Source organism: Quercus robur, chromosome 7 (genome assembly GCF_932294415.1).
Source record: "Quercus robur chromosome 7, dhQueRobu3.1, whole genome shotgun sequence".
In the NCBI taxonomy this organism is placed as follows: Eukaryota; Viridiplantae; Streptophyta; class Magnoliopsida; order Fagales; family Fagaceae; genus Quercus; species Quercus robur.
This window is the reverse complement of record NC_065540.1, coordinates 13438575-13557049: the sequence shown is the minus strand read 5'-3', so window position 1 is coordinate 13557049 and position 118475 is coordinate 13438575. Positions and strand designations below refer to the sequence as shown.

The 118475-nt window shown below is 34.4% G+C and overlaps 11 protein-coding genes across 47 annotated transcripts; 8 read left to right on the top strand and 3 right to left on the bottom strand.

Annotated features, from left to right (window-relative positions):
* The first annotated feature begins 7170 nt into the window (after window positions 1-7170).
* Window positions 7171-10213, top strand: LOC126692353 (chlorophyll a-b binding protein CP29.2, chloroplastic-like). Its single transcript, XM_050387938.1, has 2 exons — window positions 7171-7746; window positions 9716-10213. Exons 1-2 carry the CDS (start codon window positions 7258-7260, stop codon window positions 10076-10078), a joined length of 852 nt encoding a protein of 283 aa, XP_050243895.1. The 5' UTR covers window positions 7171-7257; the 3' UTR covers window positions 10079-10213.
* A 4269-nt stretch (window positions 10214-14482) lies between these two features.
* On the top strand, window positions 14483-18205 carry LOC126692350 (uncharacterized). Of its 3 annotated transcripts, none has more exons than XM_050387933.1 (5): window positions 14483-14643; window positions 15008-15209; window positions 15301-15373; window positions 17306-17477; window positions 17982-18205. In XM_050387933.1, the coding sequence occupies exons 2-5, from the start codon at window positions 15056-15058 to the stop codon at window positions 18090-18092; spliced, it is 510 nt and encodes a 169-aa protein (XP_050243890.1). In that variant the 5' UTR covers window positions 14483-14643; window positions 15008-15055; the 3' UTR covers window positions 18093-18205. The 3 variants fall into 3 exon arrangements, with proteins under 3 accessions (XP_050243890.1, XP_050243891.1, XP_050243892.1); XM_050387934.1 differs by having other exon boundaries at window positions 14483-14651; XM_050387935.1 differs by lacking the exon at window positions 14483-14643 and adding an exon at window positions 14835-14901.
* A 4461-nt stretch (window positions 18206-22666) lies between these two features.
* LOC126692352 (protein yippee-like) lies at window positions 22667-25713 on the top strand. The gene is made up of 6 exons (XM_050387937.1): window positions 22667-22820; window positions 22969-23125; window positions 24463-24506; window positions 25122-25230; window positions 25340-25395; window positions 25466-25713. Exons 2-6 carry the CDS (start codon window positions 23030-23032, stop codon window positions 25548-25550), a joined length of 390 nt encoding a protein of 129 aa, XP_050243894.1. The 5' UTR covers window positions 22667-22820; window positions 22969-23029; the 3' UTR covers window positions 25551-25713.
* Window positions 25714-36513: 10800 nt separating this feature from the next.
* LOC126692351 (protein yippee-like) lies at window positions 36514-39713 on the top strand. Its single transcript, XM_050387936.1, has 6 exons — window positions 36514-36694; window positions 36906-37265; window positions 38447-38490; window positions 39106-39214; window positions 39324-39379; window positions 39450-39713. The coding sequence occupies exons 2-6, from the start codon at window positions 37170-37172 to the stop codon at window positions 39532-39534; spliced, it is 390 nt and encodes a 129-aa protein (XP_050243893.1). The 5' UTR covers window positions 36514-36694; window positions 36906-37169; the 3' UTR covers window positions 39535-39713.
* A 5391-nt stretch (window positions 39714-45104) lies between these two features.
* LOC126692349 (flocculation protein FLO11-like) lies at window positions 45105-49329 on the top strand. 2 transcript variants are annotated; one of them, XM_050387930.1, is made up of 5 exons: window positions 45105-45528; window positions 45623-45704; window positions 47135-47249; window positions 47517-48458; window positions 48776-49329. In XM_050387930.1, exons 1-5 carry the CDS (start codon window positions 45423-45425, stop codon window positions 49034-49036), a joined length of 1506 nt encoding a protein of 501 aa, XP_050243887.1. In that variant the 5' UTR covers window positions 45105-45422; the 3' UTR covers window positions 49037-49329. The 2 variants fall into 2 exon arrangements, with proteins under 2 accessions (XP_050243887.1, XP_050243889.1); XM_050387932.1 differs by having other exon boundaries at window positions 45106-45528; window positions 47520-48458.
* A 3857-nt stretch (window positions 49330-53186) lies between these two features.
* LOC126692348 (putative serine/threonine-protein kinase) lies at window positions 53187-58222 on the top strand. 2 transcript variants are annotated; one of them, XM_050387929.1, is made up of 7 exons: window positions 53187-53628; window positions 53724-53848; window positions 55199-55311; window positions 55438-55648; window positions 56093-56330; window positions 57145-57295; window positions 57817-58222. In XM_050387929.1, the coding sequence occupies exons 2-7, from the start codon at window positions 53785-53787 to the stop codon at window positions 58186-58188; spliced, it is 1149 nt and encodes a 382-aa protein (XP_050243886.1). In that variant the 5' UTR covers window positions 53187-53628; window positions 53724-53784; the 3' UTR covers window positions 58189-58222. The 2 variants fall into 2 exon arrangements, with proteins under 2 accessions (XP_050243886.1, XP_050243885.1); XM_050387928.1 differs by having other exon boundaries at window positions 53188-53848.
* Window positions 58223-59291: 1069 nt separating this feature from the next.
* LOC126692347 (clathrin light chain 2-like) lies at window positions 59292-63098 on the bottom strand. Its single transcript, XM_050387927.1, has 3 exons — window positions 62583-63098; window positions 61982-62135; window positions 59292-59920 (listed from the first exon to the last, which is right to left on the bottom strand). Exons 1-3 carry the CDS (start codon window positions 62963-62965, stop codon window positions 59555-59557), a joined length of 903 nt encoding a protein of 300 aa, XP_050243884.1. The 5' UTR covers window positions 62966-63098; the 3' UTR covers window positions 59292-59554.
* A 6042-nt stretch (window positions 63099-69140) lies between these two features.
* Window positions 69141-78013, top strand: LOC126692345 (RNA polymerase II C-terminal domain phosphatase-like 2). 2 transcript variants are annotated; one of them, XR_007644998.1, is made up of 16 exons: window positions 69141-69611; window positions 69942-70415; window positions 71094-71304; window positions 71729-71886; window positions 71982-72052; window positions 72154-72259; window positions 72396-72485; window positions 72765-72906; window positions 73016-73359; window positions 73471-73528; window positions 74169-74299; window positions 74391-74444; window positions 74816-74912; window positions 75413-75823; window positions 76468-76538; window positions 77629-77714. XR_007644998.1 is itself a non-coding variant. In XM_050387926.1 (16 exons), the coding sequence occupies exons 1-16, from the start codon at window positions 69309-69311 to the stop codon at window positions 77732-77734; spliced, it is 2574 nt and encodes an 857-aa protein (XP_050243883.1). In that variant the 5' UTR covers window positions 69141-69308; the 3' UTR covers window positions 77735-78013. The 2 variants fall into 2 exon arrangements, 1 of the variants encoding a protein (XP_050243883.1); XM_050387926.1 differs by having other exon boundaries at window positions 75413-75570; window positions 77629-78013.
* A 1978-nt stretch (window positions 78014-79991) lies between these two features.
* On the bottom strand, window positions 79992-83305 carry LOC126692344 (uncharacterized). Of its 3 annotated transcripts, none has more exons than XM_050387925.1 (5): window positions 82998-83305; window positions 82729-82783; window positions 82345-82505; window positions 81357-82256; window positions 79992-80224 (listed from the first exon to the last, which is right to left on the bottom strand). In XM_050387925.1, the coding sequence occupies exons 1-5, from the start codon at window positions 83205-83207 to the stop codon at window positions 80219-80221; spliced, it is 1332 nt and encodes a 443-aa protein (XP_050243882.1). In that variant the 5' UTR covers window positions 83208-83305; the 3' UTR covers window positions 79992-80218. The 3 variants fall into 3 exon arrangements, with proteins under 3 accessions (XP_050243882.1, XP_050243880.1, XP_050243881.1); XM_050387923.1 differs by having other exon boundaries at window positions 80124-80667; XM_050387924.1 differs by lacking the exon at window positions 79992-80224 and adding an exon at window positions 80445-80663.
* Window positions 83306-85341: 2036 nt separating this feature from the next.
* Window positions 85342-92843, bottom strand: LOC126692343 (probable LRR receptor-like serine/threonine-protein kinase At3g47570). Of its 2 annotated transcripts, XM_050387921.1 has the most exons (4): window positions 92691-92843; window positions 89156-91916; window positions 85887-86330; window positions 85342-85577 (listed from the first exon to the last, which is right to left on the bottom strand). In XM_050387921.1, the coding sequence occupies exons 2-3, from the start codon at window positions 91899-91901 to the stop codon at window positions 85903-85905; spliced, it is 3174 nt and encodes a 1057-aa protein (XP_050243878.1). In that variant the 5' UTR covers window positions 91902-91916; window positions 92691-92843; the 3' UTR covers window positions 85342-85577; window positions 85887-85902. The 2 variants fall into 2 exon arrangements, with proteins under 2 accessions (XP_050243878.1, XP_050243879.1); XM_050387922.1 differs by lacking the exon at window positions 85887-86330.
* A 7371-nt stretch (window positions 92844-100214) lies between these two features.
* Window positions 100215-117632, top strand: LOC126692341 (uncharacterized). 29 transcript variants are annotated; one of them, XR_007644972.1, is made up of 16 exons: window positions 100215-100630; window positions 101326-101487; window positions 101606-101647; window positions 102550-102627; window positions 102917-102963; window positions 103236-103335; window positions 103449-103510; window positions 106377-106567; window positions 107932-109125; window positions 109313-110318; window positions 110411-111110; window positions 111942-113754; window positions 113848-114057; window positions 115668-115883; window positions 116223-116373; window positions 116917-117632. XR_007644972.1 is itself a non-coding variant. In XM_050387919.1 (4 exons), the coding sequence occupies exons 1-4, from the start codon at window positions 113990-113992 to the stop codon at window positions 117133-117135; spliced, it is 546 nt and encodes a 181-aa protein (XP_050243876.1). In that variant the 5' UTR covers window positions 113848-113989; the 3' UTR covers window positions 117136-117632. The 29 variants fall into 29 exon arrangements, 1 of the variants encoding a protein (XP_050243876.1); XR_007644976.1 differs by having other exon boundaries at window positions 102914-102963; XR_007644975.1 differs by lacking the exon at window positions 102917-102963 and having other exon boundaries at window positions 100216-100630; window positions 110411-110915; window positions 111042-111110.
* The last annotated feature ends 843 nt before the right edge of the window (window positions 117633-118475 follow it).

The window sequence follows — 118475 nt, the reverse complement described above, 5'->3', positions numbered from 1 at the left end:
TTATCTTTGAACTCACATGCAAAGATGAACATAGAAAATAGACATAACATTTCAGTTTATGTATAGTTTTTTTTTTTTTTTTTTAAATGATGGGATGATAATTATATTTGGAGTTTTGGACTCCTACTTTTACATTGAGACAGAATATTATAATAGTTTAGACTTTTGTCAAGAGTGTTATAATTCAACTTGTACTTTTTTGACGTTTTCAACAAAGATTAGAGTTTAAATCTTCCATTCACCAACTATCGAAACATTAAAAAAAAAAAAATTAACTTTAGAAACTATTAAAATATCTTTCTTTGTCTTTCCTTAATAACTTAAGATTCACCCACCATTTACTTCTAATTACTTCATTATATAAGGTAGAGGTACAACTTATTTACTGAAGTTTTTAAGTTTACAATAAACCAATTTTTTTTTCTTTTTAATAGAAACATATTTTGTTACTGAGGCATATGAATTGATATAAAAGTATCTATTGCCTTGTCTAATCTGTCACCTTGTTGGCCAACATTATCATTCAACCGACAAAAACGATGGTTGTTAGCCTTACAAGCATATGCAATTATTACAGGAAGACTACACTTATTGAAACAAAATGCTCTACAAAATCTGATTGCATACTTTGCAGTCTCATGGGCAGCAGTATTGCAACATCTTCTAACCCAACTAAAATTACAATTCAAAAAGAATTTACGAAGATCAAGTATATTACTAATAATCGTAGCAATGGACCAATCGGGCTACGAATCAGATATGGATAGGGGGTCAAAACAGGACTTAGCATCTCCTTCGATGATGATATGTTGCCAATTTTCACTTAAAGCTAGCTGGATTGACTAGAGCATAGCTGCAACTTCAACTTGCAGTGGCGAGCACCATTCATGCATTTTAGCCCAAACTTTAAGCATCTCTACACTTATTGAAACAAAATGCTCTACAAAATCTAATTGCATACTTTGCAGTCTCATGGGCAGCAGTATTGCAACATCTTCTAACCCAACTAAAATTACAATTCAAAAAGAATTTACGAAGATCAAGTATATTACTAATAATCGTAGCAATGGACCAATCGGGCTACGAATCAGATATGGATAGGGGGTCAAAACAGGACTTAGCATCTCCTTCGATGATGATATGTTGCCAATTTTCACTTAGAGCTAGCTGGATTAACTAGAGCATAGCTGCAACTTCAACTTGCAGTGGCGAGCACCATTCATGCATTTTAGCCCAAACTTTAAGCATCTCTACACTTATTGAAACAAAATGCTCTACAAAATCTAATTGCATACTTTGCAGTCTCATGGGCAGCAGTATTGCAACATCTTCTAACCCAACTAAAATTACAATTCAAAAAGAATTTACGAAGATCAAGTATATTACTAATAATCATAGCAATGGATCAATCGGGCTACGAATCAGATATGGATAGGGGGTCAAAATAGGACTTAGCATCTCCTTCGATGATGATATGTTGCCAATTTTCACTTAGAGCTAGCTGGATTGCCTAGAGCATAGCTGCAACTTCAACTTGCAGTGGCGAGCACCATTCATGCATTTTAGCCCAAACTTTAAGCATCTCTCCATTTTTATTTCTAGCCACCGCCACCAAAGCAGTGGTATTTTCAGACACAACGTCCACATTGAGTTTAATCCATCCCTCTTTTGGAGCTTCCCAACCATTTAAGCTCTTGTCCTTGGATAAGGACTTTTCCCTGGATAAGGTCTTAGCATATTCCATAGTTCTCTTCTTTATATGTTGGAAGGTTTCCATAATGTCAATGTGGAATCCATTGTGCAATAACTGATTCCTCATGAGCCAAATTTCTTCTAAAGTAATCAACATTCTTAACGAATCTATCTCATTATCCTCTCTATTCCTTGTTGATACCACCCCTAAAAAGCTGTTAGGATTAACTATGAATTTGACAATATCCTCATTAGTGGAGATCAGTATGCAATCAGATCTTAGACCACCACAGCTAGCAAACCAAAATGCCCTAGCAACATTGCACTTAAAAAATAGATGGCAACAATTTTCTATATTTTCGCCACATAACACATAGTTAGGATCCCCTTCACCAATTCTCAGCAAAATATATTCTTTGGTGGGGGGAGCATTTTGTCCTATCCTCCACAATAGCATTTTTGTTCTTTTTGGAGCTTTCAACCTCCACCGTTTCTGCCAAGGAACATTATCTGGAACATTGCTTGAAGTTTGGTCATGGGAAACTCGATAAGCTGACTTAATAAAGAAAGCACCCTTTTGGTCTAGAAGCCATATAAGCTTGTCTGGTCTCAGGCTCAATGGGATTTGGATTTGGATAATTGCTTGAACTGAGGTTGGGTCAAACAACTCTTGGAGGAGGTTGATTTTCCAACTTCGACAACCAGCATCAATTAATTGTGATACCATCAAGGGGTTTTGGATGATGCTTTCATCTTTTGGTTTAGGTTTGAACCCTTGAACCCAAGGGATCCATGGATCCATCCAAGCATTAACAGATGTACCATCTCCTATCAAATAACAAGCACCTTTTGCAATAAGCTTTTTAGCCCCTTCTATTGCTTTCCACACTGGTGAAGCTCTCTTGGGTGGATTTTTTTGAAGCCAATCATTTCTTACTTTGTACTTTGCCCTAAGTATTCTCATACATAAGCTATCTCTCTTCGAAGCTATCATCCAAGCAAGTTTAGCCAATAGGGCTTGATTCACATCTTTGGCTTTTTTGAAACCCAACCCTCCTTGGCACTTAGGTTGGCACAACTTATCCCAAGCCCTCCAAGTTACGAATCTCCCTTCAGAATTTTTTGGCCTCCACCAAAATCTTCTGGTTGCTGCATCCAGCTTATCACAAATCTTAGCAAGTATATTGAAAGTAGACATGGAGTAAGTGGGGATGGCCTGAGCCACAGACTTGATGAGATTGCTTCTTCTTGCCCAAGATAAACATTTACTACACCATCCCATAAGCCTTGCTTCAAGTCTGTCTTGCAAGAATTTGAAGTCCTTGGAAGGTGCTTTAGATAGTAACAATGGAGCACCTAAATATATAAAGTCTTTCTTGAGCCCTTTCATCTGAAGAATTTGTTTAATTTCTCTGCATTTTTGTTTTTGACAATGCTTGGAGAAAAACACACCAGATTTACTTCTATTTAAACTTTGGCCTGACCAACTACAGTATGTTTCAAGGCATTGATTGATGGCAGCAACTTCTCTCCTATAAGCCTTGGAAAACAATACAATATCATCAGCATACATCGCATGATTAATGGTAGGCCCTCCAACACTTGCTTTCACGCCACTAATGTTATGGTGCTTAAATGCTTTCTCCAAAAGCCTTAAGAGAATCTCTTGCCCCAAAATAAAGATATATGGGGATAAAGGATCCCCTTGTCTCAACCCTCTTTTTGGCTTAAAATTTTCTGACTTGCCACCATTTATCAACACCTCAAAAGACACTAATGTGATGCATTCCATGATCCAATTGATAAACACATCATTAAAACCAAACTTGATCAACACTACTTTAATGAAACTCTAATTAACTCTGTCATAGGCTTTTTAAGATCAAGCTTAATAGCCATTAGACCCTCTTTTTTATTTTTCTTGCTATGAAACTATGTAACATCTCCTGGACAATAACCTGGTTCTCAGCGATCCATCTGTTATGAATAAAGGCTGACTGACAGGGAGATATAAGCTTATACATAATAGTCCTCAACTTAGACACTAACAATTTAGAAATAATTTTGTAAACAACATTACATAAATTGATAGGTCTATAATTATTGAACGAGCAAGGGTTATCAGTTTTGGGTATAAGGGCAATTAAAGAGCTATTTACCTCACTTGGTAGCCTGCCATCTTCAAGAAATGAGGTCACTGTGTTTATCACCATTTCTCCCACTATTGGCCAATATTCTTTATAAAATAGTACAGGAAAACCATCGGGTCTAGGAGCTTTGAGGTCACACATTTGAAACAAGGTATTCTTAATGTTTTCTGGAGAGGTTGTGCTACATAACAATTGGTTCTCCACATCCTAGATGCAAGGAGTGACAAGATCATCTAGTTGCTGAGGAGTTTCAACCTCTTCTTCACTGAATAATATCTTAAAATTTTCCAGAAAAAAGTTCCTTATTTCCTTAGGTTCTGTGACCTAATCTCCAACATTGTTCTTGACTGCCTTATAGTGTTTCTTCTTCTACGAACAATTGTTGATAAGTGGAAGAACCTAGAGTTCTTATCCCCTTCTTTCAACCACAATTCTCTAGATTTTTGCCTCCATAGAACCTCACTTCTGTAAAGCCATTCATTTAGCTCATTTTACAGCCCTGTCTCCAATCTATTATTCTCTTCAAAGCTTGGTTTTCCTTGAATTTCCTTTAATTTTTGCATTAAAGAGCTTATCCGAGTTTATATGAAGCCATCATCAATATTTGTGTCTAAAAGGATAGGCAGATGATTTGAATTTAAAGCCCCTAAGTGTTGAACAAATGCTTTTGGTAAGACTAGTCTCCAAGATATGCTAGCTAATCCCCTATCTAATCTTTCCTTAATATTAGTACTTCCCTATCTTCCTTTAGCCCACATAAACTTATTTCCTGAGTACCCTAAATCGATTGCTCCAAGATCAAACATCATCTCCTTTAGGTAATTAGGGGCTGATGTTCCACCTTTTACTCCCTCATTCTTCTCCTCAGCATTTACTATGTAAATAAAGTCTCCCAAGCAAACCCATGGGCCTTAGAAGGATTCAAGGATAGCACAAAGATTTTCCCAAGCCTTTCTCTTCTTTGTGGGATACGATGGTCCGTGAAAACCCACCAACAGCCATTCACACATAGCTTCTTTTATTTTAACAACCAAAAGATTTTTATTGAATTCCACAATTTCGACATTTACTCCCCACTTCCACATCAAACATAGACCACCCCTTCTACCCTTTGCATCAACAGCTAGTTTACGAGAAAATCCAATAGCATCTTTAACTTCTTCCTTATGTGTCTCATTAGCTTTCGTCTCGCTCAGGAACACAAATCAAGTTTGGACCCTTTTATTTGAGCCCTTAGGGCTCGAACTATTGAGGCATTGCAAAAGCCTCGACTGTTCCATCCTAAGATCCTCACGGGAAGGTTAAGAGCATGATAGAGACCCAGTTATAATTAAAATCAAAATTGAAAAGCAGAAATTATGAACCCTAACAGCCATAAGAAAATTCAATTTTATACCACTGAAGTTAGAGAAGCAGAGCACTTACAAAGTTGCAAAAGGAATTGGCCCAATCAAAGAGCGGCCCATTTCCGTGATGGAGCCATAAGACTGTAATAATCATTCACTAGTGAGACCCACACCGATGCCAGCTAGTTCAAGGGAGAAAGATATTTTGTATAGTTTATGGGATAGGTAGATAGGTGGGTATGAATACTGAAATTTGGGGATAGATTGATGGGAATTTCAGATCTAGTTAGGAAAGGTCCCATAATGAGAGTGGGGAGAGAAGTCCCACACACTGGTGGTGGAGAAGAGCCACACGGAGGTGGAGAGAAACCACACTGAGGTGGTGGAGAAAGCCGCACGGAGGTGGAAGAAAAATCCACACGACTTCATATGAATGATATATAATGGCTCTTGTTAATGATTGTACAAATGCACCCATTAAGGAGGAATAAATGAGTTCCATTGCTATATAATAAAAGTAAATAAACAAATTCTTCTTTAACTAAAGATGTGTGACTTTAAAAAAAAAAAAAATTGATCAATTACAATAAAAAATTCAACTTTAACCAATGCATTAAGACTCTCTTAAATCAGACTCATAATAAAAATGATATTATTGCAAGTTTCCCAAGCCTTAAAGCTTGGGTTCCCAAGAGTGAGGGAACAAGTTCAAGTAATAACTTAAGAGCAACCGCATTAGTTCGTGCAAATTTTCTGTCTATTTTGCAAGAAAAAACCTATTTTTTCTATTTTACACATCCACTTTTACAAAACACCCATATTAGTTTATCTATTCTACACATTTATTCAATAAAACATTCATTCTTTTTACATTTTTTTATTATTTCCTTCCCTCTCCTCTCTAAAACCCTCTCACAAACCCAAAATCACCAACCACCATCAACGATCAAATAGAACAACCACACAACTGCCATCATCAGCCACCATCATCAAGCAACCACCATTATCAACCCATTCAACCCAGCCATATGAAATCCCAAAACCCACTAATCAAACAAATAATAAAAAACGAATCAAAACCCAAAAGCCATAGATCCAATCAAAACCCAAAAGCCATAGATCCAAACGACAAGAAGGTAACAAAGCTCCGGCTAGAACTCGCAGAATCCAGAACTATCAAGGCCTTGGATCGCCGGATCATGGTCCGCCAAGTAAGCCGGTCGTTTTCATGTGTGCGCTATGCCTCTGATGAGTTCAACAGCAAGTTGAGATGATTAGAGAGGCTGATCGGATTGTTGGATTGGAGAGGTTGATCAGCTTTGTAGTGCAAAATTGAGATGAGAGAAAGAGAGAGCTGTGAGCAGAGTTGAGATGAGAGAAAGAGAGAGTTGTGATGAAATGAGAAAAAGAGAGTTGAGACGAGAGTCAAAGGTAGGAGAGAGAAAAAAAATCAAATACACAAGTTACAGTAACCGTGCATATATGTACGGTTACTGTAGCAATTATGTATAAATACATAATTTTACACTCATTGATGCTGGTGTTTTTTTTGGCTAAAATGTGTAAAATGAAGAGATTTTTGTATTTTAGAAGACTATACATCTACTGATGTGGATGCTCTAAGAGTGACGGAGAAAAGTAGTGGTTCCATGAAAAAAATATTGTCCATATCATTCACAATTGACTTCAATAAATGTGCATGTTTACCGTTGCTCCATGATATTTAAGTTAAAACACAAATGGATTCTCCAACCTCCACTTCTTATCTGTGCAACCTCAGCCACAAAGAACATAAGAAAACGTCCAGCTGAGTGGACCAGCAAAGGACCCACTAAGTCCATTCCCAGATAAGGCAAAGATAAGACCGAGCCCTTCACACCCGTCAGATGGATACTCACCCTCATCCGACGGCCACAAAGCCACACCCTGGATTATCCAATCAACCTTGATAAAAATACTCCACCTTCTTCACCAAATATAATCCAACTCCTTCACCAACACACACACACACACACACACACACAGTCTCAGTCTCAGTCTCAACTCTCAAACCCATCAGCCCGAAATCCATGGCTGCCACTGCTGCTACATCCTCCTTCATTGGAACAAGGCTCCCAGAAGTGTACTCAAACTCGGGTCGAATCCAAGCACGGTTTGGATTCGGGACCAAGAAAAGCCCACCAAAAAGACCCTCAAAGCCCAGTAACGATCGTCCACTGTGGTACCCAGGAGCTAAAGCTCCAGAATGGTTAGATGGGAGCTTGGTTGGTGATTATGGGTTCGACCCATTTGGGCTTGGCAAGCCAGCTGAGTACTTGCAATATGAATTGGACTCGTTGGACCAGAACTTGGCTAAGAATTTGGCTGGTGAGATTATTGGGACAAGGTCTGAGATCGAAGACGTGAAGTCCACACCGTTTCAGCCATACAGTGAGGTGTTTGGGCTGCAAAGGTTTAGGGAGTGTGAGCTCATTCATGGAAGGTGGGCTATGTTGGCTACTCTTGGTGCTCTCACTGTCGAGTGGCTCACTGGAGTTACCTGGCAAGATGCTGGAAAGGTATGGAATAGTTGTAAATTTTTTTTTTATATTGATGATTCCGCTATTTATCATTAAACTGAGACACCAATCGATTTTTGGTATTGAGCTAATTTAAACTCGCTAGTTGTAATTAAGTGATGGTATTTTGGTAATGTGGTGCTCCATTGTAACATTTTTGCGTGTGTTAATCTTCTTTGAGAATTCCAGTAGTTACTAGGATTGGTTCCATTGTAAGCTAGTTTGACTGTTTAACCCAAAATTTTCATAACTTTTCTTCTTCTTTTCTTCAATGCAATAAGTTGTGAATCTTGTGATAGGTAAATAACAAAATTTATTTTAATGGTGAGCCATAGAAACTGTAATCCTTTTTTAATTATAACTTGGTATGTTAAAAAGTTGTGAAAAATATTGTATAGTTAACGTTACTCGCTAGTTTTGACGTATTAGATGTGAAATTCAAGTGGGATATAGAGTTATTGGCCAAAATGGGTTGCTTTAGGCTATGGCAAGCTATATGCATGAGAGTTTGAGTAAGAGACTCGAGTGATCACATAGATGTTAAGAATATTTTGAATTTATTTTATAAGTTTTATAAAATGATGCGTCACTAATTTTTTTTTTTTAATATTTACTAATTAGATTGTCATATTTATCGTCGTGTTAGTTTTTAATTTTAAAAAAAAAATAGTAGTGCAAGGGCATAATCAGGCCTAAGACCCAAGAACGACCAGATAATGGCCCAATAAGCCTACTACAATGAATTTGTTAGAAAAATGGGTAGGATATTAACTACTTGATAAGCTAAAGTTAATTACAAATGAAAAGAGATGCCAAGTAAAGGACTAGGAGCACTCAATTATCAAAAAGAAAGGGATCCTCGGTCCAACCCGAGGAAGATCTTTTTATATATCAATGTTTTGCTTTCTCTCTTTTACAAATTCTTTTCTTTTCTTTTCTCCCCCCTTCTTTAACGATCTTCATCTCCCTTTTATATTTACACACCGATTCACTTCATGCTACACTTGGAGGGTTGAGATTGCATTCTTAGGACTTTTGTCCCATCCAGAACATACAGGTAAGCTTCTGCCATACAATTTAAGTTGGGCCACCACTGTTCATGTTCATTTCCTCATTAATGCGACTAGAGAAGTAGTTTGTCTTTCATTTAATGCGAAGGGGATAACTTCCACTCCCTTCTCTTCTCACCCTCCTCATAACTTGTGCCAAGCCTACTTTAGTCATTCTGTGATATTTTAACCTTATGTGCCTTCTATAGTTACTACTCATCCCCCAGATCAACAGGTGCTCATCCCCGAAGTCCGAGGGGCATCCTTGGAAATCCACTCCCTTCTCTTCTCACTCTCCTCGTAACCTGTGCCAAGTCTACTTTAGTCCTTCTGTGATATTTTAATCTTATGTGCCTTCTATGGTTAATACTCGTCCCCCAGATCAACGAGTGCTCGTCCCTGAAGTCCAAGGGGCATCCTCGGAAATCATCTCAGCAAACCACCTAGATGAGATTAGGGTCCTCGTCCACACAAGCAGTATTTTTTTAAGGAAAATGTTAATCAATAACCTTAGGGCATTAGTTTAGGAACTATTTTTAGAAACATTTTATTGGGAGAATGATAGAATAATAAATATTGTTGACAGCTTTTTAAAGTAAGAGTGTACATTCCAAACTCCAAATGGCATGAAATGGGTGAAACTGTGAAAGAACCAATACAATTATAACATGATCAAGAATAATTAAATAATTTTATATGTGGAGACTAAAAGTATACATGGAAAATTATAATTGGTAGAGCATAAAATGAAACACTAAAAATGGGATAAAGGAAAGGATGTATTTGCAATTTTCCTTTTAACTATAGCAGTAATAATGCAAAACTAGAAAGGCTTAATAAGTTGAAATTATGACAAGGGCATGTAATGAATTCAAACCTACTGAGCTAAAAAAAAAAACTTTAAATTGTTGCTGTTTCAGGTGGAGCTGATTGAAGGTTCATCTTACCTTGGCCAACCACTTCCATTTTCCATAACCACATTGATATGGATTGAGGTTCTAGTCATTGGATACATCGAGTTCCAAAGGAATGGAGAGTTGGACCCTGAAAAGAGACTTTACCCTGGTGGAAAGTACTTTGATCCTCTTGGCTTAGCCTCTGACCCAGAAAAGAAAGCCACTCTTCAATTGGCAGAGATCAAGCATGCCCGTTTGGCCATGGTTGCATTCCTTGGCTTTGCTGTCCAAGCTGCTGTCACTGGAAAAGGTCCTCTCAACAATTGGGCTACCCATTTGAGTGACCCTCTCCACACTACCATTATTGATGCATTTACCTCCTCTTAAGTACCTAGTCTTACAAGTTACACCCTGCTTTCCTTGGACTGTAAACGTTTTACTTAGCTGAACTATGATTTGTACTTTATGTTGTAAAAATTTCAAGTGACATTTAATAGGCTAAGCAGAATGTGTTATTTCCAACATGCGGTGTGATCATGTCAACATGGATATAGAGCTTTGAAATTAGAGCAAAAGACACCCACCCTTCCTCTCCACTTTCTTTGGCGATCACACCAATCATGTGAGTTAGATTGGGAGCTTGTTATGTTGGTGTACCAATGAAAATCGTGTACACATATTGAACGCCTTAAGAATACCCCACTTGGCTTGCTTTGTACTATTTGTTAAGTTTTTCTAAACACGCCTTGCACTATTAAACGGCAAGAATTCTTGAACTTGTAATCCAAACTTCAAATATAGTTTAAAATAAATAAGTAAATAAATGAAGCACCCCCATTATTTATTTTCCCGGTGAAATACCAATTTTTTATGAGCATGAAGTTAATTTTTATGAGCATGAAGTTAACAGACTTGACTCTTATTTAGTAGGAGGTATATCATGGCATCTAAAGCATGTATCCCTCCTCTCACATGGGGGTAGACCCCACACGTGTGGGGTTCACCTCATGCGATAGGGAGGAAATATACACCAGATACATGGTGTTTTTTCACCCGATTTAAACAACTCAATATAGAGATAACAATGGGATGAGATATGGTTGGATCATGTAAACTTTAAAGAGATGCCAATAATGTGATGTTGGCTATCTAAGACCAAACGTTGGCAAAAACAGTAATCCTTGAATGATTTGCAAATGTTAACATTTTGTTTGTTTTAAACATTTTTAAATTATTTTTTTTCAAGACTTTTGTGTTTGGTACAACTTGAAAATAAAGCCCAAAAAAAAAAAAAAACATTGAACGATCAAAAGAAGAAAGGAAAAGTACACAAGACTTGGTGTGGTTTCTACTTAAAAATGAACCCCTAAAATCTTGAATGTAACACATTTCTTACGGTATTGTTTTATGTGTAAACCATTAAACATATGTAAAAATATACGGTGGCAAAAATTTCTTGTCCTACTTGACTTGTGCAGGTTTGTCTCACCCAAAATGTCTATATATATATATATATATGTATGTATCTATGTAATATATACTTTAAAATTATTTTATGTAACTTAATCTTTTCTCATACATATCCTATTTAATTATAATTTATTTTTTTATGCATATTCTATTTTCATCCTGTACTACATTTGTTTTCTCTCTTGTAACATTTTCACGACTACCTTTCCCATTTCACTTTCATCTTTACCTAATTAATTTTTAAGTCATTATGGTTGAAATGATTATTGAAGCCGAATGGGTCTACATCTATCCTTGAATGTTGTCGGGTATTGCACAAATCCCCACCATTCTTGTAAAACCATTAAGGATGACAAAACACCTCCAACTCATTTTGTCTCTCACTCTGTATGGGTTTTGCACATCCCAGAGGAATTGGGCAACTATGATATTTTCACATAACAACATCACAATGAATTAAGTATTTTGTTCATAATTAAGAGGTTTATTTTGTTCTTTTTTTGATAAATATGATATAATTTTAACCTATAACGTTCACTCCATAATGATTGCTCTTTATCGTTAGATCAAAACATTGATTAATTTCTAATATAAGTTGAGTTTCAAAAATCATACATACATATAAAAAAAAAATCATAAAAAAGAACAAAAACAATATAAATCTTATAAAAAATAAACTTATAAAAAGATTTTATTGATACTGATACAGTAAAAAAAAATAATAAATATATACACACGTATAGATACATATATAAAAGAAAATGTTTCTCTCCAAACTAGTAAATCTAACTAGTGGAACCATTATCACCTCAAAGGAATGACGAGAATATTGTAAAAGCATCTATAAGACATCCATACAAGAAGATAATACTTAAAGAGGTGTTAGGCTTCCGGATAATAGTATCCAAGTCTCTCCTCTGCTTAGCAATCCATGACCCAATGACCAATTCTCACATGAATTGCTAAGAATCCAATAAGTCCAACATTGGCTTGGTCATCAAAAGAAAGGGGTACAAACAGCCTTAAAGCCTCATTACATGTCCTAAAAGTCTTCGATCCTTAATTACTAAATTCAAGAGGATTTTGTATATTTTTCTTAATGGATGCACTTAGAACATATTATTGATGTCCACTTTGGCAAGAAGGCCCAATAACAAGAAAAAGCCCAACAATATAGGAGACAATAATGGAGAAGAATTAGCACAGTGAGAAGAAAACCATTAAACCTGAATGGCAGGAATAATGGTTCATGGGCCTGTAAGATATTCAAAAAGCCCTAAAGGAAGCAAGCGAGCCCAAGGGAGCCCAAAGAAAGAAGTAATAAACCCATGAGAATTATGAAAAATGGAAAGCAAGCAAAAATAGGCCAAAGGAGCCCAAATGAAAGAATTAGTAAATGGGGTTAGTAAAAAGGCTAATAAACCCCAAAAGTAAAGGATGTGGTAATTGGGCCGGGGAAGCTTGGAAGATTTAGCAAAAGCCCATGGGAATGAAGGATTAGAATGAGCTGAGGATGCTCAAAGGAATGAAGCGGGCTAAGGATGCCCAAAGGAATAAAATAGGCCAAGGAAGCCCGAAATAGTTTGAGAACAGGCTCAGTAGTAGTACTAGGCTACACGAACTGAGTAGAAGAGAAAATGCGCGACAGGCCCAGCGAGCACAAACCAAAATGCAACATGGCGAAGGCAATGAGGCGACGTGACAGAAGTGTCAGCCAACCCACAAAGAAGACAAGGGCTAGATTGAAGAAGGAAAAGCCCATGCCCAAACAAAACCCAGCTCAGGGAGAAAGTAAGATACAAAGAATGAAGACTTAGTAACTTATCCACGCCACAAGAGGTTAAGAATGAGTGGCAGAACGGGCAGCAAAGACCAAACAAGCCCCCAGCCATGGCAAACACATGAACGGTAGACAAGCCTTGGACTCACATGGAAGTGAAGCACGCATAAGGCTTAGGCACCACTCACTTGTACCCAGCCAATACAGGAGCAGTGGGCCATGGGTCAGAGGTAAGAGAGGGTATGGTCTAGCGGTGGGGAGAAGGGGGAAGCCTATTCTAGGGTTCTCACTCAAGTTTTTTTTTTGGGAAAATGTCTTGCTGGGATGACATACCACCCAAAAAAGGGAAAGATAAGCTGGAATCACTAGGTGCATGCCATAAGGGTTAGTAAGAGAGAATGTCCACCCTTATCCAAATGGGAATGCCACGGAGAGCTAGAAGACAAAATAAAACTATTTTGTCTGGGAATGGAATGTGGCACGACCAACATAGGTAAGTGATGATAACTGGGCAGTCAATAGACCAGTGGGTGATTTGGGAAGGACACCTATACCAGGACAAAAGCAGTTAAGGGGTAAACAGTAAAAACCCATCATGGCAGACAGGATAAAAAGGGTCTTAGCTATGCACAATAGGAACAAAAAGGAGGAGAATAGAAGAAGGGGGAAGGAAAACACTAGAGATAAAACAAGAGGAAAAACAAGTAAGAAAGGGGTAAAAGATAAGAGAGAAAACATGAAACTTAGAAAGGAAAAAGGAATCAGAAAGGAAAAACAGAGAGTGAGCAAGAGTGTGATGGTGGGCATGAACCAATAGGCTATTCCCCTTTCTCCCTCTAACAGCCTGCTTTCTAGTGAGGATTAAGGAATTCGAAGATAAGCCATGTAGGTCCATTCTCTCAAAGTGGGCGATTTTTGTGACAGAACTTCCCTATGAGATTGCCCACATTGAAGAGTGGTTTCCTTCCTGGACTTGACTTCGTTAAGAAATCAAGCACGACAGATTAATCTTTCTTCTTTTATTGATCAAGCATTAATACTATTTCCTTTTTTTTTAATTGTTTTTATTAACTCATTTCTGCCGCATTTATATCATTGTATTATTTCCTCCTTTACTAAGAAAATGATTTAATTTTGTTTTTTTTGTTTTTGGCTGATAGTAAGCATATTCGTTTTATTTTTGTCATATTACCTGCCTGCCATATCTTTTTTTTAACTGCATCCTCTATTGTGGATACGTGTCCAAGGCCCCAGCAAAGAGGCTCTAACTTGTGCATAAGTTGGCTTGGGGTGTGTTGCAGTCAAGCCAGTCCCGACTCTCCTATCTTAGAACCATTGGGACATAGCGTGGAAGGAGACAATCTAGCCTAGAGTTGCAAAAAAAAGGCCCACCACACATATTTTAACAAATCATTTTAGAAAAATTTTAATATCACTCATTAAATTTTTTTTTTTAAATTAATAAAATTTTATTTTTCCATAAAAATTTTGAAAAAATAAGTTTATAAAAACCAATGAACTTACTTCCGCTAACATTTTTTCATAAAAAAAAAAAAAAATAGAGGACAAACTCGGAAACCCCCCTCGACTCCTCACCCAACGTTCTCACTCGCGGCAACATATAATATCAGCTTACTCTCTGTTGGAGCTTTCGCAGCTACAGCACTGTCTGGATCACCCCAAACACCTCGTTCTCCTTCAAGTATGGCGGTATTGCTTTTTTTATTTATCATTTTTAATTTTCCCATCAGAGAATGGTTTATTTTTTGGCTTGGGTTTGCTGAGCACTAAAATTATGAACATTATTTGCATTTGCTTTCAACTTTTATCAAATGGGTATTCGTAGTTTGGCTGTTCATTGAGTGTTGCTCTTGCTTTTGAGGCATGCAAATATCACAGGTGCATGCTGTTGTGGATATTTACTATTGCCTACAAGCTGTTTGTTAAAATGCGTTCATGGGTATTGATCAGTTTCTTGTCAATAGCTATGTTTGTTGTAGACTTGTTGTTGATGAGCTATCTGAATTACTTAGTTCTTGTGCTGAATAACCTGATGGTTGTTACAGATGGTTCCATTTTGCTCCTGATATATTTATTTGTATTGAAACTTTGGAATGGGAACTCAAAGTCTTTTGTGGAATTCTGTGAAGAAGTTTTTAACCTGTGGGCTCATTGGCCTTACTATTTCTGATCGGTATGCAAGTATTGTTCCAGTGCGAGGTGCTTCTATGTCTCCCACGTTTAATCCTCGAGCCAGAAATTTTACGGGTACATTTCTTGAAAGATAAGAATCGAACAATGTGCTGTGCCATAAAAAGTGTGAATTTTGTTGTTTGACTATGTATGTGTTTGGTTGCAGATGACTATGTTTTGGTGGAGAAGTTTTGCCTTAAAAAGTACGAGTTTTCACACGGCGATGTGGTAATTTTCTGGTAATTTGTTGTTCCTCTGGTGTTGTTTAAGTAGCTCTCTTTCTCCACTGGCTCTAAGCACATGCAAAGGCTTAGCACCAACATTGTCTAATACTAAGAGTATGTTTGTGATCTGCTTATTTTGCTGAAACTGAAAACTTTTTGCTGAAAGTACCGTAGATAAAAGTAAAAGTTAGCTGAAATAGTACAATGAGACTCATGAATAGTACCAAAAAATGCAGTAAAACCCATAAATAGTACCAAAAATAAACTGAATGGTAAAATAAGTGAGCTTTTTAATCTGGTGCCAAACGCACACTAAATAAATAAATTAAAAAATATATATTCTAATGTGTTTGAATATGCTAGTGCTAGAAGTTTTTGTATTATACATATCAATGAAGAGAAAGTTGTGATAACCTAGATTTTGTGATAATGTTGAGAAATGCTGCCAAGCCCTCTCTCTGATTGGCTCTCCATTCAGCATTCTGGATTAACACTTGACTATAAAATATGAGGGGGAAATAGGTTTGTAAAAGAGCGTGTGTTGACAAAACTATATGAGTAAATTTGAAGTTGCATTGGGTAGAAATGACCATGTACTTTGCACAGGCTTCTTGAAATATTTTAGTTTGATCTCATTTTTCTTCCCCTGTGAAATTCGATTTTGTTAAATCTAGGAGTTCATAGAGTGACTGAAAATAGAGTGAAATGGATAATTAATTTAGGTAGATGATAGTTAGGGAAGAGTGGAATGTGGGATTTGAGGTAAGTGTTAGTTTTTAAGTTTTGAGTTAACAAAAAGAGGGGGGTGGGGGGCAAGTACAGATGGTTATACCTTCTGCGTAAGTTCCTGAACAACATAACTAGCAGTGCACTGTTGTCCAGGATTAACCAAAGTAGATTTGGTTGTCTGGAATTAACATATTCCTAGTCATTTGAGTTTGATTTCAAAGAAACCTAATTCCTGATTGCATCAAGCAATCCAACCCTTTAAATGGTGGTGATACCAATTGACTGAAAAAAAAAAATTGTGACAAACTTATTCAAGCTCCAACCGTACTTTGCAGATATGCTAATAGATCTCTGACAACTGCTACTTGGGAGACATCTCTCTTTTCCTCCAGAAAAGCTGGCTACATAAATTTGGGGTTTGTACACTTTAACTTCATGTCTTTGGTGTTCTAGAGAAAATGTACTCTCGTTAAGTTTATGCTTTGGGTAGGCTTAAGGGTTGTAGTAAGCTAAAGCCAAACTGAGCTTTGGGATGATAGTCTGTCAACTAAAAGTTTTTCATAGGTAAAATGAATTTGAGTTTTAGATAACCATTTACTAATCCTGGTTAAGTTGCCATGACTTGGCTTGTTTAGTGGATCAAACCACATTCAAACCTGATCCACAGCTGAGCTTTATTGTTTTGATTACAATTAACTAGGGTATAACTCCTACTAATTCAGTTGATTGAGCTAATTGATTATTATAAATAATTTTTAAAGTGTTAGTGAGTCCTTGCTATTCCCATTTTTGTGACCAGTCTGAGTTGGTATTAGGTTTGCTTGTGCTTGAGTTGACTAGCTAAAGAAACGAGCCTCAAGTCAAAGTTTGAGCATGGCTTGATTTGTCGATGACAAGCAGCCTATTCTCAAGTAGAGCATTGAGCTGCACTGGACCGATTTGGTCAGTGGCCTAGGTATTTCTTAATCTCATCTGAGTTGCATGCATCCCAATCTTTGACTTAAATCTTGGGCTCTGACCAATATTGGGTGTCACTATGCTTTAATGTTTATACATATGGTGTTTTGTTTTCCTTCTCCTATGATTATATTGAGTATTGACCATATGTAACTGACTAAGTATACAAAAGGTATGATGATTCATTTGTTATTGTTTTTTTTTAGTTAATCTTTGATGCCAGCATTTCAGTCTGATAATATTAGTTACAACCTTCTGCAGCTCCCCGAGTAATCACAAGGAGAAACACATAAAGAGAATAATTGCCTTACCAGGAGACTGGATTGGAGCTACTCATAATTCTCATGATGATGTGTTGAAGGTTCCCAAAGGACATTGCTGGGTAGAGGGTGATAATTCAGCTTCTAGCATGGATTCCAGATCTTTTGGCCCAGTAAGTTGCCCTTTCCACTGTTCTTTTTTTTTATAGTTTGTTTGAATAAGATAGTATCTGAAAGTTTAATATGGAAAAAGAACCCCCCACCCCCTCTCCAAACAAAAAAAATATTAAGTGTTGTGACTATGGCCAAAATTATATTGGTTCAGTTGCCAGATGATGCAGAATTTTAAGCACTTGGCTGCAGATAGTTAAATTTGCTATTTATTTTCTCAGGAAATTACTCTCTACTTGTGGTGAAAACTTTGTGATGATTTTGGTAAACATAGTCAGTTCACATTGTCAGCACAAAATTTATGAATTAGTATCATAACTACTCTACTAAACACCAATAAACATTTGTTTGTAAATGATAAACTTCTGGAACGAGCTTTTGTGTGCAAGGAAATTAAGCTATGTGTCTGCTATATCTGTTCATTCATGGCACTTTGAAGTGCATATAGTCTTTCTCACTTCACCTCCTAAGCACTTTGCCTAACTTGTGCATGCTTTTATTGGCAGATTCCTCTTGGTTTAGTTAAAGGAAGGGTGACCCACATCGTGTGGCCTCCTCAGAGAATAGGTTTAGTCGAGAGAGTATTTCCTCAAGAAAGAGTTTCTTCTTTTAAGTAGTATTTCAACTGGATTATTTTGCAAGGGATAACAATTTTGTACTTTTCTTGATTAATTTCCTCTTGGGCATTTGCCTAGGCAGTAAATTTTTTTATTGGATTCCATCTTGTCAATGATTGTTGATCTATAGGTTAGGCCCTTACAGTGTGAGCTATGTTGGGCTTTGCCTCCATTTTTTTGGGGGGGTATTTTTGAAGTTATATATACATTCTTAAAAATTCGCAAACGCAAAGAGGAGTACATGACTAGATTTGGCCTTTTGGGGCTAAGATGGTCAACATGTTCAGTTGAGATGTGTTTGGGTCAATGTAAAATGGTTTCAGTGTAAAACAATTTTAGCCGAAAATGTTTTTGGGAAAGGAAAATATTTTTGGGTATTTGGTTGCATTCCAAAAAATATGTTGGAAAATATTTTCATGTGTTTGTTTTTGTTCTTGAAAATGCTCTAGAAAACATGTTTTCTACCCATTTCTCACATTTTCTCAGCTTCCAAACACATTATAATTAAAATCCCAATATATAAACCCAAAAAAAAAAAAAATGAAAATCTCAATTCCACAAACCCAACACTAGATCGTGAGAGAGAGAGAGAGAAAAAGAGAGGGCTGAGGCAACGGTGGTGAGATCTGAGAAAGACAGAAGTAGTGACGGCAAGCTTGATAGAGAAAGAGAGAGGCAACAACGATAAGATCAGTGGCGAGATCTAAAGGCCCTGTTGAGGTAGAGGTGGTCCGATCCAGTCGCGGTGGTTGTTGTTAATGGGTGGGTGGGCATAGTGGTTTGATCAGTTTGTTTGTGGGTGGGCCAGGGTGGTTCGAACAGTTTGTGGGTGGGTCACGGTGGAGCATTGGTGAGTGACGACGACAATGGTCTAGTGAGAGGAGGCATGAACCTGTGATGGAGTCACGGGTAAGCTCTTTCTCTCTCTCTCTCTCTCTCTCAATTCGAGTAGGTTGAAAATGGGTGTAAGTGGTTTGAAGGTAAAATAGAAGTGTAAACTATTTTACACTCCAGGGGTTGTTATTTTACGGTCCACGAAAATCATTTTCCGTTTGACTAAATTTTTCGGCCAATCCAAACACTCTCCATGGTGTAAAATATTTTTCATATTCTTTTTTAGCCAAAACAAACATAGCCTAACTTTTGTTTTCATTTATTTTGTATGAAACCCACCTAATTGGTGGCGAAACTGATGAGGATGGGTGTCTTAAAGTGCATGAATATGTCCCTTCTATCAATTCAGTTCACCAATTATTGTAGTTGATGTTGGTGTTTTCTCCTTCCCCAATAAGGGTATTTTAGTGGAAGGTGAGGTTCTATCACTATCAGAAATCTTATAGAGCAAAACTTGCCTACTAAGGTACCACCAAAGCCTTGTTGGGTAAGAATTCTGTCCTTCCGTCTTTTTTGTTTTTATTTTTTGCTGGCCTTCATGAATGATTTTTTTAATGAATTAAGATCATAATAACAAGAAGTCAACAACAACTATAGCAATCAGGAATTTTAGGGAGAGGTTTTCTGTCCGGAAATGTTGGTGACCATTTTTTTTTTTTTTTCACATTTTAAGTCGGAAAGTTGCAATCGGAGAGAAACATTACTTACACGGGTTAACCATTGACATTAATTTGATGTATATTTTTTCTTAATAATTTGATAGTTATAACTTATAATAAAAAAGGTACAATTTGAATCATAGATATTTTTTTTTTTTTTTTGGTAAAAAAAGGAATTTCATTCAACTAAAGAGCACCAGAAACAACAGAAGGAGGGCAGAGCCTAGTCTGAGACAGCCCATACAAATCCGAAAGAAAAACATTCAAAATACAAAGGGGAGGGGAATTGAGGTACATAAACTCAGGGACTTGGGAGCAACCTAGTCTAGCTAGAGCATTGGCGCACTGGTTAGCTTCACGATAGCAGTGGGACACTTTGACTTGAGGAAAATGGGAGAGGAGAATCCTGCAGTCAGCCACAATAGCAGCATTATCATTCTTCAAGGTTTCAGCATTACACATCAAATCAGCAACTATTTTTGCATCCAAATCAATTTCAAGAGCACTAATTTGCATATTCAGACACATGTTGAGTCCATCTCTAAGAGCCCAAAGCTCCGCAACAAAGCTTGTGGCTATTCCAATCTTCCTAGTAAAGGCTTTAATCCATGTACCTGACTCACTGCGAAGAATGCCGCCTCCACTAGCCATACCAAGGTTACCTAAAGAAGAGCCATCTGTGTTAAGTTTATGCCAACCCAAATTTGGCCTCTCCCATCAAATATACCTTTCCATCCGTGGCTATCTGGTTATGGTATTCTGAGCAACAAGGGCATACTCCACTGCCCTATGAATTACATCTTTGTGAATGGCTTGATTAGCGGGCATATTCTTAAAAACCACCCTATTACGATGGTTCCAAAGAGTCCATATTCCAACGGCAAAAATGACACTCCAAGGAATCTGGAGTTGGTTTGAGGCTGTAGTCATTTTACAGTTATTTTCCAGCCAACTACGAAGGTCCAAGGAGTAAAAATCGATACTTTGGCCCCCCATTTCGATTCTCTGCCAACAATTTGCAACAACATGGCAGTCCCTCAGCAAGTGGAGAATAGTCTCTGGATGGAGGTTGCACATCGGGCATATTGTGTCCACTTGCATCCCTCTAGACGCTAGCCTTTCTCGGGTTGCTATGCTGTTGTGAAAACACATCCAAATAAAGGATTGAATCCTTGGCAGCACCTTAGCTTCCATATCCATTTACCATTAAAAAACTGAGGAGTTTCCCCATTGGCAAGACTATATGCAGAGCTGAGATTAAAATTCCCATTAGCTGTTACGTTCCAAATGATTCTGTCTTCCTCATTTGCAAAATGAGAACGAGGCATCGCCTGAATTTCCATGCAAACTTTTGGAGGAAGGATCAAAGAAAGCTTTCCCCAATCCCAACCTTCAAGAGAAGCAAGATCTTTAACCTTTATCTCCTCCTCTTCCCTAGTAAGTGGGCCGTGAATAATAGACCTGAGAGGGCCATTCGAAGTCCAAGAATCATACCAAAACCTCAAGGTGTCAATCAAAATACCAAAAGTTGTCAATCAATTAAACTACAAGTGGGTTCCAGTCAGCTCAACTGGTAAAGTCTCTGATGGTTGTATAAGAGATCTAGAGTTCAATCCCTGCCTACACCAAAAACTGATTGGCGTCTTGATCTGATGATAAAAGAGCTATCATCAAGAGCAGACACCATAAGTTGAAACTTTCTAAAAAAAAAAAAATTAAACTACAAAATTCTTTAACAATTTTATTATATACTAATTGCTGCACAAAATGTGAACAGTTTATGAAAAAATTTATGGTATTTGACATTATTTTCATCAGCTCATTTGGCCTGCTTTACTGGCAATCAATAACTTGATGGCAAATCATTAATCACAGACTGTCAGCTACTATGCCAATTAAAAGAATTATTAGTGCATCTCCTCAACACCCACCCCTCCACAAACACCCCCCCCACTCCAAAACAAAAAAAAAGGTTAATTTACCATTCGTAATAAATATAAGACCTCGCACAATACCATGCAATGACAAAAAATTAACTTGAAAAAAAAAAAAAACTAAAAAAATATTTTGACAAAGGGAAAAAAAAACAAAAAAAAAAGGTGATTTTAAAAAGAAAGTGCTACAAGTTATGTACAATTTTTTTTAGGCAGAGAGTGGGGGTGGGAAATATGGGATTAGAATCACTTAAAAAAAAAAAAAAATTAGAAAACTTTATTAATAGTAGTTATTAATCATGATATATCAGCGGCTATAGTAGACAACTAGGCATAAAATATGGAGGTAAGTCCTCCAGCCAAACGAACTATCATTTTGTTTTGTTCTGTTGAGAAATAAGATGTAAATTTTATGAAAGAGAAGTCAAATTGGTTTGAATTTCAAAATTGAAGTGTGAAAGAACATTTTTCGTCTACACTTAGACACGTGTGACATGTTTGGTATGTTTAGCAAAATTATGAGCTTAAACAGCAAATTACATTACAAGATTTTTTTAAACAAAATTTTAATACTACAAGTTACAACAGCTAAACAAAGTGTGTCACTAGTCATGCCGGCCTTTTTTTAAATGAGTAATGTTTTTTTTTTTTTTTATAAGATAGAATTTTTACTCTAGTCTAATCTAAGTGTATATATGTGTGAAACTTCTTTCTAGAGACTTAAATCCCGGTCCTTGCCCCTCACACTCCACAAGTATATACTTGTGGAGTGTTGTGGAGTGACCACAATACCAAGGATATGCGGTGGTTTTAAAATGAGTAATGTTAAAAACGCATAAAATGACACAATTATGTGCCACAAATCGCCACATAGCGAGTTAGTAGAAGTGTTCCCACATAACTCACCATCAAATCTCTACTATTTACAATTTTTTATATAGCCAGTTATGATATAAAATTGTGACATTTTATGTGTCTTTAGCGTGCTTCTTTAAAATTGATAAAGCCGAATATCCGGTCCAAATAATTAACTCTGTAAATAAATTATATATATATATATATATATTTATGTGGAGGGGCACACCTAAAACAACATCAGTACAATGAAACGATTCGATTGCTTTCTAGCTGTGTGTGTAACTGCTGATAAAGATCAACAAAAATTTAAAAACTAAAAACCCAATTTGCGTTTTTATCCTAGATAAAACTTTTTTCTGCATCAAGAACAAATCTGCATTGTGGTAACCCATCTTGTTGATTTATATTTTCTGCTGATTTTCATGAACTTTGTTCCATTCTGCTTTATGGGTTTGCTTAGTTTGGTCTCTTTTTTCACTTATTTTGTCTGACATGGAGATCGGTTTTCGGTGGCTATAAAGGGAAAGAAAGGGAGAGAGAGAGAGAGAGAGAGAGATTGTTTGATTGCGGTGTGTTTGTGAGGGAAAGAAAGATGGGAAGGCTTTTTGTGATCACTCTTGAAGGAAGCATCTATAGCTGCAAGCACTGCAGGACACACCTTGCTCTTTCTGATGATATCGTTTCTAAGGTTTTCGTTTCATTTCCTTCTTCCCCATTGTTGATTGATCTCTTTGCTCTCTTTTTCTGGATATTATTTAAGTTATAATGTAATGTTGCATGATGCATTGTTATGTTTTGTTCATGTGTGACTTTCTTGTGTTAAGATTTTTGTCTACAATGTAAAAGGAAGACCCTTTAGGCCTTTACTGATAAATCTATTACAAGATTTAATTTAATTTTTTAAATAAGGAAGAATAGAAACAGGGAAGGCTCATTATGAATAACAAAAAAAGGGAGACCTTGATTTAGTGTAATTTGGGGACTTTGTATTGATAATAAGTTTTTGCTTTCTTTTAATTTTTATAATATGTATTTCAAGTATCAAAAGAGGACATAACATATCAATTAAGAATGTAACAGAGAGAGGACCAAAAAAAAAAAAAAGAATGTAACAGAGTATGAATTTTGGATAGTGAAAAAGAATATATGTGGATCCATAACCGGCTTAAAATTTTGGGACTTAGGATTGGTTGTTGATGTAGTGTTCCAAGTTATGCTTCTTAGTACCATACGTGTTTTAATGTATGAGGAATTGAAAAGTGCCCAGTGATTTTATTGTGTTTTCCATGTCATACTTTGTTATGTTCAAATCTGTTGAGTGGACTGCTGAAGGTTTGCAGTGGAATGCTTTAATGTTGATTTTCTCACCTTACCTCATAAATGATACATACTGCGTAATTTTCACTTTGACATTGTGTAAGAATGGTCTATCTGTATGTATAATGATCATTTTATTTAGAACCTTGACAGGTAAGGCCAATGTGGATACTGTCAACCTTTGACATCTTTAATTGCCACTGAGAAATTTGGTTACCTAATTGTCCTTAGAAATGTTCCTTGTTTAACTTTGATCAATTTTAAGTCCAGAAATAGATTATAGAGACCGGTCTATTAAATTAATAGTGTCTGTTTTAGCTTCTTTTAATTGGATTGTTTCAGATTGTAAAGCATTTACTTATATTATTTTATTTTATTTCTTTTAAAGTACTTTGACTATGTTTATTAAAACATAGCTATCAATATACTCATAATTTTTCTTCTTAAAGCCAAATTCAAGTCTTCTGATTATGCCATCCATCAGAGACCTGGGGCTTCTCTGGCTAAATTTGTTACTCATGCTTATGATAAAATAATCGGTCTAATTATGATAATGAAAGTGACCTTTGGGAGTGACTACTGGTAGCATCTTGTCTTTCTTCAACTTGGTGTGTTGATTCCCTCTTCTTTATTATGTTTCAGCACCCAAATTATATCTGAAATGATGCAACATGCAGATACTCTAACCCTTTGTTTTCCTGTATACAGTCTTTCCATTGCAGGCATGGAAAGGCTTATCTCTTTGATAAAGTGTAAGCTTTACTACTCATTGGGAATATTTAAGATATTTTTTTAAAATTTATTACTAGCTAGTATTAAGCCCATAAGTACGGGTGGTAACATCTCTTTTTATGCACACAATTCTACTATTATGAATTATCTGATAATATCTGAATATGGTATGATATTGATCAATGTTGTGCTTTGTGCATGCTTGCACGATTCATATAGTACATGTACTTGTCAGTTTTAATCATTTCTCAATGTGGTATAAACTCCATAGAAAATCTGGTTATATTGTTCTGAGAGGCTACTGAATGAGCACATGTCATTGAATTTCCAAAATGTTTCTCATCAATCGTCCTAGTAATTGGGAAAAAATTGCTGCAAAAACAGCATGTTATGAAGTAGCCAAAGGGGTTCTTCATTCTCATCAACGAATTGAAAACCTTGCCTGTGGCCTGTGGGAAAGCTTTACCATTGTGTTTTCTCTTTATATTTGAGCACCACCCTATGCTTGACCAATTGAGAAGATGGTAGATCCCATCATCTCTTGCATTCTAGGCAGGCTCATTGATAGCAATGTCATTTGGAAATTTTACATGCGAATGCTTCAAGTAACATTTTGCTTTCCAAATGCATGACAGCGTAAATGTCACACTTGGAGAGAAAGAAGAGCGCATGATGATTACTGGATTGCACACTGTTGTTGACATTTTTTGCGTTGGATGTTGCTCAATTGTGGGTTGGAAATATGTAAGATCTGTTTTCAAAATTTATGGCTTGTAATTTTTGTTCTTTATTCATCACTTGTAAACACAGTTTTTCAATGGTTTCTCTTTAAGTTTTGCTACTCATTTTTCAGGAGGCTGCACATGAGAAAACCCAGAAGTACAAGGAAGGAAAATTTATCCTGGAGAGGTAATTGATTACTGATGTTTGTGGTTGCACTTTTAACATTTGAAGTGATGTGAATTTTATTGTTGAGTAGGTTTAAGGTGTTGGGTCCTGATGGGAGCAACTACTCGTCACCTCAAGAAGCTATATTTGGTAGTAGTGATGCTGATGATGCCTGACTAGCCATTCAATATGGAATTGATAGACTGTTTTAATTGTACATTCTATGCACTCTATGTTCTTTGGTTGGGTCTGAAAACCGAGTTCATAATGTTAGTCTCTTCACTGTTATGGACCATTTTTGCAGATAGTATAATAACAATGCACTTTCTCTGATTTAAATTTTTGTTGGTATAGAATCTTTTTTATAGCTTTGCATATAATGTGGATAATTGCTGGGTTCTATGTCCAATTTACCGTTCACAAATGTTTTTCTGGTCGAAGACAACCAGGCTTGGAATTCATTATATTTGCTTTCTCTTACAAAGGCTGCACATTGAGCCGGGCAATGGCCGGGGAAACTCAAAGGTAGTTCAGAAAAACTATCTTTGAGCCGGAGCCAGTATCCCATTGAACTCATTTTGCTTGAATTTGCTAATTTATTTGATTGGTAATGTTTGTGGTCCGATAATAAAGTAAATGTATGATGCCTGTATACCCAGAAAAAAAAAAAAAAAAAAAATCATTTATTTCTTATTCATTTGTTGGTTATGTATCCTGCCTCAAAAGAGTGTTATTTTGGTCGTCAGATTGGGGTTGGATTTGGACTTAGCCAATCATGTCCAGATGTAACCCCTTTTTGTCAACCCATTAAAATCTCCATAATTTGTCTTCTTGTAGAGATTTCCATGGCTAATAAATTGCAGTTGTGAATGACAATCAAGATAGCAAAATGTCTCAGGCTCAATCCTGACTAGTCCTTCTCGTATAGTTTTTCAAAACACTTCTCTCTCAGTTTTAGTACTCTCACTGTTGCCTCTATCTTTTCTCCCATACTTTCATCAAATGCCACTCCACCCATTCAAGATGGCAAAATATCTCCCTTTTCTTTTTTTTCTTGGAAAAGTACCTAATGTTTCAAATATATGTAAAATCACACTTGCAAAATAATCACTAATATCCAAACTTCGTCCTATTAAGGATTCTATTCGTCTAAAAAGGCTGATTGAATCTCAAATCTCTTATTCGACAATAATAAATTTTGCTAGTTGAGATAATTGGAAACCATTGGTTCATTATAAAACAGTTTATAATCAATAAGGAGTTCATGCATTGTGCTCTTTTCTAATAATGGATTCAAATTTTTTTTTTTTTAATAAAAAAGTGCCCTTACTGTTTTTGCTTATGTTTTAATCATTATGTAACCCCCATGCCATTTGGTTATCCTTAAAATAATCACTAATATCCAAACTTCGTCCTATTAAGGATTCCATTCGTCTGAAAAGGCTGGTGGGATGTGATAAACCTTTTCCAACCAAACTCCTTTTTAATTGTAATGAATTAATAGAGAATAATAACCTTAAAGAAGAAACTATACTAATATACAACCTTAACATTAACATATAAGAAGAGGAACAAGATCCTCTCAATTTCAAGTTTAGGTTCTTTTCATTTTGTCAATTTTGCTGTTGCACATTACTGTTTAGATGAAATTGCACATTTCTTCAATTTCTTCAACTCTGGAACACAAGGTAAGATCTCTAGATTTCTACTTGAAGCTTCAATCTAAGTTTCATCTATTCCTACATCAGCTAGTAACTGATTTACTTGTTGTGAGAGTGCCTTTTTCGGGATACTCAGGCCCAAGGATCCCGGGGCTGAGTGAAAAGGAAGGATTTGGTGAACTGGGCCTTGACTCACCGCAGCTAACGAGCTGTTTAAGAATCAAGTGAATGCAGAGAATACTTCTAACAATATACAGAAAAATGACAAACAAGGATATCAAAGAGTGCCAAAAATTAACAACGTAAGTTTAGAAGGAAAGATAAAACAGGATTAGCAAGACAATAAAAAAAAAAAAAAGTGTTGTGGGGATCCTGGGAATTATGAAACAGTATTTCATTAATACATTATCTGTTTGATCACAGAAAACTCACTAGGACGTGATACAAGGTCCAATCAAGCTCAAAAATTACAGTCTTGAATGGCTATTTCAGCCTTCAAAACTTGCAAAGTTTGATTCTCGTTGAATCCGAGTATGTGCAATAGTGGCCTTTACAGGATATCAGGAAGCAGTATTTGTTCTTCCCTTAGTATTTTCTTTCTGCACAGATTTTTCTGATAGTTTTTCCTAGAGAATTTCTTCTTTCTTGCGTTTCTTTCCTTTTTTTCTCGCTGCCTTCTTCACAACCCATCCCCTCCTTTTATAATGGAGTTTTCTGGGCGTCCCTGTTTTGTTCTTTTGCAAACAGAGCGTGTTCTGTCCCCATCGTCTCGGTAAGTCCCTTTTCCGTTTTCTCTCATTCTTTCCTTCTCTTGGTTCTGATTCCTTCGAAAGCTTCTGGTTGGCCATCCTCTTTGGGACGTGCTGAGGTATGCCCTTCTCAGCATCCCCATTTCTGGCGTCTTCCTCTTTTTCCTTTCTTTCCTTTTTGGGCGGAATCCTGTTCTGCCATTTTTGAAAGTCATTTGTTACCATTCTTCTTCCCTGTCCTGGTTCCCCGAGGTCCTTTTCTGTGCCATTGAGAGGTCGCTCGCGTCTTTTGCTTTTATTTCTTGTTTTTCTTCTTCTGTCTTCTTTCTATCGATCTATCTCAGTCTTCCTTTTTATTTGTGCTTGAAGGGATCTGCGCTTATTGAGGATCCTTGCTTCTTTATACTTTGCCGTGGTTTCTTTTTTGGATGCTTCTTTCTTTTCTGGGCTTCAGGATCCTCTGGGCCTTCCTTTTATTCCCCCATGAGTCATCCGTATCTATTGCTTTGGGCTTAGCCTGAATTTTTCCTTTTGGGCTTGACTTGTTCTTCTGTTTTGGGCTTATTTTATTATGACCCTTTCTTTTTAGACCTCAACACTTGTCTTGCTTGGTCAAGTGCTTGTCTGGGCAGCTCTGATGCACGAGCTACTGTACTGTGTGGCATGTTGGGCTACACTAGTGTGGCAGTTGATGCTGCATCACCTGGTGCACTAGTTGCTACACTGTGTGGCAAGCTGAGCTGCACTGATGTAGCAGCTGGTGATGCACTCTCTTGCCTTTGACATAATTGAGCACATTTAATATGATTAATTCTAGCATATGCAAATCTAACAAAATCTCCAAGTTGCATAGTTAGCAAGAATATATCCCAATGGAAATATTCCAAAGTGAGCATAGTATAATTAAAGTGGGAATCCATCCTTCAAATTCACTCAATATAATCTACCATTACCTATTACCATCAAAACCAAATACAAAGCACATCTTAGCAATTCCACAAGCTGGAGTAATCCTCCACATAGCTTTGTTTGGAAACTCAAGCAAAGAATTTAAAACACAGTCCCCTTATTTTCTCAAACATTCTTAGCGATCAATTCCAAACTCATGCACAATTTGATTTAGTAACAGAAATAAGCAACATACCAAAAACAATTAGCAAGGTTCCATAACAACTGGTGCCACATGGTGCCATGATGCAAAACAAAAAAAGCAGGGTATATAAAACCAATAATAATCATGACTGATGTTGATATAATCCAAAGGTATCTAACAAAATATACCAAATTCCTCTTTATTTAAATCTAAGGTAATATAGACTTAGACCATATGCAAGTAACAAAGTACAATGCAAGCAATATATGAACTGACTTCATCTCAGTGACCAACACAAAGTTTGACTACAGTAGCATCATATATTACTTGGAAGGAACCATCAATGTTAATCTAGGCAGCCCAATCTTATTTTGTCCCTTTCTTTATTACTACAATATAAATATAAAGATGATAAATATGTAAAACCCCAAAACAAGATTGTACGTACAACTTCAATATTGGAAGAAGAAAAAATAACAATTTTAATTTAATCTAAAAGAAAAATTTTTTGAAAAAAAAAAAAAAAAAACCCTTTTACTGTATATTAATGCATCTATACTCATTGAAGCATTTTATCAAACAGTACAAGTTTCCTTTCTACATAAGACTACAAAAGAACGTATTTGTCAATTTTTTTGGAAAAAAAAAAAAAATCAAGACACATATGTAAACAGAAAATTCATAAAATAAAATGAAAAAAAGTGAGGAGAAAACCTTCTTGCAAAGTTAGAAGTTGAAAGCAGTGAAGAAAACTTTGTGGTTGGAGACAACGGAGAGACAATTTTAGGCGTTTTCCGACGAGACAAAGGTTAGTCTCGTCGAAACTGGTGATGATTGGCGATGCTAGGTAGCAGCTGTCAAGGTTTGGAGTTGAGAGAGGGAAGATGGAGGTGCAGGTGTGGTATGGTGGTGCGAGAGAAACAAAGAGAGATGAGATTTGCTATTTTGGAGAATGGGAAATGGAAGTGGTGGGATAGTGAAATTTGGTATTTTCGAAACTGTTTATGTCCAACAGCATAGCTCCGACGACGATGCTAGGTAGTGGGCAGCGACTATGGAGGTTTGGAAGAGAGAGCAGTGAGAGAGTAGAGATAGAGAGAAAATTTTGATTTTCAAAAAAAGGGGAAGTGTTGTTTTGATGGTGGGCTCTAAAAATTTAGAGAGTATTTGTGTTTTTTTACTTCAAATAACCTGAGTTGGTGAGTTGTAATTTTAAATCCATTTGTCAATTTTTTATTGGTCTTAGAAACTCCACACGTGTGCTGAGTTGGAGTTTCAGAAAACACTATATACTTTCTCTGTGAAGAGAACGCACAAGGAATGAAAGGAGCTCTTCAGGTCCATTTTGCCAAAAGTCCGTGCGCATTGTTATATATCCGTTGGGGTGAGTTGGGCAATTACCAAATTACCCTTCAATATATCATGCTCATGTCTTCAGAGTCTCACGCCTGTTCCTCATTCCTCTCATCTCATCTCTCAGCTCTGCCTTTTGCCCTGAAGCTCCCTCTCACCTCTCATCTCTTCTCTCAGCTCTGCCCTCTCCGTGCTACTACAAGCCTCTTCGTGGTAAAAGTCTCTCTTTTCTTTTGTCATCCGTTGAATCTTCTTCCTCTTCTTCTTCTTTCTTTGTCTTCTTTAACGCGTATTCCTCTGTATTTTTTAAAAAAAAAAATTATTTGTCTAATTTGATTTGAGAAATATATTTTGAAGGTAGAGTTTTGATCAACAAAACACCAAGCAACACTAATCTACTACCAAAAACCACCAGGTACTAACACTAATCTGATTTTTTTTTTTTACCTATCAAAAAAAAAAATTCAGATCTTGCATGCTTTGTTCTTGCTAAAGATCTATTTGTTCTCTTGCCGGGTACTGCAAAAAATTTGTGAGTACATGCTTTGTAATTTTTTTTATTTATTTTGTGGATGCTTTGTCTTTCTAAGTTATGCAATATCTGAGAAAAAATTGGAATTAGGTATTTTAGTTCCAACCCCCCTTTCTCTGTTCAAGTCACTTTGGATTGAGATCTGATTTTTTAAGTTTAGCATGATTTGGGTCTTCTTTGGAATTGGGTATTTTAGTTTTCGTTTCAGGTTTCACATCTTTGGAATTGGAATTGGGTATTTTAGTTCCTATGGGGCAGTATAGATGTTGGGTATTTCAGTTGGGTTTAAATTCAATAGAGCAGTTTTTCATTTTGGGGATGTATGACTTGTACATACGCTCTACATGTTTAAATACAATAGAGTACTTGTGAATATTTTGCCGACATCTACTTCTAAAAGAATACTTAAATTCTCTCTCTGTTGCCTTCCACCATCACCTATCTTGAGTTATATTTCGTCTTATCCATTTTTGTTGACCTGATTTCTTACATATAGCTGTGAGCAACACTAAACATAGTAGATGTGTGCTATACTTAATTGACCTTACCATTATGGTAACACGCACAAACTCTCTCTCATTCATCTCCAAATGGTAAATGGGAAAAGCTGGGTATAGGTCTTTTGTTTATTTTATCACTTGTGCATACTGATGTTGAAATGGTATTGAATACTTTTTGCCTTATTCTCGTACAAATCTTCTTTAATTTTGACGCGAATACACACAATGTTTGCTGCTTGAACATTACAGAGAAGTCTTTAATTGGCCTTACCATTATGGTAACACGCACAAACTTTACTTTTTTACATAGTTTCTAGCTATGCATCCTCCATACTTTGTAGAAAACAGAGAAGCATTATGGGAAACTGATTGTATACAATAATACAATGGAATGTTTATTCTAGTCCTCTTAACATATTGTATACAATCAGTTTCCCATATATGCATCCTCCAGTCAAATATGTCTATGAAATGTTTTTTATGTGACCTTTAACATATAATGGAATCTGTATTTACTGGTGGTGTGAGTGGCATTGTGAAATTCTACAATTCGAATATGTGTCAAAGATGTGCCATGGAGCCTATATGTTTATGCAAATACATGTTAGTGTGTCACATCTTAATGTTAAGAGTGTGTAGGTGTATATGTGTGTGGGGTGCTTATGGGGAGTGCGTGTGGTGTTGATGAGGCATGCGTGTGTTGCTGCATGGTGAGGTGCTGCAGGGTGTGCATGGGCTACTGATGTGGGGTGCGTCTACTGCTAATGGGTCTATATATATATGGAGGGGCACACCTAAAACAACATCGATACGATGAAACGATTCGATTGCTTTCTAGTTGTGTGGAGTCTTTTGGCTGAATATTGTAGAAAACCAAGTTTATTTGTAATATGGGTACTTTTTAAACTTATTTTGAAAATTGAGGAGAGAAGCGAATTTCGGCAACACCATTGCCGAAATTCTGAGAAAAAGTAAGAGAGAGGAGAGAGAAATGATGTGACGGAAAGGGGAGAAAGAAAAAAGGAATTTCGGCAATGGTATTGCCGAAATATGTGCCCAAAAAAAGTAGGCTGACCTACCCGAAATTGGGAACTGACCTGACCAAAAATAAAAAAAAGAATTGTGGCAATTGAATTGTCAATCGTTGCAAGAGTAATGCTACATTCATAAACTATTTTATAATATTTTTACAAATTGTTGTTATTGCCAACTTCTTACTAGTTCTCATCAGGACTTATTAATAATATCACTTTTTTATTTATCAATAATCACTTACCACATCAGCCATTTGTGAAAGTAGTTGTAAAAAAATTTGTATCTCTAGCATTATGCCTAAAGTGGATGATCAAAAAACCAAAAACAAAAAAACTATTTTTTATAATATTTTTACAAATTGTTGTTATTGCCAACTTCTTACTAGTTCTCATCAAGACCTATTAATAATATCACTTTTTTATTTATCAATAATCACTTACCACATCAGCCATTTGTGAAAGTAATTGTAAAAAAAATTGTATCTCTAGCATTATGCCTAAAGTGGATGATAAAAAAAAAAAAAAACTATTGTGGCAATTGAATTGCCGGAATTGGAGGAGTAAAAAAAAAAAAAAAAAAAAAAAACCCTCCAATTTTGGCAATTCAAGGAAGGTGAGGTACTATCACCATCAGAAATCTTATAAAGCAAAACTTGCCTACTAAGGTACCACCAAAGCCTTGTTGGGTAAGAATGTCCTTTTGCCTTTTTTGTTTTTTGTTTTTTGTTTTTATTTTTATTTTTTGCTGGCCTTCATGAATGATATTTTTAATGAATTAAGATCATAATAACAAGAAGTCAACAACAACTATAGCAATTAGGAATTTTAGGGAGAAAGAATAGGTTTTCTGTCCGGAAATGTTGGTGACCATTTTTTTTTTCACATTTTAAGTCGGAAAGTTGTAATTGGAGAGAAACGTTACTTACACGGGTTAACCATTGACATTAATTTTGATATATATTTTTTCTTAATAATTTGATAGTTATAACTTATGATAAAAGAGGGTACAATTTGAATCTTAGATGTTATCAAAAGTTGTCAATCAATTAAACTACAAAATTAAACTACAAAATTCTTTAACAATTTTATTGGACTCTTAACAATTTTATTATATACTAATTGCTGCACAAAATGTGAACAGTTTATGAAAAAATTTATGGTATTTGACATTATTTTCATCAGCTCATTTGGCCTGCTTTACTGGCAATCAATAACACACACACACAAAAAGGTTAATTTACCATTCGTAATAAATATAAGACCTCGCACAATACCATGCAATGACAAAAAATTAACTTAAAAAAAAAAAAAAAAAAAACTAAAAATGTATTTTTACAAAGGAAAAAAAAAAAACAAAAACAAAAAAAAAGCGATTTTAAAAAGAAAGTGCTACAAGTTATGTACAATTTTTTTTTAGGCAGAGAGTGGGGATGGGAAATATGGGATTAGAATCACTTTTTTTTTTTTAATAAATAAAATATTAGAAAATTTTATTAATAGTAGTTAATAAGATGTAAATTTCATGAAAGAAAAGTCAAATTGGTTTGAATTACGGAATTGAGTGTGAAAGAACGTTTTTCGTCTACACTCAGACACATGTGACATGTTTGGTATATTAAGCAAAATTATGAGCTTAAACTGCAAATTACATTACAAGATTTTTTAAACAAAATTTTAATATTACAAGTTAAAACAGCTAAGCAAAGTGTGTCACTACTCATGCCGGCCTCTTTTAAAATGAGTAATTCTAAAGACGCATAAAATGACACAATTATGTGTCACAATTTGCCATGTAGCGAGTTAGTAGAGGTGTCCCCACATAACCCACCATTACGTTTCTACTATTTACAACTTTTTATATAGGAAATTATGGTATAAAGTTGTGACATTTTATGTGTCTTTAGTGTGCTTCTTTAAAATTGATAAAGCTGAATATCCGGTCCAAATAATTAAGGGTGAGTTTGGTTCAGCTTTTTGAAGTTAGGGTGAGTTTGGTTCAGCTTTTTGAAAAAGTGTATAATGAAAAAGTTGAGTTTTGTAAAAGTGCATAATGAAAAAGTGGAGTTTCAAAAAGTTGAGTGTTTGGTAAAAACTGTTAAAAAGTGCATAATGAAAAAGCTGAGTGTTTGGCTAGCACTTATAAAAGTGGCTTTTTGAGGGGTAAATGACCAAAAAGGACAATGTATATATAAGAGAATTTATTTCATATTTTTTTTTTTTTTATGTGAGTTTGTTTCATACTTAAATCAATTACTTCATCATACTTAAATCAATTTTTCTCTTTCTAAAAAAATTATTTTTTTCTTACCAATATTAACTAATAATAATCTGCCACTTAAGATTTATTGTGAAAGTATTGTAAAAATATTGTGATAAAAATTGATACTAATTTTAATTTGAACGTACTATTAAAATTATTTTTTTCTCTTTCTAAAAAAATTATTTTTTCCGACAAGGGTTAGCTAATAATAACCTACTACTTAATATTTATTGTGAAAATATTGTGATAATATTTCCTTTTTTTTCTTTTTTTTTTCTCCTCCACTCACTTTCCGCATTTTCTTCTTTTTTTTTCTTTTTTTTTTTTCCTCTTTTTTTCCAGTCCACACACGTACCCACTGGCCACTCTTTTCCTTTATTTCCTTCTTTCCTTTCTTTTTCCATTTCACTTCTCCAAGTTCCAGAACGTCCCAGAGAGCTCTCCTTCTTCCTTCTTTTTTTTTTTTTTTTTTTTTTTTTTTTTTTTCAATCCTTCTTTCCTCCTTTCTTTATTCCTTCCTTGCCATTTCTCCAAAACACCAGAACATCTTCTTCGTCTCTTTTTTTTTTTTTTTTTTTTCCTTTCTTCCTTTTTTAATCCTTCTTTCCTCCTTTCTTTATTCCTTCCCTGCCATTTCTCCAAACACCAAAACATTCTCCTTCTTCGTGGCTGAGAGGGAAGGGCTTGGAGATCGAAAATGGGGTCGGAGTCAGAGTCATCCGGGTTTGATTGGGTGGTGTTCGCCGATTTGATCGAACCCAGAGCTCGGTGTTTTTTACGCTTCGACTTCGATTTTGTCCTGTAATTCTCTATGCTATATTCTGATTTTTTTTTTTGCATTTTGCATTTTGCATTTTGAGGAATCCTAATTTGCAAGGGATTGATTTTTTTTTTTCCTTAACTGATTTGGGAATTTGTTATAGATTTTTTTGTGTTTGGATTTGGGAATTTGTTGTAGATTTTTTTGTGTTTGGATATGGAAATTTGTTGGGAGAGCAGAGAGATGAGATGAGAGCTGATAATTTATCAAGGGTAATTTGGTTATTTTTGGAAGAGCCCAACGGATCAATTTGAAAACGCGCATGAGCTTTTTGTTTATGGAGCTCCAGAGCTCCATAAACTCAAACGCGCGTTTCTTCACAAATCTAAAATGCAACTTTTTCCAAAAAGTTGCGTTTATTACTTACCAAACACTATTTTTGGGCTGGCTTTTTTGAAAACGCGCGTTTTGGGTTTCAAACGCTGAACCAAACCGGCACTTAGTCTTTTTGAAAAAGTTGAGTTTTCAAAAAGTTTTTCAAAAAGCTAAGTGCTTGGTAAAAGCAGTTAAAAAGTGCTTTTTGAAAAAACTGAGTGTTTGGCTAGCACTTATAAAAGTTACAGTTTGAGGGATAAATTACAAAAAAAAAACAATGTATATATAAGGGAGTTTATTTCATACTTAAATAAATATTGTAAAATTATTTTTTGGCCACCAATATTAGCTAATAATAACCTTCCACTTAAAATTTATTGTGAAAGTATTGTGATAATTTATACTGATTTTAATTTGAATGTACTATTAAAATTATTTTTTTTCTCACCAATATTAGCTAATAATAACCTACCACTTAAGATTTATTGTGAAAGTATTGTGAAAATATTATGATAAAAATTGATATTGATTTTAATTTGAACTTACTATTAAAATTATTTTTTTCTCTTTCTAAAAAAATTATTTTTTTCTCACCAATATTAGCTAATAATAATCTATCATTTAAAATTTATTGTAAAAATATTGTTATACTATTTCCTTCTTCTTCTTTTTTTCCCCTCTTTTTTTATCCTCCACACAGTACCGCATTTCTTTCTTCCTTTTTTCCCTCTTTTTTTCTCCTTCACACACGTACCCTTACACTTTTCTTTTTTTTTACTTCTTTCCTCTTTTTATCCCTTCCACTACCTCCAAACTCTAGAACGTTCCAGCTCTCCTTCTTCCTCTTTTTTTTCCCCTTTTCTCTAAGCACTTCGTCTGTAACACCCATGCAATTCTTCACCCTGATCTTCTTGATTCTTTTCTTTTTCTCTAAATTCAACCACTTACAAACAGGATGAATCAGATCGGGAAAATTGGATCAGAGCAGAACAAACGTAGATGGGTACAAACTCCATTTGAAAGATTTTGCTATATTCTGATGTTTTTTTGTATTGCATTTTGAGGAATCCTAATTTGCAAGGAATTGATTTTTTTTTTCTTAGCTGATTTAGGAATTTGTTATAGATTTTTTTGTGTTTTGATTTGGAAATTTCTTATTGAGAGGAATGAGACACTGTGCGTGAGACTGAAGACATAAGCATTCTTTATTGTAGGGCAATTTGGTAATTGCTGAACTCACCCCCAAAGGATATATCAAAACGCCCATAAACTTTTGGCAAAATGGATTGGAAGAGCTCCAACTTTTTCAGCCCAAAAAGCCCGTATTGGAACAAAGCCAGCCCAAAAATTCCGTTTGGTCGGTATAAAACGCATCTTTTTGAAAAAAGTTGCATTTTATACTTTTGATCCTTCTTCTTTCTTCGTCTTCTACTCTTCTTCAACGCGTATTCCTGTGTGTGTGTGTGAGAGAAAGAAAGATGGGAAGGCTTTTTGCGATCACTCTTGAAGGACGCATCTATAGCTGCAAGCACTGCACGACACACCTTGCTCTTTCTGATGATATCGTTTCTAAGGTTTTCGTTTCATTTCCTTCTTCCCCATTATTTAAGTTATAATGTAATGTTGCGTGATGCATTTTTATGTTTTGTTCATGTGTGACTTTCTTGTGTTACGATTTTTGTCTACAATGTAAAAGGAAGACCCTTTAGGCCTTTACTGATAAATCTATTACAAGATTTAATTTAATTTTTTTAAATAAGGAAGAATAGAAACAGGGAAGGCTCATTATGAATAACAAAAAGAGAGAGAGAGAGAGAGAGAGAGACCTTGATTTAGTGTAATTTGGGGACTTTGTATTGATAATAAGTTTTTGCTTTCTTTTAATTTTTATAATATGTATTTCAAGTATTAAAAGAGGACATAACATATCAATTAAGAATGTAACAGAGAGAGGACCAAAAAAAAAAAAAAGAATGTAACAGACAGTATGATTTTTGGATAGTGAAAAAGAATATATGTGGATCCATAACAGGCTTAAAATTTTGGGACTTAGGATTGGTTGTTGTTGTAGTGTTCTGAGTTGTGCTTCTTAGTACCATATGTGTTTTACCCTATGAAATTATATTACTTTTCACTTTGACATTGTGTGAGAATGGTCTATCTGTATGTATAATGATCATTTTATTTAGAACCTTGACAGTTAAGGCCAATGTGAATACTGTCAACCTTTGACATCTTTAATTGCCACTGAGAAATTTGGTTACCTAATAGTCCTTAGAAATGTTCCTAGTTTAACTTCGATCAATTTTAAGTCCAGAAATAGATTATAGAGACCGGTCTATTAAATCAATATGTCTGTTTTAGCTTCTTTTCATTGGATTGTTTCAGATTGTAAAGCATTTATTTATATTATTTTATTTTATTTCTTTTAAAGTACTTTGACTATGTTTATTAAAACATAGCTATCAACATACCCATAATTTTTCTTCTTAAAGGCCAAATTCAAGTCTTCTGATTATGTCATCCATCAGAGACCTGGGGCTTCTCTGGCTAAATTTGTTACTCATGCTTATGATAAAATAATCGGTCTAATTATGATAATGAAATTGACCTTTGGGAGAGACTACTGATAGCATTTTGTCTTTCTTCAACTTGGTGTGTTGATTCCCTCTTCTTTATTATGTTTCAGCACCCAAATTATATCTGAAATGATGCAACATGCAGATACTCTAACCCTCTGTTTTCCTGTATACAGTCTTTCCGTTGCAAGCATGGAATGGCTTATCTCTTTGATAAAGTGTAAGCTTTACTACTCATTGGAAATATTTAAGATATCTTTGTAAAATTTATTACTAGTTAGTATTAAGCCCATAAGTACGGGTGGCAACATCTCTTTTTATGCACACAATTCTACTATTATCTGACAATGTCTGAATATGGTACGATATTGATCAATGTTGTGCTTTGTGCATGCTTGCACAATTCATATAGTACATGTACTTGTCAGTTTTAATCATTTCTCAATGTGGTATAAACTCCATAGAAAATCTGGTTATATTGTTCTGAGAGGCTACTGAATGATCACATTTCATTCAATTTCCAAAATGTTTCTCATCAATCGTCCAAGTAATTGGGAAAAAATTGCTGCAAAAACAGCATGCTATGAAGAAGCCAAAGGGGTTCTTCATTCTCATCAATGAATTGAAAACCTTGCCTGTGGCCTGTGGCCTGTGGGAAAGCGTTACCATTGTGTTTTCTCTTTATATTCGAGCACCACCCTATGCTTGACCAATTGAGAAGATGGTAGATCCCATCATCTCTTGCATTCTAGGCAGGCTCATTGATAGCGATGTAATTTGGCAATTTTAAATGTGAATGCTTCAAGTAACATCTTGCTTTCGAAATGCACGACAGCGTAAATGTCACACTTGGAGAGAAAGAAGAGCGCTTGATGATTACTGGATTGCACACTGTTGTTGACATTTTTTGTGTTGGATGTTGCTCAGTTGTGGGTTGGAAATATGTAAGATCTGTTTTCAAAATTTATGGCTTGTAATTTTTGTTCTTTATTCATCACTTGTCAACATGGTTTTTCAATGGTTTCTCTTTAAGTTTTGCTACTCATTTTTCAGGAGGCTGCACATGAGAGAACCCAGAAGTACAAGGAAGGAAAATTTATCCTAGAGAGGTAACTAATTACTGACGTTTGTGGTTGCACTTTTAACATTTGAAGTGACGTGAATTTTATTGTTGAGTAGGTTTAAGATGTTTGGTCCTGATGGGAGCTTCTTCGCAACACCTCATGATGCTACATTTGGTAGTAGTGATGCTGATGATGCCTGACTAGCCATTCAATATGGAATTGATGGACTATTTTAATTTTACATTCTATGCACTCTATGTTCTTGGTTGAGTCTGAAACCTGAGTTCATAATGTTAGTCTCTTCACTGTTATGGACCATTTTTGCAGATTGTATTATAACAATGCACTTTCTCTAATTTAAATTTTTGTTGGTATAGAATCTTTTTTATAGCTTTGCATATAATGTGGATAATTGCTGGGTTCTATGTCCAATTTACCGTTCACAAATGTTTTTCTGGTCGAACACAACCAGGCTTGGAACTCATTATATTTGCTTTCTCTTACAAAGGCTGCACATTGAGCCGGGGAAACTCAAAGGTAGTTCAGAAAAACTATCTTTGAGCCGGAGCCAGTATCCCATTGAACTCATTTTGCTTGAATTTGCTAATTTATTTGATTGGTAATGTTTGTGGTCCGATGATAAAGTTAATGTATGATGCCTGTATACCCCAAAAAAAAAAAAATCATTTATTTCTTATTCATTTGTTGGTTATGTATCCTGCCTCAAAAGAGTGTTTATTTTGGTCGTCAGATTGGGGTTGGATTTGGACTTAGCCAATCATGTCCAGATGTAACCCCTTTTTGTCAACCCATTAAAATCTCCATAATTTGTCTTCTTGTAGAGATTTCCATGGCTAATAAATTGCAGTTGTTAATGACAATCAAGATAGCAAAATGTCTCAAGCTCAATCCTGACTAGTCCTTCTCGTATAGTTTTTCAAAACAATTCTCTCTCAGTCTTTGTACTCTCACTGTTGCCTCTATCTTTTTTTCTTGGAAAAGTACCTAGTGTTTCAGATATATGTAACATTACACTTACAACATATAAACTCCATTTGTTGTAATTCGTTGTGTAATTACGTTTTGGATGCATGTAACATGATACTCACAATATGTGGTGCCCGCATATTTTAAATGTGACACTATAGTTATCCAAAACACTACCACCCCACTCATTCAATATGTCAAATATCTTCTTTTTTCTTTAGGAAAAGTATCTAATGTTTCGGATACATATAACATCATACTCACAACATGTGGATTTCACTTGTTGTAATTACTAAGTGTGTATCTAATATTTCAAATGCATGCAACATCGCCCTCATGATATGTGGAATCCACATATTTTAAGTGTTACGCTACAAGCATTTGAAACACTAGATATCCTTTTCATAGCCAGACCTACCTCACACTCTTTAGTCTTTTCGTTATCTTGCCACAGAGAGAGGATAATGCAAGGAAGATGCCCCCATGGATTTGGGCCTATCCGCCCCATTGCCGTGCCGACAGAGTTTTGTTTAATAAATGCTTTTGATTGCTCCAACAGATAAAATTCTAGACTCTTAAACATACAGAAAATGATGGACACCAGGCCCACGTGAAAACTCGTGCACTTGGCCCGACTCAAGAATTCGAAAGGTCGAGCCTCGAGACGGTGCCCAAAAGATATGGGGAGGTGTGGGTCTCAAACGTTGAGCGTGGCACATCACCTATGCCTCGAGTTCTCATTTTCAAAGTTAACATCAATATGGAATTTGCCGTGCTTCAAGGGACAATGAAAAGTATCATACATGTAACAAGCATAGTGTGACGAATACAATCATCACCAAGGTGATGCATTGCATTGTATTTGTATAGTATATATTATTAGTAGTATTATTATTCTACGACTAAATAGGATTTAAATTTACGATTTCCACTTCATAATATCTTTCTTATACTAACATAGATGATAACAAAACACTTATGATAAGTTTGTGCATTAGAAGCCATGCTTTACTATAAGCTAACATTAACATAACTATATCTTACTGAAAAATGATTCTCTCTATTCTAAATTAATTGATTTTTTTATTCATATTAAATATTAAAAATTTTAAAATGTACATATCATCATAAATTTATTAATTTACATAACAATCAATCTTATCTCTTACTTCTATGAAATTGCCCGCCGACTAAATAGGGTCTTTGTGACCCAATTGATTAGGTATTTTATTTAAGAATTATGTTAATGAGTGTCTCAATGCATTTGTTGAAGTTGAGTTTTGTATAATCAGTTTTTTAAGAGAGTCTTACAATATTTATTAAAAGATATTTATTTAGTTTTGTTTTTTTCAATGTAGGTTGGATTCTTCTTTGTGCATTTAAGGCTGTGTTTGTTTTGGCTTCAAATCACTTTTGGAAATGTTTTTCCATAAATGCGGGTGTTTGGTTGCGCATGGAAAATAAATTTTCTGAAAAATATTTTTAGTTGACCGTAAAATTGAGGCCTTTGACCCAGAAAATGAATACAAGTTTTGTTTTACCTTCAAATCATTTCCGGGCTCACAGACGCACAGAGAGAAAGAGAGAGAGAGAGAGAGAGAGAGATCGCGCCCCACCCCAGATGCGCCGTCGAGTTCGCGCCGCTGAGATCGTCTAGCCGAGATCATCAGCGCCGTCATTCTCGTTGCTCATCGGCGCCGTCGTTAACGATCTCGTTCTCATTGCTCATCGACACCGTCGTTACCGATCTTGTTCTCATTGCTCATCGGCGCCGTCGTTACCAATCTCGTTCTCGTTCTCGACCCAAAGCTCATTGGCGCCGCCGATCTCGTTGTCCCTTTCTCATCACACCAATGATCTCGTCGTCTCGATCTCGTCGTCATCTCTCTTTCACTAAAGTTTTCGATCACTCTCTCTTCCTCCCTCTCTCAGTTTGACCAAATTTGTATAAAGTTCAATGAATTGTTTTGAGCAGATTTCTGTTTCTTTAAAGTGTATATATTGAAATTTTTGTAATAAAATTTGTTTGGATGCTGAGAAAATGGTTGAGAAAATGTGAAAAATTTGTAGAAAAATAGCATTTTTAGAATGTTATCAAACATCGAAAATGGTTTTCTAATATAATTTTTAAAATGCAACCAAACACTACAAATTATTTTTCTTTCTTGAAAATATTTTCACCCGAAAAATATTTTACATCTGAAAAATATTTTACACTGAACCAAATATAGCCTAAGCACCAATTAACAAAAGCTTTTATTAATCTAAAAAAAAAAACTTTTAATTCATATTAATTTAAATGTACTTCTCTCCTAGTGGGTCCGCACACAGAGGCAGACACCAAAATTTAAACCACACGATTCTCAAGGTCCATGTCATGCAATTTAAATTCGAGTCGTATGAGTTTCTTCTTGGACCAAGCGTAGCCGTTTGATGTGGTAGTATATCCCAAGAAATACAACAGCCCACGTTTAAACCTTAGTGTCTTTTCAAAGCCAAAGTTTGAATTTCCTCTGGGAATTAACATCCATATTTTTTTACCTGATAAAGGGTCAAGGTTTCTGCGTGTGCAGCAGTGCAGGAATGGGAATGTTCTTGACTTCTTTCCAATTCTAATACTACTTTTAGAATAGGTTTGAGTTTAGAGCTTTAGGGATCATATTTCACGTATGTTTAAATAACAGTTTTTAATTTTTTTAGAAATTTATGTGGACAAAAAAGTGTGTAATATTAAAAAATTAAAAACATGTATTTAAATACATGTACCAAATGGGCTTTTAAATTTCAAATTTTCTTTACAAAATAATACAATACATTTTTTCTAATGAAAAATATATTGGATGTGTGAAAGTAGAATTGATCCTACCAAAAAACAAAAAAAAAGAATAATTGATCAGCCAATATACTATATGTATTGGCCCATAACATTGCAATATGTGTTGTGTTGTTTCTATTGAGGTTCAAGGGTTTAATTATGAATAAAGTTTCTCACCAAATTAGATTAGAGAGAAATTTTTTAAACTTCTCATATATTTCTTTTTTGTGTGAATTTTGAAAATTTAACCGTTAAATTTCATGTTTCTTATGTTCTTAATATGCATATCAAATTTCATTCAAATGGAATGTTATTTACTTTTTGATTAATAAACTTATTTTTTATACATAATTTTAGATCATAAAACCTTAAAATTTTAACATTTATTTGATAACATAACAATTGATTTTTGATCTTCTTGAAATTTTACAAGTATGAAAGATACAATAAGAACATGTAATCCAATTGTTAAATTTTCAAAATTCACACTTAATATAAAAATATATGATGAGTTTAAAGAGTTTTTCTCTAAACTAATGGAGAAACTTTATTCTTTTATTCACTATTTTGGTTCTTGCTTGATTAAATGAAATTTTATTAAGGGAAAAAAGAAAGATGTTTGTAAAAGTATAATAAACTGTGCAAATGATGTTTAACTAGTCACAGTTAATATATAGTATGATAGTGCCATACTGCGAATTTTCTTACTGGTTTTTTGTTTGACCACCATGCATTCACCAGTACTGCAGAATTGAAAGAAAAAAAAAAAAAAAAAAAAAAAGGTACGGAATACACCAGTCGGTTTTAAATGAGCACCAAGGTGATTAAATTCTCACCTGCCAAACGGAAAAAGAGTAAATTTTCCTGCTATGACAGGTGCCATCATGCAATGTCCAACGTTGTGACTTTAAGCAATAAAAATTGTTCCCCCCCACCCCGCGCCCAAAAAAAGTAAAAAAAAAACCCAACCCCTTTTTTTTTTTTCTTTTTTTTTTTTAAATTTCAACAGTTACGATGAAGAGAATGAATTTAATCCTTAAAGTTGCATCTATTAAGAATACATGAATGTGTCAATTAATTGAGTTACAAACCTTTTAGTATAATATTGGGATTAAGATCCTATAAAATATGTGATCTATATTATGAATTGTAAGCAGTGATTTGGTAACATTTTTCCATGGAGTTGTAGCTTGAATGGCATTATAATCCTTGTGTTGTGTGTTTGACTAGTCTCACATCTCCTCTTAAAATGAAGTTAAAAATTAAGAAAAAAAAAAAAAAAAAAAGGGGGGGGGGGGGGGGGGAAGGGTTGGGTCTAGAGCTCCTGTACAGTAGACCTGTCAAGATATAAGCATGTAACAATTACTTGACACATATCCAAATTCCAAATGGTCCGATGCACAGAAACACTAAACCCACCCTTTTTTTAGGAGACATTGGAATCAAGTTTTTTTTTTTTTTAAGTTGGTTCAAAAAAAAATGTTACCATTTTTTACTACTTAGCCCTTCATAAAATACGTACAAGGTTCAAGTATTTCTCTCAAAACAATACATATATTACATTATTGGATAGATCCTCTTCTAATTTTTTTTAAGGCAATCCAATATTTGATATTACGCAAAATTTAAAATCCTATCCATTTATTATACAGTAAAATAGACTGAATTTTATCATAATATCAATATTTAAACAAATATTAATTTTCAATATCATGATATTTATTTAATGATATTTCCTTTTAACCCAAAAAAAAAATTATTTAATGAAAAAAATAGTGGTAATCACTATTTGTTGATAATGAAAGTTACCAAACAAAAAAGAAACGTTGAATATCGCTAGAAGAAATGGCAATATCGTAAAAATGTATGAAAAACGTAGTCGTTTTCCATTCGTGTCGGTGTGGGCAATTCAAATCCTTTATATTTTGTTTTGTTCCTACGCTACTCTTTCTTCTTTCACTTCAGAGCTTTTAAAAACACAACACTCACAGTTCCACACTGCCACTCTCAACTCCTCCATTTCTCTCTCTCTCTCTCTCACTTACTATTTTAGACATCACTTCCACTAGTTATTACTCCGATTGCCACTCCTCTCTTAAACTAGAAACAATAAATGCTACTTATTTTTTCTTACTTATTTATTACTCTGTGTGTATATATATAAGCATTTGCTTGCTGCTTCAGATCCGTAGTGTTTTTTTAAATTGAAAAAAGCTCACCGAGTCTGAGTCTGAGTCGGAGTCCGAGTCTGAGCGAGTTGGTGTTTGAAATAAAGCTGAGCTGATCATGGTGACGAAGGAGAAAGACGAAGAGCTCGCGATCTTCTTCGAGATGAGGAGGCGCGAGATTGACAATGAGAGGAACTTTTCCGTCCAGCCAAACACTGCCTTAGGTCAATACATTTTCATTTTCACATTCTTCTGTATTTCAGATTTTTTTTAAAAAAATTTTAATTTATTAATTTTGGTTGGTGCATTTTTTTGCAGAGTCAAATCCAATGACAACAACACGGAAGACTCGGACAGATGAGTTCTTGAATTCAGAAAATGACAAATCTGATTATGATTGGTAAGTTTAAACTACGACGTTTCTTTTTTATTCAAATTTATTTTTTACTGTTTATCTCTAAATTTATTTTTAATCTTTACTGAGTTTAAAATGTCAAATGACTTGTAAGACTAAATCAAAGAAATTGTGAGCACCCAGTTGGTTTGCACGTGTTTGGTAACCAAATTATATAAACTAATTCAATTCTGATAGCTATGTTAGAAAAAAAAAAAAAAAAAAAAAAAAAAAAAAAAAAAAAAAATCTGAAAAAATGGTTCAAAATTGAACAAACTAGATTTTTTTTTTTTTTTTAATATCCAATTTTTTTTTTTACGAATTATTTTTATTGGTTTATTTGGCATAAAAAGTACAACAATGTTACACAACAAATTTCTCTTCTTCTTTTTTTCCACAATTTGCTGAAGTGATGATATATTGTAATTAGTGAAATATCAATTTTACTAGATCACCACAAACATCACTTTTATTATACATCAATTACAACTTACCATCTCAGTAGTTGTGTCTTTAGACGTAATGTATATAATAAACTGTGTAAAAGTACAGTTGTATCTAGAAAAAGCGAAGCTTTGAAAGTCTATACATAAGCTAAATAAAGTTGAATAAGCAAGAAATAATTTTACCCACTTGCAAAAAATTAAAATTAATTGTATCATTCCTAATTTTTAGGAGTTATCATTGCAATTTTGAAAGAACACCTAGAGTTTGTGATTTGCAGCATGATGTTTTTTGTCTTTGATTGACTGACCCGACCCCACTGAAATTATCAATGACATGTCTGTGCATCTTATTATCAAAAATTTCAATTGAACTTTTGCAGTTCCTTTATTGCACTTTGAAGGTCCTTGGTCAATTATTCCCTTTCCCAATAGTCACTTTGTCTCTCAAGTATTTTCTTTCCTTTTTTTTCCATTTTTTTTTTCCCCCTTTCACTCACTTTTTGACAATCATGATGATTAAAGCTCAATTAAAGTTAATGTTCTCGTAAAGAAAAAAAAAATTAAAACCAATCACTTTTTTTTGAATCTTTGTTCATGCACGTCTCTGACTGCATGTTAATTTGAGACCATTTTCTCATTTTTAGTCATGTTGCAGAAATTAACATCTTATATATGAAAAGAAAGTGAAAAAAAAAATAGTATCTGGTTTTCTTTGCTTATCATCTGGTTTCAACTTTTCCCATGTGGAAATGAATAACTTTTCTTCATATTTTTCGCTCGTTCTTTAGACTTCTAATTCTCAGCATGTGTTATAGCTGTTGCAGATGCTCTATGACAAAAAATGAAAACTAATGCATGTGTATGCGTACACACACATAATATGTAGAGAGAGAGGGACATATTCCTCATTGCTCTGTACTAACTTTATAATGTTCTTTGAGGAAATTATGTCTTTTTGGCTTGGTATTCATGGGAAATCTCTTTATTCAGGCTTATTACACCACCCGATACCCCAGTTTTTCATTCCATGGAGAAAGATTCGCAGAAAACTGTTTTGGGTCAGATTGAGATTCCTAATGCTCGTCCCATTGTTCTGAAATCAAGGGTAAGAGCTCTGTTTAAGTTGAATTCTTGATGCTTATGGGCCCTTTCAACTGGTACGCCAAGCCTTTGGATATGCAGCTTTCTAACACTTGGTCTTGTGTAGAAGATAACTTTGTGCTCTTCATTTACTAGTATGCATTAGAGTTCTATAACATATGGTTTTTGAGCATATATCATCCCTAGATTAATGTTTTGGTATTTTCTAGTTTTGCTTCCTCTATCATCATTTGAGAATTTTTGTTGCATTGTTTTCTATATAATTGGGTAGCAGCTAGCTAAAATCCAGGCAGAACCTCCTTCAAGGAGCAGCATAGCCCCTAAGCAGCCAACTTCACCATCTGGACAGAATTCTTCCAGCAATGGTAAAAAAAGGCCCTCATTATCTGGGGGACTGGCATCAGCGACTTCTAGACCTGCAACACCAACCGGACGACCCACATTACCCTCCACAACGAAACCCTCAAGATCCTCCACGCCTAATTCACGAGGCACCTTGCCTTCCACTAAGGTTGTGGTTCCTGCAGTGAGATCTTCTACTCCTACTAGATCCGCTGCTCGGTCTTCAACGCCAACTGCCAGACATTCCTTTCCAGCTGTCAAGGGTACTTCAAGATCATCCACTCCAAACCGTCGATCATCAACCCCATCAAAAGCTCCTAGTCAATCTGCTCCCCCAGGTCGATCTTCTTCAGCACCAAGGTCAGGTCCCGCAATTTCAAAAAATCCAGTGCCATCACGTGGAAGTTCTCCAACAGTCAAATCTAAGCCTTGGAAACCATCTGATATACCTGGCTTCTCACTAGATGCTCCTCCAAATTTAAGGACATCATTGCCAGATAGGCCAGTTTCAGCCTCTAGGAGCAGGGTAGGAGCACTAAGTGCTAGGAACTCTGTTTCAGATGAAAAGCCAAGACAACAATCACGCTCTACTTCTAGAGGACGAGCTTCTCATGGCAGTGCCTATGGTAATGGGAATGCCTTTCAAGCTCAGATCAGATCAGTGGTAAATGATAGTGACACAGTGAGCCCAGTGGTTATGGGAACAAAGATGGTTGACAGAGTAGTAAACATGAGGAAACTTGCACCACCGAAGCAAGACGACAGTCATTCTACGCATAATAATCCAGGTGGCAAGTCTTTGTCCAATGACAGTTCAGGCTTTGGTAGAACACTTTCAAAGATATCTCTAGATATGGCTTTGAGGCATATGGTATGCATCGCTATCTTTATTGCAATTGCCTACCATATATTAAATGAATTGGTGCTTGTCTTAGTTATTATATTACTTAATAGAATAATATACATAATTTCTTAGTATTCAAATCCTTTGATCCCTTTTGAAATCACATCCATCTCACTCTTAATTGGCGTATGCAACTTATTATATTGAACGATGTTAATTGGAGGTTTATTCATTTGAACATATAGCATGCATGTATACATTGGTAATGTGGATATGATAATTGAGCGCAATTCTTCTTTACGGTGTAGCAATTGCTGATCTGGCGTCGGGTTTTTCTTACACAGGATATAAGGCGAAGCGTCCAAGGTAACCTACGCCCACTTGTGACAAACATTCCTGCTTCTTCTATGTACAGTGTGAGATCAGGAGCTGCAAAAAGCAGGACAGTTAGTGCTACTGACTCTCCTCTTGCCACAAGCAGCAACGCTAGCTCAGAGCCCAGTCTCAAAAATAGCTCTCCTTGTCTAGATGGGAGTGAAATTGAAGACAATGATTTTGGATTTGAGAGAGGAAACTCCTCACCTGCCAGCCAGCATGGTATGTGACCGTAAAGATCAACAATCCAAATATGCATATGGTTTGGGCATACTCATGCTCATCATTGCTCCGAGATGATTTATTTGTACATCATTCAACTAGCAATATATCTAAGCGACAATCCATTCTAAAAAAGGAGATAATGGTAGAAAACGTGCTGATGCTACTGTGAACAATCGCTTAGATGTTTGATGAATCTAGTCTAGTTATCATTGAACCATGCGAAAGTACTACTTGTACCCAAAATTTGGTAACTGGAAATTTAAGAAGAATGAAATTGAAACAAGAATTAATGTCTGCACTTAGAGGTTGTTGCCACATTTTGAGTACACTCATTTCTTGTATTTCTAAGACCAAGCGTGTGTGTAGATTGAGCGTTTTGCCCAATTCGTGTGTCTGTATTTTTTCAGTGGGTCTCATGGATATTGTTCATGGACTCACAAAAGTCAGCAAAACATAAATTTTTAGATCAATTTAGATCCCACAGCACTATTTATACTTTTAAAAATTATTTTACTACCATATTTTCAATAATAAATTTTCAGTTTTTAGCAAATTAACGATATCCAAACATATCTCAAGTAGTTTAGGCAAACCTAGAATGTAAAAACTTTTCTTTTTCTGCCAATGAATGCATGGGATTGAAAATTGAATTTTTTATGTTCTTTTTCTACCAATGAGTGCATGGGATTGAAAATTGAATTTTTTATGTTCTACCAAACGATATTTGTTATTGAGATGTGTGACATGTGTCCTACGCAAGATCTTTGAACTAGTATTCACCAAAAAAATAAAAGATGAGTCTGCGATACGTGATGATTGTCATTGCCCTGACTCACAAGTCACAACCCTTCCAATGAAAATGCTTTTTGGACTTTCTGATGATGTAAGGCATGAGATCACCACAAATTTCTTATTAGGTATAATAAGACTTTCTTTTTTTACGAACTTAGATCATGCTTGAATGGGTCATTATCAAATCTTCAAGAACTCGAACTGGAACGAACGTGGACATGGTTTGATCATTGCCTTTCTAAGATTATTATTTAAACTTTCTAATTATATAATAGCTGCATTAATAGATGTTAGAATATGATGCCAGACTTGGTCTTCATAACTCTTTTATTGAGTGCAATAGGCTAGGGATATCAATTAACAAACCAACAAATAATCTTGGGTAAACAATAAAACAAACCCCAAGCATAAGCCTTCAATTAGTTTACAACAAAATGGTAGGGTATGATCAAATATAAATAACAAAAAGTGCATACGAATTATATCCTTTTTTTTAGCATCAAGGACAATGACCTGCAATCAGAAGCTTCAACCCATTTCTCCATTGTGTATTCAATAAGTTTCCTTTCTCTTGTTGGATTAGGGTGAAAAATTATTCAATATTGCAGGAAGGATTTTAATTTTTCTCGCATAATTAATGACAATGAGTCCTTATTGCAGCCCGTGCTACTGAATTGGTTGTTTTATTTTTGGTACCAAAAATTATGAATTGTTTTTCCCTACTTGTAGCTTTTTTCATTTTCCATAAAAATGGTGTAAAAAATTTCTTAAAATAGATTATTAACCATTACCTTAAAGGTACCTGTTAGCATGACTCATAATATAAATATATTTACACTTTAAAGAGATAACCCGTTTGTTACTGTTATTTAAATGACAGTTTTCAGTATTTAAACAATATTACACATATTTTCATACACTTTTTCATTCACATGTATTTTCAAAAAATACAAACAACGTTACTAAAACAACATTACCAAATAGACCCAAAAGATGCCATTCTAGAATTCCAATTTTAGATTGAGGTCAAAGCAAATGATCAAATCAACGTGTAAAGACATCTCAACTTGAATTTAATTAACGTGTCATTTGACCAAAACAAACATTGCTTTTTAAAGTCTACTGAAATAATTAGATAACTATTACCAAAAGAAATTATTAGTTAATACCTCATTCAAATTTTTCAAAGCCAACAATTCCATGTTAGTTCTTGGAATTGAAGGGAGACAGGATCCAATCGATTACGCCGTAGATGTTCTCGCTTTACTGACCTTGGACATTGAAGACTGTATGTCGGAGCTTGTACCCATAATTAATTTTTATTAAGAATTGGTTCGGCACAATATGGTAAAGGCATCTTTCTATTTTTTTTACTAGTATTCTTCTAGAAACCATTCTATTCTAAGCTGCAAGATTTCTTCGAAGGACTAGTGTGTAAAGTTCTTTACGAAATTTGCTCATGGTCATGCATATGAACAAAATAACTGTCAATATGTTCTAAAAAAAAATAAAATAACTGTCAATATAATATTTCTAGAAATTTGAATCATGACCATGAATGCTTGTGAATTGTACGTAGAAGAAAGATCTAATTTGATTTTACTCTTGACTTGAATTGTTGTTGTATTTTCCATGACTTCTCAATACTTATCTGGGGGAACATCCAAAATAAACAAATGTGAACGCTATAATTATAAACTCTAATTGAATCTATAGAAGTGTTGGATGAGCTGATTTTTATTCTTACAAAAATTATATATTTTTAAAGTATCTCATTTTTTAAGCTGTAGCTATATTTATACACATAAAACAAAATAAACAATACCTTCAAAATAAAATAAACTAAATAAACTAATAATAAAAATAAATCCATCCAAATGTGCACCAAGAATAATCTTTTTTTTTTCTTCCTATCCACATAATTTGTTGACAAGTACCGATAATATTAATCAAAGCAAAATGGTTGCTCAAAACTATCTCTACTCTCTAGAATTTGAGAGAGAAATCCAATTAAGAAGAGAAGCAAGTACAGATAGATAGCAAGTACGAAGATTAGAAATAGGGCAGCGGTTGCAGAGCTTCAATTACACTTAAGAAGTCTCCTTAATAATAAGTCTCACATGGTATAGATGGTTTAAATATTTAGTACATTAAATTAAATGTAAAAAATAAAAACCAATAATTTTAAGTACTACAGTCTCTATAGGTGGCTCACCTATAGAGACTGTAGTACTTAAAATTATTGGTTTTTATTTTTTACATTTAATTTAGGCTCACCTATAGAGACTGTAGTACTTAAAATTATTGGTTTTTATTTTTTACATTTAATTTAATGTACTAAATACCTATAGAGACTGTAGTACTTAAAATTATTTTGGAGGAGAGTGGAGGCAACCCCAACTATCTAAGGTGAGAGACAAGCATGCCCGTTTGATAAAAGAGTTTGAGTAATATTGTTTGAGTGTTTTTTATATATATGTGGATGAAAAAGTGTGTTGAAATATATATAAAATTGTTTAAAATGTAAAAATGTGTGTTAGAACTTACTTACCAAACAAGACCAATAATTCGTACTTTTAGAAGACAACTTCGAATACACATTGCCATCAGTGTTCTTTGGTCGGAAAGTCTTAAAAAATTTAAATTGTCTTCTATAAAAAAATCATTAACATTTCTCAATTTCGTTGACTTAAATAGTATTATTTTGTTTTTATTCAAAGTCAAAAATTATATTTAATTTTTGTTAAAAAAAATAATCTTTTAAGTCCTAGGATCAATAGAGAATATTTTCCTTTTGTATTTAGTATATTTGTATATGAATAAATAGTACTATTGCATCTTGATTCCTTTCTAATAATGGTAATGTTAGAAAGTAGAAACACATAAAATAGCATAACTTGATAGTAGATTCTGTACTAACCAACAAGTAATGTATAGAATTTTTTTTTTTTTTTTTTTCACAAATGCTTATATGTCAAATAGAATTTTTTTTTTTTTTTTTTCACAAATGCTTATATGTCAAATGTTATGATCAATGAACTTTGAAGTGAAGTATTTTCTAGCATTGACATAATTTTATTTACACAAATCAATTTCAATACGTTAGATCAAGAATTTTTCTTTTTGTAAAAATTATTGTGAGCCATACTTAATGCCTACCAATTGCACAACTATTAAAGAAGACACTAAAATTTTGTGGCCTATTTGTGGCCTACACTAGCCTACCAATTGGACCAATTAGGAGTAGAGGCAACCCCAACTATGAACTATCTTACTATTTGACAGAAACGACTGATTGTAATTCAATAGCCGATTATACGTACTAGGAACAAGTCACAAAGTCATATACCAACCCACTGATCATATCATAAGGATCCTATTTATGTGTGAACAAGGTGTGGCTATCTTAGCTATCTTTCTTCTTCACATGAGAAAAGCCAGCTTTAGAAGAAAAAAGTTTTTAAAAAATTGTCATTGTCAACAATGGTTTTCACTTCCTTTTCTTTAGCTGGCCACCTTGACCCGTTTCCAATAGTGTACGAAATGATTCGCATTGAGAAAATATTCATAACCTCAATCTTCATTCATGATTGAAAATATTTTGATATTCAACAGCTCCATTCTTCCATCCCTTCCCACTTACTTCTACAGCACCCATCTGGGATTTTTCTTCACTAAACACCTTAGTTTTCCTGTTTGAAAAACTGCTTGACCTGCAGGTTATTTAGTAGACCCACAAGGCAATTCAACACCTTGTAGTTCAGGCTTTTTGGAAATTGGAATTGGAACTCACTCCCAAGTTCAGGTTTTTATTTTTTCTGGAATAGGAGTTTGCTTTGTTGCCCTTTGTTTTTATTAGCTTTCCCGTTTTTCTTTTTCCTTTTTTGGGTGATGGTTTAGGATTACAAGAAGATATATGGTTAAGAATTTTGGTGTTTGAAAGCTTCCAAAGTTTGTAGCAATGAGAGGTGGTTTCTTTGGTGCCTTCAGATGCTGTAAAGGGGACAATGATACCATTCAGCCAGGTAAGAAAATGTCTTTTTTTTTTTTTTTTTTCTTAACAGTAAGAGAATGGATATTACTAAATTCATTTCAATGATTACAACTATTTTTTTTCTTCAACTTGTGAAGATTGTAAATTTTGTATTACAACCCAGTAGTTGAATTCCCCTCATAAGTTCATTGATTTAGTAACATAGACCTTATTTCCTTAGTAATTGCTTTTAAATTTGTAATCCTATTTCAAATTTGGACTCTGCTACTTATCTAGTTGATGCATAAGGTTTTGGTAGATTTCTAGTTTGTATCTTTTCGGTTAGGTGGGCAATGCCACTGCCAAAGTTTGTGATGGAGCATCTCATTGCAGCACATGCTAGAATAAACTTATGTGATGGTTAAATTGTCAATTTAGGATTGATTCAAGCGCTGAATTGATGGCCTCTTACAAATTCCAGAATTCCTAAACCCTTTTGGGAATCTTTTTTTTTTTTCTATTGGTAGTTGAGTTTGTGAATTGTGACAGTCAAGTAAACTGATTCTAGCTGTTGCAATGGAGGGGAAAAACATAGACAGTGATAAAATATCCTGGCAAAGATGGGAACTTGAAAATGTAGGTGAAAGGGGGGGGGTACACTAACAGAGGTTTCTACTTGTTAGTTATATTAGCTGGGTTCACTCCCTTGTGAGCTTGATAATTAAAGCTCTATTGGCTTAGAATTAAAGGTCAAGGGTATCTGGCCTTCAATTTCTCTGTTCTCTTTCTCTTAGTGAATACTTGTTCAATTTTAGAGCTCTCAATTCATGAACCTATAGATGGATTACTAGTCCTTTAGGATCACAAACCTTCTGACCCTGAATCACTTTGCTCTGTGCTAATTTTGTAGGATGAACAATGGCCAGGGCAGGTGAGCCTGAATTTTGATAGCCAAACCAGAAGGGCAAAATGGAAATTAACGAATTACTTGCACAATTTTTAACTTGTCTGCAATTTGACTCTTTGAGCATATTTCTAATGTGTCTGCAATTTGACTCTTTGAGCATACTATCAACTCTTCATTCAATATACAATGTAAACCATGTCAGGCTAGGTTTGGAGTTTAAGCCTAGATATGCCGCTTTTCTTTGGACATTCTTTGCCCTTTTCTTTTAAATGTTTAGATTTGTTTACTGATTTTCTTTGCCTTTTCATTTAATATTGGAATACCATGGAAATCTACCCACAGGGTCTAACATGTTTTCATTGCTATTTTAAATTTATGAATGTTATATTTTGAGAGGATGTGTTACAATCATCCTGTGTATTGATCCTTCTTTCTTTTACTAAATATTAAAACAAGATTTAATGTGTATCTGCTTTCTATTTTGTGCTTTGTTAGGGATTCCTACGAACAATGCAAGGCTCTTTTCTTACAACTTATTGAGATCAGCAACAGGCAATTTCCATCCAACAAACAGAATAGGCGGAGGTGGTTATGGAGTTGTCTATAAGGTGAGATTAACTAGCTTAACTTTGTTGCAGTTGTCTTTATCTGCAAGTGTGGCACCCCATCTATTTCTACGCGCCCACCCTAAGGGGATAATGGATTCTTACACAACTTTCCATTAAAAATTGTAGGGAGTTTTCAAAGATGGTACTCAAGTTGCAATCAAATGTCTTTCTGCGGAGTCTAAACAAGGAACCAATGAATTTCTGACAGAGATTAATATGATATCAAACATAAGACATCCAAACCTTGTTGAATTCATTGGCTGCTGTGTTGAGGGAAATCATCGGATATTGGTGTACGAATATCTGGAAAACAATAGTCTTGCAAGTGCTTTGCTTGGTAATAATCAGATTATTGGAGTTTTATATGGAATCAATTAATTTTTCAGTTGGATGAATTTAAATTTTTTTTGAATTCTGTGTATTATGCTATTGTTAAATTGTGAGGTAACTAGTCAGCCTGAACAGTTGAGTCCTTCTCAGCTAATACCATTTTCTGATAGTTTGGCTGTCTTATATGCTTGTGTGAAGCATTACTTAGGTTAGGTGGATTGGGGTGGATATTGCGATGGAAGGACAGAGTAAATCAATTAAACCAAATCATTGGATTTGAAAATCTTTTTTTTTTTTTTTTAAATCTTGTTGTAATGTTTGATCTCTTTATTTTTGTAAAAGACCTTGATTAACTTACTGGATTTGTCCAATTGATCCTTTAAGATTTATTTCTGATGGTAAGGTTTTGTCTCTCATCATGGTGTGCTAATGTCCAGGAATATTATTTCAGGTTCAAAAAGCAAGCATGTTGCTCTGGATTGGCCAATGAGAGCTGCTATATGCCTGGGTACTGCGTCTGGTCTTGTGTTTCTTCATGAGGAAGCCGAACCACACGTTGTCCACAGGGATATTAAGGCTAGCAACATACTTCTTGGCAGAAACTTTGATCCTAAAATAGGTGATTTTGGGCTGGCAAAGCTTTTTCCAGACAATGTCACTCATCTTAGTACTCGAGTGGCGGGAACTGAGTAAGCACGATTCTGTGTTGCATTGCATTTTACTTATGAGCTACCTGGGCTATTTATTTATTTAGAAACCTGTTAGAGAGTTTTGCTTTTGGGAAATTTCCAATGAATTAATCATATTCAAACTTCAGATTCAATTTTTTTGTTAAGTTCAGCTGTGCTTAAGTTGCCTTTGGGGCAAATGAAATATCCTTCCCTCATAAACAAATGGTGGAGGATGAGGTTGGGTTCAATCCTGTTTAGGTAATTGATTTATATCTAGCCAAAAATAAGTAAATAAATAAACTAAAAATTTAGCAGAAATCATTTATAAGTTTTTATGTTATATATGGAGGAAATATTTGTAGTCATTTGCTATTTCGAAAATATCAATTTTTTTTTTATGAGATTACAAAGTGGGCTATTACATTTGTAGTATAATCTAGTGCTACATAAGTGATACATCATTTTGATGTAGGTACTACCATGGAAAGGGCACTGGTATTTCATTTTGTATTGAAGTCAACATGGAAAATTCATAGTGCAATTTATAATAATAATTGTTTAAAAGAAAAACTAAATTTTGTCGCAAGGTAAAATCAAACCGGTAAGAATGTAATCAAGTAGTGAGAGGAAGCAATGGAGAGTGAAATCAGGATATATATGTGGAATGGATCCAAATCTTCTCATCTTCTGATAGTCATAGATTGAGAGGATCCCATCAGACATGAGATTGTTTAGAGAGAGTAAGAGAGCAGGAGTGTTTGAAGTGATATGCTAACTTACAGTCTCTTGTTATCTTTTCTGCTTCCTCACTGACAGCCCTATGTATCTGCAGTGGATATCTGGCCCCAGAGTATGCGCTTTTAGGCCAACTTACGAAGAAGGCCGATGTATATAGTTTTGGGGTGGTTATGCTTGAAATAATTAGTGGCAGAAGCAGTAGTAAGTCAGCATTTGGGGAAGAGCTAATGGTTCTGGTTGAATGGGTATATCTTTCTAAACTTTTGTTATTAGTTATCTTGAATCATGCCACTATATTATTTCATAAATTGCACCAACCTCCTTTGAGGTTTATTGAAATGACGTGTCCCCCATAATATTTCTTTAAATGTGTAAGTTTATGCCTGACTTTTCTAATGGTATATTTCATTTATATATATAATAAAAAAAAAATTATGGCCAAATTATGGTTGAAATGTCACTCCCTCCCTTGAGGTTTGTACAAACGAGTACGGGTTGTGTTGCATTTATAAGAACATCAAGGAAGGGAGAATTTCATTTCAATAAACCTAAAGGGGTGTAATTTACCCTTTTTTTCCTGGTGAATGCAAGATGTAGGAGAAGAAATAAAAATGACTTTTGTTGCAGGCTAGGTTGAGTTATTTTTCTAAGACTTCAAGTTCTCTACTGTCTTTCTACAACATCTCAAAAGTCCATTTGAGCATTCCTCTTCTCATTATCCTTGGTTCTATTTTTGTAATATGTGCTTATATGAACCCTGTTGCAGACATGGAAACTAAGAGAAGAAAAAAGACTTCTGGAGATTGTTGATCCTGAATTGACAGCATATCCAGAGGGCGAGGTGCTGCGCTTCATTAAGGTCGCTTTGTTTTGTACCCAAGGCAGTGCTCACCAAAGGCCAACCATGAGGCAAGTAGTGGAGATGCTTTCCAAAGAGGTTCACCTAAATGAAAGTGCACTAACAGAGCCAAGAATATACAGGGGACATTCCTCTAAACAGTTGGGTGGTGCTAGTACAGATGAATCATCGTCTTCTCAGGCAGAAAAGAGAAAGCAACCAGTAAATCCTTTTGTAAATTCTAAACATTCATATAACTCTCAAGGCTCTGATAGTGTGACCCAGATGCTTCCCAGATGATGCATTTACCAATGTTGTATATTATTCTTTGTTTTTTTGTTTTTTTTTTTTTTTTAATAATTAGTAAGTTACACGCACAATAGATTTAAAACCATAACATAACCAAACCACCCAATGTCAATATGTCATAGGAGGGGAAGTCTCAATTCATTGACTCTTCTTCCATTTTAAGTCGATGTTAATGTTTTCTAGAAAATGAGTCATTATTTAAAAAGTATTTTCTATAAAACTATCTCATTTTCATATATATGGTAGTAATCTTAAATGAGTTAGAAAACGATCTCTTAACTTCTTTTATTTAGTTTGCTTTGAGATAGAGTTGTTTTTCAAAAAATTTAATGGAAAGCAATCTCTAAAAAATATGTCAATACTTTTTTTTTGTTAACCAAAAATAGTTTTCTTTTAACTAATTTTTTCTGATCCTATCAAAAATTGAAAAATGCGGAAAATTATCTTTACATGAGGTTATCTATTGAAACAAAACAACCCTCTCTCTCTCTCTCTCTCTCTCTCTCTCTCTCTCTCTCTCTCTCTCTCTCTCTCTCTCTCTCTCTCTCTCTCTCTCTCTCTCTCTCTCTCTCTCTCTCTCTCTCTCTCTCTCGTTGTCATATTTTGTGTTCTATTCTTTTGTTTTTAATTATTGTGCGCATTCTTAAACACTGAGTGAAAGAAAACCAAGACGGAGTGAAAGAAGGCCAAGACGGCAAAACTATGCCGGTGACTTACAATGAGTCTAGAGTACATTTTTTTCATAAATATTTTCACTACTGTTGATGTGATGAGTTCACATTGTTAATAGTATACAATAAAATGATGTCAAATGGGCATCAACAACAATTTTTTAACTCAATAATTATGAAAATATTATAACAATGCGCATGTGGCATAACTCATGCAACGGGTGAATAAGATACCTTTTTAGATGGAACATGCAACTACTGAGGGGTTGGGGGGGCCTGGTTGAAAGGTCCAAGCACCTGCTGACAAGACCTGTTAACTGCCCCATTATTGTACAGGAGCTTAGGCAAAACCTCAGCCAGGTAAAGACAACAATGGAGCAAGAAATCCACGCCTGCCCACCCGACACAAAAGGTAACAATAAATTCAAAGGGCAATACCACACCAAAACATGTAAATAACAACCAAAATCGATACATGAAAGTATGAAATAGAAACCTTTCTACATATACATATATATATATATATATATATATATAATACATATGCTACACACCTAAACTACCATGCACATAATGACTCACTTCCACATCATAACTGTCAAGTATCATACAAATTCAGCATCTCTGACTCACAGCTACTTGCTTTTCAGATACATAAACAGACCAAGCAAACAGTTGGTTCAATCTCAAGCGGCAGCTACAACCTTGGGGGTTGCAGCAGTTGCAGCCTTGGGAGGAGCAATGCTAGAACTGCCAGCAGCAGGAGGAATGGTTTTAGCATCATTTTTAGGCTCTGATGATGGTGGTGGTTTGGGCTTCATATGGGGAGGAGGATTGTGCTTGAGCTTCAGAAGTATATGACGCATTCTTGAGAGATCAGTTGGCTTCCCAGGTTTGGGCCCCTGGATCACAACTATAGAAGGATTCTTCTCTTTGTCCTTCTTCCCCTTTTTCTCTATTGCCACCACCTCATGGGGGATAAGCTCTCCAATTGCCTTCCAGTAATTCTTCTCTGCTTCGGCATGGAACTTCTCCCGATTTGCCAAAAATAGCTGACATATCACATCCAAATTGAATAAAATTATTTGTAAGTTGGCTTACAGTATAAGGTAATTGAATATTCTTAAAACATTTTTTCTGTCATTAGTAAGTTACACAAGTACCTTGTGGGCATATAATATGTTGAACTTATGAGAGAGGAGGAAGTGTCATTTGAGGCAGAGTTCATTGGCAGTTGAATATTCTTAATACACTATATTTGACAGGATAGCAATATGGTTCCATATATTCATGGAAATATAACTAGTTTACCTGCCTTTCTTTTCTTTTTATTTTCTCTTGTATTCTATAATTGTCAGATATGAGTCTTTATGATAGCGCATCCTATACAACCTGCATTTATTAAAAAATTCATCTAAATATTTAAATGAAGGTTACTAATGAGTCTGACTAAATGATTAGGAACTCCGCAAGTTTCCTAAAAGATCACCATTCATTCTTTTATAAAATCTCTCTCTCTCCCTCCTGGTGCTGCTATTCTACTTATTACTAAACGTAGCATGTTTCTAATCCTTACTAATGTATGCTAATCATCCCTTCATCAGTTAATACTTACACCTGCATGAACAATAAATCCATGGTGACCCACAAGTAAGACAAGTTAATAGGACCTTACTTGAAACTTTCAGCATGTAATTGTGCAGAATCCACTCATGCAATCCACTTACGAAGGATTTTTTATTTATATGATCTCAACAAACTCAACCGATGTTTACTTATTAGGACCTACACCCTCCCCATTTATTATGACATACCAACTACCAAGAAAATTTAATTTTAAGGATGACATGATGACATCCCACTAAAAGTCAAATCAACAATGTAGATCAAGACCATAAACTGCATTTTCCAATTAGCTCAACACATATGCCTTTGACATTGATGTCAATAATTTAGTGACTCTAACATCAACTTCAACATCAACATCATCATCTTATAAGACAAAGGTAACCCTCCAGGGCATATGATTCCTTAAAATATCTCCTAATCTGTGCTTTTCCACAACAGCCAAAAAAGAAAAAAAAAAAGTGTGAATTTCACGGAATAGAGCCCCATAATGCTATACAAAAAGCTATAAAATTGAATTCATGAGCTCCTCAATAGCATGATCCCAATTGAGCCAGAGCTCATTAGCTGCTTTAGTTGAATTATTAAACAAATCCCTTTAATTGAACTAAGATATGAGCAGAGCCAAAACAATGTCAGACCTTTATTTTTTCAAGAAAACTTTATGAAATATATATATAAATTTCTTTACTTTTAATCTTCCTTTCTTATGCAAACAAACATTCAAACACAAATTTCTACATCTCAAAATCCTAAAAAACATGCATATTTAGCCTTGTCCAGATTTTTTCAAAATTGCCTACTATACAACATGACACTCCTGGTTTTATGGGAAGTCTTACCACACCTACACTTGCCGTGGGTAAGACTCCTTTACTAGTAACAAAAATTACACACTAGAGAAAATTTGTCACATCCATTGGTAACTCACGTTACATTGAGCAATAAATCCACAAATTTCTAATAATTACTGTTTTTTCTGCATGTATGTCAAACCTAATGGTAGGTTTTGCCATATCACATGATAGCTCTTTTATTTTTTTTATTTTTTATTTTTTTAAAGTGATTTTAGAGAAACAATAACATGACAGTAAATTTGTCACGTTTTTTAGTAACTCAAGTCACATTAAAAACATTGAAGGTGCCGCAGAAGGACCCTTGTTTTATATACCATAGCTCCTATATATATAGACACCCCGGAATCCCCATGGACTGATAGTGAGGTAGATTGAACTCGAGAGCTCCAAGTTTACGTCACCTCCCAGACCAATGAGCCCACCACCAGGTACCCTCGTGGGGGGTTAATACTTTCCCTAAGAGATCCATAATTGGCATTTAAAATTCATGTTTTAAGGTTTTAAATATCAATCTCAAGGCTTATTATATAGTAAGAAATGGCCCATAATCTTTATATGACTATATTAGCAATGTTTTTTTTTTTTTTTTTTTTTTTTTTTTTTTTTTTTTTTTACATTTGAGCCACTCACCTTCTCCTTCTCCCTATTAGAAGCTTTGTTGTTCTCAACAGCAACCGTGCGCTTCCTATAGAACTCGATTTTGTAATCCTCAGCTTCCTCAATTATCTGATTCAACATCTCTTTCTCCTTCTTCTCCTTCTCTTCCAATCGAATTGCGTTCTCTCTGCACAGATTCATCCACAAAATTTCACTCATTATAACCCCAACCATCAGATCATTCACCGCATATCTCTATGATGATGATAATTGAAGCTCATGATTTTAAATTTTAAAAAAAAATTATTAAAAATTATGAAAATTCTATTCTGATCTGAATTTCGAAGAAGTTAGAACTTAGAAGATAGTCCATATTACTAAGAAATTAATAATAATGATATTTTGAGCTCAAAATTTTAAATTTATAGGAAAAATTTATTAAAATTAGAGAAAAATCAAAATCTAATCTGAATTACAGAGACGAAGTTAGAAGTTCATAGCTATTTGATTTTACTGAGCAAATAGTATAATAACGATAATTGAGCTTATATTAAAATTAGAGAAAAATTTAAATTCTAATCTGAATTACAGAGATGAAGTTAGAAGTATCTGAATACTGAGATGGCGGACTCACCGGCGCCACTCTCTCAGAGCAAAGCCCTCCTCCGACTGCATCTCCGACGGCGGAGGCAAGATCGGGCCGTCCGATCCGCCAAAACCTCCATCAAAGTCCTTTCCGTTCTGCTCCGGCGAGAAATCAGAGAATCCTCCGCTATAGATCGGCGGCGGAGACGGAGTCTCCGGCACCGTTTGTGTAGAGAACACGTCGTCTACGTCGCCGGCGACGAAAGACTGGCTGGCGAAGATCGGTGGCGAGGGCGAGTCTCCGGCCGAGTCCTTGACCGAGTCGGCGTCGAAGTTCGAGAACGATTCGAATCGCTGCGACGCGAGGCGTGGATCGTAGCCTGTGTATCCATCGTCGTCAAACGGTCGGGTCGGCCCGGTAAATGCTGACATGGCTTTTGATACTCTCTCTCTCTCTGACTCACTCAACTCGTTAGCTTAGCCCGAAGGTTTCGGTGAATTTAACAGATCATCAAAGTTTCCGTACCATTTTCTTTTAAACAAGATCGCACGGCTGTGAGGGAATCAGCACCGTGTTACAAGCTCCACAATAACAGCATTTACACCTATTTAGTATAAAAATGGGTATAATTTACACAGTTTCATCTTAGGACATTTATTCCGTTAGTCACCTTTCATCGTTAGACTAATATATTAATTGATTTTTACCTCATATTTTTTATTTAATTATCCATCATTAATGTATAATTATGTAAATTAGTGGATAATGATTGTTATATGTGAAAAAATAAATAATTTTAAAAAATCTAAAATTTTGATATTTTAATAATATACAGTGTAAAATAGATAAAAAAAATTTTAAAATGTGTAAAATATATAATTGATATATAATGTTTTAGAAAGTGAGGAGTAGTTTGGTAGATAAATTCTAACACATGTTTTCAGTTTTTAAATAAAATTACATGTATTTTTACACTTTTTTACTCATACGTATTTTTACACATGTTTTCAAACAATAAAACATATATTTTCAAACGCATATACCATACACCCGGAGTATATAGTCTTCACTAAAAAAGAAAGTGAGAATGCAAAATGGGAAAAAATAAAGAACACTTTTTGCACATGCAAATGCTCTAGAAGCCAACATAAATGAAATTCGATTGCCTGAGTTGACATCCAATGATATATTGACACGTGTAATGTGACTGTGAGGTTGAGTGTGGGTGAGCTTGACTGTGGTGGACAGTGCAACTTTTGTGACCCACCACCTGGAAATGTTAATCAATTGCGTGACGGCGGGTGTTGTTATTGTTTTTGAAAGTGATACACTGCAAGTGGAGTAAATATTCGTGTGTGATCGCAGGAGTTTTCTAATAATAATACGTGTATTGATTTTAATTTTTGATTTGATTTTGAAATGGCGGTCGACAGGTCCCATCTGAATTTGACTGGTGGGTCCGCCCTTATGTGATGGTTGACGTGATCATGTGACTGTTAAATATTCGAATGTAGAATCATATCGGTAGGTAAAAAACAGTTAAACTATTAAAGCATCTCCAAAGCGCTTTTTAAAGCTTGGAGAGCAAACACACCAAAAAAGTCCTCCAACAGCCTCATTATATACTGATTTTTTTTTTTTTCCACATAAACAGTAACTAATCAAGTCTGATGAGCTACTTTCCATTCTTTAAATATTTTTTTTATTATAATAATAAGGTATTGAATAAAAAAATGTTGGAAGATGTGTAGTTGTTAAAAAATGAATAAAGAATGAATGATAAATTAATATTTAAATGAAATGGAGAAAATGATAAAGAATCTGTTGAAAAGTGTATTTGAAAAAGTAAGTAGATAAAAGGTAAAATACATTGTTCACTCTCCAAACAGCCAAAAATTTGAAGAGGCTATTGGAGATGCTCTTATGAAAAATGTTATCAAAATTATTTTATCATATTTTTATTATTTTGTTAAGAGTTTGGTAAATTAATTGTTAAAAGCAATAGTGATCATTTGGTACATGTGTTTAAATATATGTTTTCAGTTTTTAAATAATATTATATGTATTTTTACATATTTTTTCACTCACACGTATTTCCAAATAATACAAACAACATTACTAGAATTATATTACCAAACGAGCCCTAGGTTCAGGAGAAAATGTTTGAATTATGAGATTAACAACTTGTAATTGTCTAAAAAAAAAACACTATTATTATACATCTATTTCAAATGAATGAGATCATTTTCTAGATAAGTTTGTCAATTACCAACACATATATAGTTATATACATTTCTGTTTCCTTGTCTATAAGTTTGTCCATTCCTTACACCCTATTAAATGTCTTAAAATATGACATGTGTCTCATTTTGTGGAGTTTATTAGGAGATGAATCTCCTCGAAAATTTAAAATAAAAAATAAAAAATACACATTTTTTCTATATCATCATTGTAAATGGTTTTTACAAACTACAATAAGCATTAGGTTTAGATTCTAGTTAGCTTAACTGGTAAAGTTTTTGATAATTGAATAAGAAATTTAGGATTCAATCATCGGCTACACAAAAAATCAATTGGTATTTTTGTCTAATGATAAAGAGTTATTATCAGAAATTGACGTCATATATTAAAACTCACTAAAAAAAAAATGATTAACTAACAAGCATTGCACCACAAAAGCTCTCTCTCTCTCTCTCTCTCTCTTAATTTGCTTAATTTTATCTAATAGGTAGGTTTTAGACTATACTTATAACTTCACATACTTTTTTATTCAGAGAAATAATTCTATATAATTTATGAATAGAAAACCTCTATATACTTTTCTATTTTTTGGGAACTTTATTTCTTTATTATCATTACTTTCGAAACAAACACACACATACTTAAGTGAGAAGGAATGAGATTACGCTCCATTTGTTTTAAAGTAAAATATATCCACATTTTTCAGGTGTTTGTTTACATTTAAAATGCAATTAAACTTTTTATAAAAAAAAAAACATGGTTAAGCTAGTAAAATATTTTTCATTGACTGTAAAATATTTTATAAAAATTTGTAAAACGTTTTACTTTTAAAAACTTGGTAAACATTTTACAAAAACACATAGTGAGCCTACTCACCTCATTTGTTGGCTAGGTCGTCATCTAGTGCGCTGAGTAGCCGATGTTAACAATCAGGTTGTTGTGGTTGCAACTCTGAAGATAGGTGCCAATGATAAAGTCATTGGAGTCGACTAATGCCACTACAACAGTTTAGTCACGAAAGGCACCAATGGCTAAGCTACCAGTTTTGGTAACCTATGCTTGAAATTTTTCAAATGTCACACTAAACATCTAAAAATATTTTACATGTGTGGGCAGACAAAAACTGGTCCCTATAGACCTCCATGGATTACAGCTAACAAGTCTCACACAATCTATTTATAATTGAACGACTGAGAATAAACACTCTACAATAGGAAACTCAAGCAATTGACTTCATTGACAAAATACATGTTACCATGGTATTACAAGTATTACATCTTGGTTCCTCACTTGTCCCCATGGTGTTATACATTCTCTTTCTTTCTCTTAGGTTGTCTAACTTCTTTTTTCTTTCCAGACCAAAAGGAACCTCCTCAATTCTGCTTCTTCCTCCTTATTTATAGGCACACTTCTCATTCTTATCCCTACAATTGTCCTATTGCCAGCTAAACACTCAGGGATATTTTTCCTTACTTTTTTTGTTTCCTCTCCTCCCTTATCCTTGAGCTTTGTCTTTTGGGGGATATTTTATTTGTTCAGGTTGTCTCAGATGTATTTAATGCGGTAGAGGTTAGGTAAGGGCTCCCAAATTGATGTGGAGGTAAAAATCTTGAACTTTCTTGCATGTTCTGGAAGTTTCCCACGGTCCTGGGCATCGTCTGGGAGCTACATGTGAATCATCCATGCACCTCGCTTCAAGTAAGGTTTGTCCCTCACCTTCTCCATGGGAACCGTTTTCCTGTGGTGTTTTCCTTTCTTAGGTGTGGGGGATGGTTTAGCTTCCTCTTTCTCACAACTCGTTGCCCTCTGGGACTTCCTTCAAGCATACAGGCTTGGCACAGTTCGCTCCCGTGGCCCAATCCATTATTGGGCTTAAGGCCTGGACGGGGATTCTTCTACTCCCCACAATTGATGGAAATATGCATACGCAGCGGAAAAATAACGGATCTACTTCATTCGTTATTTGCTCCCGTGGCTCAATCCATTATTGGGCTTAAGGCCTGGACAGGGATTCTTCTACTCCCCACAATTGATGGAAATATGCATACGCAGCGGGAAAATAACTGATCTACTTCATTCGTTATTCGCTCCCGTGGCCCAATCCATTATTGGGCTTAAGGCCTGGACAGGGATTCTTCTACTCCCCACAACTGATGGAAATATGCATATACGCAGCAGAAAAATAACGAATCTACTTCATTCGTTATTGATAACATATTTTATGTAAATTTCATAATATAAGAATAAGAGAGTGTACCTTGGTGTGGTGAAATTCAAAAACCAAAGATTGGAAGTTCTTGAGAACACCTTTAGTTTTCACTCCAATTCTACTAATGCCCAAGAAGTCTGGTTTCTCAATCAATTTCTATGAATTTGTTCAAAAGAGAATGAGAGAGTATCCAACACTCATATACACCATTTCATGTTCTTACAAAAATTATGTATGCTTCTCTTCTTATAATTGATTATCTAATTGGGCTAGTCTTTTGGGCATTTTCAATCGGGTTTTAATATGTGGCTTGGAGTGGGACCAAAAGGGAACAAATAAGACACTAACTCCAATGGGCCTTGGGCCTTGGGCTTTTCTGTCAACTGTTGACAAGTCCAAAATTTCCATTAATTATATTTAATATCACTATATAAATGTAATTGCACTCTAGGTCTTATTAATAAATTATATCCTAAGACTTTATTGTACATGCAACCCCTTTATAAAATATTCGTAGTAATACAAAGTCATGAATATAGACTACCACTTTGTAAATTACTACATCTTAATCTTTAAGTATCCGGTTTAATCCTTTAAGTTATTCATCATATATTTATGAAATTGGATTTCATAAATATATACTTTAGTAAATAGTTACTAAAGTATTAGACCTAACATTCTGAATAACAAACTCATTAAACTTATTTCAAGGGAATATTTTGTATCTCCGCTAAGAGACTATGAATTCCATATTGAGAATATATGTTCCATCAACACTAAATGTGGCTGCCCAACATACTAAGGTTTTGACCGTTATTTTAGATCTCACTCCTAATATATCAAAACAACATATACCTCATGATTAAGTTCATTATTATTTCGGGATTAAGAGTTCATGCAAATAGAAGTCGTGAGATTTATTATTCATTTGACAGTCATTAAGAGAATAATAAATCTCACAGCGGCCCAATTCAATATGTTTTAACTCATAAAACATATCAACATATCAATTAGAAGTCACCACTTCAATGATCAAGACAAATTATCTTAGTTAATATGTTATAGGCTTCGTAGATGAAATGCCCAATTTCATCACCGACTACGAACTATAATTCTGAGTTTACAAAGAACTTATGATTTATATTTTCTGTGACTTTTCACATAAATTACATATTATGCATCTCATGAACTAGATGATAATGTCCAAATATTCATGTTACCATTATTTTAGATAATAATAAAATAACTTTATCAATTACAATATTAAGTCATACATAATATCATACATAGCATCATACAATAGGATTTAAGGGCACTAATCCTAACAACAACATGTAATATATTTTACTTCTAAACAAATAAAGCGTTAAGCATAAGATAGACACACCACGAACTATTTACTTTTTTTATTAAAAAAAATACTTCTTACATCTGTAATAACGGTAGTCTTAATATATATTTGTTGTTAAACATATAGACGGTGTTTGGTTCGGTATAAAATAATTTTTAATAGTTAAATATTTTTTCAACTTTTTAATTGCATTCCTGAAAATACTCTCTAATGAATTAGTAATAATGATTCCATTTCACTCAAATAAAAAAATAATAAAGGGTCTGTTTGGTATATAAGTTTAAAAACATATTTTCAATTTTTAAATAACATTACACTTATTTTCAGACACTTTTTTACTTATACGTACTTTCAGAAAAACTAAAAACCGTTATTTAAATGCACGTATCAGACAGTTTCTGTGGATTTTAAGATTAAGCTACTTTCTCAAAAAAAAAAAAAAAAAATTCAGCCACCAATGGATCAGACGGTTATAGACCGCTCCTCAAAATCAACCACCTCAATTGAATGACACGTAGACAAAAGTCCCATTATCCGGCGAAGAGCATGCCCATTCTTCCCTTCACAAGTTATATACTGGGAGTGATTTTCATTTTTGTCCTGCGCCTGAATATTTTGCTCCCCGCTGTCCTTAAAATGCGTTTGTTCTCAAAATCCTTGCTGGCAAACAACTATTGGTTAGGACCAGTAGGCATTTTCGTAATTTCACCAAAAGACCAATGTCATAAACTTATCCAGCCCTTTCCGCCTATAAATACAGAAGTCCTTACCTCTGTTTGAAACGGTAAGCTCCTAGAGTGAGAGAGAGAGAAAAAAGAGAGAGAGAGAGAGAGAGAGAGAGAGTGAAGGGACTCTCAGAAAATAGAGAGGCTAACGATTTTTTTTTTTTTTTTTCTTTCTTTCTTTCAAATTTTACAAAGCTACACCTCATTTTCACAGACATTTGCGTTTCGTTACGGAATCAGAATTTTAAATGAGTCGTTTAGGGTTTAAATCCGTGGTTTATCACGGTGACCTGTGTTTGGGTGAGCTAGACACTATCCCTATCCCGGACCAGAATTTCCAGTTCCCAAACAACGAGATTCGAATCCACCACATATCTCCACAAAGCGAACGGTGTACTCCACTCGCTATTCTCCAAACGATTTCTTCATTCTCAGTTCGTTGCAAGCTCGAGTCTTCGCCGTCGTCGTCGCCGCCGTTTTCGTCGTCCTTGCCGCTCGAACAGCAGTCTCATTTGATCCAACTCCACGCGTTGTGTTTCCGCGAATTCAAGGTCTCACTCTCAATCGCTCTTCGTTTTCTTGATTCTCAAAATTTCCTTTTCTTTCAGAGAATGTAGCAATTTTTTCGGGAATTAGATTAGTAATTATACACTTCAATTGTGTAGAAGTGGAAACTATGACAGCTGGAAATTAATTTATAGATTTTTTAAATTTTCTATCAGATTTTTTGAGCGTTGCTTTGTTAATTAAAGAAGAAACCATGAAAATTGGAAATGAAATTAATATTTGTGGTTTTTTTTTATTTTTATTTTTATTTTTATAATAATTTTTGAATTGGAAATTAAATTGAGGATGCGAATTTGTTTGATTTGGCTATGTAGACTGCGGTGGTAGTGATCGGAGAAGAAGAGATTCATTTAGTGGCAATGCCGACTAAGCAACAGAAGTTTCCGTGCTTTTGGTGCTATTCGGTTCCTATTGGTCTGTATAATTCGAGCCTAGGGATGTTGAATCCGCGGTGTCTAGCGATCGTGTTTGATCTCGACGAGACTCTTATCGTGGCGAATACAATGAAGTCATTCGAGGACAGAATCGAGGCTCTTAGATCTTGGGTTGCGCGGGAGACTGATTCTGTACGTGCCTTGGGAATGACTGCGGAGATGAAGCGGTATTTTGACGACCGAAGTCTGTTGAAGCAGTATGCGGAGAACGATTGCGTGGTGGAGGCCAATGGGAAGGTTTTGAAGGTTCAAATGGAGGAGGTTCCGCGGCTTCCTGATAGCAGCGAGAGAATTGTTCGGCCTGTGATTAGATTGCAAGATAAGAATATTGTCCTTACTCGTATCAATCCCGAGGTTAGAGGATCTATTTGATGCCATGCACTCTTTGGATTTTATATAGATGGAGTAGATAGATAATAATGATTGATAATGCATACAAAAGGAAATTTCAAGATTGTTGTAGTAAATTCATATGCATTATAAACTGCGCTAGCTGATGAGTTAAATGGCTCAATGAACCATAGCTCAAGTGGAACTTTCTTCTCCCATAATAATGGGATGGAGGGTGAGGCTGTGGATTCCAGACTGATAAAAAAAAAAAAAATGCTTAAACACTCGCTGTTGTTGTCCACGTGCACCAATTGATAGCTATTCATTTGAACATTTGTTTGTGGTAAAGCAAGTAACTGTTGCTGCATTGGACAACACGCCGATGCATTAGAATCTAGGAAACTTTAGCATCTTGTTGGATGGAACACTTTTAGGGTTTCTAACTGCATTTATGGTGACTCCATCCTACCATGTGTGTAGGGTTTCTAGCTTTGGGGAATTCGTTGCTATTAGACAACTTGGGATCTGGTATAGCTGCCATAGCAGTAACTGGGACTAATACTAATTACTAAACATATTATATAAAATTCTGGATAGGTGGTTATTCTGCAACATGTGTAGAGCCCATTGGTTTAGTTATCGGGGCTTTCTGTAAAGTATAATTTCTTATTTTCCTACGTAATGATTGTTTTCTTTGTGTAGAATCGTGATACCAGTGTACTTGTGAGATTACGACCTGCATGGGAGGATTTGAGAAGTTATTTAACTGCAAAAGGAAGGAAGCGGTTTGAAGTTTATGTGTGCACTATGGCAGAAAGAGATTATGCATTAGAAATGTGGAGGCTTCTTGACCCAGAGTCACACCTTATAGGTTCAAAGCAACTCATGGACCGTGTTGTTTGTGTCAAATCAGGCAAGAATTCTACAATTTCGAGAATACTTTGACCTTAATTCAGGCTTATATAATACATGTTGGGATTTGCAATTAGTGAATCTTGCTATTCTGTTTATTTTGGAGTTCATATTGTGCTAAAATTAATTAAGTTGGATTTCTTTAGTTTTTTTAGGTTTTTATTGCAATATTTGAAGACTCTAATTTTTTGCCAGTGAGCTCTAGATCAAATGACACTTCCTTCTCCCGAGAATGGGTGTGAAGTTGAGGTCATGGATTTAAAATCCACCAGGTTATAACTTAGCAATCAAATTTTCAACCTGCAGTGTAGGGTTGTGTTATTCTGTGTTCATTATAGCAGCTCTTGTGTTTTTTTTTTTTTTGGTCCTCTCTTTTTAAATCTAAATTAATTTCTGAAATACTTTCTGTGTCTCTTACCTGGCAGGCTCCAGGAAATCTTTGCTAAATGTCTTCCATGATGGCATGTGCCATCCAAAGATGGCAATGGTAATTGATGACCGTTCAAAGGTTTGGGAAGAAAAGGACCAACCGAGAGTTCACGTGGTTCCTGCATTCTCTCCTTATTATGCTCCGCAGGCAGAGGTACTAATCATGTCTTTTAAATATTCTAATGTTTTAAGCTAAGTTCTTTTAATTTCTTTTATTTATGATTTCTAATTTTTTTTTTTGTTTAATAGACAGCCCATGCTGTGCCAGTCCTCTGTGTAGCAAGAAATGTTGCATGCAATGTCAGAGGTTATTTTTTCAAGTAAGTGCAGTTTTGCTATACAATCAAAGTTGTTCATATAACCATCATTGTTGATAATTGGCTTATAGTTGTAATTTATATTTGTAATGCCATGCATCCAGAGAGTTTGATGAGAATTTTTTACGAAGAATCTCTGAAGTCTTTTATGAAGATGAGGTGGTAAATTTACCCCCTGCTCCTGATGTGAGCAACTACATGATGTCAGAGGTATTTGAATTGCTCTGAATCTCATGAAACTTTGCCTCTTTGTTTTTATAGCTCTATTAGTCATTACCCAGTATCCTCCTCTCTCTCGCTCTCTCTCTCTCTAAAATTCTTATGACCAAATGTTTCTGAATCTTAGGATGCTGGATTTGTACCAAATGGTAATACCAATGCTCCCATTAGTGAAGGAATGAATGGTGTTGAAGTTGAACAGAGATTAAACATGATGGTAGGTTTAATATTAGCAGATATCATTTTATCAGTGAATTCTCTGAGATGCTAGCAATGTGAGTATAAATTAATTATTTTGATAGAGTTTCTGATTAACAGATGTTATTTTTATGACGGAAGTTTCTCTATTGAACATTAGTACATAATAATTATTTGGTAGAGTTTCTAATTGGAATATGTTATTTCTATGATGAAAATGTCTCCATCTCTGCTCTTTCTGTGCATAATGGGAATTTGATAGTTTATTTTACATTTTCTATTCTTTTCTTCCCCTCAGGATGAGAAGTCTGTTAACGACTCAGGTGCTCATTCATTGACAAACAATCCTGACTTAAGATATGAAACCTCTCAGTCACCTGTTGCAATCATACCGAATGTCATTGGTCATGCACCTTCAAGAACACTGATGCCTTCTCAAAGTATTTTCTTCATATATCTCAATATATCTGTGTTTTGGAAAGTTTGATACACAGTATCGAAGATGTGCACTTACTGTCTTCACATATTTTGTTTCCAATTATGTTGTAGAACCTGGTTTGCTTGGAGCACCAGTTACTCGTGATTATGATATGAAGAGAGGAATCCTTACAATGAAGCATGGTCTAGATCCAAGGAATCAAAGCTCAGGTGAACCTCCTCTTTTGTCAAGATTACCTACACAAGCACCATCATTGATGCAGCCGCAAGGAGGCTGGTTGGTCGAAGATGATATTAGTAGAGGACCGTTAAATAATCGACCCTTGGGATTTGTTCAAGAAGCTGATTCATCAAAACCTGATAAGCAGCGTGCCCATCTAAATCCATTTTCTCCTATTACACCAGGATCTACTCCAACTGGTTTAGTCTCACAAACATCCCAAAAGATTGAAGAGGTTTGTTCTGAATATTCTTTAAAATTTATTAGAAATTACTTTCTAGTTTTGACAATCCTTTATACAGGTTACTGAGAGCACTTAAAAGTATCACTTCTTCTTTCTATGCAGACATGTGCCGGTAATGATTTGCAAAAACAAATTCCTCCACCTGCAAGTCAGCTATTAGGTATGGGAACTTGCAGAATCATGAGTCCATTTATCTTCACAACTAAACTTTAAATTCAAATATTTTTCCAACTATTAAACTAGTCTAATAAACAAGGCACCCATTTGGTTCTCCATGTATGATTCTTTTCAAGATACTTCCTCATAATGTATTAGTTTTAATTTTTCCTACTATGCACCCCAATTCTTTCTTTTGACTATTGGAAAATAAAAAATCTCCAAAGTGCCAATGTTAATTGTCCTCATAAGCTGCCCTTATTACAAATTGGGAGAATTGCCTACATCGCCATCTTCTGTTTTCTTCTTTGGGACATGCATAGTTTGTTGACAACAGCTTATTTGATGGACAATATCTCAGTTTTCCCTCTTCTTTAATTGTTTATTATTTCCTCTGTTTTAATGCTATATAACCTCACTCTTGTCTCTTGCTTCTGTATTGCATTATCATAGCGCTTGATTTTACACTGCATTGAAATCAGAGGGATGGAAAGTGAATTTGATCTTTAGAATTCTTTTGGCCTTTGCTGTTAATGACAAGCTTGTATTAAAAGATTGCTGCTGTGAATTTTATGAATGATATGCTGTTTATGAAGACCAATGCCTCTTATGTATATCCATTAGCTGATTGAAGTTTCTTGCAGAGGTTGGTGCGTCTAAAAATCAGGTATCTAATAGCAGAGAAAGTCAAAGTGATGCTGGAAAATTGAACCTGCTACCTTCCCCTTTATCTATTGGAGTGCTGCATGAAATTGCACGGAGATGCGACACCAAGGTACAAATGTGTTTTGACTTGACTCGGGATGCCTTGCCCCCCCCACCCCCGTCTCCTTGTGCTGTTCATCACATTCTGTCCCACTGTGCAGGTTGATTTCAGATCTGTTGTGAGTACCAGTAAGGATTTGCAATTTTCTGTTGAGGTCAGCAAAACCATGGTTCCTTATTGAAAGTAATTTTGTATCTTTAGTCCCGTCTGAATCCTCCAATAATATCATCTTTTGTTTGTTTGTTTGTTTTTTTTTTTTTGGCTGTTGTTGTTGTTGTTGTTGTTGTTGTTGTTGCTAAAAGATATCATCTTATGTTCATTACTGCTTTGTTGCTTGTTTTCATAACGTTAAAAGCTGATGAAGCTTCTTATTATCATTCTCTTGGGTATATTATTTACGTTGAAGTAAGCTGCTACTGATGTTTTTTATTTGCGCTTCTCCCAGTCCTTCTTCTCTCTCTGTTTTTATAATTTAAATTAAACTTGTGAAAGCTGGACACTCATTCTGTTGGCCTTTTGGTTTAGGTTTTGTTCACGGGTGAGAAGATTGGGGTTGGAATGGGTAAGACAAGGAAGGATGCTCATCAACAAGCTGCTGAGAATGCCCTTCACAACTTAGCAGGTAAAACCATTTATTTAATCATTCTCCACAGAAGATTTCTTTTTTTAACAGATTTGATTTTGTATTACATATACTTTTCAACAATTATTTCTTTTAACATATAACTGATGTGACCTTAAGTATTCTGGAGCTTAGACAAATGTTAAGTGTGAATTGGTGAGATAGAGCAGCTTGATTGGTAAGGGGATCTATGTTGAATCTTTTTATTGGGTGGTGGGTGGTGAGGGTAGCTTGTTCTTTTAGATGTGAGGCTATTTGGGGAGGGGAGGTCCCCTTATTGTTGGTGTATCTGGGATTAGAGAAGCAGAAGAAACCTGTGATCTTATAGTACTTGGTCTATGAGGAAGTTATTTATGAGCATAACAATTATGCCACCAACTGGTGGTAATTATAATTATATTCTATTTTCACTCTGTAGCACTTATGCTGATTCTGGTTATTGAATAATGACATCATCAATGCTATTCTTCTGAATGGAATTTTTGTGCATGAAATTGCAGAAAAATATGTATCATATATTGCACCTCGTACTGGGGTCGTTGACAGAGATTTTGATAAGCTTTCTCTTGGAAATGAAAATGGATTTATATGGGATATTGCTGGACCTGGATCGAATGAACTGCAAAGAGATGGAGTGCCTAAAGAAAGCACGTCTGAGGTGGGAATTTCTGATGACGCCTTTCGTATTTGATTTGATTTCTTTGTTCAAAGACATAGGTGATGCTTGGATAAAGGGTATGTGGGCAAGACATTTCCAGATGAGGGGTAGTGGTTATCTAGAGAAAAACCACTCCCTTTTGGATTTTGCATTGCACCAAGATGTGAGAGCTAAATCATTGAATGGGGAGTGAGCTGGCTTCATGTCTGCTACTGTGGCCTTACCCAGGCTCCATTATTTCCTAATTTAAGAGGTAAGGGCTTGGTGGTCAGTCCCTAGTTTCTACCCGTTATCCAAGTACTCCCTTGTAGTTGATTCAGCAATTTTCCTTTTATATCTTAAGAGTTAATTGAATATTCGTAGTGTCTGGTGACAATGAACAAATATGATTTGGTGAATTTTTAATTTCTATCATTTATATTTATCTATGTTTGGTGTTCATTTTTATGAACATAAATCTAGTATAATTATGAACATAAATAAAGAATATATATATATATATATATAAAACTCTGTTAACAAAATCAATGCACCCACTTAAATTTGCAAATTATTCTGTTAAGCAAGTATTATTTCTTATCTTCTTTTGAGTATTGAAACTTGTTCTGCACCCATGTGGGACTTATCATTTTGTCGAGTGTCCCAAAAATCAAATATTCAATAACACTATTGTCCTATGATTAATTGATTCTGCTTGGTTTTAGATAGTGTCTTATGTTTTTGGCTTTTGGTGGGGCCAACTTGTGCTATTTGGGTGCAGAGCCTGAAACATAAAATTAATCTCATTGTCAGAAGAAGAAACCATTGATGTATAGTGTGGTTTGTGTTCTTGATGTATTTTTTTTTGTCCTGGATGATCTGGTTTAATAATCTGTACCTGATGACAATGATTTTCAGGCTACTAAAGATGAACCTCGGAGCACTTCTAATGTAACAAATCAAGCACAAAAGCGTCCCAATTCTCCAAGGTAACATTTGAAAAAGGGTTGAGTGTTATTTCTATTTTACTTTCACAGAATTTTTGTTTGACAAAGGAGAGGGAGAGGGTGGGAGGGGGAACATGCACATTTCTTACAGAGAATTCCAGTGGTGGAGTATCCCGGAGGGGGTTGTTTCCTTCTGATTCATGATATTACCTTCTGTTCTTTCTCTTAGTGAATTTGAATCCATTCCTTGAGAGATTTCCTTTAAGCAATGTTGATTGAGTTGCTTGGTTGACTTTTATTTTAACACAGTATTTAAGGAATGTATAACATAGAATATGGTAATCTGTACTTACGAATTATGATGGGCTTTCTGGAGGGGAAGGATTTGCCCATTTTTAGGGGCTTTCCAGAGAGGACAGAGTAGAATGGTGTTTCAAGATATGGAGGCTCTATTTTCACGGGATTAATGCAATGTTCTATTAATTTTTCATTCTTCAATAATGTTTCCATGGCCCGTCTTGGACTTTCATAGAGCATGGTTCCTCTGCATTTATTTTGGGTCTCTATACATCTTTTTTTGGGTGTGGGGGCATGTTTTCTGGATGCCATTTTAAGGCACAGAAATTGAGGGGGTGCATCACTATAATTTCAAGACTGCCAGGAACAGAATGGAGAATGTTTGAGAGTTGGTATTGTTCTTGGGGTGTTGGACAGTCGTGCTGCTTTCCCCCCTCACTTCCTTTTTGGTGCTGCTGCTTCTTTGAGGCTATATCACATGTATTTTGTTCTTTGTATTATTTGCCATTTAATAATCTTTTTTCCTGTACATTTGATCTTGTTTCATTGTGTGTACATTTGTTTCAAGAGCAAAAGTTTGAGGCTAACTTGTAATTGCAAGTTTTCAGGCATTGTCTTTAACCCTGGGAATGTTTACAATTCTAGTGCCTGCTTTGGAAAATACTTTTGCTCACTTCTTAATGGCCCTTTTTTTGGAATGATCATGCAACTTCTGTGGATTCATGATTTAGCTATATATATATATATATAAATAAATAAATAGAGCTTACTTTTGTTTATTTATGCTTTAGCCATATAAGCTGCTTTAAGTTTCTTATTTGGTTATTCTCTCCAGTTTGTCAAATTCTATTCCTAGTAAACGATTGAAGGAAGAGCTATTTCGTGGTTCACAAAGCCTACCCTTATTTCAGCAACAGAAGAATGGGCATCCTGTTTCATGAGAAACCCTAAGGTCTAGAGTTAGGCATTTTATTAGTTCAGCATCTGTTTTTCCCTGACAAAGCTGGAATTATAGCTTTTGCTGAGGTGAAAAATTCTCTTTCTTTAAAGTAGTGATTGCAAAGATGGGCTCTTTTTTTGTTTTGTTTTTTCCCTGCGCTACTTTTTCCATCTTTTTACTTGGTGGATATGTCAATGGTGAAACTAGCCCACATATTTTGTATTGTCACCATATAGGCTTCCATGTAATATTGCAATTGAAATTGTTTAGCCGGTTACAATGTTTTGTTCTTGATCTGGCTGGATTGCTTTTTTCATACCTTGTTGTAATAAAGCAGTCCATGAAATAACTGTTACAGGCTTACAGCTATTCGTCAAAGTCAAAGCGATAGTGATAGTAAAATACCTCTAACCTGCCTCGTCCCTCAGTATAGCCTTATCCCGTCCCACACAAGTTTTTCTTGCGTTGAAGAGGGGACAGGATACCCCTGATCCTACTAAACTCTGCCCTGTTGCCATCCATAGCCATATCATATGGTGGGAGCTTTATTTGCGATGGGAGCATGAGAGGCACTAGACAAGTTTAGAGTGGTGCTAGCCTGTTAGGGTCTTAGGGATGCTTCAAATTTTACCACATTGGCTTTATAAGTTGGTGTGATATCAAATTACAATTTTTTTTTTTTTTTTTTAAATCTATGGTTAGAAATTTACCTGATCTACCCCCCCCCCCCCCCCCGGGGCGCCCGCTACTCAAAAACCCCGCAGGCGCGGCTGCTACTCAAAAACGGGAGCACCATACACCATAGTACTTTATTTCTTATGTTATTGAAATCTATTAATTACACTACCAAAAAAAAAAAGAAATCTATTAATTACTTTTATTGTCGTATCGATAAAATTTGAAATAGTTTTAACATTTTCCCATACGTTTATTAGATAATATTGAGGGTTTTTTTTTTTGGTTAATGGATGCTCTAGTGGCATTGGTTTAGAAAATACTTTTAAAAAATTTTTATAGAGGAAGAAAATAGTAATTTTTTTATAGAGGGTTATCTATTTATTTATTTAATATTTCTCAAAAATAACACCAAAGTTTTCTTAAAATAATCTATGGAGAAATGCTCGGACACCCGTTAACCGACTTTAGTATATACAAATGTTGCAACATGCTAGATCCAGGTTTAAAGCTGACTGGTGCAATAAATTTGAAGGTGGAGGCGGTGATTTTACTTCCCAATAATGTCTTCTGCCACTTCTTTAGTCTTAGGCACACCTATATTAAATGGTAGAGCTACCTCGAGATGAGAAAATGGGCGCCCTATTGCGTACGCTGTGCGTTTCACATTTATTATGCGGTTAACGAATATTAGATTTTTAATCCGAGGATATATACTTGGTAATTGAGAAGGGTCCTTTCTCTGTGGTTTACTTACCATATGTGTTCCACTCTCATTTACCTAAACATAAATACCTACGATGATGTCTTAACCAAAATTTAACAAAATACTCGCACCATAAAATAGATTTAAGGTTCGTGTTCTCCAAGTTACATGTTTCCAAGGCCCTCTCTGGGGTCATGTGCACCGACCACTTTGTTCTATGATATCTTAGATATTCAGCAAGCAAATGTCTTGAAAGTCACAGAAAATGGATACCTTTTCCTTAGTATAGTTTCAGTATTTCGGTGGTAAAGAGTTTGATTTCAAAATTTTTGAATTCTAGCATCTTAAAAAAAAAAAAAAAAAAAAAAAAAAAAAAAAAAACAATTTATAGAAAGAACCATAATACGCTTTGAAATTGCAAGCTAAAGAGCATTTAGCATCCGGGTATCTAAATTTATTTATTTATTTTATACTCTAAAAAACTATTTTATCAATTTTAACAATAGGTAAAGTGCACATACAACAAAAACCACTACAAATTCTCCACACAACCATCCTGAATGCCGGGTCATTGTGAAGACGCAGTCTAAAAATTTCTTTATCTATTTTAACAGTAAGTAGAGTGCACATTGTATATCATAACATTTTAACAGTAATTTCAAAGACAGTTAGGACTCGTAACTCCACCATGCCAACATTTTCTTTTTGATCTAATTCTATCATTTAGAAGAGCCTTTAGGTATATACTTCACAAACTAATTAAGGAAAGGCTTTGAGAAGGAAATGGACACCATAAATTAATTGTAAGAGTAAAACTACATTCAGTGTTCTGGCTGGAGCTATTTCCAACTTACCATTGGTTCCAAGGCATGTGATGTAGTCAGAAAACAATCAACTTGGTTTTCTATAATAAGGACAACAACAATATAGTACAAAATATGTTGAGAGCGTTATTGTCAAACATCAATCACCACCATTAGTACATTTATATGATTAGCACCCCAGAGAGTTTTACAGAACCTTCACGGTTAAACTATAACCAGAATCAATTTTGGTTCCCACAAATAATTGTAGTCAAATCCATTTGGCACATTGAAAAGATCATCAAACCTGTAGAAGAAATAAAAAACTTGAGCACTCTCATACTATATAGCATACAACAATATCAGGCTGAGGTAACAAATTTCATTTCCACATACAACAACAACAACAACCACTACCAATGCTCCACACAACCATCCTGAATGCCAGGTCACTGTGAAGAAGCAGAGTCATAAGCTTGAGTGGCTTTCATAAAATTTCTCCCAAGATCAAACAAGTTGATGCTAAAGCAATCCTAAATTAGTTAGTAGCTTCTGCAGCGTTTTGCGACCCCACTGGATGTCACTTTGCAAGACATCATTGTCGATTGGCTTTGAGTCGTGCTGCCCTTCTATTTTTGATGGATAATGATTTTGTTTAAAATTGCTATCAAGCTGTTCTTCCTCACCATTGTAAATCTTGGTAGGTGCTAGTTGAGGTGGGTCACCATGCTGTTCTTGCTTCTCATCTAACTGAATTTGATTAAGTTTTAGTACATGGAAAGGAACACAGAAAAGATGACAATAATAGCATCCACAATAGAACATCTTTTTGAATTCAGTCTTGGGAGGATTACATATCACTTTAAAAGCAAAATGCAAGATATTGGAAAGAAGGTCTCACATAAATCACTAACATAACATTGGACGACATGCACCCAATTGTTGAGGTTACTCTCATTTTTCATGTAAGTAGAGTGCACATTGTATATCAGAACATTTTAATTTGACGGGTTGCACGGCGAAGGACACTTAGTGCACAATTTGAAGCAATACTAAGTGGTTGATTTCGATTCTGGTTATAGAACTATTTTCATCCCCAACTATGAAACTTGGTCCTAGAAGTAGTTTAAAAACTCCTGTTGTATACAAATTAAACAATTAGGTTTGATGCTCAATCCTTCTGTTTAGATTGTGATTAACCGAGATGCAGTTGTTCAATATTGACAACATAAAAAGGCTGCCTCACCATTATCATATTGAAAAATTCCTCTTTATAGAAAACAAGATTTCAAGAACCTACGAGTTCAGCGATATGGATCTCCTAGCCCTGGATAAGTTATAGTTTATGGAAATGGAATGGGTTGTTATTCTGTCTTAGGCAAAGTAGAAGGAAAGACAAAAGGGAAGAAAATAGAACATTTCTTTTCTCAAGCAGTTACCTCCGACACATTATGACCCTGGGCTTCATAGGTTCCAATTAAGGCATCAACTGCATTGCTTTTCTCAGTTTCATCTTGGCTTGCTTCTTGCATGCTATGATCCTTAGCTTCAGAGGTTCCAATGGAGGCATCAATTGCATTTCTTTTCTTGGTTTCATCTTGGCTTGCTTCTTGCAGGCTATGATCCTTAGCTTCAGGGGTTCCAATGGAGGCATCAATTGCATTTCTTTTCTTGGTTTCATCTTGGCTTGCTTCTTGCACGCTATGATCCTTAGCTTCAGAGGTTCCTACAGACACATCCACTGCAATTCTTTTCTCACCTTCATCTTGGTTTGCTTCTTCAGTTGGCTCTATTGACAATGGAGTTAAACCAGGAACCAAAACAGGGCCTCCATAATTATTAAGGTTGTCTTCAATGAGTGTTGGAGCTCTGCCATTACTTTCAAGAATGTCCTTTGCATTCACTTTGGGGTCCTCCTTTGGGTAACTTATATTGTCTGCAACAATAGCTTTAGTTTTCTCTTGTGAAGGAGCAATGTTATCGGCAATAATTTGTGCCTTGTGAGGTTCTGCAATTGAATTTTCTGCTGTAGAAGTATTGCTTTCTGCATTGGCTGATCCCTCGTTTACATAAGACACCATCTCATCTTTTGGAAAAGTCAAATTCTCAGCAACAATCAACATATCTGAGTTAACCGTCGGTTGTTCATTTTGATTAGCTAGTTGTTCTCCCTCAATTACTTTCTGAAATTCAGGATTTTCCCAATCTTCACAAACGATGATTGTATTCTTAGTTTCCCATGTCTTAAAAAATCGATCAGGACCAGGTTGCCACAAGATTTTCCCAGCATTTCCTTTTAGTATGAACTTGAACTGGATTGATTTTCCAATAGGCACATCCTAATAACAAACAATGACATAGTACTGCATCAATTTGTCTTCAACACACACACACACATTCTTGACTGACTTTGCTTTTAATACTTACCAGCTCAGCAGTCCATACATGGCCTTCTGACCAGTCCAGTGGTATCGCACTTGAAGGGTCCCATAAGCCCAACTTTGGATCATCCCCTACTATCAGAAATTGCTCACCGAACATGCACTCTTTCTGTAGCTGGAATTTGACTTGAACACTCTTCGATTCATCTGTCCAACAAAGAAGCAGTATTTGATAAATTATCAATTCCTCTAAAAGTTTAAATTAGTAGAAAATGACGAAGTTAATCATTTAGGCATTATTCTAACATTCCTTTATTAGTTGACCTTTATTCTAACAATATTGACACTAAAAATTTGAAGGTAGAGACCAATTAAAAGTCACACGATTCTTCAACTTGGAAAAATCCCAAAGATCAATAAATTCACTTACAAGCTTCCAAGTCTGATTCTTCATCAATCTGAGTGTCACCAGCATCCAAGTCTGCCTGCACAGACAATGTCATGTAAAGTCATACATACAGCCAAGAAATCATGGGAAACAAAAACAAAGTGAATATATATGAAATGAAAGCTAGAGACTTTAGCAACAGTTTCTCCATTCCCAAAAAAGAAGAAGGAAACAACTTTCATAAAAACAAAAGCAAATATCCAAAAAAAAAAACAACTGAACCCCACAACAAAAAAAACAACAGAAAATACCTGGGTTTTCGATGACAAAGTAGTAACCGGGTGTACAGCCTTGTGTTGCAAAGATATCAACTTCAAGAACCCAAAATTAACAGCTTTCTGTGACTTTAAGGAACAAATTTCGGGTCTAGTAAGAAGAAACTCTTTCTGGGAAACAAAAAAGCCTGTGTCTCTGTACTTGTCCGCGATGAGTTTTGCAGAAGAACTCCTTAGGGTTGTCATCACTAACTCGATCAATCACTCACTGTAACTCTCAAGCTCAGCTGGCTCCTTCGAGAACTAGTATGTGTTTTTTTTTTTTTTTTTTTTTTTTTGTCTCTTTGTTATTCAATAATGTTGCAATCTGGTTCTAGTGGATTCTTTTATCTTTATGAGAGATGATAAAGTAACGGATCCGATTACACGTGGAGTGCTGACACATATTACCATGAATCTGAATTTTTTTTTTTTTTTTTTAAACTTGTGGTGAGATGTGAGAATCTCAACCAAGTGACCAACTGTGAAAATAAAATAGAATTAAATGTGTAACAAGTAAGAATCACAGTCGGTGGTCACTGCGATCAATCTGCACCGTTCGTTTTATAGTTGGACAGTGTCACGTGTACTACATGACTGTACTCTGTAATCTTAGTTATGTCTTCGTCGGCCATGTCTTAATCGGGCTGGGTATTCAAGACAGATCCTGCATACGTAAGTGTGGGCCCATGATCGAGTATCATGGCTAAATTTATTGGGCTTATGCTTGATTTGGTATAACAGTTTTTGTTTGGGCCCAATTGGGCTGGGCTAATTTGAACTGGCCCCACTCTCCACCCTCCCACATTTGAAATTTGGATCGACCCACGTATAGCATAAATTTTTTTTTTTTGATAATCACGTATAAGCATAGTTTAGTACCGTACGAACGTAGGGTTTTTTCAAGTGGAACTCAAGTTTACAAAACTCGAGTTTCAAGTATCATGGCAAAAAAATGCTACATAACTAAAAAAGTTTCAAGAAAAGTCAAACTTGAGTTTGGTAAACTCGAATTTAGTGTATTTGAGTTCCAAAAAATTAGTACATTTGGGTGGAGACTTTTCAATTAATTTTTTTTAAAAGAGGAATATTTGCAAAAAAGTTCCAAAATTGAATATATATATATATGCTATGAAATAGGTGTATATTTTAATTGGTTCAAGATTTAAATGTACATCGGAAAAAATTTGCATAAAAACCAAAGTCAAATTTGAGACTAAACATACGATTATATAATTTTATTTATTGTGTTTATTATATTATAATTTAATGGTATACTTATGTTTTCGTAATATAATTTTAGAAGATATTATAAATTCACCTAATTAAGCATTTAATAATTTCAGTATTTTTTTTCTTATATTTAATTGTTTTTTAAGGAAAAATATATAACAAGTTAATGAAGGAGATAGTGTTTCATCATGTATTCCTTCATCACTTCTCATATCATTATAATTTAAAATAATTAAATTTTTTTATTTAAAAACTATCTAGAGAGAAAAATAACATAGGAATAGCTGAATAAGTCCCATAAAACTGTCCACAAAAATTTATAAGTTAGGATTTAGCTAGGAAGAGTGATGTGAACCTCGTCAAGAATAATGAGACCCAACAACAAAAGGGAACTCAAGATTGTTTTATGGATAGATTCAAATGGGAGACCTCGACTCGTTGTTTATGACAAACAAGAACCTCGGTATAAGGAAGACGCCACAAACGGTGGTGGAAACTTCGTTTGATAAGTTGAGATGAACGCCACAGGAATTCCCGATAAGTTCGAGTAGTTCTTCAAAGAACCAAAGAGAATAAACCTCGTTTACAGACTTAGATGATTATTTAAGGGCTTCTTAAAACTTGACAAATAAGAAAATATATTCTAAAATAACTTCTAATTGATACCTAACCATATTAGGAATAAAGTTTGACTTAAAAAGCATTAAATGCACCTAAAAACAAGGAAATAAATCACCTATACTTAGAATAACGTTGTTTACATTGACCCAAAATATTTCATGCCAATTCTTAGCCTTGACCGAATCCTTCTAGAACTTGAATCAAGGTGACGATTTTTTGTTGCCTACGTGGATCATGCTCAATGGGCCTCCATGAGTTTGCTTGAGCCTATAACTCTTGGATGAGTCCGTTGAGTACATCCTTGAACTTCTTTGCTCGTGCTCTTGTAACCGGCCCAATTGGTACTTGAATGAGATCCTTCGAAGTGGTGCCTTGATCTCCATCAAAGAGTAAGGCCAAAGCCAAATAGCCAAGCAATGACATAAAGGAGGGACAGTACAAATAGCGTATGTGAAACACTTATACAAATCAAAGTAGGGATAGTACATTCCATAATAATAAATATTTAGCATTTAGGAATATGGTTTAACAAGTGTCATTTGGCAAATAACGGTGAGTCACTGATCTAAATTACCTTTGATATGGAAAACAATGACATAGAGGTTGAGGAGGCATATCATTAAACTTAAAAGGTCGCTCAATTGAATGTCACAAGCCTATAACTTATGACCATCACAGCCTTGGAAACATTGCTCAATCAAGGGTCATTACTTCCATCCTATCCTGTCATGCAATAAAACGTACAGACAATCGCGTGAATTAATTAATAATGCAATAACTGTGTGACTAATATAATTAGGGAAGAATTAAATAACTGCAAATTATTTTCTTGCAACACCATAAACAAACAACATTGCATTCCATTCCATTTGTTGAACAACAATAACATGTAGACTTGACAATCATAATAGTTTAGATTGATATTCTTTCCTTATCTTCTCTTTTCACATTTACATTTTTTTCTTCTTCAATTTAAATTTATGTTTTATTATTTTACAAAGAAGTATGCTCAAATAAAATGAGTTAACGTACCTAGGACTTTCTTCTTCTATTTCCTCATCTTATATTTAAGAAACGTGTCTCTAATTGCATTCATTTCGCTGACGACAACATTCATAGGCACCCTCTCATCCTGTGATGTTGTAGAACACGACAATCCAATTTGAAAAACAGATATCAAGCAATCTTTTATTCTACTACTAACATTGACATTTTGATCTTCGATTATTGCTCTTTCTTCTATGTCAACATTATGTCTGTCATCATTAAGATCTTCATCTTCCTCTCCAAAGAACATTAGCGGGTCTAATATATCCATGACATGTTCAGGCAAAGCCATTGCAGTGAAATTGTAAATGTTCATGCCATCTTTGAACATTTCATCAATAGGTCTTTTTCCAGTGAACAGCTCCAACAAGAGTATTCCATAGCTGTAAACGTCTCCTAGTGTTGAAACTTGGCCACCCATCCCATACTCTACAATGATCGAGACATTATTACTCACTAGTCATAGACCCGCATGATGCGCGGAAAAATTTGATATAAATATGTTTTATTGGATAATTATTGAATAAATATATTAGATTGTATATTTTTAAAAGTCAATATGTGTTATTTGAAATTATGTTTTATATTAGAAGGTTTTTTTTTTTTTTTTTTTCTTTTTGGTGGTGTAGCAATTAACAAATTAAATGTATTTTGTACTTGGGTATTATATATAGTGAAATATGTATGAAAATACAATGTAATAAATTTTATATATATATAAATTTTACCGTATGAGTGTGAGAACTATTAAACTAAGTTTTAACTATGTATACTTTATTTATTATTATATAGATGTATGCGATTCAACACTTATATAGATATATTTTTTTCCAAAACATAGATCTACGCCTCTTTCTTCCACACAATTGAAACTAAGTGAAAAAATATATAAAAATAACTATGCAATAGATTATAATCAATAAATCATATCATAAAGTGGAAATATAAAATAAAATAAAATGCAAAAAGAAAATTTTATTTCATCATATGAACATAATGAACAAATCCCGCAATATATAACTTTTCAAATTCATAAACCACATGATTACTTAGATTTTATAGTAAAATAAAATCAATCCATCCATCATAACATTGTAGTATAGTCTAGATATAATTACATAAAAATCATGTTTTGTTGATCATGTTTCATAAACCAAAAGTACCATCTATACATCTAATAAAATTAATAAAATTTTTAAAGAGTAACACATGAAAATTCTTAATTTGAACAGCTGTATGTGTATATATATATATATATATATATAGCTAGAGAGAGAGAGAGAGAGAGAGAGAGAGAGAGAGATAGAGATAGAGATAGATGTAGATGGTGGTGGAGGGGGGATGGTGGGTTTTGAACCACAAATAGGAGACACCATAAAGAATGTTGCTAGGCTACCACTTGAACCCCTAAAAATTAATCTAAGAGGCTAGACGTAAGGATAATAGGAATTCCAAGAAAGAATTAATCAAATTCCTTAAGTTTCTATACATAAAAACATTAATAGCATAATGATGCTCTAGAGTAAATTAAATTGTCTTATTTTCTTTTTGGCTTTTTCCTTAAAGATGATCAACTAAACAAAGTAAAAGTTTACCAAGAAAGCTCAAATTAGCTAAAAATTAAATGGTGGAGATTCCTATTATTTGTAATAGAATGAATAAAATAAAAGTTACAAACAGATTTGAGAAAAGACGCATAAGATTTCTAAAAGAAATTTTACCAAACATATGGGATGCAATAATAACAAAATTACTGCACTGCAAACTTTTTGACACTTTACAAATAAGCACAAAAAATGTTCATCATCAATATGTTTCATATCAACATTAGGAATTTCCACAACAATGATAGGCCAAATAAAATTGCAATAACAATTCTAAGTCTCAATTAACAATAACAAAAGTCAATATCATTCAAAAATTTGGAAAGGAAAACAACAAAATCACTTCAAAAAATGCAAGAATACTAAAAAGAAAGGCAGGGAAAAAAAGAGAGACATCATTTTTTATTGTGCGTTTTGTTTACCTTAATGGTCTTCCTATTGTTGCCTTAACTTTGAAAATTTCTGACAAAAATAATTGATGTCTTTTCAAAATGATGAAAACTAAAACTAAATTGAAAAATATGAAAAACAATTAGTATTGTGCTAATTTTTTTGTTGTAGATGACGGGTGATTGTTTCTAGAATATGCATTAGTATATATAACATTGTAAAACTTAAATAAATAATCAATGTATAAGAGAGAGAGAGAGACAAGGTTGTGAAAAACCAACATTTTGGAAGAGAAAATATTTTAAGGGTAGATAAACGAAGAGACATCCTCTTACATGAATGGTAGGTCACACCATGAATTTAATTAGTGGGACTCATCATTCATATGAGAGGAGAGAGTACGCATTTATGGTACTCTGAGAGTATACAATAATTTCCTATTCTGAAAATAGTGAAAACTAAAATTTGATTGAAAAATATAGAAAACAATTATTATTGTGCTAAATTTTTTGTTATAGATGATGGATGATTGTATCTAAAATGTGCGTTGGTATATAATATATATAACATTGTAAAACTTAAATAAATAATCAATGTATGAGTGCGAGAGAGATAATATTGTGAAAAACTAAAAGTTTGGAAAATGAAACACTATAATGGTAGATAAACAAAGAGACATACTTGAAATGTTAATTTATCTACTAAAAAGATAATAAATTATTCAATTTTAACAATTACTTGAAATTAGAAAGAAGAAAACGAAAAGTTGAAATCAATTAAGGTAGCTAAATAGTCAAATATTTGTATCTAATGAATAATAATGTTTGTCCATGATTTGTATTTAATTATTTTATATAAAAAAATTTAAAAAATCATAAAGAGAAAAATGATTCAAAAAGAAAAGGAGTATAATGTGACTGATGAGGTGGTTCACTAGGAACATAGTAATGTTAAATGCTATGTCTTAGCTTTTAGATATATATAAATAAATGGTAATTTTGTGAGCTTAGAATTTAACCACTGATGTATTATGTATTATTTCTTTTTATAACCCTTCATACAATTTTGCAAATATGTTTTTTGGTCTTGATAGAAAAAAAAAAAAAAAAAAAAAAAAAAAAAAAAAAAAAAAAAAAAAAAAAAACACACTTTAAACCTGAGCATTAGTTGCTTTTTGAAGGAGTCTCTACTTTAGTTTAATACGAAAACAAAAAATGTTACAAAAGAAATTAGGTGTGCTTCATTTGGTTGAAGAATTACCTGGAGGAATATACCCAATGGAACCCTTTAACCCAACTGACAAGATTTGAGTTTTGGAGAGATTGTCTGATTCTTCAAAAAGGAACTTCACCAATCCAAAATCACCAACATGGGCTACCATATCTTCATCAAGGAGTATATTGCTTGGCTTTAGATCACAGTGAACAATTGGTGTCTCACAATGGTGATGAAGATATTCTAATGCATAAGCAACATCAACGGCTATGTTTAGTCTCCGAATAAAGCTCAATCTCCTGCTTTGATATTGCTCATCATCTTTAGGATGCAACCATTGTTCTAGACTTCCATTGCACATGAACTCAAAAATTAGACTTTTAAAGTCATTCCCTTCATAATCAGAGGATGAGCAAGCAGAGATAATCTTAAGGAGATTGCGATGACGTATACTTCTCAAAGCATTGCATTCGTTAATGAAACTCTCAAAAGCTCCTTGTTTTTGAAGGTTCAATACTTTAACCGCAACAATTGCTCCATTTCTGGAAAGAACTCCTTTGTATACTGAGCCAAAGCTACCCGAACCAATCAAATTGTTCTCAGAAAACCCATTTGTTGATTTTAGGAGCTCTGCATAAGAGACAAGTAATTTCCTATCTTCAAAGGAAGATGTAGTTAATGCTCTCTCTCTTGATTTTTTCCCAATAAAACATGTAGGGAAAAAATACAATAAAATAAGTACAAATATGACCATGCTAGTGAAAGGAATTACTATTTTGAGTGCAAGAAGCTTCGTAGATGAATGAGTATTTTTCCTAGTGCATGTAGGTAAATGTAATTCTTGGACACCACCACACAGCTTATTATTTCCAAAGATTGAAATCTGACTTGCATTTGCAAAAATCTCTTCACTTGGCACTTCACCCTCCAAATCATTATATGAAATATTGAGATACTTAAGTGATGCAAGCTTACTGAGAAATTTAGGAATATTTCCAGAGAAGTTATTCCGTGAAAGATCTATTTGTTCTAAACCTCTTAACATCTTCAAAGATTGAGGTATTGCACCTTGAAATGAATTACCCTCCAAATACAAGTGCTCCAAACTAAGACAAGTCTCAAGGGTGGTGGGAATTTTGCCTGATAATCTATTATTTGAGAGATCTAACCAGGCAAGATGTATTAAGTTGCCTACTTCAAACGGTAGTGCACCTATCAAGAAATTGTGAGACATGTCCAAAGAAATTGAAAGGGAAGAAAGACCAATAACTTGTTTTGGAATGGTGTCAGTGAGATTGTTGCTAGAAATGTTTAGGGAGAGCAAATTTTGGCAGTTTCCTAGGCTTGGGGGTATTTTTCCCTCTAATTTGTTCTTCTCCATAGAGAGCATTATCAGCATAGTTAAGTTACCCAAGGAGGAAGGGATTGGCCCAGAAAATGTATTATTATCCAAATATAAGTGCTTTAATTTTTTAAGCTTCCCAAGATCATCGGGGAGAGTACCTCCCAAATAGTTTAAACTTAGTACTAGTGATTCTAAGTTAACAAGGTTCTCAATTCCAATAGGAATGCCACCACGGATCATATTCCCATCAAAATAAAGAGATTGTAGCTGGGTGGAAAGGTTGGCTATGGATTTGGGTAATACTCCTCCAAAATAATTATAACCAAGATCCAAGACCTTCAAACTAGTACAATTAGCCAAGAAACTGACAAAATGCAGGTCATCATCTTTCCCATATCCAAGTCTATTGTAAGCAAAATAAAGTCCAACCAAGCCTTGCAAGCTTGCTAGATTTCGAGGGACTGGCCCAATTAGACTATTATTGCCAAGGGCAAGACCCTGAAGTTGAGAAGCATTTGACAATGACACGGGAATAGGTCCCGTGAAATTGTTCATACCGCAATAAAATATTTGAAGGTTAGGAAGAGTGAGACCAATATCTGGTGGAAGGCTTCCATGTAGTCGGTTTTCAGTAACAGAGAAAAAGTATATGGAAGATATATTATAGATCGGAGGAGGGATGGTACCAGAAAGATTATTCACAGAAAGCTGAAAAAATCCCAAGCCTGGTAGGCAACCAAGTTCACTAGGTATGCTTCCTTGAAAATTGTTTTCAGAAAGATCAAGAGCATACAACGAAGAAAAGTTTCCTATCCAAGCTGGGATATTTCCTGTAAGGTTGTTCCTATCAAGTCTTAGATACACCAACTTTGACAATGAGCTGAGGTGGTTTGGAATCTGCCCAACAAGCTCATTGTGACCAACAGTAAGCTCTCTAAGTTGTGAACAGTAGCTCATATTAGTTGGAAGTTTACCACCAAAGGAATTATAAGTCAAACTGAGATGCCAAAGGCGCTGCAAACGTCCCACTTCTTGAGGAATTTCACCGTAGAAGCTATTGTTTTCTAGGTTGATTCCTGTGAGGTGAGTAAGATTTCCTATAGAGGATGGTATGGAGCCAGACAATTTCTTAGCTGTCAAATTCAAAACCATGACTCGTTTACTAGAGGGGTCACATGTAACACCTAACCAGTTGCAGAAATGTATGGAGTCATTCCATGAGCTCATAATTTGAAGTGGGTCTTGAGTTATCCGATTCTTGAAGTCAAGTAATGCTAGGCGATCAGCCTCATTTGCAAAAGCCGAAACTGTTGCAGAGATCAAAGATGAGCTCATACACAGTAGAAGAATCCCATGAAAAAATATTAATAAAGCCCACTCGTATCTCAAACAAGAGTGCGTCATTCTGTTGGAGTTGCAAGTTTGATGGGAAGGATAAAATCTCATACCGGATTTTGCTTTCTGTGGAATACAAAAATTCAGTTATTAATAGAAATATATGTTAGTAGGACATAGCTTTCTGTGTAAAATGCAAAACTTTAGCATGACCTATAGATAATGACACAATATAATTTGCATTAAAAAAGAATGACAGAATATAATAGCACGGATTTTCTTTTAAACAAGAGTGATTATCACGTGAATGTAAATAAAAATGACCCAGAAGAGAAGACTTTTGGCTTATAAGAAACTACCATTTTTTAACAATGATAAATGACCTGACTGTGAATTATGTTAAAACGTGCCCTGTCTATTGTGACTCGGATAAGTTCAATGGATATTTATGGGGAAAGAAAGACAGTGTTAATTACACACATTTTAACAATATTCGTTGAAGAAAATTTCAAATCGTGTCTGTGTGAGTTTCTTATTGACAACGATGAGATCTTCACTAGCAATGATCTTTCTATTGACAAACCTCGCTATTAGGATCTCTAGTACCTTTTTTTTACTTTTATTTCTAAGATATCTTACAATTTTATTTTTTTTGATAGATAAGAAAATAATATTATTAATAGAAAATAATAAAAGATATCACATGAGCGAACAAAGAAGTTCTTTGAAATCCAGACCGGACCGTACGATCCGATTAAGAAAATCCGAGAAGCCAAAAGAAGAATCAATTGATACACAGAACCAAAAAGAAATAGCAGTATAAGAATTACTTAATCTTCAATGAATCAATAATCTTTCTTTAAAAAAAAAAACATATAGAAAAATAAAATTTTCTCTTACACAGCCGCAGCGTCCACACTGTAATAACTCAAATGTTTGCCTCCACAAGTCGTCCGACGCCAATCACAGCTTCCAGTCGACGACCAGGGAGCAATGGCGCTGGGATCACTCTTTCTCTCACTGTTCTTGTTTCTTTGCTGAGAACTCTCATATCATTCTCCAATATTTGTTATATTTAATTACTAGTTTTGTTGAAATTTGTGTACCACGGCGGCTTTTGACTTCGTCTACTAACCTTTTTAATATTTTAATAATATTTTAGGTTAGATTTAAATTTGACACCAGTGGTTTATTATTTGTTTACTTTAACAGTAGTTTTGATAAACCATCCATTTTTCTTTTGCAAAATAATTATTAGTTTTTATTTTTATTTTTTGCTGAATATAATTATTGGTTGATATTGTATTAATCTGATTGCACATTTACATAAAGTGCACAATATTGAATATATTTACATAAGAAAAATATATAATATTATACACGTTTATTTAGTTTATAAGGTAAATGTTACGTAAATATTACAATGTAAATTAATAATTTTTTTTTGATAATTAGTAATTTGACTATGATATTATTATATGTTTTGTTTATTATGTTTGCTTAGGATTTCTTATTTATTTATCTTATGAAAGTTATGGTATAGAAAAAAAATACATTTGAAAGATAGAACTCTATATTTACTTTGGCTCTATTAGTTGTTTCTTTCATTTTTTACTAATTTAATTTATTTATTTATATTTTAAATAATTATAAAATTAATTATGACGTCATCACGATTCGACCTCAGTTTAATCTTAATTCGACCTTAAAAATCTTGAATCTCTCTATTTTACGGTTCATTGAACAGTCCGAATTTCAAAACCATGCAAAGAACAACATAGCAACAAAAAGAAATCAAAATCCTATTACAATTTTATTGAATATTCTTAGCTACTAAGTTGGAAAAGAACTAATTTTAATATCTGGCTGCATTGTCCAGCCTCTTAAATTATTTTTCATTTTAATACTAACTTATATGATCAAGGACGGACCTAGGATTTCAAGTTAGGGGGCCGAAATATTTAAAAAAAAAATTGTGACATTTTTATTATATTAATTATTTGTCTTTTTATCTTTGTTACTCACCCACGCCCCAAACACACCCATTACTTACCCACTACCGACATTATGAATATTTTTAAGCATTCTAAACTCACACTACCATACCTTGTAATATTAAAAACACATTAAAAACATCCATATTTTAAAGACAAAATTAACCGATGATACCCAAACTTCTTAAATCCTAAATGGACCTAATCCAAAAGCCAAGCAAACGACATTACAAAATCCATAAAACGACAAACATAGATGCGAAAAAACAACGTTTTGAATTTTTAATGCGCTACTAACACACTTTTCCTAAGTATTGGATTTTTTTTTCCTGAATCACTACCCTCTATTGATCTGTTTGTGCATGTTCCTATTGTTGCAGTCAAACAAATGAACATTATTTTATATTATTTTTTACAGCCCCTGCTCCTGTATATAATATAACTTTACTCACAGCAAATATAATTTTCAATTTCTGAGAGACAGATTCACAAACACAATCACACATTCATAGATCAATTATTCATATATTCAATTCACAATTATCCTCAAAAAAAATAAAAAATAAATAACAAACAGACAAACAAACACCATAATCACATATCCGCACAAACTATAAACGTGTGGTGTGGAGAAAGAGCATCAGAGAAAACTCATATCAATATTAGGTTTTAAAAGAGATAATAAATACTTGAAATTAGGTAGATCGGAATGGAGAGGCCGATGGCGTGGTCGGTGGGTCAGTGGCCGGTGATTGTGGTTGTGGTTGAGGTTGATGCCTTCCTCTTTCTCTATCTCTCATGCCTCATTTAGGAAGAGGAAATGAAATGAAATAGAAATGAATGAAAATAATAATTTTGTAATATTCTTCCCTTATCTTATTTGAGAGTTTTAATAGAGGGAATGAAAAGTCCATTTCCCTGTTTGAGAATTTAAGTGGAAGAGAGTGGAATTAGTAGGAGGGAACACTCATTCCTCTCTATTCCCTTAAAACCTCAAATTTTCATTCCTCCCAAAATTGGGAAGAATGAGAGGGAATGAAATTATATTTAATGATTTTTTTACTAAAACTCTCAAAATATCCCTATATATTCAACCATTTATTTTGAAATAGGGGTCTAATAGTAATATTGCTATAAAATGATTTCATTTAATTCTCTCCATGTTGCTCCCAAACAAGATTACTTATATTTCATTCATTTCCATTCCTTTATTTTAAAACATTCAATTAAGGTTACTTAATTTCATTCCATTCCGTTCTTTTCCATTCATTTCCCTTACTGAAATACATTCTATTCTATGCCATTCATTTCCATTCCCTTATGATCATTCCATTTCATTCTCTTATGAACTCCTAAAAGGAGTCTCAGTCTCTCTCATCCGTCTCCCTCTCTCTTTTTTCTTTTTCTTTTTAAAAAAAAAAAAAATTGGAATTAGGTTAAACCGCGCATCTTTCCTTGTTGGGTTGGGCCTGGGTTGATATGTTCTTGGAGGGGCCCAAAAGCCCCAAACATGATTCAATCATGTAACATGATTGAATGACGTTTTAATGATAAATTTTAAAGAATTTTTAGCAGTTTTGGAAAGAAGGATTCACAGAGACTAAAGTGAATTTTTTATTATTTTTTGAGAATCAAATGTCAACTGAAACTTGAACCATGCAACTTGTGTTTATAACTAAATATTTTATATGTTTTTCTTCTTTATCATCTAGCCGGGTTTTTGATATTAAGGGGGCTTGCAACTATTTTTAGCTAGTCTACTATTAATTATGTCTTTGTTTTCCTAATTATCAATGGTAATTTAGATGGATGGCTTAGTGTTATTGGTCAATGACTTTTGGTTAAACCATATTTCTATGTTGTTTTGATTATGGGATTAGGATACACGATCCCTCCTTTGGTTTGTAATATATGTTCCATAGAATTCATATACTCCATTATTCACTATATCTATCAGTGACGCAGCTGTTGCGTTATTAATTAATCCATGTGAATTGTGATTGTTAGTTTTGAGGTATGACCCGATTGGATGGAATCTAAGTAATGAACGCCCTTGATTGAGTATTTCTTATGCTCGTGGTGGCTATAAATATTATATGCTTGTGACATTTTACTGTGTTCTTTACAGTGTACACATATAGTCAAAGGTAATTTAGATCATGTTGAGGTGCACGGCAGCTAGAAGTCCAGCCCACATGGAATCCTATTACATATAAAAATAGGTGTACCAAATGCACAAGAAGTCAAAGACTTCTATTCCTAATTGAATTAGGAGAGTCATCAGATATAACCTACACGTACACCTTAGGTTTTGGCAGCTTTTTATAGCTTTATTGTTATCAGTGTTATCACTTATCTGTTGATCAATATACTCATCAGATATATTCAGATATTGGTCTATTTAATCCGTTAAGGGATTGAGATGAGTCCGGCGACTTGAGCTAATTATCACTTTATCACTTACCTTTACAACTTTTATCATTTACTTTGGTTTTTTAATTATTTTTATGTCAATTTGTTTATGTGATCTAAATTATTTTTGTAGAAGCCATGTAATTATGGGTGTGAAAAATTGTAGAATTTTAATTCAAGTAGAATTTTCTAACTCTTAAAACATATATCTAATAGAGTTTTATTTAAACTAAATTATTGTAATACTTGATAAGATAATTACACATTGAAGATAACTAATAAATATATAAGATATAAAACCTATAATAAAAAAAATCTAAAATAAAAAGAAAAAGAAAATAGTGGTGATGTGGAAAATTGTGGGAGTTTAATTTGTTTATGTAATCTAAATTATAAAAATTGTAGAATTTTAGTTAAAGTAGAATTGTGGAAACTTTAGAGGTTTCGGCTATATAGACATATATATTAATGAAGGGCTTTCACTGTATTATGGTCAGGCTAAAAACACAAATCAATTCTTATTTGTATCTTTACAGTACGAGAGCCATAGGACTTATACCCAAGATTTCCAAGCTTATGACTCTAGATAAAAATTTCCAAACTTCTGCCATTGTTGCACTTCTGGGAGCTTCACTGTGGCGACTTTCTGGTGACTTTAAGGCAACACTGCCACTATCAATAAACTCCCCTAATTAAATTCTAGGAATCCATAGGAACAAAAGGCATGTTATTTGGATATGTGTATGGAAATTCTTGCAATCAAACTTCTTGTAGTTTGAATATGTCTCTTAGATGAACACAGTTTCAGTGTTTCTTGATTCCAAAATGAAATTCTCAGAATAAGGTTTCCATCACTACGCCCAACTGTTTTCTCGAGTGGTTGGACATTTGATAACATTTAAAATTGAAGGCGAAAACCAAGTGTTCCCTCGCACTTTGGTATCAACTACCTGTTAAACTTTGGACCACGTTTGCCAAAGTTTCTTCCATCGTAGTCGATACGTTTGTACATTGAAGCTAGAAGTATTACAACTCCTACTTATGAAATAGGATCTAATCCTATGTTTTTCCATCTAATTTATTATTTTAGCATACATTTGTACACCTAGAACGTATTTATTATTGATTTTAACCTGTAAAATGTTTGAATCACGAGTTATTGAAGAAAACATTTCACATACATAGATTTTCCTGTTTAAATAAACATTTTTTAATATATATGAAAGATGACTTTTTTTTAGGAAATATATAAAACATTACCTGAATATATAATGTCCACTACGTAATAATTGTTTACATATATATTTATAAATTTTATCATCAATTGTCTATACAAATTAGTTTATTGCACCAGAAGTAATTTTATTAGTTGAATAAAAAAGGTCTAGAACATGGCAACTACGTATCCTAACTCATAACCTTTGCATGAAAAAATTCATCCACCTTCAAAGCTAGCACAACAATCTTTTCAACTTAAATTATTATATGAATTGTTAATCCAAATTCTACTAATTTTCTTCACAATTCACTTATGGCTCAAGTTGCATCATCCATAATGAATCAACTACCAGCTTATTATGCAGGATGATACCTCCCCAAGTATCATCCCCAAGTCTTAGAGCCCTAGTTCAAATGAAAGTGGATAAATGTTCAAGTACTCATAGAATTTCTAACCATTGTTAAAAAAGATAAAAATAAAAATAAAAAATTACACAATAAAAACATGTAACATGCACCAACAAAATTACAAACTCGCTTTACAAAAAAAAAAAAATATATATATATATATATATATATATATATTGTAACTTTCTACATTTTATGATGAGATCACTTATTTTGTGTAATGGTGCGAATGTCCAACTTCCAATAGTTCTGTTGAAACAAATAGTTAAGTTCATGGTTATTAAACCTGGATCGGAGGTTGACCCAATTTATGAGCCGGGTCATTGGGTCACTGGTTCAACTAGTGGGTTAATGGTTAAACCATAGGGTCAAATAAAAAGATTTTAAAAATTATATATATATATATATATATATAAGTTTGAGAAATCATAACATGAATGTGTAAATTAACACAAAAAATGCATATGTCTAAATTAAACTCGATGTTATAATTCAAAATCAAGGTTTCACAAGTAATAGCATTAAAAATTCTATAAAATTCACAAGCAAAATAAACGAAAATCATAAGATTGCAACAAAGTTTTTGCTAAATAAAATTTTATTACATGTCTTTAAATTAAGCATATTTTTTTAAAAAAGAGACAAATCTCAAACTACATAAATAAAAGAAGAGAAAAAAATGTCAAAGACTTAAACTGAAAGCATTAAACAAATAAAACACAAAAAAACTTAAACAAAAGCAGAAGAAACAAGGTTTAAGCAATAAACTATATAACATATACTGATATATTCATACATATATGATAACTAATTATATGAAACTAGAAAGTGATATGTTCATGGTAGAAAATTGATGCTATGGTGAAAAATGATTGGTAGAGTAGTGTGAATTGGCAAAGAAGTGAGAGAACGGTGCATTTTTTTAATATTTCTTTAGGTTTTATCTTATTTAAATTATCATATTATTACATTAAATAATTAAAAAGTCAATAGAATGGACCTATTAATGTAATTTTGCACAATTTACAAACCTAGCCAGGTCATTAAAACCCAGCTAGGTTATTAAAACCCAACTGCGTCACACGGTTTGCTTAAAACCCATTCTATTTTACCAGTTTTGACCGAGTCTTGTGCACATTCGATCTAATTGATGACTTGGACTGGTCTATGTGACTTGGACTTGGACTGGTTAGGCCGGGCTGGGTTTAATAACATTGGTCAAGTTCCGTTAAAGACTTTAAGATTGTCCAATAGCGTTGCAAAGTGCGGGCAAAATTTGCTAAATAGTACATTTTTAGAAAAAAAGAAGTTTTGATGACTAGCATGCACTTGAAGTTATTGAGTTAGTTAGACTTTTTTAGAACTCGAGTTTGGCAAATTCGAGTTCAAACCTAAAATCGACTTTATTAAACTCGAGGTCCAACTAATATAACTCTAATGTGAAATTAAAAAAAAGAATCATGTGGAGCTGTTAAAAAGATTTACCCAGATGGAACTCAAGTTTGCTAAATTCGAGTTCTAATAATCAAATATTACAAAGCCCTGATATCTATTACTGATCCGAATTGGACAATACTAGAATTTTAGTTTATACAGGTACCATAATATCATATAAATTATTAAAAATATGAATAGTAATTAGAATAATGTCAAATTAGAATTGTATAAAATTAGATATTATTCTAATAGAAATACTGTATATAGGATCCGTTTGGGTTGAGTTTATTTTTGCTGAAATTGAAAATTGAAACTGAAAATACTGTAACAAAATAATTTTTAAATGTGTGAATAGTACCGTAGGACCCTTTTTAATTTTTTTGAATAAAGTGGCTATGGATCCCATGAACAGTACGTGAATAGTACTGAAACAGTGCATGAATAGTGACATTTGTCTCATGAACAGTAAATTTTGTCTCCTCCCTGAAACCCATGAAAGCAAAAAAAAAAAACACAACATAGGATTCAGCGGAAACGCTGAATCGAAACGGCATCATAGTTAACAATAACTATATAGTGAAATTAGAATATATACATTTAAAATTAATCATTCAATTTTAATAATAATAAAATAAATATTGTTATTATCAAAAAAAATATTATTATCCAAATAGTATTATAAATATTATAGGAAATTTCTACTATTTATAAGCAATAATATATTATAAATAAAAATAAATAGTATAATAAAATTATTTAATTAATATATATTCTTTAATTTCTATTTCTATTAACTATATAAAAAGAGGATGTGCCTCTACAGTAATTCCGTACTGTACAACCAACGTTTTTCACTGTTCTTCTACAGTAAATTTTGGTGAGTCTCTTTATTTTGTCCGTTTGTGGAAGACTAAACGATGCGTTTGGCGTGTAGAACTCTTTTTTCTTCTGGAACTCTCCGTAGTCCATATGTGTTCTCTCTCTAGAACTCTCTGTCTCTTCTCTCTCTCGTATCTTCTTCTCCTTTCTAATAAACGTATTTTTTTTCTTTTTTCTTTACCTCCCAAACCACCGATCTGTACTGTGATTCAACTCCTTCACAACCCAGCCTTAGCACCGATCTCTCTCTACGAATCCAGATCAACAAAAAAATTTGAAACCCAAGAACATTTGCAGCCGATCTGCATGAGAGAAGAGCCAGAAAAAAAAAATGGAGCTCAAGTCCGTATATGTTCTTTCTCTCTGGAACTCTCTGTATCTCTTCTCTCTCTCTCTTCTCTCTATCATTTCAAGATGACAGGACCAGATCGGCCCGGGAAGAAAGAAAGAAAAAAAAAAAAACATGGGAAGAAACACCGAGTAATTTTTACAGTGAGTGTCTCTTTTTTATTTTATTTTCTCCGTTTCTTCAAAAATTTTTATTTTTTATTTTGGGTTCTCAAGATCAGTGTTTGTATTTATTTCCTTGTGGGTTTCAATCTTTGATTTTTTGCTAATACGGGTCTTTTAGGTTTTGATAAAGAAGGAGATTTGGTTCTCCGTTTCTTCAAATTTTTTTTTTTTTTTTGGGTTCTCAAGATCTGTGTTTGTATTTATTTCCTTGTGGAGTTCAATCTTTGATTGTTTGCTAATACGGGTCTTTTAGGTTTTGATAAAGAAAGGAGATTTGGTTCCATTTTGAAACTGTGTTCTATTTACTTTTTTTGGTTTCTGGTACTACAAAATCATGGTTGCTGTGAAAATTGGGTTTTTTACTTAGATGGGTCAGAATATTAAGTGCCATATTTAGATTATATGAATGAAAGTTTGGATATTTTTAGTCTGATTGGTTGAATTTGTGTTGTGTTTGCCATCTGTAGGTGTTCTTCTTTGCAATTATCTTTGCACGTGAGATTGAAAGTTTGGATTTTTACTCAGATTAGATAATTTTTGTGTGTTAATATTTGCTATTAGGTGTTCTTTTGTCATATCATGTATGTAATTATGTATGTATGTAGATGAATGAAAGTTTGGGTTATTTTTTTTTTTTTTTTAAAACTAATATCCTATGAATTTTGTGTATGCAGGTGTTCTTTCTGTGGAGTAGGATTAGAATGCCTTTTTGGTTGTTGGAGGTAAGGAGATTAGAGGCTCTATCTTTGATTTGAAGGGGCCCTGTGGTTTACCCCGAGCCTTGGTGAGTCGGGGTATTGGCTAAAAATCCACTGAGGTCCTTGAGATGGCACGAGGTAAAAAAAAAAAATATTTGTGACCTATCCTCTATATTTTCATGGTTCTGTTAAATATTATAAGCTTTTGAGGATTTTATTTAGATTTATAGGCTTTTGTTTTTGTTCACACTGACAGTCATCAAGTAGAGGTTTGTGATTCCAAGGCTGCAGAGCAAGAGTGAGTTGTATTTTTCATGTTTGCTTTGATTTCAGGTTTAAATGCTTAAAACTTTTAATATATGAAGAAGGGGCTTGGATTTTTTGTGTATAACCAATGGATGAATTATTGTCTCTTTGGTTTATTTGAGAAAGTATTTTGTGAAAAAAATTTTTGAAAGAGGTTTTTTTGGTTAGAAATATTTTTAGTGTTTAATGATTTGGATGGATGTGATCCTGTAATTTTTAGTTTGTTTTGGAATATGGATTGTCATAAGGTGTTCCTCTTCCCAACTTATATATATATATATATATATATATTAAATATATGTTATGTGGTAATTGATTAAGAACAAGGTATTGAGCAATTTCTTCAATTTTTTAAAATATAAATAAAACCTTAGGAGCAGCGTGTGTTGTCTTTGATTGTTAATTTATTTTAATGTCTAAGTGAGTGTAATAGATCTGAATAGTTATTTGAGATTATGTTTGCAGTTTGCACAAATGCGGTGGTGAATTTGTTTTGTAATAGAACAGTTATGTATAGGGATTTTGTTGTGAGAGGTGTGTGTTAGATACTTAATATTTTTGTGATAATTTGTGGTTTTAAATGAGTACTTGGATTGAAAAGGCTTATCATTGAGATAATTTGATAATGTTACAAGCATTTTAACCTAATAGTTGTCAATTATATCATAGAAAATTTAATCTGTAATAATTATGCTATAGAAAAAACAGCTTTTTTCATATATGTATATATATATATTTGACTTTATTAGATCCTTCAAATATTGTTGTTTTTATTCTTCTTTTTAAAAAAAAAAAAAAAAAATTGTGTGTACTTGATTTGTCAATAATAATATGCCTTCGTCATGATTTAATAAATTGTGAGAGTAATATGATTTTTTTTCTTTTCTTTTTAAGGATTGTTCTTGAGAAGTTCGATGTTTTAAGGGATTGAAGACCAACATTACCAAAGAGCTCAATGCCAGGCACAAAAAGGTTTCTAATTTTTCTTTGATTTTTTTTCCTTGTATTTAAAACTCAATAGACCCCCAAATTCAATGAAACCTAAATTTGCCACACTTCTTTTGCTAAAGCGTTGGATAATACCCTTATTTTGATTGATCAAAAACCTCTACCCTTAATTGTGGCCAAGCAATATGATAATTGTTTGATTGTTTATCTTTATAGCTTTGTTTGTAGTTGTATATTCTTGTTGTTTATACTTTTTACTCCCCATTGACTCAATTTTCTTTTTAATATATATTTTTGTTATATGAGTTAGCAGTTTTCTATGGCTCCCACTAAAGGATATGTCACTTTTGTTACATAAAGGTAAAATAGCACTGTCATTACAATTTTAGGTTCCTTTAACAGATTATACTTTTCCAATGCAAACGAATTATTTTGCTTACTTGTTCACTAAATGATATGTGTTATTTCTTATTTTATCAATTTTTGAATGGGTATCAAGTGTTTGCTTGACTTTTGAATTAATCAAACATGCTGTTACTCTTTACTTTTGAATTAATCAAACGTGTTGAATTATGCCATGTAATTGATATTTGACATTTACATGTTATTGCCTTTTAACTTTTGCTATTCAGCTAGCGATTATGGACTCTGGCTATGATTTGTTGAGCTTCTTTGAGTTGTGAAACTGAAGCTCTCTCTCTTTCCAAAGAGTACCGATCACACATGCAGCAGGTAAATCTCTTTGTAACCTTTTTTTTCCCCACTTTGATTCATTCATTCCTTCTATTTGATTGTGTTTTCTTGATAAACTTTTTCCAATTTCCTGTTCTGTTTTTTCTTAATAGAACAACATCCTGATGAGGTCAGATTTTCAAGGTTCGAGGACATGAAAGCAAATGTCCATAAGGTTCTTTTCCTCTCTTTCTTCTTTTAATTTTATGATTTGAGAAGATAATATTGAATTGCATGTGATTGAGTTAGTAAATAGGATTTAGGATGGGCGAATTTTTTGCATTCAAAGTTTCATTTTTTTTATAAGAGTGCTTATGCATGTACATGTTTGTGAAAATGCCAAAAAGGGCTATTTTATATTTTTTGTTCTCTGTGCATAATTTTTCCTTTCCATACCTTAGTTATGTAATAGGTCATGGTAATGTTTTTGATGTGTTTGGATTTGGTTAGCTTCTTGTCATGGCAATAGCTATGCTTTGCCATGCTTGGCCGAGCTTTGCATTTTGAGGATAATGTCTTAATTCTTCAAGAAAAGAAAAAAAAAAAGAAGAAGAAGAAGATAAATTGTTGATATTGATCTATATGCGTGTTTGTCATGTTTGTGAAGCTTAGGCCGTGTCATTGAGTTCATGACAGCTTGCCCACAATGTGTTGGTGGGTTGTTTGTCCAACAATTCGTTGAGTACTTTAGCCTTCTTGCTTAAGCTCCCTTTGTTAGATCATGTCTTCATCCATGATGAACAACATCTTCGCCACTAAAAGTCATAAAATTTTTGAACATATTGAATTGCCAAGTCTAATCAAAATTTTTTTTTTCCATAAATGATAGATACGTAAATTTTATCAATTTGAAAATAGTATTATTACACTTTAGAACACGCTGCATTTACAATAAAGAGCAAACTAACTCTATGCCGCCTTACTAGACCAAAAACATAATGCTTATCAAGTATCAACCAAAAGAAACTTTCGGAGTTTCTATGACAAACCTGACAGAACAAAAGGGCCCAAGAATTATTAGTTAAAAAAAAGAAGAAATGCAATGAAATGTAGTGGAAAAGAGCAACAACCCCTTATTTTCCTTAAGCTTGCAAGATTTCGTGTGGTCAGAACATCTAGAGTTGTCCATGAGCGAAATTGAGAGTTACTCATGCACAATGGTTAGAACAAGACGCAACTAATTTACACTTCGGCAAATAATACAGCTTGTAGGGTTGTCGTGCCTCCCAGTTGTTATGAAGAATCATTAGTTCAAGTTTGTTTTCTTGCTAATCTTCTAGAAAGACTTGTTATATGAATTGGCATTTGGTGGAGTGTTAAATGACAAAGGTGAGTGTTTTCTCACTATCTCATGTAATCAGTATTCATGGTCACTATTAATACAGAATGTTCCCTTTTTATATTTTCTATATCACCTTATTGATATTTTGATGTAATTTTAAGGAAAATTCAAAGCTGGTATTAGTTTTGAGAATATGGACTAATGCATGCAACAGATACTCTAAGCCATTGGTAGACATCATAAAAGCAACCATAGTGATTTCAAAATTTTATTCTTTGTATTTGCTAGCTTTTTAAAATGTCCATACTCCTCTTCTCTTCTCTTCTCAAAGGAATTGAGAAAAAGGTAAGAAAAAAGGATTAGGGATATGAATTTTGAAGTTCTTGGATATCTAATCTTTCTCAAATATAAAGAAATTATTCTAATTTGGTTTTTTGTATATATGGAAGCTATTTTGGACTTTGGTTGCTTCAATGATGGTATATATAAAATCTCTCAGTTTTGATTTTCAAAAATGCAAATATGCACAACTTCAAACTTTTTCCTCTAAATCTTCATGCAGGCTGCACTCCAAGTTATGGATTCTACTTCTTTTGCTTGATTGGATTTAATTTGATATGTTTTTTCAATTTAAGTATATCATATCTTTGCAAGTGTTATTTCAGGTTCACCATGTGATTATGTCAGTTAATTTAGCTTCATTTTGTTATTTCAACATATCTAAACTGGGTGTTCGCTTTTTGTTTCAATTTTTATTTTTATTTAGAATTTTATATGGTCGTCATGCTTGGAAAGTTGGAATGGTGATATAGGGTGTTTTATCTGCTACCTAACATTGATTTTTTTTCTTGCTTAAAAGGGTGTTCGCTAAAACTAAGCTAGCTAAAATGTAAGATGATATAGAAGGTAGTATGAATAACAAAAATTTCGTTATGGATGGCTGCAGGCATTTGATGAAGAGCTTCTATTATAGCATATGACAACATTAATTGCGAAAAATTAAATATTGTTACAATGTTGTAGCAAAACTCGGTTGTTTATTGTTGAAGGATGATATTTGTAACTTGTAAGCATTCTTAAAAGTTTTTATTGAATGGATATTACTTTTAACAAATATGTTCTAAAAGACTATCATAGTATAATAGATATTCTTATTTGAATATATAATTTAAATTTGTGTAATTAAAATTCTTATATGAATGAGATTAGCATTATATAACATACGTTTTTTTTTCGTACATAGTTTCATATTTCTTTAAATAAAAACTCTATATTGATTTTTTTACTCAAGTCAAGGGGCAGGGCAGCACGTGCCTTACACGTGCCACCCAACCTAGTCATTTTTAAATAGTTAAATATAAGAAGCAGTATACTGTATCCCAAGTCGCAGCGTCCCACTCTCCGGTCTCACACGGGGGTTTGGATTGGGTTGTTTTGTTTGAGTCATGATAACTCAAAACTCAAATTTGGGCCCACTGAGTTGCATTTTGTTTGGTGTTTTCCGTCATTGTCTCCAAAACTTGTTTCTCAAAAATTTGAGATATGAGAATTAAAACTGAGAACAGGTTTTCTCATTCCTGGTGTTTTCAGTTGTCAGAAAACAGAGTTTGTTTACTACTTTCAACTATGTGGGACCCGGTGCAGTGTATAGTCACATCAAATTTCAGACCATTGGAACTCTCTCTTTTTTTGGCTTCTCTCTGGCTTAAGCAATAGTTTTACACTAACTTTTCCCTCATTTTTTGCTCAATTCCTTCAGATGACATTCACGCATAACCCAACCTACCCATCCTTTATATCAAACTCCAGTGGTGTTGTTCATCTCATAATCTCACGCGTCGGACACGGTTGAGAGAAGAACCCATCCAAGCAAAGACCTAGCACCACCGACACCCTCATCTCTCACCTGCGCCGACATCAGTCAGTTCATCAACTCCGACCTCTGCCCAGGTGACCACTTTCTCTCTCTCTCCCTCCGTAAACCCACCTTGCTCTATTTTGTGTTCCTCTAAATTTCAATGTTTGTATTTCAAAGTTTTTGTTCAGGTGCTCTGTTTTGATTTTGTTTGTGTTTCAATGTTTTTTTCAATTTCTCTAAAACATTGATTATCTTTGTAAAATAATGAAATCTGTGTCTGATGGGTTTTGTAAAATAATCAACTTTGTCTGTGATGAAATGTGGATCGAGAAACTTTGATTCGGGTATATGTTATGGGTTATTGTATGGGTCAGCACTGGTTTATGCTAAAAATCCCATTTTTGTGTGACTTTGTTTGCCATTGTGTGTGCTGAGTCTTTAATAAATATTTAGTTGCTTCTGTCTCCCTTCTTTTCTTTATATTGATGGTTTGTCAGAAATTTCATATTTTGAAGCACTCCTTTATAATCACTTGAAGGGACTCCGTGTGTGATTTATTATAAATTCAATATCTATGGTCATTTCTTCTTGACAAGAGTGGCTGCTTTCTTTCTAATAACAGAGTGTACAACTGGGTTTATTCTTTCTCTTGGATCAGATTGAGTCATCACTTTTATTTTGTAACTTTGTTTTGTAATTCTATAAAACTTGAGGTTCTGTCTACTTGAGGTTGCATCCTCTGGATTTGTTATGGATCTCACTTTCTGTACATATTCTGGAAATGTGTGATGGCTTTTTGTGTATTGTGGAGTATTTTTGTTGGGTTGTTGGTGCCATTAATCCACCTGGCAGTATATTGAAATATATGGGTTGTAATATTATAGTTATGAACTTGAACAAGTCTGTGTTAGGCTAGGTGACACCTATTCACTAACTACAATGTACATGATGCATCTTTTGGATGATATGATGTATTATGTTGATGTTATTTAGGGGGGTCAGTATATATCTTCATTGTCAAAGTCTTGTTGACAACGTATTTTGTAACTTATATATTATTCCTATAATTTGAAAATGAAATATGTTATATCATCTTTATGTTAATATTCAAATGTATTTTTTTTTTTTTTTTTTGTATATATATATATATTGTTTCTTGGATATGTAAACAAATTAGATTGTTTACAATGCACAGGTTATGTCAAAGCATTGTTGATAATGCACAGGTTATGTCAAAATATTGATATTTGTGTATTTGATTAGTTTATTTATGTGAAAGCATTGTTGATAATGCACAGGTTATTTATGTATTTGAGATATATATATATATATATATATATATATCCAATGTGTATGTGAAGATCTCGCTATTAAAGCAATTAAGGCCTCTTTATTTATGTATTTGATGAGTTTATAAAATAGTTTTGGTGACATTTGTGAAATGTTGATATTTCAGTAATGCTGTTTGTAGGCGATGGGTCTTCAGGATATGGAGGCAGAAGTATAGAGAAGGAAAAGGAAAAGAAAAAACCACAAACCTTTCTCTTAGATTCGGTGTGTGTGTCTGTGGAGATAGGAAGACAAAACAATGTTTTGGGTGAAAGGAGAGAGAAGAGGACATGCGCGAGAGAAAACCAACCTTCTGACTTGTGCAGGCTGTGGGCTCCACCAAAAAGTGAAAAAATTGAGTACTGAGTTGTGGGGCACGGTTTTGAGATATTGGAGCCAAACAAAAATTCAGTTTTGGGTTTTGAGTGAGATAGAGTTTTGAGAAATGAGTGATGTTTTTGAGTTATGAGTTTTGAGATACTTCCAATTCAAACACACTTTAAGTGTCTTCCTTAGTCTAGCATCTTCCTCAGTTTCCTCAGTCCCTTGCTCAGTCCCTCCTCAGTTTCCTCTGTCCCTCGTCTTTCTTAGTCCTCCTCAATTTCCTCAATCCCTCGTCTTTCTTAGTCCTCCTCAATTTTCTCTCTTCGTGTCTTTTATTTGCTCCGCCACCGTGTCATCCCTTACCTCTTGCTCAATGGACGACGGCCTCTCAACGACAGTGACAAGTGGGCGGCACTCCATTAGAAAACAAGGCAAGCTTGAATAATTTGTGAAATTTTTTTACTGTACTTATTTGTGAAATTTTGTTAGGGTTTTGTTGTCTTTTTCCTATCTTTTATTTCTATCTGATATGACATAAAAACTTTTTGTAGCATGATGGTAGATCTGTGTCATCCTCCAACCTCTAGTTCCGACCACATCACTTCCCCTTTGTTTGTTTAGAATTTGCTTGTCCGCATACTCAAACCTTGACCCTAACCCAGCCTCATGCAAAATATTTACCCACCTTTTCCCCATCTTGCGCTTCACCTACCAAGGGCCCTTTTTAGGCCGATTAGCCAACCCTAATGTTAGGCAATGGATATGGAACTCGATCACACTAATGTCTTTATCAATCATCCATTAACAATGGACATTAACATTCGAGCTAATGTTTTTCCACCTTTCGAACACCCTCGTCCTAACCTTCATTATAGGTTCATGTATCCAGTGCTTGTAAGTTTTTATGATTTTTTTTGGCTGTATATTTGGTCAGAAATTCAGGTGAAAACAGGTCATAAAAACCTACAGGCATTGGATACATGGACCTATAATGAAGGTTAGGCCGAGGGTGATCGAAAGGTGGAAACCTTTCGATCACCCTCGTCCTAACCTTCATTATAGGTCCATGTATCCAGTGCTTGTAAGTTTTTATGATTTTTTTTGGCTGTATATTTGGTCAGAAATTCAGGTGAATACAGGTCATAAAAACCTACAGGCATTGGATACATGGACCTATAATGAAGGTTAGGCCGAGGGTGGTCGAAAAGGTGGAAAACCCGGTCGCACAATATCAGCTCGAATGTCAATATCCATGGTTAATGGATTGATAAAGACATTAGTGAGATCGAGTTCCATATTCACTGCTTGAGCCCATAATAGAAACCTATTTGGGTTGATGTGATATTCACTAAAAAAACCTATAAACTACGTCTAGGATTTTATCATTATTTACCTAGTATGCCCTATCATGGTAGGGAGGGTTTAAACCCAGGATAACATTGGGGTTGCCTAATTGGCCTAAAAAATACCCTTGGTGGGGCGCAAGGGTGAGATGGGGAAAAGGTGGGCAAATAATTTGCATGAGGTTGGGTTAGGGTTTGAGTATGGGGACGGGCAAATTCTAAACAAACAAAGGGGAAGTGCTGTGGTCGGAACTAGAGGTTGGAGGAAGACATAGATCTACCATCATGTTGCAAAAAGTTTTTATGTCAAATCAGATAGAAATAAAAGAGAGGAAAAAGACAACAAAATTTCACAAATAAGTATGGTAAAAATTTCAAAAATTATTCGAGCTTGCCTTGTTTTCTAATGGTGTGCTGCCCGTTTGTCACCGTCGTTGAGAGGCCGTTGTCCATTGAGCAATAGGTAAGGGATGACACGGTGACAGAGCAAATAAAAGACACGAAGAGAGACGAGGGACTGGGGAGGACTAAGAAAGACGAGGGACGGAGGAAACCGAGCAAGGGACTGAGGAAGACGCTGGACTAAGGAAGATGCTTAGAGGGTGTTTGGATTGGAAGTATCTCATAACTCAAAACACATAAATCAAAAACATCACTCATTTTTCAGGTCTATAAATTTGACTTTTTAAGTAATACTCCTGGAGAGCTTTATTCTGGATTTGGTCTTTTGCTTGAGACAAAGCTTGATGATGATGTGGGAAATATTGAATTGGAGCTTTACTTGGTCTCAAAGAAGGTTAAGTCTTCTGTATCTTTTTGTGGGCAAGTGCATTTGGATGAAGAACAGGTGCACACAGCAGCTTGTTAATTCATTTATCATTCTTGTTCTTTCTTGGGAATATTTCTTCTAATTCCATGCTGCCCTTTTTTCCTTATCAGATGACAAATTTCAAGAATTTTTCTTTAATGGATTTTTTGGGAGACTGTTTTTTGGATCCAAATCAGTTGGAACATGCAGAGAATTTTGACTTAAGAATGAAACTAAATCACTATGGAGCCCATCAAATATGTATTTGCTTCTACCTACATTGAACACTTCAAGTCCTCAGCCTTGCCAAATAAATTGGATGGACATCAATTCTTGCATTTCTGTGGTAGAAATCATGAAAAAAAGCCCTTTTTTGGGTGCTGAAAATTGTAATAGTGAGATAGGAAATTTATCACCTTATAGAAATGGTTCATACAGCACTAATGTTATCCACTTTGCTTATAGTATGGCTAACATAAACAACCTCAAGGATATGATAGTTTTGGCAGTTCACACTGGAAAAATATACTCCGTTGTTGAGGTTGTGAATAATACCTCTGTTGAGAGTCCTTTTGATGGAAACACTGACAATGCCTCATCAAAATATATGACATTTTCAGAGTACTTCAACAAAAAGTAAGTGATTTCTTATCCTGAATGATGTTTTGAGCTTATTGTGTATTTTTCCCTTTGGATTCCTCTATATAGTTCCATAGATAGCTCCTGTCCTGATCAGGTATGGGATACCACTGATGTATCCAGGACAGCCTTTGTTGCGGTTAAAGCAAAGTCATAAACCACACAACCTTCTTGTAAACTTTGATGAGGAAGGTTTGTTAATTTGAATGTTTGAGCTTTGTTACAACGTATATGTTCTTATATGTTGTAAACATGTTCTGTTTATTGGTATTCAGGTCTTTTTTCTTTCCTTTTGGAAAATTTATGTGCTAGTTATGATTTCATAATATTTAGCCTTTGTAAAGAAAAATGATTTTATTTCATTTTTCCAACTTTGATAATCCAATTGAAAAAATTTAGCTGAACAATGCATATTGTCACCCTAATCTTCCATTATCAACACCCCTCAACTAAGTCATGGCTTTCAGCTTTGTCTACTACTGCTATGATTCCCAGTTCTCATAGGGTAGACCAGATGGGAGAATTGGGGTTGGGGTTGGGAAGAGTTTTTAGTTGGATCAGATTGTTACAGACAGAGTAGATGGAGCTCTCTCTATATGGTACACCATGTTCAATTGGAAAAAGGAAGCAAAAAGAGAGTCGGGTTAGGCAATGCTAAACACTTCTCTTAAAGCTAATTTAAGGATCTTGATAATTGACTGGCATGTTTTAGAAATCAGGTAGCAGTCAACTATTAGTTCCCTATTTCTATAGTGTAATAGAAATCTGGATTAGAAGCATGCCCTGTAAGGAGGGGGTAAAAGGGAAATTTCCATGAGCATGTGTCGGCATACAAAAATTGCACACATTTTATCATCTTAGGTGAGGGTTTTCTCCTACTGGTTCGGTGTATTACACAAGTTGTTACTGCACAATCATTAGATGGATGTCTGTTTCTATTTTCTGAAATAAAGTTCTTGAATCTGATTTAGTAATGCTATGGAACTTTGGGAACATATCTAATATTTTCTTCTGATTAAGCAGGCCTTACTGGTAAGACATTGGAAGCAGGTGTGCTTGTCAAAAAGGCGCAAATGCATGTTCATATGCCTCCTGAACTTTTGATCAGGCTTGATGTTTCCAGAGGAGTTTTAAGATCATTTTATTTATGTTAGGAATGCTATAAGCATATGGATAATAATTGTTGTATTGAGATTTAGTTAATTAGTTAGTTAGTTAGTTAGTTAGTTAGTTACAATTCCAAGCATGTTAATCACATTTAGCACATGTTGGAATTATTAATGCACATGGGGAATAATAAAACCAATAGGATAAGGCCATGTGGGCCAATGAGATTAGAGCTAGTCTCCTATAAATACATGATTGTAATTCAACATTAGATATCAATGAAGAATAAACCAATTTGTTAGTGTATTAGTGCATTTCTCTCTCTTAATCTCTCTCTTTCTCTATGGAGGGTGACTACCTCGAATTAAGTCAATTTCCCTACAATCCCCATCCATTCCCCTATAATTCCCATCAATCCCCATTAGGAACCATCGGGTTCCTAACAAATGGTATCAGAGCCGTTGATCCAGTGACAAGCAATTGTGATGAAAGAAAAATTTTGAAAAAAATACAAGAATTGTTGAACAAAGCTTTAGAAGAATCCAAGGAGATTTCAAAGAAGATGAAGGCCTTGGATGAATCTAACATGGCCATGAAGGAGGAGCTCTCAAGATTGCAAGAGGGTCTCGAGAACATGACGGAAGAGGAGTTACAATCTCTTGATTCAATGAAACTCGAAGAACAAATCAAGTTCCAAGAATCTACTACTGTTGTTGCAAGCCGAGATGTTGATTTTTGTGTCAAAGTGGATGATGATATACATGTACATGTTGCCCTTGAAGTTCAGTCGAAAGAATCAACAAAGAAGGTGATGATGATCCTCCAAGAACCCATTCTTGATGCACCAATGGAGGCTTCCATTCAAGAGTCTATGATTCAAGAATTGGCAATCCAAGTGTCGGTGATCCAAGAATCCAAGATACAAGCTCCAAGAATTCTAATGGTTCTAGAATCAAATGAGGTCTTGAGGATACTAGAACATTTCAAGGTTCAAAAAACCAATGAGACCTTGAAGATTGAAGAACCATTGAAGGCTCAAGAATTTGAGCAAAGTTTGAAAGAAGAAACCTTCATGTGCACTGGACCGCTTGTCAAAGAGAAATGCATGAATATGGTGATCAAAATGTCACTACGGTATTGGTCCATTGGAAGATCTCCTTTGATGAAGATGCTATTTCACAACAACACCTTGTGGGCAAGGTGTTTTCAAGGGGAGGGAAATGTTAGGAATGCTATAAGCATATGGATAATAATTGTTGTATTGAGATTTAGTTAATTAGTTAGTTAGTTAGTTAGTTAGTTAGTTACAATTCCAAGCATGTTAATCACATTTAGCACATGTTGGAATTATTAATGCACATGGGGAATAATAGAACCAATAGGATAAGGCCATGTGGGCCAATGAGATTAGAGCTAGTCTCCTATAAATACATGATTGTAATTCAACATTAGATATCAATGAAGAATAAACCAATTTGTTAGTGTATTAGTGCATTTCTCTCTCTTAATCTCTCTCTTTCTCTATGGAGGGTGACTACCTCGAATTAAGTCAATTTCCCTACAATCCCCATCCATTCCCCTATAATTCCCATCAATCCCCATTAGGAACCATCGGGTTCCTAACAATTTATTACCATCTGTGATGCACTGGCTGGAACCCCTTATGTTAGCCAGCCAGCTTAGAGAAGAGATTTGTTTTTCTAGCAACTTTCATATTTCAAGCGATTTGGTCTGTCCTATTATCTGGTTATTCTCTTGATTTGTCTATATTCTTTTGAATCATACAGTTTTGATTAATCTAATCAAGATCCTTTGTGAATAGATTCTAGAAGCTCTTACAACACTAAGATGTTCTGAGAATTTTTCAATGGAGCGTTTGGAATTACTTGGTGATTCAGTTCTAAATTATGCAGTGGGCTATCACCTCTTTCTTAAAAATCCTGAGAAACATGAAGGGCAATTAAATGATATACGTAAAAGGGTTATTTGTAATGCAACCCTACATAAATTGGGAACAGATCGCAAATTACAGGTATGTGAACATGTATCTGCTTTCTATGGCTTACATCTCTTTAAGTGTCTTTATTAGGCAAATCATGGTGCATATGAATTAAGACTTCATGATCTCTCTTTAATAACGATATGCATAGTATCAATTTTTATATAGTTGTATTAGAAAATTGATGAACTATAACTTTTCTTTTCCACTTGTGCTGACTCTGTGGTTTTCTTTGCTCGGTGTGGACTCTAAGCAAACCTAGGTGCTGACTCTTGGGTTCCCTATCTTATATTTCCTTGTTATTTCTTTTTCTTGTTGCATTGTTTTGGATTTTCCTGCATTATATGCTGGTCCTCCTTTCTTATGCTCTCCCCAACTCCCCCCATCCAAACACAAAAGAGACACAAAAATTCTGAAGAAGTACCCTTTGGACTCGATTTAGCTAGTAAAACCCAAGGGAAATTGACCCCACCCACCAGAACAAATTGCCTTGAAATCAAGGGGCATTCACTCCTGGTGGGCTAAGAAGTTTATGCTCGTGCCCAAGAGCAAGAATTCTTTGTTTTCTATCAGCCACACAACTTGCATTGAACACATAGGTATCTTTTTAACCCCAAAGGAAATATTAGACTACTTTAAGAGGAAAACCTTTCAATATTATGAAATGCCATTTCTATTCTTTTGCACTTACTGGTATGAATGAAACATTAAATACAGAAATATTATGTTTGATTGTCTCTTTTTTCTGCCCCAAACCTCAGGGTGATCAATGGGTGGGGTGGGGTGAGGTTGGACTGTGTTTAATGTTCAAATCTTGCTAGCAGGAAAAGAAAGAAGGGGGGCGGGTGGGTGCTGGGAGGTGGTGAATGCTGTTGAGTAAAAACAATGAAATCTCGCTTTATTTTTTATTTTTTTTCCTTATAATATTAATATGGGTGGGGCAAGGGGTCTTCAAATTATGGTATGGGATTAAAAGTATAATGGATTGAAACATTAAAACTAGTTGTAAATGCAGATTACTCGAGAATTTATCATTTCAGGAATCTGCTGGAATGAATGAGAATTTGGAGTGGTTAGAGGAAGTCTATGGTGGATAACATGATACTGACACATTTGAACTAACGAAATTGTCAATCAACTATAGCTCGGATTTCAACCTTCTGAATTCTCAACTCTTGTTCACATTGTATTCCTATTCCATGGCAAAAAGGCATTCTTTAAAGTGTGAAGTTGATATTCTTTCATTATTTTATTCAAAAATTCATTTAATTTGTATTGTCTCAGCAATAAATTTTAAGTGGACAGACGACAGGCCCTAAATTGTGAGATACTGAAGCTATCTGGCTAGCACTATCCTGCCATTTATTTATTTTTCTCTTTGTTCATTTCCATAATGGTGAAAGAGCAAACTAGGAAATTTAATAATGATTGGTAAAACTTGATTAGATTATCTTAGCTATCTGATGTATTGACTTATGAGTATTTAGAAGAAACATGAAGGGTGATTTATAATGGTTGAATATGTTTGACCGTTTGACATTTTTTACTATGGGGGTTGGATCTGTCTTAATATGGAACACTATCAATGGATTTACAAGTATTGATGTGAAGTCATCTAATTAGGAATTCTGTTGTTATTACAGACCTGTCAAACCCCAATACATCCAATAACCCCAACCAGCCTTTTGGATTCAATCTGCTGGTCAATGTCCGAGCCAACTTTGACTGTTTCTATTTGCACACTCTTTCAGTGTTGATGGTACAAGTGAACATCCCTCATCTTTATTCCTAGATGCAAAAGGGGATGGCAAGGATTCAGAAGCTTTATTTACGAACGTAACCCAGCCACTTACAGAAAGGTGTTTGTTCTCCCTCTCTCACTGCTAATATGTAGATTTCATCTTTTTTCTCATAGGCATGAATTTGATGGGTGGATTTTACGCTCTACTGTGTTACTTCATCTTTGTTTATATGTGTGTATTTTGCTGTAAATTATAAAGTGGTTCAACAAATTTTTATGTTGTAATGATCTGATGAGATGGAATATGTGAACTCTGACCTGTTCATATGGCATCATTATCCAAATTCGTGAGCCACACGTGTGCTTGTTATGCTGTGTTTCTGGTTATAGCAGTGTTCTCTATCCATGAGGAGCATATTATCTCACTGCATTTAATTTTTCTTTGGCCTGTTTGCAGTGAGGAATCCAAATTGATATTTAAATACCATTTTCTTACCATACTGCTTCCCATTGACCGACTTGCTGAGATGGGGCCTTCAAGAACGTTTTTCAGCGATAATGGCTTTACATGTTTGCAATTGTTAGATCATATCTATGCATTTTATCAGGTAAGACTTGAAGAGTTTCCTTCATGCGTCTATATATTTTTTCTTATGCATAAGCAATGATTTAATAATTTTCTTTTCAAGTTATATCTTTCATAGTTGGTTTGGTTATCAAATTTCAATATGGTATTGAGTTTGGCATCCCGTAGTTTTTAATAATGTATATGCTAAAGGTGAGACAAAAAGCAAAAAGTTGGAAGCGAAACCAATTTTGCCAAACGGAATCTGGTGGAGTTGACCATATTAACTATAAATTTAAATTAAAAAAAAAAAAAAAAAACTAAGAAGAAATACAAACCTTTTGTCCTTTTGACGTTTTTTTGATCACCATTTTGACATGTTCTGTTATTGCATCAAGAAAAAACTCAACAGAATGTATGTGGCCAGTGGCGTATAATTAACCTCTTTTGTATAATTATGATGGATGTTTTTGAAGCTTAAAGGGGGCTGTTAGTTTAATCACTTTTGAAGTTTATGTGCATCTACCAGACAGTAGAGCTGATTCATTTACCAGGGACCTTAATGTTTATGTTTGCTCTGTGGCAGGAGAACATGTCTGTCCACGAAATAGAGGCTGCAATTCACACTGATTCAAGGCATGCAGACCAGCTGCGGTCAGTGTACTCTAGTAGAGAAACATCAGAATGTGGTTATGTGGTTTTTAAACGGATTGATATCTTAGAAAGCTGCAAAAGTTTTGAAGTCTTGAAGCGTGTCAATGGGGACAACAACAGTAACGTATACGAGCTGTTGGTCAGGGCATGATGTCATCTTTTCTTTGGCTAATCCCTTTCCCATGTTTTAGTTTTGATTCAGTGGCAGTTAAATGGCCTAGCTGAACGATTTGTTCCAGGTCAAGATGCATTCAACCTTGCTTCTTTGAGATATCAAGAAGAATGGTAAAGGTTTCTTCAATTTTATAGAACACTTAAGAATATATGATTTGCATTTACTAAGCACAGTGAATGGTAAATGAGTGAAATATTTACTAATAGTCTTTTTGTTCAAAGCCTACAGATTGATGGTATACACCAATTCAAATGGCAGTGCCTTCATACAGCAGCTTTGAATTTCAGATCCCTTGTACATTGACAATATATTTGATGGTTAAGTTTCTTTTTTTACTTCATTTGGCAAGTGTTGTAAATGGTAAACGAGTGAAATACTTGCAGATAATCTTTTTCTTCGTAACCCATACCCATTCAAGGGGCAGTGCCTTGATACAGTAGGTTTGAATTTAAGATGGTTGAGATGTTTTCAAATCTGTGTTAGCTTATATCTTGCACTGGATGGTCTTGTAATCAAAGGTTCTATACTTGGTCTTGTAATCAAAGGTATCAAATGGGGGTTCAAGTGATTGCTTAGTGGTAATAACATCATTTGTAGTGTCCTACGGCTGCAATTCAAATCGCACTTCTCCCCCCACTAAAAGTTAGGTGAGGGCATCACTCTGGATTTCTTAGGATGATATTAGATCTCAGCTGTATCACAGAAAGTGTGGATTTAGTTAAGATGCAACTTAACGACAGTCCCACACTTTGTGAGACTCGCATGTTGTTGTGACTCTTGTGAGGGGCTGGCTGCATTATATGCCAATTACACAAGATAAATTTTCGTAAATTATTGAGGCAGATTTGCTTCAAAATGACTGAGTTGATATTTTTGCATCCTAAAACATCAATGTGACCTATATAAGGATAAGCCAAGTATAATAACTGATGTGTCTCATGTCTGCACGAATCTTAACAGATTCCACTGTTGGCATCTGGTATGTACTAAGGTTCAAACGCATGATGCAACTTGAGAGAGAGAGAGAGAGAGAGAGAGAGAGAGAGAGAGAGAGAGAATAACGATCGCGAAAGTGGTGCAGTACGGCTACATTTTTTATTATTTTTTCCCCCAAAATGACACAGTTGAATGTCGTTTCTGGAGTCCAGAGTGCCAACATAATTGTCTAATTGTAGTATTCATCGTTTTCAGGATATTAAGGACAGTCATTTCAATAATGCTACGGGACAAAAAAATTTTAATAATAAATTTCACCCAAGTAGTAAGACGTTGACTAGTAGGGGAATAAAATGGTGAATCTATGAGTGTCACTGTGT

Excerpts from the sequence above, each read along its gene's own strand:
- LOC126692350 (XM_050387933.1), top strand. The coding sequence starts at position 15,056 with ATGGGAACTCAAAGTCTTTTGTGGAATTCTGTGAAGAAGTTTTTAACC. Across the intron at positions 15,210-15,300 it reads TCGAGCCAGAAATTTTACGG|ATGACTATGTTTTGGTGGAG; the intron begins GTACATTTCTTG and ends GTTTGGTTGCAG. Across the intron at positions 17,478-17,981 it reads ATTCCAGATCTTTTGGCCCA|ATTCCTCTTGGTTTAGTTAA; the intron begins GTAAGTTGCCCT and ends TTTTATTGGCAG.
- LOC126692347 (XM_050387927.1), bottom strand. The coding sequence starts at position 62,965 with ATGTCAGCATTTACCGGGCCGACCCGACCGTTTGACGACGATGGATAC. Across the intron at positions 62,136-62,582 it reads GCTCTGAGAGAGTGGCGCCG|AGAGAACGCAATTCGATTGG; the intron begins GTGAGTCCGCCA and ends GAATCTGTGCAG. Across the intron at positions 59,921-61,981 it reads CTAATAGGGAGAAGGAGAAG|CTATTTTTGGCAAATCGGGA; the intron begins GTGAGTGGCTCA and ends GTGATATGTCAG.
- LOC126692352 (XM_050387937.1), top strand. The coding sequence starts at position 23,030 with ATGGGAAGGCTTTTTGTGATCACTCTTGAAGGAAGCATCTATAGCTGC. Across the intron at positions 23,126-24,462 it reads CTGATGATATCGTTTCTAAG|TCTTTCCATTGCAGGCATGG; the intron begins GTTTTCGTTTCA and ends TCCTGTATACAG. Across the intron at positions 25,396-25,465 it reads GGAAAATTTATCCTGGAGAG|GTTTAAGGTGTTGGGTCCTG; the intron begins GTAATTGATTAC and ends ATTGTTGAGTAG.
- LOC126692344 (XM_050387923.1), bottom strand. The coding sequence starts at position 83,207 with ATGACAACCCTAAGGAGTTCTTCTGCAAAACTCATCGCGGACAAGTAC. Across the intron at positions 82,784-82,997 it reads CTTTGTCATCGAAAACCCAG|GCAGACTTGGATGCTGGTGA; the intron begins GTATTTTCTGTT and ends TTGTCTGTGCAG. Across the intron at positions 82,257-82,344 it reads ATGTATGGACTGCTGAGCTG|GATGTGCCTATTGGAAAATC; the intron begins GTAAGTATTAAA and ends GTTTGTTATTAG.
- LOC126692341 (XM_050387919.1), top strand. The coding sequence starts at position 113,990 with ATGATATACGTAAAAGGGTTATTTGTAATGCAACCCTACATAAATTGG. Across the intron at positions 114,058-115,775 it reads GAACAGATCGCAAATTACAG|TGTTGATGGTACAAGTGAAC; the intron begins GTATGTGAACAT and ends ACACTCTTTCAG. Across the intron at positions 115,884-116,222 it reads ACCCAGCCACTTACAGAAAG|TGAGGAATCCAAATTGATAT; the intron begins GTGTTTGTTCTC and ends GCCTGTTTGCAG.
- LOC126692349 (XM_050387930.1), top strand. The coding sequence starts at position 45,423 with ATGGTGACGAAGGAGAAAGACGAAGAGCTCGCGATCTTCTTCGAGATG. Across the intron at positions 45,529-45,622 it reads CCAGCCAAACACTGCCTTAG|AGTCAAATCCAATGACAACA; the intron begins GTCAATACATTT and ends ATTTTTTTGCAG. Across the intron at positions 48,459-48,775 it reads ATATGGCTTTGAGGCATATG|GATATAAGGCGAAGCGTCCA; the intron begins GTATGCATCGCT and ends TTTCTTACACAG.
- LOC126692351 (XM_050387936.1), top strand. The coding sequence starts at position 37,170 with ATGGGAAGGCTTTTTGCGATCACTCTTGAAGGACGCATCTATAGCTGC. Across the intron at positions 38,491-39,105 it reads GCTTATCTCTTTGATAAAGT|CGTAAATGTCACACTTGGAG; the intron begins GTAAGCTTTACT and ends AATGCACGACAG. Across the intron at positions 39,380-39,449 it reads GGAAAATTTATCCTAGAGAG|GTTTAAGATGTTTGGTCCTG; the intron begins GTAACTAATTAC and ends ATTGTTGAGTAG.
- LOC126692343 (XM_050387921.1), bottom strand. The coding sequence starts at position 91,901 with ATGAGATTTTATCCTTCCCATCAAACTTGCAACTCCAACAGAATGACG. Across the intron at positions 86,331-89,155 it reads CATTGGGTATATTCCTCCAG|AGTATGGGATGGGTGGCCAA; the intron begins GTAATTCTTCAA and ends CGATCATTGTAG.
- LOC126692353 (XM_050387938.1), top strand. The coding sequence starts at position 7,258 with ATGGCTGCCACTGCTGCTACATCCTCCTTCATTGGAACAAGGCTCCCA. Across the intron at positions 7,747-9,715 it reads CCTGGCAAGATGCTGGAAAG|GTGGAGCTGATTGAAGGTTC; the intron begins GTATGGAATAGT and ends TTGCTGTTTCAG.
- LOC126692345 (XM_050387926.1), top strand. The coding sequence starts at position 69,309 with ATGAGTCGTTTAGGGTTTAAATCCGTGGTTTATCACGGTGACCTGTGT. Across the intron at positions 72,260-72,395 it reads GCAACTACATGATGTCAGAG|GATGCTGGATTTGTACCAAA; the intron begins GTATTTGAATTG and ends TCTGAATCTTAG. Across the intron at positions 72,486-72,764 it reads AACAGAGATTAAACATGATG|GATGAGAAGTCTGTTAACGA; the intron begins GTAGGTTTAATA and ends TCTTCCCCTCAG.
- LOC126692348 (XM_050387929.1), top strand. The coding sequence starts at position 53,785 with ATGAGAGGTGGTTTCTTTGGTGCCTTCAGATGCTGTAAAGGGGACAAT. Across the intron at positions 53,849-55,198 it reads CAATGATACCATTCAGCCAG|GGATTCCTACGAACAATGCA; the intron begins GTAAGAAAATGT and ends GTGCTTTGTTAG. Across the intron at positions 55,312-55,437 it reads GTTATGGAGTTGTCTATAAG|GGAGTTTTCAAAGATGGTAC; the intron begins GTGAGATTAACT and ends TAAAAATTGTAG.